The sequence below is a fragment of the Leucopleurus acutus genome (genome assembly GCF_964270905.1).
Source record: "Leucopleurus acutus genome assembly, chromosome: 1".
Lineage (NCBI taxonomy): Eukaryota > Metazoa > Chordata > Mammalia > Artiodactyla > Delphinidae > Leucopleurus > Leucopleurus acutus.
Genome location: NC_139142.1, coordinates 127,292,366 through 127,436,544, shown reverse-complemented (window position 1 = coordinate 127,436,544; position 144,179 = coordinate 127,292,366). Strand labels below are relative to the sequence as shown.

Genomic DNA, 144,179 nt, shown 5'->3' with positions numbered 1-144,179 from the left:
TGGCTATATCAATTTCCATTCCCACCAACAGTGCAAGAGGGTTCCCTTTTCTCCACACCTTCTCCAGCATTTATTGTTTGTAGATGTTTTGTTGATGGCCATTCTGACGGGTGTGAGATGATATCTCATTGTAATTTTGATTTGCATTTCTCGAATGATTAATGATGGTGAGCTTTCGTTCCTGTGTTTGTTGGCAACCTGCATATCTTCTTTGGAGAAATATCTATTTAGATCTTCTGCCCATTTTTGGACTGGGTTTTGTTTCTTTTTTATATTGAGCTGCATAACCTGCTTGTAAATTTAGGAGGTTAATCCTTTGTAAGTTGCTTCATTTGCAAATATTTTCTCCCATTCTGAGGGTTGTCTTTTGGTCTTGTTTATGGTTTCCTTTGCTGTGCAAAAGCTTTTAAGTTTCATTAGGTCCCATTAGCTTATTTTTGTTATTCTTTCACTTTCTCTAGGAGGTGGGTCAAAAAGGATCTTGCTGATTTACGTCATAGAGTGTTCTGCCTATGTTTTCCACTAAGAGTTTTATACTGTCCAGTCTTACATTTAGATCTCTAATGCATTTTGAGTTTATTTTTGTGTATGGTGTTAGGGAGTGTTCTAATTTCATTCTTTTACATGTAGCTGTCCAGTTTTCCCAGCACCACTTATTGAAGAGGCTGTCTTTTCCCCATTGTTGTATTATTGCCCCTTTATCAAAGATAAGGTGACCATAAGTGTGTGGGTTTATCTTTCTTTGGGCTTTCTATCTGGTTCCATTGATCTATATTTCTTTTTTTGTGCCAGTACCATACTGTCTTGACTACTGTAGCTTTGTAGTATAGTCTGAAGTCAGGGAGCCTGATTTCTCCATTTCTGGTTTACTTTCTCAAGATTGCTTTGGCTATTGGGGTGTTTTGTGTTTCCATACGGATTGTGAAATATTTTATTATAGTTATGTGAAAAATGCCAGTGGTAGTTTGATAGGGATTGCATTGAATTGGTAGATTGCTTTGGGTAGTGGAGTCATTTTCACAATGTTGATTTTTCCAATCCAAGAACATGGTATATCTCTCCATCTGTTTGTATCATCTTTGTTTCATCAGTGTCTTATAGTTTTCTGCATGCAGGTCTTTTCTCTCCTTAGGTGGTTTATTCGTAGGTATTTTATTTTTTTTGTTGCAATGGTCAATGGGAGTGTTTCCTTAATTTCACTTTCAGGTTTTTCATCATTAGTGTATACGAATGCAAGAGATTTCTGTGCATTAATTTTGTATCCTGCTACTTTACCAAATTCATTGTTTAGCTCTAGTAGTTTTCTGGTAGCATCTTTAGGATTCTCTAAGTATGGTATCATGTCATCTGCAAACAGTGATAGCTTTACTTCTCTTCCAATTTGTATTCCTTTTATTTCTTTTTCTTCTCTGAATGCTGTGGCTAAAACTTCTGAAAGAATGTTGAATAATAGTGGTGAGAGTGGGCAACCTTGCTTGTTCCTGATCTTAGTGGAAATGTTTTCAGTTTTTCACCATTGAGGACGATGTTGGCTGTGGGTTTGTCATATATGGCCTTTATTATGTTGAGATAAGTTCCTTCTTTGCGTACTTTCTGGAGGGTTTTTAGCATAAATGGGTGTTGAACTGTGTTGAATGCTTTTTCTGCATCTATTGAGATGATCATACGGTTTTTATTCTTCAGTTTGTTAATATGGTGTATCACGTTGATTGCTTTGTGTATATTTAAGAATTCTTGCATTCCTGGCATAAACCCCATTTGATCATGGTGTATGATCCTTTTGATAGGCCGTTGGATTCTGTTTGTCAGTATTTTGTGGAGTAGTTTTGCATCTGTGTTCAAAAGTGATATTGACCTGTAGTATTCTCTCTTTGTTGCATCTTTGTCTGGTTTTGGTATCAGGGTGATGGTGGCCTCCTAGAATGAGTTTGGGAGTGTTCCTCACTCTGCTATATTTTGGAAGAGTTTGAGAAGGATAGGTGTTAGCTATTCTCTAAATGTTTGATAGAATTCACCTGTGAAGCCATCTGGTCCTGGACTTTTGTTTGTTGGAAGATTTTTAACCGCAGTCTCAATTTTAGTGCTTGTGATTGGTCTGTTTATATTTTCTGTTTCTTCCTGTTTCAGTCTCAGAAGGTTGTGCTTTCCTAAGAATTTGTCCATTTCTTCCAGGTTGTCCATTTTATTGGCATATAGTTGCTTATAGTAATCTCTCTTGATCCTTTGTATTTCTGCAGTGTCATTTTTTACATCTCCTTTTTCATTTCTAATTCTATTGATTTGAGTCTTCTCCCTTTTTTTCTTGATGTGTCTGGCTAATGGTTTATCAATTTTGTTTATCTTCTCAAAGAACCAGCTTTTTGTTTTATTGATCTTTGCTATTTTTTCCTTCTTTTCTTTTTCATTTATTTCTGATCTGATCTTTATGATTTCTCTCCTTCTGCTATCTTTGGCATTTTTTTGTTCTCCTTTCTCTGAATGCTTTAGGTGTAAGGTTAGGTTGTTTACTTGAGATGTTTCTTGTTTCTTGAGGTAGGATTCTTTTGCTATAAACTTCCCTCTTAGAACTGCTTTTGCTGCATCCCATATGTTTTGGGTCATCGTGTTTTCATTGTCATTTGTTTCTAGGTATTTTTTGATTTCCTCTTTGATTTCTTCAGTGATCTCTTGGTTATTTAGTAGTGCATTGTTTACCCTCCATTTGTTTGTATTTTTTACAGAGTTTTTCCTGTTATTGATATCTAATTTCATAGCGTTGTGGTCAGAAAAGGTACTTGATACGATTTCAATTTTCTTAAATTTACCAAGGCTTGATTTGTTACCCAAGATACGATCTATCCTGGAGATGTTCCATAAGCACTTTAGAAGTGTAATCTGTTTTTTTCTTTTTTTGGATGGAATGTCCTATAAATATCAATGAAGTCCTTCTTGTTTAATATATCATTTAAAGCTTGTGTTATTTATTTTCAGTTTGCATGATCTGTCTATTGGTGAAAGTGGGATGTTAAATTCCCCTACTATGATTGTGTTACTGTTGATTTCCCCTTTTATGGCTGTTAGTATTTGCCTTATGTATTGAGGTGCTCCTATGTTGGATGCATAGATATTTACAATTGTTGTATCTTCTTCTTGGATTGATCCCTTGATCATTATGAAGTGTCCTTCTTTGTCTCCTGTAATAGTCTTTGTTTTAACATCTATTTTGTCTGATATGAGAGTTGCTACTCCAGCTTTTTTTTGATTTGCATTTGCGTGGAGTATCTTTTTCCATTCCCTCACTTTCAGTCTGTATGTGAACCTAGATCTTAAGTGGGTCTCTTGTAGACAGCATATATACAGGTCTTGTTTTTGTATCCATTCAGCCAGTCTGTGTCTTTTGGTTGGAGCACTTAATCCATTTACATTTAAGGTAATTATCGATATGCATGTTCCTATTACCATTTTCTTATTTGTTTTGGGTTAGTTATTGTACATCTTTTCCTTCTCTTGTGTTTCCTGCCTAGAGAATTTCCTTTAGCATTTGTTGTAAAGCTGGTTTGGTGATGCTGAATTCTCTTAGCTTTTGCTTATCTGTAAAGGTTTTGATTTCTCCATCGAATCTGAATGAGATCCTTGCTGGGTAGAGTAATCTTGGTTGGAGGTTTTTCGCTTTCATCACTTTAAATATGTCCTGCCACTCCTTTCAGTCTTGCAGAGTTTCTGCTGAATGATCGGCTGTTAACCTTATGGGGATTCCCTTGTATGTTATTTGTTGTTTTTCCCTTGCTGCTTTTAATATTTTTTCTTTGTATTTAATATTTGATAGTTTGATTAATATGTGTCTTGGCGTGTTTCTCCTTGGATTTATCCTGTATGAGACTCTCTGTGCTTCCTGAAGTTGTTTAAGTATTTCCTTTACCATATTAGGGAAATTTTCAACTATAATGTCCTCAAATTTTTTCTCAGTCCGTTTTTCTCTTCTTCCTATAATTCTAATGTTGGGGCATTTAATGTTGTCCCAGAGGTCTCTGAGACTGTCCTCAATTCTTTTCATTCTTTTTTCTTTATTCTGCTCTGCGATAGTTATTTCCACTATTTTATCTTCCAGGTCACTTATCCGTTCTTCTGCCTCAGTTATTCTGCTATTGATTCCTTCTAGAGAATTTTTAATTTCCTTTATTATGATTTTCATCATTGTTTGTTTGCTCTTTAGTTCTTCTAGGTCCTTTTTAAACATTTCTTGTATTTTCTCCTTTCTATTTCCATGATTTTGAATCATCTTTACTATCATTCTGAATTCTTCTCCATGTAGACTGCCTATTTCCTCCTCTTTTTTTGGTCTCATGGGTTTTCACCTTGATTCTTCATCTGCTGTGTGTTTCTCTGTGTTCTCCTTTTGCTTAACTTACTGTGTTTGGTGTCTCCTTTTTGCAGGCTGCATGTTCATAGTTCCTGTTGTTTGTTTTTGTCTGCCCCCAGTGGCTAAGGGTGGTTCAGTGGGTTGTGTAGACTTTCTGGTGGAGGGGACCGGTGCCTGTGTTCTGGTGGATGAGGCTGGATCTTGTCTTTCTGGTGGTAGGTCTGCATCTGGTGGTATGTTTTGGGGTGTCTGTGACCTTACTGTGAATTTAGGCAGCCTGTCTGCTAATGGGTGGGGTTGTGCTCCTCTCTTGCTTGTTGTTTGGCGTAAGGTGTTCAGCACTGTAGCTTGCTGGTTGTTGAGTGGAGCTGGGTCTTGGCGTTGAGATGGATATCTCTGGGAGATTTTTGCCATTTGATATTACGTGGAGCTGGGACACCTCTAGTGGACCAATATCCTGAACTAGGCTTTGCCACCTCAGAGGCACAGCCCTGATGTCCGGCCAGAGTACTAAGACCCTGTCATCCACACAGCTCAGAATAAAAAGGAGAAAAAAAGAAAGAAAGAAAGAAAGAGAAAGAGAAAATAAAGTTGTTAAAATAAAAATTAATTATTAAAAATAAAAAAAAATTTTAAGGAATAAAAAAAGAAAGAATAGAGCAACCAAACCAAAAAAACAAATCCACCAGTGATAACAAGCACTAAAAACTATACTAAAACAAAAAACGGACAGACAGAACCTTAGGACAAATGGTAAAAGCAATACAGATGAAATCACACACAGAAGCATACACATACACACTCACAAAAGTGAAAAAGGGGAAAAAATATATATATGTCATTGCTCCCAAAATCCACCACCTCAATTTAGGACGATTCGTTGCCTCTTCAAGTATTCCACAGATGCAGGGTACATCAAGTTGATTGTTGAGATTTAATCCGCTGCTCCTGAGGCTGCTGGGAGAGATTTCCCTTTCTCTTCTTTGTTCGCACAGCTCCTGGGGTTCAGCTTTGGATTTGGCCCCTCCTCTGCATGAGGGTCACCTGAGGGCACCTCTGTTCCCGCTCGGACAGGACAGGGTTAAAGGAGCAGCTGATTCGGGGGCTCTGGCTCACTCTGGCCGGGGAGAGGGAGGGGTACCGATAGCGGGGTGAGTCTGCGGCAGCAGAAGCCTGCGTGATGTTGCAACAGCCTGTGGCACTGTGTGTTCTCCTGGCGAGTTTATCCCTGGATCACGGGACCCTGGCAGTGGCGAGTTGCACAGGCTCTCGGGAGGGGAGGTGTGGAGAGTGACCTGTGCTTCCACACAGGCTTCTTGCTGGCTGCAGCAGCTGCCTTAGTGATTCATGCCTGTCTCTGGGGTCCGCGCTGATAGCCGCGGCTTGTGCCCATCTCTGGAGCTTGTTTAGGCGGTGCTCTTAATCCCCTCTCCTCGCATACCACAAAACAATGGTCTCTTGCCTCTCAGTCAGGTCCAGACCTTTTCCCAGGCACACTCCCAGCTAGCTCTGACCCACTAGCCCCCTTCAGGCTGTGTTCACGCAGCCAACCCTAGTACTCTCCCTGGGATCTGACCTCCTCCGAAGCTGGAGCCTCAGCTCCCAGCCCCTGCCCGCCCCGGCGGGTGAGCAGACAAGCCTCTCGGGCTGGTCGGCACCGATCCTCTGTGCGGGAATCTCTCTGCTTTGCCTTCTGCACCCCTGCTGCTGTGCTTTCCTCTGTGGCTCTGAAGCTTCCCCCTTCCGCCACCTGCAATCTCCGCCCAAGAAGGGGCTTCCTAGTGTATGGAAGCCTTTCCTTCTTCACAGCTCCCTCCTACTGGTGCAGGTCCTGTCCCTATTCTTTTGTCTCTGTTTTTCTTTTGCCCTACCCAGGTATATGGGGAGTTTCTTGCCTTTTGGGATGTCTGAGGTCTTCTGCCAGCGTTCAGTAGGTGTTCTGTAGGGGTTGTTCCACATGTAGATGTATTTCTGATGTATTTGTGGGGAGAAAGGTGATCTCCACATTTTACTCTTCCACCATCTTAAGTTTCCCCCCCCTTGTTTTTTTATATGTTTTTGTCATCCTTTGGTCACATCCGTACTTGCATGCTCCAAGAGTGTGTGAAACTCTCCATGCCCCAAACTGAGTTCAGTCTCTTTGCTGTAAAGTCTTTTCTCCCTCCTGTGTCCCTATGTCTATGAATGGTATTACCATCTACCCAGTCACTTCATCCAGAAACATCCTTCAACTCTCTCTCTCCTGAAAATACTATTTGTAATCCATCATCATATTCACTGAATCCTATCTCTTTTATTCTTCTAGAACTTTTTCTCTTCTCTCCAGCCCCACTGACACAGATTTAATCCAGGCTGTCATACTTTCTTGTCTGGGTTACCCAAGAGTTTTCTAATGGATCCTGCTTTTCCTCTTGTCTTATTCTGCTCCAGCCCATCCTCCACATTGCTGCAAGAGTGGCTTCCGAAAATGCAGACTGGGTCATATAATTCTCCTACTGCCAGCCTTCCACTGGTTGAATCAGGCTGTGTCTCAGTTGAGGGATCAGGCCAAGTAGGCAGGAATGGAATCTCTGGGTGACTTTTCTAGGAAATGTTTTCCAGCCCTTTCCAGGTGGAATGTATCACTTCCTCCATTATATGTCTTCTCACATATACCCTGTGTATTTTTGTACCATAGCACATAACGCTGGCACATACAGTTTGTTCACATGCCTATCTCTTCCTATGCAAAGAAACCCTCTTGAAAGACAGGACTACACAGCAGATGATGTTAATGCCTTGCCGCATGTCCCCTTTGCTGACTTTGAGCTCCCCTGCAGCTGCAGCTGACAGCTCTTGTACATACTGTTACCTTCTTAGCTCACATGTTACGTCGATCTACTTTGCTACCTGAGAGCTTTCTTCTATGCCATTTGCTCTGCGTGGCTGCAAAGCAGCTCAAAAGTGCCAAAGATGTAATGCTTCTGGGGCAAACTTCAACCAATGAGGGACAGAAATCTGTGGATGAATGACCAAGCTTTGTGTCCCTTGATAGAACAATTCTGACACATGTTCTACAGGGTTCCAAAGAGAATCCCCAGAAGGATTGGGCCTCAATTGTCCAGGTTATGACTCACTCATTAATGCACACTTTACTGGCTTTTATCCCTTCCCTGTCATGCTTTCCCCATTCCTCCCCTTTAACTTCCTGGGATCACCCCCCGAATTAACCAGTTGCACCCTAATCCTTGTCTCAGCATCTATGTTAGGAGAGGATTTCAAACTAACAGAATTTCTTATTCATCTTTTGGGCACATTTTAAGTGCTTAACAAGTTTAATATATGAACAAAGGAATAAATTAGTAAGAGCTGTAATGATTCCACTGGCCAGGTGGGAAGTCAGGGCTGATGAGCAGGGATGGGACAGTGGGAAGTGAGCAGAGTTGTCCCAAATGGAAGCAGTGATCATAAAAAGGCTGGGGTCAGAGAGTGTGCAGAAGTCAGGGCAAAATCTGAAAAATGAACCCATAAACTAGTTTGATAGCCCATGACTAAGAGGGACCACAGAGGCTTATTTATTTAGACTTGGAAGTGGTGGGTAGGAGTCAGGCGTGGGGATCAGAGTTGGAGTGATTTCTCTGAGCAAAAAGGCAGAGCTGGGCATGCTATGAGACAATTACACACAGCTTAATCCTCTCCCACAGCTTACAACCTCAGCCTTCATAAACTGGCCCCATTTACTGTTCTAGGCTCAGATTTCATTATTTCCCCTGAGAACCATGCTCTCTATTTCTACACATCTGTAATTTAACATGTGATACCCAACTATACCATATCATCTCCAGCTTCCACACCTTTGCATGTATAATTTCCTTGATGTAGAACAGCTTCTCTGACTCCATCATCCTAGTTAACTTCCATTTGTCCTTCCAAGCTCAGTTCTAATGTTACCTCTTCAGAAGATTGTCCTTGATCTACTTCCCACTACTCCACAAAGCTAGGTGATTCTTCTTGCACACATGATACGTGTGCACAGAGCCATCAGCACCACACATACTGGTTGTGTTGGCTCCTTTGTCTACTTCATTGAACTGTGAGCTCTTTGATAGTAGAAGCTGCAACTTACTCCTCTCGATTCCCACCCCTCTCTTGGGACCCTGGCACAAAATCTAGCACATTTAAAGTAGCTCTGGCAGCATAGCTTTTATCTCCCCAATTCACCCTATAAAAACAGAGTGACTAGATAGCAAAACCAAAAATCCATGATCAGCGGTTATGACAGAAGTAAGTGACACAGTCCCACCATGACTTCCAAAATACAAACAGCTGAGAAGAAACCACTGACAGCTGTAAAACCTGAGTTTTTTAGGCTTCTGCAAAGGGAGAAGCAGAAAGAAGCAAGAAGATGTCTAACAGATCTGAGAACAGGAATACCCTGAAACAGCCAATAAGTATTCAGTCACTGGAAAGCATGGGGCAGGGGGAGGGGTGGGCAATGTGAAAACAGCTGCTAACACTAGGAGAGCTCTGGCTATCTCTAATAGCAAGTGAGTGCAAGGGGGGAGTGGTCCAGCCCAAAGGGACTAGAGGAGTGTAGCCCCTCAAACTCTCCAAACCGACCCACCAGAGCTCTGTTTCTGTTCGAGGTCAGACTCCCAGGAGTGAAATCAAAATGGAGATGAAGGGAAGAGAAGGTACAGCTAAAAATGGGGGAGGGGAACTGAGTCAGTATTTCAGAAAGCAAATCTCCTTATCTTTTAACACCAACTGAAAACAACAGAAGAGGGAGCTCTGTGGAGTTTGAAGAGCTACTTGAACATCTGAATCAAACTTCCTTCTAAAAATTCTGGAAAACTGCATTCTCATATGAGAATTAGTAACAGAAAACTATCAAGGTCGAATTTTACACAAAATTACTATAAGAAAAAGAGATGCCTGTTTATTACAAAGGAGAAGACAGTAGCTCTGCAGTGGAGAAATCTACTTTGAATCAAGTGGTCAAAGTTAACATAACCAGTAATAAGACATATCCACAGCACATATTCCCTGATATGATGCACTAAGAAGGACACAACATCACTTCTCTGATATTCTTACCAAAAATGCGTAACCTTAGTTTAAGCTGAAAGAACATCAGGCTAACCCAAATTGAGGGAAAATACAAAATAGCTATCTCTTCAAAAGTGTCAAGGTCATGAAAAATGTGAAAGAGTGAAAGAGGAGACAAAGGAGAGAAGACAACTAAATGCAATGTGGGGTCATGAACTGGATCTTGGACCAGAAAAAGGCATTAGAGAGGAAGCTAGCAGAATTTGAATGAGGTCTGTATTACTGGTTAATAATATTGCACTAGTGTCAATTTCCTAGTTTCTATAGTAATACTATGGTTTGTAAGATGTTAGCATCAGAGAAAGGTGAGTGAAGTGTATACGGGACTCTCTGTACTACTCTTGTAACTTTTCTGCAAGTCTAATACTGTTTCCCAAAAAAAGTTTTTAAAAATTGTATGTTAGGAGAGGGGGAAGATGGCAGAAGAGTAAGACGTGGAGATCACCTCCCTCCCCACAGATACATCAGAAATGCATCTACATGTGGAACAACTCCTACAGAACACATACTGAACGCTGGCAGAAGACCTCAGATATCCCAAAAGGCAAGAAACCCCCCACGTACCTGGGTAGGGCAAAAGAAAAAAGAAAAAGCAGAGACAAAAGAATAGGGATGGGACCTGCACCAGTGGGAGGGAGCTGTGAAGGAGGAAAGGTTTCCACACACTAGGAAGCCCCTTTGTGGGCGGAGACTGCGGGTGGCGGAGGGGGGAAGCTTCGGAGCGGGAGGAGAGCACACCAACAGGGGTGCGGAGGGCAAAGCGGAGAGATTCCTGCACAGAGGATCGGTGCCTGTGCCTTTCCAATCGGTGCCTTTCCTTTTCACTTACAGGAAAAGATCTGTAAAAAATACAAACACATGGAGGCTAAACAATACACTACTTAATAATGAAATAATCACTGAAGAAATCAAAGAGGAAATCAAAAAATATCTGGAAACAAATGACAATGGAGACACGACGACCCAAAACCTATGGGATGCAGCAAAAGCAGTTCTAAGAGTGAAGTTTATTGCAATACAATCCTACCTTAAGAAACAGGAAACATCTCGAATAAACAACCTAACCTTGCACCTAAAGCAATTAGAGAAAGAAGAACAAAAAAAAACCCCAAAGTTAGCAGAAGGAAAGAAATCATAAAGATTGGATCAGAAATAAATGAAAAAGAAATGAAGGAAATGATAGCAAAGATCAATAAAACTAAAAGCTGGTTCTTTGAGAAGATAAACAAAATTGATAAGCTGTTAGCCACACTCATCAAGAAAAAAAGGGAGAAGACTCAAATCAATAGAATTAGAAATGAAAAAGGAGAAATAACAACTGACACTGCAGAAATACAAAGGATCATGAGAGATTACTACAAGCAACTCTATGCCAATAACATGGACAACCTGGAAGAAACGGACAAATTCTTAGAAATGCACAACGTTCCAAGACTGAATCAGGAAGAAATAGAAAATATGAACAGACCAGTCACAAGCACTGAAATTGAAACTGTGATTAAAAATCTTCCAACAAACAAAAGCCCAGGACCAGATGGCTTCACAGGCAAATTCTATCAAACATTTAGAGAAGAGCTAACAGCTATCCTTCTCAAACTCTTCCAAAATATAGCAGAGTGAGGAACACTCCCAAACTCATTCTAGGAGGCCACCATCACCCTGATACCAAAACCAGACAAGGATGTCACAAAGAAAGAAAACTGAAGGCCAATATCACTGATGAACATAGATGCAAACATCCTCAACAAAAAACTAGCAAACAGAATCCAACAGCACATTAAAAGGATCATACACCATGATCAAGTGAGGTTTATTCCAGGATGCAAGGATTCTTCAGTATACGCAAATCAATCATTGTGATACACCATATTTACAAACTGAAGGAGAAAAACCATATGGTCATCTCAATAGATGCAGAGAAAGCTTTTGACAAAATTCAACACCTATTTATGATAAAAACCCTCCAGAAAGTAGGAGTAGAGGGAACTTTCCTCCACATAATAAAGGCCATATAAGACAAACCCACAGCCAACATCGTCCTCAATGGTGAAAAACTGAAAGCATTTCCACTAAGATCAGGAACAAGACAAGGTTGCTCACTCTCACCACTATTATTCAACATACATCTGGAAGTTTTAGCCACAGCAATCAAAGAAGAAAAAGAAATACAAGGAATCCAAATCGGAAAAGAAGAAGTAAAGCTGTCACTGTTTGCGGATGACATGATACTATACATAGAGAATCCTAAAGATGCTACCAGAAAACTGCTAGAGCTAATCAATGAATTGGGTAAAGTAGCAGGATACAAAATTAATGCACAGAAATCTCTGGCATTCCTGTACACTAATGGTGAAAAATCTGAAAGTGAAATCAAGAAAACACTCCCATTTACCATTGCAACAAAAAGAATAAAATATCTAGGAATAAACCTACCTAAAGAGACAAAAGACCTGTATGCAGAAGATTATTAGACACTGTTGAAAGAAATTAAAGATGATACAAATAGATGGAGAGATATACCATGTTCTTGGATTGGAAGAATCAACATTGTGAAAATGACTCTACTACCCAAAGCAATCTACAGATTCAATGCAATCCCTATCAAACTACCACTGACTTTTTTCACAGAACTAGAACTAAAAATTTCACAATTTGTATTGAAACTCAAAAGACCCTGAATAGCCAAAGCAATCTTGATAATGAAAAATGGAGCTGGAGGAATCAGGCTCCCTGACTTCAGACTATACTACAAAGCTACAGTAATCAAGACAGTATGGTACTGGCACAAAAACAGAAATATAGATCAATGGAACAGGATAGGAAGTCCAGAGATAAACCCATGCACATATGGTCACCTTATCTTTCAAAAAGGAGGCAGGAATGTCCAGTGGAGAATGGACAGCCTCTTTAATAAGTGGTGCTGGGAAAACTGGGCAAGTACATGTAAAAGTATGAGATTAGAACACTCCCTAACACCATACACAAAAATAAGCTCAAAATGGATTAAAGACCTAAATGTAAGGCCAGACACTATCAAACTCTTAGAGGAAAATATAGGCAGAACACTCTATGACTTAAATCACAGCAAGATCCTTTTTTTTAAAAATAAATTTATTTTATTTATTTGTTTTTGGCTGTGTTGGGTCTTCGTTGCTGCGCATGGGCTTTCTCTAGTTACAGAGAGGGCGGGCTACTCTTAGTTGCGGTGTGCGGGCTTCTCAATGTGGTGGCTTCCCTTGTTGTGGAGCATGGAATCTAGGCACAAGGGCTTCAGTAGTTGTGGCACACAGGCTCAGTAGTTGTAGCTCACGGACTTAGTTGCTCCGTGGCATGTGGAATCTTCCCGGTCAGGGCTCGAACCCGTGTCCCCTGCATTGGCAGGCGGATTCTTAACCACTGCACCACCAGGGAAGCCCCACAAGGTCCTTTTTGACCCACCTCCTAGAGAAATGGAAGTAAAAACAAAAATAAACAAATGGGACCTAATGAAACTTCAAAGCTTTTGCACAGCAAAGGAAACCATAAACAAGACCAAAAGACAACCCTCAGAACGGGAGAAAATATTTGCAAATGAAACAACTGACAAAGAATTAATCTCCAAATTTTACAAGCAGCTCATGCAGCTCAATAACAAAAAAACAAACAACCCAATCCAAAAATGGGCAGAAGACCTAAATAGACATTTCTCCAAAGAAGATATACAGATTGCCAACAAACACATGGAAGAATGGTCAACATCACTAATCATTAGAGAAATGCAAGTCAAAACTACAATGAGATATCATCTCTCACCAGTCAGAATGGCCATCATCAAAAAATCTAGAAACAATAAATGCTGGAGAGGGTGTGGAGAAAAGGGAACACTCTTGCACTGCTGGTGGGAATGTGAATTGGTAGAGCCACTATGGAGAACAGTATGGAGGTTCCTTAAAAAACTACAAATAGAACTACCATATGACCCAGCAATTCCACTACTGGGCATATACCCTGAGAAAACCATAATTCAAAAAGAGTCATGTACCAAAATGTTCAAAGCTCGGTGCTTTGTGACCACCTAGAGGGGTGGGATAGGGAGGGTGGGAGGGAGGGAGACGCAAGAGGGAAGAGATATGGGAACATATGTATATGTATAACTGATTCACTTTGTTATAAAGCAGAAACTAACACACCATTGTAAAGCAATTATACTCCAATAAAGATGTAAAAAAAAAATTGTATGTTATTCCAGTGGAGAGAGGGAAAGGGGAAGGGGCAACACAGGGGTAGGGGATTAAAAGGTACAAACTATTATGTGTAAAATAAACTACAAGGATATATTGTACAACAGAGGGAATATAGCCAATATTTTATAATAACTATAAATGGCATATAACCTTTAAAATTGTGAATCACTGTATTGTATACCTGTAACTTATATAATATTGTAGATCAGCTATCCTTCAATTAAAAAATTGCATGTTACTTATAAGGGAAATAAAATGCAATTATCACAGACTTTTGCAACAATGATGCTTAATGCCAGGAAGAAATGGAGTAACATTTAAGATACTGAAGAAAAGCAAATATGAACCAAGGATTTTATATCCTTATTAAAACTCACCTTAAAATATAGGGCTTCCCTGGTGGCGCAGTGGTTGGGGGTCCGCCTGCTGATGCAGGGGACAAGGGTTCGTGCTCCAGTCCGGGAGGATCCCACGTGCCGCGGAGCGGCTGGACCCGTGCGCCATGGCTGCTGGGCCTGAGCGTCCGGAGCCTGTGCTCCGCAATGGGAGAGGCCACAGCAGTGAGAGGCCCGCACACCGTAAAAAAAAAAATATATATATATATATAAAGAACACATGATAATATGCAAGAACTCAGGAAATATTGTTCCCATGAGCCCTTCTTAAGGAATGTACTCAAGAACAAACTTCAGACAACCAGAGTAATTATGGAGACATCAGCATAAGGACTGGTGATAAGCATTAAATATATAGTTCTTATAGAACTAAGATTAAGAGGAAGAGGTGATGGTATATAACAGATATATATTTCAGTGTATGACATATATATATATATAACCATAAACATGGGGAAAGAATGGCGATAGCATATGCCCACCATTCCTTTGGTAACTATTTTCAGTAATCATAATTAGTAGTGGTAGTATCAGACTATAGAGTTGTAAATCAGGATAAAGTAAATGAGTGGTTATAGGATATTGTAACTTTAATTCTATCATCGCCTGTGTCCTTGAAAACCAAAATTCTCAGTGTGAAAGAAAGGGGATACAGATTAAATAGAAAGGGGTTAAGTAAAAATTCTGTAGTCTTGAATCTGAATTGGAAACACCAGTATGAATGTGTGTATGTGCATGTGTATATATATGTATACTCTCTACTCACTGAAAAGGCCTAGAAATAATGACCACTTCTTGGAGAAGTGGCTGATTCCAGATCTGGAACAGGAACTGTACCAGAGAAGCATAGAACATCTTGACACACCAAATAGCAAGGATGCTATCAAAGAGTTCTAGAATTTATCAGAAGGACTTAGGCGTAAACTTGAAAAGGTTCCCATCAGCAAAGATTGGAAAAGTTGAGCCTCAGCGAAGATAAGAGTTGTAATGGATTGAACTCTATCAAATATGTTTAAATCCATGAATGCAAAACAACTTTAAAAAAACTAATTTACCATCTTCCGAATTTGTTCATTATCTTTAAACCTGGTTAGATAAAAGAAAAAAAATTCAAGAATTTATCCTTCTCACCAATATGAACTACACCACAGGGTAGATAATATATGAGGTGAGTGTCTCCCTATAAGTTTAATCCAGTGAATACATGAAAATAAAGTGATAGAATTAGACTATCACCACTCTGCAACCCCCAGTGAATTAATGGATCTAGGCATAGAGGAACAATGGCTGCTAACATGAAAAAAAAAAGAAAGAGTAAAAACTAGACATTATGTGCCTCTTAATGAAAGAACACAATGTCACATGTAACTTTGCCAAAGAGATTCAACTTGGATCTGGTCCAGTTTCTGGATCCAGCAATTTGCAGAAAACACAGAGGACAGAAACAAACTGAACTGCACTGTGAGGATGAGGTTAGCAAAACCCAGACTTTGTGAAACTGCAGGTTGAATGACCCAGGTTCTTTAAAAGATAAATTATAAGGAAAAGAAAGGCATTAAGGGAGAATTTGTAGATTAAAAGAGACCTAAAGTACATAACAGATTTTAAAAATGAGCAAGATTACATGGTACTATCTAGGAACACACACTCAAGTCACAAAATCAAAAGCAAACACAAGGAAGAGATTACTTGTAAAAGTCAAGACAGAGAGAGGGACAGGTTGTCATCAGGATGGGCACCTGGAGGGGCTTCTAGGGTAGCTACAAAGGTTCTCTTTCTTGATCTGGGTAATGGTTTAAGAAGTGTTCTGCACTTTGTGTGGTTTTGTGTTCTGTATCTGTGTGGGTTTTTGTAAATTGTTAAAAAATAAATGTTTAACGTGTTCATTTCAATGAGTAAGTGTAAGAATGCCTGCATGAATGAAGAGATGAGAAGTCTAACAAGCTATGAGGCCCTAAGAATAGCTTTCATTTCTTTAAGCTTTGGTTCCCAGATTTGTGAAATGAACTGCTTAAACAATAAACTTGAGGCCCTTCCAGTTGTCACGCTAATAGCTAATGCTTCTAATAGCAGACATCTGTTGATTACTTACCAAGTGCTAACTGCCTTATATATGTTGTCACTGAATCTTCATAAGAGCCAAGGCTTAGAGAGTATGTAACTTGCCCAAAGACACACTGCTGGTAATTGGCTTGAATTCAGGGCCAGCAGATCCCCAAACTTACCTTGCTATGCTGAGATGCTGTGATAGTGGTAGTTGTTTCTGAAATAAGGTATTCTTCCTAGCTATCAAAGTGAAATGGTTAAGAGATCAGATTCTAGAGATTGATCTTGTGAGTTCAAATCCCATCTTCACCACTTAGCAATTGCATGACTTCGGGCAAATAATTTATACTTGCTATGCCTCAGTTTCTTTGTCTGTAAAATGGAGGTAATTATGGTATCTACCTCAGAGGGATGTTGTGATGATTAAGTAAAGTGCTTAGCATAATGCCTGGCACATTAACTGTTTACTATTTTCATTAAATAATCCATTCTTATTAACTGGGCTCACATGTAATTGCTGTTAAGTATGTCAAATTAGACCAGGGCTAAACTTTTCACTTTTAAAAATATCTAATAATTTTATTCTTTACCCAGGTTCACAGATACAAAGTTTTGAAGTAAGTTTTGTATTAGGGTGACTTTTATAGCAACAAGATACTACTTTTGGTTCCACTAGCTGTTTCTCTATGGAAAAAATATTCAACTGAACAGATAAATGCATAAATTGTCCTTTTGCCTCTCTGTTTAATTTTGAACCTTGTATTTTGTAATGCTACTTGGATAGTAAATATTAGCATGATTTACTTAGGCTTTGATCCATTTTGCCCAGCACCTAGATAAGACTTCTGATTGCTTTAGGAGTTTTTCAAAATTTTTTTAATTTTTAAATTTAAAATTTTTAAACATTTTATTGAAGTATTGTTGATTTACAATGTTGTGTTAATTTCTTCTATACAGCAAAGTGGCTCAGTTGTACACATAAATATATATATATTCTTTTTCATATTCTTTTTCCATTATGGTTTGTCATAGGATATTGAATATAGTCCCCTGTGCTATACAATAGGACCTTGTTGTTTATCCATCCTATATATACTAGTTTGCTTCTGCTAATCCCAAACTCCCAATCCTTCCCTCCCCTGCCCCCCTCCCCCTTTGGCAAGAACAAGTCTGTTCTCTGTATCTGTGAGTCTGTTTTTGTTCTGTAGATATGTTGATTTGTATCATATTTTAGATTCCACATATAAGTGATATCATATGGTATTTGTCTTTCTCTTTCTGACTTACTTAGTATGATAATATCTGGGTCCATCCATGTTGCTGCAAATGGCATTATTTCATTCTTTTTGATGGCTGAGTAATATGCCATTGTATATACATATCACATCGAGATTTTTTTAAAATGGAATCTACTGATTTATTAACTGTGGACCACTAATAAGTAAAAAGCAAATGAAACCAGTTTTCTAATTAGAAGAAGCAAATACAAAGCATTTAATTAGCAACACACAAAAAATTGTTCAACTACTAATCAAGAACCTAATTTTATTAGCTTCTGCTTTATACTGAATATAAAAGACCTGTCTCCTTGCTGCTACCACTGCTGTCAGTGTAGACACTTCATGGGGACTCCGCTTCTCTGAGCTAGAGTAGAACTGTCCCCACCAAGCGATTACAACTCTTTTGACCAATTTTAGACTGTCAAACCTTTGAATGACCAGAGAGTTCACTGCTGTTTTACATGAGGAAAGTCAGAGTTTGGCCCCTGCTTTAATCCAGTACTATATAAACTATGATCAGGAGAAATTCTTCTACAATAACTAATATCTGAACATCACCCTTTACAAGTTTCTAGTGCTGAATCACATTTATTTTTTAATGTTTATATCCCATTGATGATCCAATCAGCATCTTACCAGGAGTTCATTTTTATCTTCATATTACTTTTGCCCAGCATAAAGCCAGGCTCTTAGGCCTATAAATGTTGAATGAATAAATCAATGAGTGAATGAATGAATGAATGATGTTTGTAAGTAAATTTGAGGAGTTAACAGGAAGAGAAGAAATGAAAATTATTGTGGGTACTCACTTTTCATTGTTTCTCATTGCTTCATGCCTGTTTTTGTGGAAATTCCACTCAGTCTTAAAGGTGCAGGGAACTTCTAAGTTTCTCAGAAGGATAAATTACTAGACTAAAAAGGGCACTTTGATGGAAATCCATAAAATACTTATTCAGCAGCAAGAGCTGTAGGTGAGGGTATATTAGGGATCAGCTTGAGAAACATAAGATAGTCTACCTCCTGCTACAAGGAAACATTGGGAGGGGTAGGTGTCAGCACTTTTTCTTAACTTACCCTCCAAACAGAGGCCCTGGCCTGTTTAACTCCTGGCTGCCCTAGGAAAGCTTTCTTCTGCAGTGCATCAGGCACCAGGTCTCTTCCTCTCTTCCCCAGGCTGCTGTATATTTAGAGTAATAAATAGAAACTATGAACATTTAAAATTCTTTATTCTTCCTTTATCTGGGCCTTGAACATTTGCTTGGAGATCCTATACCAATCTCTGCTCAACATATCTCATCTTAATTGTTTGGACCAATATAGCCATCTTTAAAAATAAGTAAATAGAAAGCAATCAAAATAAAATCATCAGGCATATGAAAATATTTTGCTTTTAAAAAAATTAAAAACACTTTGTGTAATAGCACATTTTTCTTATGAAAAAATTTCCTTCTTATTTTTAAAAAGATAATTTTGGATAATTTTTTTTAAGCATCATGCTTAATCACCAGTTCAGTTCTGCTTAAGACAGAATTTTTTTTCTCAGTATTTTAGAGCATATTTTTCACTGTAATGGAACATTTCCCCCACCTTATGCCACCGTAATAATGGGGATTCTATTCTTTTTAGAAATTCAGATAAATTGTCTCACCAAAGCTCAAGCACTTTTCACAGACTCATTTACTTATGCTTGGCTTTCATAGATAATGTTTTCTCCTATGTCTGACCTCTCCTTTCTGATGGTGACTGAAAAGCCCATCTTGTGAGTAGGCAGGTCCTTATTATAGGATTTCAGGGGTATCTAAAAGTCTTTCTATCTCAAATATATAGTTTGCCTGCTCAGTGATGACAAAATTCTTTTAAACAAAAAGGGAAAAACATCTTCCCACGGTTGTAATTAAGATTGTGGGAGAATATAACACTGACAAGTCACAGTCACTACAGATTTGTTGGAGGAGGAGGTTTAAACAAAAGCCTGAGGAGTGGGGGTTAAGAAGAAGGATTATCAGGGGAAAGGAAAGGTACAGACATCCACTCAATACTGCCCTGGTCCTTAGGAGAAGGAGAAGTGAATCACCAGGTGTGGCTGAGAAGGAGAAATGGCTACCTGACTGGACCATCTGTGTTGCCATTTCCTATTTTTCCTTCATTTGCTGCTTTCTACCAAAAAAAAAAAAAAAAAAAAAAAATCAGATTTGGGCCTGGAAACCATGTTGTGGAAATTGACCATATTTTGGGATTTGTGCAAAAAAAAGAAATTCTAGGAAAAAAATGTTCTGAACCTCAGACTTTTGTAATTCAACATGATATATACATTGGGTTGGCCAAAAAGTTCATTCGGTTTTTGTTGGTTTTTCTTTTTTTTCTTTTAATTAACTTTTATTGGAGTATGGTTGCTTTACAATGTTGTGTTAGTCTCCACTGCACAACAAAGTGAATCAGCCATACACATACAGATATCCCCTCCCTTTTGGACTTCCCTCCCATTTAGGTTACCACAGTGCATTAGGTAGAGTTCCCTGTGCTATACAGTATGTTCCCATCAGTTGTGTATTTTATACGTAGTATCAATAATGTATATGTGTCAATCCCCATCTCCCAATTCCTCCCACCCCACCCCTTTCCCCTTGGTATCCATACATTTGTTCTCTACATCTGTGTCTATTTCTGCTTTGCAAATAAAATCATCTATACCATTTTTCTAGTTTCCACATATATGCATTATCATAAGATATTTCCTTTTCTCTTTCTGACTTATTTCACTCCGTATGACACTCTCTAGGTCCGTCCATGTCTCTACAAATGACCCAATTTCATTCCCTTTTATGGCTGAGTAATATTCTAGTGTATATATGTAGCACATCTTCTTTATCCATTCCTCTGCTGACAGACATTTAGGTTGCTTCCATGTCCTGGCTATTGTAAATAGTGAAGCTATGAACATTAGGGTGCCTGTGTTTTTTTTGAATTATGATTTTCTCTGGGTATATGCCCAGTAGTGGGATTTTTGGGTCATATGGTAGTTCTATTTTCAGTTTTTTAAGGAACGTCTGTACTGTTTTCCATAGTGGCTGTATCAATTTACATTCCCACCAACAGTGCAAAAGGGTTCCCTTTTCTCCACACTCTCTCCAGCATTTATTATTTGTAGATTTTTTGATGATGGCCATTCTGACTGGTGTTAGGTGATACTTCATTGTAGTTTTGATTTGCATTTCTCTAATAATTAGTGATGTTGAGCAGCTTTTCATGTGCGTCTTGGCCATCCGTTATGTCTTCTTTGGAGAAATGCCTATTTAGGTCTTCTGCCCATTTTTTTTTATTGCATTGTTTATTTTTTGATACTGAGCCACATGAGCTCTTTGTAAATTTTGGAGACTAATCCCTTGTCGATTGCATCATTTGAAAATATTTTCTCCCATTCTGTGGGTTGTCTTTTTGTTTTCTTTATTGTTTCCTTTGCTGTGCAAAAGCTTTTGAGTTTAATTAGGTCTCATTTGTTTATTTTTGTTTTTATTTCCATTGGGCTAGGAGGTGGGTCACAAAAGATCTTGCTGCAATTTATGTCAAAAAGTGTTCTGCCTACGTTTTCCTCTAAGAGTTTTATAGTGTCTGGCCTTACATTCAGCTCTTTAATCCATTTTGAGTTTATTTTTGTGCATGGTGTTAGGGAGTGTTCTAATTTCATTCTTTTACATGTAGCTGTCTAGTTTTCCCAGCACCATTTATTGAAGAGACTGTCTTTTCTCCATTGTATATTTTTGTCTCCTTTGTCATAGATTAGGTGACCATAGGTACATGGGTTTATCTCTGGACTTTCTATCCTTTAACATTGATCTCTATTTCTGTTTTTGTGCCAGTACCATATTGTCTTGATTACGGTAGCTTTGTAGTATAGTCTGAAGTCAGGGAGCCTGATTCATCCAGCTCCATTTTTCTTTCTCAAGATTGCTTTGATTATTTGGGGTCTTTTGTGTTTCCATACAAATTTTAAGATTTTTTGCTCTAGTTCTGTGAAAAATGTCAATGGTAATTTGATAGGGATTGTATTGAATCTGTAGATCGCTTTGGGCAGTATAGTCATTTTCATAGTATTGATTCTTCCAGTCCAAGAACGTGGTATGTCTCTCCATCTGTTTGTGGCATCTTTGATTTCTTTCATCAGTGTCTTGTACTTTTCTGAGTACAGGTCTTTTAACTCCTTAGATAGGTTTATTCCGAGGTATTTTATTCTTTTTGTTGCAATGGTGAATGGGATTGTTTCCTTAATTTCTCTTTCTGATCTTTCGTTATTAGTGTATAGGAATGCAAGAGATTTTGGTGCATTAATTTTGTATTCTGCAAATTTACCAGATTCATTGATTAGCTCTAGTAGTTTTCTGGTAGCATCTTTAGGATTCTCTATGTGGAGTGTCATGTCATCTGCAAACTGTGACAGTTTTACTTCTTCTTTTCCAATTTGTATTCCTTTTAGTTCTTTTTCTTTTCTGACTGCTGTAGCTACGACTTCCAAAACTATGTTGAATAATAGTGGCGAGAATGGACATCCTTGTCTTGTTCCTGATCTTAGAGGAAATACTTTCAGTTTTTCACCATTGAGAATGATGTCTGCTGTAGGTCTGTCATATATGGCCTTTATTATTTTGAGGTAGGTTCACTCTGTGCCCACTTATGATAATTTTAATCATAAATGGATGTTGAATTTTGTCAAAAGTGTGTTCTGCATCTATTGAGATGATCATTTAGTTTATATTCTTCAGCTTGTTAATATGGTGTATCACATTGATTGATTTGCGTATATTGAAGAATCCTTGCATTCCCAGGATAAATCCCACTTGATCGTGGTGTATGATCTTTTTAATGTGTTGTTGGATTCAGTTTGCTAGTGTTTTGTTGAGGATTTTTGCATCTATAGTTCATATCACTATATTGGTCTGTAATTCTTTTTTTTTTTTTTGCGCAGTACGTGGGCCTCTCACTGTTGTGGCCTCTCCCGTTGCGGAGCACAGGCTCCGGATGCGCGGGCCCAGCGTCCATGGCTCACGGGCCCAGCCGCTCCGCGGCATGTGGGATCTTCCCGGACCGGGGCACGAACCCATGTCCCCTGCATCGGCAGGCAGACTCTCAACCACTGCACCACCAGGGAAGCCCCCGGTCTGTAATTCTTTTTGTGTGTGGTATCCTTGTCCGGTTTTGGTATCAGGGTGATGGTGGCCTCATAGAATGTGTTTGAGAGTGTGCCTTCCTCTGCACTTTTAGAATAGTTTCAGAAGGATAGGTGTTAACTCTTCTCTAAATGTTTGATAGAATTCACCTCTGACGCCTTCTGATCTTGCACTTTTGTTTGTTGGAAGATTTTTAATTACAGTTTCAACTTTATTACTTGTGATTGAATTGTTTATATTGTCTAATACTTCCTGGATCAGTCTTGGAAAGTTGTACCTTTCCAAGAATTTGTCCATTTCTTCCACGTTGTCTATTTTATTGGCATATAGCTGCTTGTAGTAGTCTTTTATGATCTCTTGTATTTCTGTAGTGTCCATTGTAACTTCTCCTTTATCATTTGTAATTTTATTGATTTGAGCCCTCTCCCTCTTTTTCTTGATGAGTCAGGCTAAAGGTTTATCAATTTTGTTTATCTTCTTGAAGAACCAGCTTTTAGTTTTATTGATCTTTGCTATTGTTTTCTTTGTTTCTATTTCATTTACTTCTGTCCTGATCTTTATGATTTCTTTCCTTCTGTTAACTTTAGGGTTTTTTTTGTTGTTGTTGTTGTTCTTCTTCTTTCTCTAGCTCCTTTAGGTGTAAGGTTAGATTGTTTATTGGGGATTGTTCTTGAGGTAGGTTTGTATTGCTATAAACTTCCCTTTTAGAACTGCTTTTGCTGCATCCCATAGATTTTGGGTCGTCCTGTTTTCATTGTCATTTATTTCTATGGGTTTTTTGTTTTTGGTTTGTTTGGGTTTTTTTTGCGGTACGTGGGCCTTTCACTGCTGTGACCTCTCCCGCTGCAGAGCACAGGCTCCATACACACAGGCCCAGTGGCCACGGCTCACAGGCCCAGCTGCTCCGCAGCATGTGGGATCCTCCCGGACTGGGGCACAAACCCGCATCCCCTGCATCGGCAGGCGGACTCTCAACCACTGCGCCACCAGGGAAGCCCTGTTTCTATTTATTTGTTTTTATTTCCTCTTTGATTTCTCTGGGCTACTTAGTAGCATATTGTTTACCCTCCGTGTGTTTGTGTTTTTTATGTTTTTTTTTTTTTTTGCTGTAATTGATTCCTAATCTCATAGTGTCAGAAGAGTTGCTTGATATGATTTCAATTTTCTTGAATTTATTGAGGCTTGATTTGTGACCCAAGATGTGATCTATCCTGGAGAATGTTCCGTATGCACTTGAGAAGCAAGTGTATTCTGCTGCTTTAGGGTGGAATGTCCTATAAATACCAATTAAGTCTGTCTGGTCTAATGTGTCATTTAAGACTTGTGTTTCCTTATTAATTTTCTGTCTGGAAGATCTGTCCATTGGTTTAAGTGGAGTGTTAAAGTCCCCCACTATTATAGTGTTACTGTCGATTTCCTCCTTTATAGCTGTTAGCATTTGCTTTATGTATTGAGGTACTCCTGTGCTGGGTTCATGAATATTTACAATTGTTATATCTTCTTCCTGGATTGATCCTTTGATCATTATGTAGTGTCCTTCCTTGTCTCTTGTAACAGTCTTTATTTTAAAGTCTATTTTATCTGATATGAGTATTGCTACTCCAGCTTTCTTTTGATTTCCATTTGCATGGAATATCTTTTTCCATCCCCTCACTTTCAGTCTGTATGTTTCCCTAGGTCTGAAGTGGGTCTCTTGTAGACAGCATATATACAGGTTTTGTTTTTGTATCCATTCTGCCAGCTTGTATCTTTTGTTTGGAGCATTTAATCCATATTACCATTTCCTTAATTGTTTTGGGTTTGTTATTGTAGGTCTTTTCCTTCTCTTGTGTTTCCTGCCTAGAGAAGTTCCTTTAGCATTTGTCATAAAGCTGGTTTGGGGGTGCTGAATTCTGTTAGCTTGTCTGTAAAGCTTTTGATTTCACTATCGAATCTGAATGAGATCCTTGCTAGGTAGAATAATCTTGGTTGTAGGTTTTTCCCTTCCATCATTTTAAATGTATCCTGTCAGTCCCTTCTGGCATGCAGAATTTCTGTTGAAAAATCAAGTGATAACCTTATGGAGATTCCCTTGTATGTTATTTGTTGCTTTTCTCTTGCTGCTTTTAATATTTTTTCTTTGTATTTAATTTTAGTTAGTGTGATTAATTTGTGTCTCTGTGTGTTTCTACTTGGGTTTTTCCGGTATGGGAGTCTCTGTGCTTCCTGGACTTGATTGACTATTTCCTTTTCCATTTTAGGGAAGTTTTTGACTATAATCTCTTCAAATATTTTCTCAGACTCTTTGCCTTTCTCTTCTTCTGAGACCCCTATAATTCGAATGTTGGTGCATTTGATGTTGTCCCAGAGGTCTCTGAAACTGTGCTCAATTCTTTTCATTCTTTTTTCTTTATTCTGCTCCATGGCAGTTATTTCCACTGTTCTGTCTTCCAGCTCAATTATCCGTTCTTCTGCCTCAGTTATTCTGCTATTGATTTCTTCTAGTATATTTTTAATTTCAGTTATTGTGTTGTTCATCATTGTTTGTTTGTTCTTTAGTTCTTCTAGGTCCTTGTTAAATGTTTCTTGTATAGTCTCCATTCTATTTCCAATATTTTGGATCATCTTTATTATTATTACTCTGAATTCTTTTTCAGGTAGATTGCCTATTTCCTCTTCATTTATTTGGTCTTGTGGGTTTTTACCTTGCTCCTTTATCTGTAACATAGTTCTCTGTCTTCTCATTTTGTTTAACTTACTGTATTTGGGGTCTCCTTTCTGCAGGCTGCCATGTCATAGTTCCTCTTGCTTCTGGTGTCTGCCCCCAATGGGTCAGGTTGGTCCAATGGCTGTGTAACCTTCCTGATGGGGGGGACTAGTGCCTGCATTCTGGTGGATAGAGCTGGATCTTGTTCTTCTGATGGGCAGGCCCACATCAGTTGGTGTGTTTTGGGATGTCTGTGAGCTTAGTATGAGTTTAGGCAGCTTGTCTGCTAATGGGTGGGGCTGGGTTACTCTTGCTAGTTGTTTGGCATGAGGTGTCCAGCACTGGAGCTTGCTGGCTGTTGGGTGGAACTGGGTCTTTGTGTTGAGACGGAGACCTCTGGGAGAGCTCTTGCTGATTAATATTCCCTGGGGCCAGGAGTTCTCTGCTGATCCAGCATCCTGGACTTTGCTCTCCCACCTCAGAGGCTCAGGCCTGACCCCTGGTTAGAGAACCAAGACCCCGCAAACTGCATGGCATGGAATTTTTTTAAAAAAGGAAAACAGACAAACAAAACTCCCAAGACAAATGGTAACAGCAAAATCAAACAGAGAAAAACCCACAAAGAAACACACACACACACACAAAGAGAGAAAACAAAAGAGAAGAGAGCAACCAAACAAATAAATGAATCTAAAAACAGAACAAACAATAAAAACTAAACTAACAAAAACAAAAAACAAATCAAAAGCAGAAAGCAAACTACAAAAAAGGCAAAGAAAACATAAAACACACACACAAAAGTGATACAAAAAAGATAAAAACAAAACAAAAGAAGAAAAAAGGAAAAAACATGAAACAGCAAAAAAGTAATGTAAAAATAGAAAATTTAGTTAAAAAAGCGATAAAAACAAAGCAAAAGAAAAAACAAAAATAAGGAAAAAACACAATATCACAAAACAGTAAAGTAAAAATAGAAAAAGAATAAAATAAAAAATATATTAAAAATAAAAGCATAAAAAACAAATAAAGGGCTTCCCTGGGGGCGCAGTGGTTGAGAGTCCGCCTGCCGATGCAGGGGACGCAGGTTCGTGCCCCGGGTCCACCAGGAAGATCCCACATGCCGCGGAGCGGCTGGGCCCGTGAGCCATGGCCACTGAGCCTGCGCATCCGGAGCCTGTGCTGCCCAACGGGAGAGGCTACAGCAGTGAGAGGCCCGCGTACCACAAAAAAATAATAATAATAATAAAAAATAAAAATAACAAAAGACTAATGTAAAAAGAACAACAATGGAACAAAATGAAACAAAAAAATTATAGTAATAATAATATTTTCCTGGGGTCTCAGGTGTCAGTGTCCTTGCCCCCACAGTGAGCCACAGCCAATCTCCACCTCCCCAGGAAGTCCTCCAATACCTCTAGGTAGGTCTCTGGACTTGATGTTGGCACTGTGGGGCCAGCTCAGACTCTGACCTGGCCCAAGTTCCCTCATGTATTTTCCCCCAATGTCTACAGTTGTTAAGGCTAGACCAGCCTCAATTGTGGGAACACTCATTGACTATTCAGATACTCCACAGATGCAGGGTTTACCAAGCCAACTGCCAGGAGTTAACCCTCTGCTCCTGCAGCTGCACAGAGAGATTTCCGTTCCTCTTCTTTTGTCACAGCGTCCCTGGGGCTCAGCTTTGGTTTTGACCCCACCTCTGCATGTGGGCCACCCTCAGGCATCTGTTCCCCACCCAGGAGAGAGGGGGCAAAGCAGCGACTGATTAGGGCTCACTTGCTCTCTCAGGCCGGGGAGAGGGATGGATGTGGCAGCCACAAATGTGATGTGCAGGGAGTGCCTGAGGTGGCAGAGCTCAGCAGGAAGTTGCAACAGCCTGAGGTGCGCCATGCAATCTCCCGGGGTAGTTGGGCCCAGATCGCGGGACCCTCGGCAGTGGCGGGCTGCGCAGACTCCCAGGAATGTGTGGGCAGTTACCTGCACTTGTTCACAGGACCCTTGGTGGTAGTGGTGGCAGTGGTCTGCGCCCGCCTCTGGATCTCATGTAAGCAGTGCCTGGTTGCCTGTGAACACACGGAGAAAGAAGCTCTTATAGTGGGCCCGCCCCTCTCCTTGTGCACCCCCCAACAATGGTCCCTTGTCTCTCTGGTGAGCCCAGGCTTCTTCCTGGACTCCCTCAGCTGTGACACACTAGCCCCCTCAGGCTGTCTTCAAGCAGCCAAACCCAGTGCTCTCCCTGGGGTCTGACCTTCAAAGCCCAAGCCTCAGCACCCAACCCCCACCTGCCCCGGCGGGCGAGCAGACAAGTGTCTCAGGCTGGGAAGACTCTCTGCTTTGCTGTACACACACTCCAAATCTACCCCCATCCCTGCAAGTGTGGGGGCTTCCTAGTGGAAAACTCGCCCTTTTTTTCTTGATGAGTTCTGGCTAAAGGTTTATCAATTTTGTTTATCCTTTCAAAGAACCAGCTTTTAGTTTCATTGATCTTTTCTACTGTTTTGTTTTCTATTTCACTTATTTCTGCTCTGATCTTTATGTTCTTTCCTTCTACTAACTTTGGGCTTTGTTTGTTCTTCTTTCTGTAGTTGCTTTAGGTGTAAGGTTAGGTTGTTTGAGATTTTCCTTGTTTCCTGAGGTAAGCTTGTATCACTATAAACGTCCCTCTTAGGACTGCTTTTGCTGCATCCCATAGGTTTTGGATTGTTGTGCTTTCATTTTCATTTGTCCCTACGTATTTTTTGATTTCCTCTTTGATTTCTTCAGTGATCCATTGGTTGCTTAGTATCATATTGTTTAGCCTCCATGTGTTTGCATTTTTTACAGTTATTTTCTTGTAGTTGATTTCTAATCTCATAGCATTGTGGTCAGAAAAGATGCTTGATATGATTTCAGTTTTTAAAAATTTACTGAGGCTAGCTTTGTGGCCCAGCTTGTGATCAATCCTGGAGAATGTTCCTTGTGCACTTGAGAAGAATTTATATTCTGCTGCTTTTGGATGGAATGCTCTATAAATATCAATTAAGTCTATCTGGTCTAATCTGTCATTTAAAGCCTGTGTTTCCTTATTGATCTTCCGTCTGGATGATCTTCCCATTGATGAAAGTGGGGTGTAAAAGACCCCAATATTATTGTGTTACTGTCTGTTTCTCCTTTTATGACTGTTAGTATTTGCCTTATATATTGAGGTGCTCCTAGTTTGGGTGCGTATAAATTTACAGTTATTATATCTTCTTTCCTTGATCATTATGTAGTGTCCTTCTTTGTCTCTTGTAACAGTTTTTATTTCAAATTCTATTTTATTTGATATAAGTATTGCTACTCCAGCTTTCTTTTGATTTCCATTTGCATGGAGTACCTTTTTCCATCCCCTCATTTTCAGTCTGTATGTGTCCCTAGATCTGAAGTGGGTCTCTTGTAGACAGCATACATATGGGTCTTGCTTCTGTATCCATTCACCCAATCTATGTCTTTTGGCTGGAGCATTTAATCCATTTACATTTAAGGTAATTATCAATATGTATGTTCCTATTGCCACTTTCTTAATTGTTTTGGATTTGTTTTTGTAGGTCTTTTTTCTTCCCTTCCTCTTTTGTTCTCTTCTCTTGTGATTTGATGACTAACTTTAGTGTTGTGTTTGGATTCCTTTTTCTTTGTGTGTGTGTGTGTATTTACTGTAGATTTTAGGTTTGCAGTTACCATGAGGTTTTGATGTAGCAGTCTATATATACACAAGGTTGTTTTAAGTTGCTGGTGTCTTAATTTCAAATGCATTTACAGTATCCTCCATTTGTGCTCTCCTGTTCTCACAGTTGCTCATTTTGATATCATATTTGTGTGCAGATGATTTTCTACCTTTACTTTATGTTTGCCTTTACCTGTGAGCTTTTCCGTTCATAATTTCCTTGTTTCTAGTAGTGGCCTTTTCTTTTCTGCTTAGAGAAGTTCCTTTAGCATTTGGTGCAAAGCTGGTCTGGTGGTGCTAAATTTCTTTAGCTTATTTTTGTCTGTAAAGCTTTTGATTTTGCTGTTGAATCTGAATGAGAGCCTTGCTGGGTAGAGTATTCTTCACTGTAGGTTCTTCCCTTTCATCACTTTAAATATATCATGCCACTACCTTCTGGCCTATAGAGTTTCTTCTGAGAAATCAGCTGATAACCTTATGAGAATTCCCTTGTATATTATTTTTTGCTTTTTCCTTGTTGCTTTTAATATTTTTTCTTTGTCTTTAATTTTTGTCAGTTTGATTACTATATGTCTTGGCATTTTCCTCCTTGGCTTTATTATATCTGGAACTCTCTGTGCTTCCTGGACTAAGATGACTCTTTCCTTTCCCATGTTAGGGAAGTTTTCAACCATTATCTCTTCAAATATTTTCTCAGGTCTTTTCTCTCTCTTCTTCTTCTGGGACCCCTATAATGTGAATGTTGGTGCATTTAATGTTGTTCTAGAGGTCTCTTAGACTGTCTTCATTTCTATTTGTTCTTTTTTCTTTATTCTGTTCCATGGCAGTGATTTCTACCATTTTGTCTTCCAGCTCACTTATCCATTCTTCTGCCTCAGTTACCCTTCTATTGATTCCTTCTAGTGTATTTTTTCATTTCAGTTGTTTTATTGTTCATCTCTGTTTGTTTGTTCTTTAGTTCTTCCAGGTCTTTGTTAAACATTTCTTGCATCTTCTTGATCTGTGTCTCCATTCTTTTTCCAAGATCTTAGATCATCTTCACTGTCATTAGTATGAATTCTTTTTCTGGTAGATTGCCTATCTCCACTTCACTTAGTTGTTCTTCTGGGATTTTATCTTGTTCCTTCATCTGGGATATATTCCTCTGCCATCTCATTTTGTCTAAATTTCTATGATTGTGGTTTCTGTTCTGCAGGCTGCAGGATTGTAGTTCTTCTAGCTTCTGCTCTCTGCTCTCTGGTGGATGAGTCTGTCTCAGAGGCTTGTGCAGGCTTCCTGGTGGGAGAGTTCCTGCCCAGTGGTGGGTGGAGTGGGTCTTGTCCCTCTGGTGGGCAGGGCCATGCTCAGGAAGACTTTAAGTAGCCTGTCTGCTGATGGGTGGAGCTGTGTTCTTGCCCTGTTGTTTGTTTGGCTTGAGGCGTCCCAGCACTGAAGCCTACAGGCTGTTGGGTGGGGTTAGGTCTTGGTGTGGGGGGGGGGGGGGCGGGGCGGGGAATGGCAACCTCTGGGAGAGCTCACACTACTGAGTATTCACCAGAACTGCTGCTGCCAGTGTCTTTGTCCCTGCAGTGAGCCACAGCCATGCCCCACCTACACAGGAGACCCTCCAGTACTAACAGGTAGATCTGGCCCAGTCTCTTATGAGGTCATTGCTTTCTTCCCTAGGTCCTAGTGTAAATGGGACCTTGTGTGCGCCCTCCAAGGTGGAGTTTCTGTTTCCCCTAGTCCTGTGGAATTCCTGTGATCAAACTCCACTGGCTTTTACAGCCATATTCCCTGGGGGTTCCTCCTCCTGTTGCCAGACCCCAAGGCTGGGAAGCCTGATGTGGGCCTCAGGACTTTCACTACAGTGGGAAAACTAATGTGGTACAAATATTTTCCATTTTGTGGGTTGCCTACCTGGTGTGTATGGGATTTGATTTTATCACAGTTGTGCCCCTCCTGCCATCTTGTTGTGGCTTCTTCTTTGTCTTTGTGTGTAGGGTATCTTTTTGGTAGCTTCCAGCATTTTTTTTTGGTCAATGGTTGTTCAGCAATTAGTTATGATTTTAGTGTTTTTGTAAGAAGGAAGGAGTGAGTTCACATCCTTCTACTCTGCCATCCTGCTGGCCAATCTCCTCCCTTTTCTTTCTGTTCAGGTCCTCTGTTGACTTCCTGGAAAAGGCCAAGTATAGCTATTTTTAAGTTTTAACTTTATTTTCAAGTTTATCAAAAACTTTTGAAGTTAACCCACAGAAAATGTTCTGATCAACATTAGCATTTTTCAGCAGATCCACTTTCTGGGTCCCACAGGGTTCTGTGTTGCAAATATGCACAGCAGCCCCTGGCAGGTTGATGACTGGTTGCACATGGGGACCTCAGAGGTGGCTTTCGTCTCATGTATTTTCGTTTAGAACTCGGCAATCCAACTGAAAGCCCAAGAGGATTTTATAAGCTACCATATTTAAACCACATGTCTATATATGTCTCCTATTACCTGGGACAATATCCTTGGAAATTGTGGGGATTTACATAACTCTAGTGGGGGGACCACAGCTCCTACCCAGTAGACATGTAAATATAATCTAAATAATCACATTAAGGGCTGAATTGTGTCCCTCACATATTAAAGTTTTAAACCTAACCCACCTCCCTCAGAATGTAGCCAATATTTGGAGATAAGGCCTTTAAATGAGGTTATTAAGTTAAAACTGACATCTTGATCTTGAACTTCTAGCATCCAAAAGTGTGAGAAAAGTAAATTTCTGTGTGTAAGCTCCTCAGTCTGTGATATTTTGCTATGGCAGCTCTAGCAAACTAATACAAGACAGCACTTATTTTGATAAGTTATCATTATGATCAAAGAGAGAAAGGGATTTTTCAAGTGCCAGACAATGGGAACCCTTAAATCTTGGTTGGAAAATTAGGGAAAAAAAGCAGCTATACACACATCCCCACATACATATACACATAAATGTGTGTTGTTAAACTGCCATACTGATTTCATAATTATTTATCGATTGCCTTTAGGTTCCTGGAATTGTGGTAATAATAATAACAATAGTGATAAAAATAATGGCTAATGCTTACATAGCATTTAGCATGTTTCAGGTAATGTTTTAAGTACTTTGTCTATATTAACTCATTTAATCCTAACAACAAACTCACAAGATAGACACTGTTATTATCTGTATTTCAAAGGTGAAGGAACTAAGGCCCAGGGAGGAAGAATAATTGATCAGGATCACAGAACTCACAAGAGGCCGATTTACGATCTGAATCCGAATAACTTGCTCCAGAATCTGAGATTTTTAAGCACCATGACTGCCTGCCAGATTCTGACAATGTGATAGAGAATGATGGAGATGCTAGGGAAGATGTTCATACAAGGCTAGTGAAAACTTCTACATATAAAAAGGCTTAGCAGTTAAGATTGGAGCATCCACCCACCCTTGTGAGTATCATCTGTCAGTTTGTCACTGTGTGGATAAAAAAAAGTTATATGGCTATAACCAACAAATGCAGTTTGCCTTCAGTTACTGCTGTTGTAAAGATACGGCCTGAGTCCTCCATACTTTCTGGCCCACAGTGAAAAGAATTCTGAATTTGAGCATCAGAATACCTAGCTTCAAGGTCCCACTTTATCACTGTGAGCTATTTAACCTTCAGCATGTCAAATCAGAAAAGTTTTCCTAACTAAAATAGAGGTAAAATACTACTTTGTGGATTTATGTGAGGATTGAGTAAGACAATGAATATAAAAGATCCTGATAGAAACAAATTGCTCAATAAAGTAATTCTGAAAAAGCTGAGTCAAAAATCTTACCAAGGTGAATAAAAATCCATGACAGTGCATGTAAGATATTATTGCCAACTCCTCCTAGATAGATCTAGAGATGAGCCTAATATTTAGTAGGAAGAATGAAGCAGAGATGAAGTGAAGGAAGAATTTTAATTCACTTTATTTTTAGCTTACATTGCTTTCCTAAATATCTCTTAGACTTTTACATTCTACTATATGTGCTAGACAGTGGGTAACAGGGAGTCTTGCTCTAAGTGGTGAATGATATTATGCATTTAACACTATACAATCAAACCATCTGTATTAATAAACATGTTGTTACTCCTTCAGTATTTACAATCATCTTTGGTGGCAAAATAGTATGAAATAGTATAAGTCATATAAATCTCATGATTATTTCACTTACCTATGTTAAAAAGGCCAGGATCTACCTCCCCAAGAGTTGGGATCATCTTTTCCTCAAACATCTCCTCCCACACCCCCTGTAAGACCCTAAATACTGATGAGCTAGAGGCAAAAGAAACTCTAGGTTATGAGACTGGCACCACGACCTTCATACTTGGAGAGAAGGCAAGGAGACGACTCCAGCTAGGAGTGTACTGTTAGCCAGTGGACATCAATAGGGAAGGATGAGGGCACCATGAAAACTGACTCTAAAAGTCCAGGCCCTGGAGATAAGGGAGCAGAGGAAAAGGTTGTGGTAAGGGAGGGTGGGAAAGAATCAGCTCAAGAATTTTGCTGTTCTTACTGGCTCTCACCTTTTGGGTACATAAAAGTAGAAGAGTTCATAAACCAAACTCAGAGTTTTCCTAAGAAATCACAGATACTCTCCTGCCCTATGGTTCTCACTGGCCTGGACAACTGGCATAGCCTTGTTTTCCCAGCCTCTAAGCCACCCTTCCCCCACCGTCCTATTTCCATATTGACACCAGGGCTATCTTTCTAATTCGAAATTCTTTTGCCACTTCCCTGATGAAATACCTTCACTGGTTCCCTGGTGGTGTTTTTTTTTTTTTTAAACATCTTCACTGGAGTATAACTGCCCCACAATGACATGTTGGCCCCCGCTCCACAACAAAGTGAATCAGCTATACATACACACACATCCCCACATCTCCTCCCTCCTGCGTCTCCCCACCATCCCACCCCCCCCCAGGGGGTCACAAAACACCGAGCCAATCTCCCCGCGCCACGTGGCTGCCTCCCACCAGCTATCCACCCCACGTTTGGTAGTGTGCACACATCCATGCCACTCCCCCACTCCATCCCAGCCCACCCCTCCCCCTCCCCGCATCCCCAAGTCCATTCCCTAATAGGTCTGTGTCCCCACTCCCTTCCAGCCCCTAGGCTCTTCACGACCATCCCTTTTTAGATTCCACACACACGTGCCAGCATACGGTACCTGTCTTTCCCTCTCTGACCCACTTCACTCTGCACGACAGACTCTAGGTCCATCCACCTCGCCACAAACAACTCAACGTTGCCTCTTTCCATGGCTGAGCAACATTCCATTGCATATATGTGCCACATCCTCTTCATCCATCCGTTGATGGACACTTAGGTTGCTTCCATGTCCTGGCTATTGTAAATAGAGCTGCAATGAACATTTTGGTACATGACTCTTTTTGAATTATGGTTTTCTTATTCCCTGGTGTTTTTAAGATAGAATGCAATTCCTTGGCATGACTGTATCCGTTATCTACTGCCGCATAAAAAATTACCCCCAAACCTAGTGGCTTAAAACAACAATAATCACTAATTGTCTCTCATGGTTACTGTGGGTATAAATTCAGGCAGAATATAGCAAGAGTGGTCTGTTCTGCAGTATCCAGGGCCCTGCAAAGAGACTCACTGGCTAAAATCATCTGAAGTCCTGTTCATCCCACGTCTGATGGCTGATGCTGGGGCCAGGAGCCAGAACATCTACACCAGACCTCTCCTTTTGACCTGGCCTTCCTCACAACATGCTGACTTCTAAAGACAAGGGTCCAGAGAGAGAGGGAGAGAGGGAGGGAGGCAGGAGGAGAAGGGGAGGAGGAGGAAGAAGCAGCAGCACACTGGACAGAAGCCATATTGTCTTTTATGACCCAGCCTTGGGAGTCATGCAGCATCACTCCTGCCATGTCCTATTGGTCAGGAGGTTATAGAGGCAGCCCAGGTTCACAGAGAGGGAACAGAGACCCTGCTTCCAGATGGAGGAAAGCAAGATCCTGTGGAATGGGATATATAATTGTGAGGTCACCTTTGAAAAATACAGTCTGCCATATGGCTTAACCTGACCCTTCGTCTCCAGCTTACCTTTCCAGCGTCATTTCCCTCTACTCCTGGCCACTCACCCTACACTTTCCATACTGATCTATTTTGTTGTTTTTTTCTTTGACGATGACAAACTTTTCCATGCCTCTGAACCCTTGTATATGGTACTCCTTATGCTTGGAATGTCCTTCCTTCTCCCTGTTAACTCCCTAGTGAAAACCTTCTCATGATTCAAGTCCAAGTTCAAGCTGTATCCCTGTAAAGCCTTCTTGTTCCACCCAAAGAAGGTTAACTATTCTCTTCCCTAGGCTTCTATATATGGTATGTACCTCTCTGTCTTACAGTATTATCTGGTTGAATTTTTATCCTCAACAGACTATGAGCAACTCAAAGAAAAGGACCAAGACTTATTCTTTTCCTTTTGTTGTTCTTTTTTTTTTTTTCACATTTCCCTTGTTCTCTCCTGAATGCCAGATATTTAACACGGTGCTTAACACAAGGTCCTCGCTCATTAAATGTGACTTGAATGGCAGAACAAAACTTTAAGGCAAACTTTAGAAAATTGCCATTTTAAGGGCAAGGTGGCTCCCTTGAACTTCTATTGCAAATATTTTTTTCCATTTCTACTATTGCCTGAAATCGTTTACTTTTTTTTTTTTTCAATAACAAAAGAGTTTATTCATGGGATCTTAAGAATTCCAATTGGGAAGACACAGATTTGGGAGACCCCAAAGGAGTGTTTGGGGGAAGAGAAAGAATTAGGGGCTTATAAGAGAAAAAGTCACAAAGTTGTTGTTAAAAGTTGCCTAGTGATGAAATAGTTTACTTTTTTAAGCTTTACATTTATGAACGAGAGAGAGAGAGAGAGAGAGAGAGAGAGAGAGAGAGAGAGAGAGAGAGAGAGAGAGAGAGAGGAGGAGGGGGAGAGGGGAGGGGGAGAGAGAAAGCTGAGTAGAAAGTAGAGAATGCTGTTCAAGGCAAAACACTGTCTCAGTCAAAGTGTGAATGAAGACAACAAAGCCATTTCTATGCCTCTAGGGAAGAAAGAGTTTAGAACAAGAACACACTGGCAGGATGAAGGAGTGAGGACACCAACAAGGAGAGCAAGAAAGCAGAAAAGAAAGGCCGTGAACGCCACAGCAAATTCTGCTTCACTCACAATTTTGCCGTCAAGCAAATCTTGCTCTTCTTCAGCTGTTTCTGGAGGACTAGAAGCCTGGGGCAAAAGTACTCCATGTTCTGCCTGGTTCCTCAGCAGGAACATAGCCCAGGACTTTTCACCCTCTCTCGCCCTTCCACTGCCCCCTCCAGCCCTGCTGTTGTGCCCACAGGGCTGATGAGGGTGGGGGGGAGGCCCTCCCTGCATGATCACTTACCCCCAGGAGCCCCCAGGTGGCCCTTAATATCTGGCTCTAGCATGAGATTGCCATGAGGTCTGCAGTCCCATTCACAGCTACCTTCCTTTCTGGTCCCTCCATTCTGGTCCTGGCCCTCATTTTCTGGGCTTCTGCAACCAATGTGTCTCTTTGGACTTAAGTTTCTTCATCAGGCCCCCAAACCACCTGAACACGATAATGCTCTGGGGAAGCCCAAGTTTTTAATCACACAGACTCTGGACCCTTCCTTGGGAGACAATCCAGCAAGCCTGGGAGGAAACTAGGAATCTCTTATATTTACAACTGATGAGAAGAGTTTAGAAAAGCCTAGACTAGATGACCGCCAATTCCCTTGTTGGGCTTCAATAAATGGTCTTCATCTAAATTATCTCTTCTGTAACACATGGTTATACGATTAACCCTCCAAAGTCACAGCTCTGATCAAGGAGTTTGGGCTTCATCCTGTAGGCATTGGGAAGTCACTATGAGAAGAGTACCATGATCAGACTTAAGATGTGGAAAGGCCACTCTATGTAATGTAAAGGGTGTTACAAAAGGAGAAGCAGTAAGGACAAAAGCATTACAATAGTCCAGAAATCCTCTTTTCCAATTAGTGGCTTGGAGCAATCCTGCTTCCCTTATACCACAGGAACTCATCTGGTATCACTTAATTTTAACTGAAATTCTTTGTTATCATGCACAGCTACATAAGCTATTCAAGAGATGGGGAGGACTGGGACCAAAGCAGCAGCACTAGAGGTGGAGAGAAGGGGCAGGACAGGGGAATGATAGTGAGATAGAAGATATAGAACTTGGTGAAGAAAGGATTAACACAGAGACCAGTCTGTGCCTTGTAAGGTATTGTAGCCAGTGGAGTGAGAGTGAGAGCTTACCTCTTTTTTAGTAGCACCTTCAGGCATCTCACTACTCTTTCTTTTTCATCATCTTGTTTCCTCCTGCAATGGCCCTAGGAATTTCTCCCATTCCTGGGAATCCTTTGATTCATGCATAGACCTTTTGGACCTTTCTCTGCTTTTTCCTGGCTATTTACAATGTTGAATAGCAATAACTTGCATATCACGTTTCTCTAGGGCTTGCTACCACCTAACCCGTATAATATCCCACAGTAAAAAGGCGAGATAGAAAGCTGGTTTATTCTAGCTCCCCATTCTACTAAATCAATTTCTTAGCTTATCATCTAGGCTGTGTCCTAAGCCTTCCTTTACAGGCACGTTAGACTTTTCTTTTCCACGATTTACTTCATTCTTCCTGCCACCATGCTAGTCTAGGTGCAGCTCAAATGCCATCCTTCTGATTCCCATGGAGACATAACCACTCTCTCTTCTGATCTCTATAGCTCTGTACACCTGTTAGAGCATAATGCCTCAACTATGCTCCCTGCTGGCCTGAACACAGAGCTCCTTGTTGTGAGACACTGGTTTATGTACTTTTATAGTCCTCAGTTCCTAGGAGTTCTATGCTTGTTTTTGTTGGATTATGAAGTTGTAATGACCACATTTTACTGAAACCACAACTTGTTTAGCTCAACCGTGCCCTAGTTCTTTATTCCACAGTTGTGAGAATAGCTTTGTAACATAGATTAAAAATTGGAATTGTTTTGCTTTTGTAGTTAAAAAAATAACAATGCAGATCTCCTAATTCGAAGTTTGGCACTTTTCATGAGGATACAGTCACATTAGCATGGACATTTTCTATTGGAGGAAGTAGGGGACATTTCAGTGGCTCAACACAGTGAGTAAGGGAATAATCAGGACTAGAATTTGGGTTTCCTGAATCCGGATCCAGTGCCTTTTCCATATTGAAATAAGGTAACCAAACAGAAAATTATTACAGTATAGAGAAAACTCTAACAACCTCGACTCAACCTGTTAACAGTACATGAAAACCACTTTACAATGAACAGCCAATTAATGTATTGAGTTCAAATTAAAACAGTGTTTCTGGAAATAATTTACATGCCTTTTTCAGAGAAAACTTTAAAAATATGCAGGAGGATTATCATAGCACAATGAACAATAAGAGAGCAGTGCAAACCAACCAAGTGTCTCTGCAAAGTCCCATAGAATCAGAACAGAAAGAAACAGTGATCTCATAAGCCCATAGAGAAAGGCAGCTCCCTGTATCTGGACCCACCCCTAACATTTGTGGGGTCCATATAAAGAAGAGAAATGAAGACCCAACCACTGTACATTTAAATATTTTACAATTTTTAACTAGACTTATAAATCCTTAAATATAAGGTTCTCTTTTGCTTTAACCAATAGACCTTCATGATGGCAAAATGTTTAAATATGTAAAGTTATACTTTTTATTTGACTGAAAGTCAGCAAAATATCAAGACTACTGAATTTCATTATTATTGGGTATGTCTTAGTGTTCTGTTGATGTGCCAGCAGTGTTTGGGTAAGTAATACAATAAAGACATACATGACTCATAATTATATATTTATTCCACAAAAATGCACCTTTTACCTTTATTTCATCAAAATCACTATATTGTTATAACCAAGATTTTCACGTAATTTGGTGATGTTGACAGAAATAATTTAAAAATTTCTTTTAAAAAAGAATTTGAAGTCTACACATTTGAATATATTTCATCAAAAATGTTAATTAAATGAAAATAGAAACATTAAAGTATTTCTTATATTTTCAAAAAAGTTATTTTTTCTAAAATATTTAAAATTTTTAATTAAAATGCAAAATAGAAATTAAAATTAATGAGTATCAAACAGTAAAATTATTGTTTTAAAATATATAATTATATCTCATAAAATATTTTTATAGAAATAAAACTATTAGAAATTCTAGAGTATAATGTCCGTCTAGTTGCCAAGTTAAAGCAGCACTATCATACTTAATGCATGTTATGTCTAGACCTACATATTATACAAATTTTAGAGTATTATAAATTATTTAATGTTGCAAAATATTCCTCAGTTCATAGAACTGTTAAGAATACCTACCATGTTCATTTGTGACAACCTTAAAAACCAACAATTGGAACACAAAGAGAAGCAAGAAAACGGACACTTGGCACTCTTGGGAAACAATACTTCCACTTTCAAAAAATCTACTGCATTCATGCTCTCTGAGAGAAAGGATCTGGTAAGTGAATTCATTTGTCTTTCCTCTCATCTCTGTGTTGCACTGATCAAATCTGCCTGCACTCTAATGATGACAGCCACTTAACACACTAATCTTCCAGCATGCGAATGCTGTCTTTTGTAAGAGATGAGGAAGAGCATTTCCTCGGGACCTGAATGGTGTTAGTTGTGATTGTGGGTATTTAGGTTTATGAACACTGAGAGTCAGATCCTGAATGACAGAGCTGCTCGTGTATTCTTTACTGAATTTGTTTTTTGTGTATTTGTAACTGCGGCCCCTCTACAGCATGAGTACCAGGGCAGACATTCCTCTTACTCAGATATTGCTTATATGGTCTCCTCTCAGTCCCCCTGAGCACATGAGGTGAACTTTTTCCCCCTTCTGTCTTTTTTTGTGCTCCTTACATCGCTGAGAATAGTGTAGGGAAGAGTTACTCACATTGGCACTGTTTTTCAGATACTGAAAAGTGTTAACTGCCCTTGAAACACATTAAATCTTGTGGACCTAAGTACATTTGTTGTCAGTTTTGAAGATTTTCCTTACAAGGATCAAGCTGTGAATTTCTTGAGGTGTGACCTTATAGTTTTCTTTTTCATACTCCCAGGGAGTCTTGCCAGTGCTGGGTACATAAAAGGCCATCAATATTAGACATGCGAATATTGCAGTGGCTCATTTTTAGAATATTTGATTAGTGTGCACTTGATACTCTAACAGGGATATCGGGACTTTGCATTTGTATAATTGAAAGTAAGAAATATGGTCTTTTAATAGTCCAAGTGTCAGCTTGAATATAAGGAGTAAAATGGAAGGAAAAAAAAAAGACTTTTAAGGCTCCAGTAGAGTAGCACACACATGTCTTGAAATACTCTTACCTGCAGACATAGGTCCAAAGTCACTTGTTTAATTCTTGCTTTGACATGGAAGATATCACATGCTTTAGAAGTGATTTCTGATTATTTTCCTCACATTCTTGCCACCTCTAATTCAAGTGAATTCTAGCTCTCACCCACCTTTCCTGAAACTCAAGTTTTTTTTTAAAATTACTAAAAATGCCTATTCCTGCATAGCCAGAGAAGTAAAAACCGAATTTTAATAACTGGAAATATTGTGGAAATTCATTTTAGATTTCTGAATTATCTAGAATCCAAATATAACTGACAGGGACTTCCCTGGCGGTCCAGTGGTTAAGACTTTGCCTTCCAATGCAGGGGATGTGAGTTCAGTCCCTGGTCAGGGAGCTAAGATCCCACATGCCTAGCAGCCAAAAAACCAAAACATAAAAAAAAAAAAAAAAAAGAAGCAATATCATAACAAATTCAATAAAGACCAATATCAAAAGCAACAATTACAACAACAAATATAACTGACTATTGGAACATCTAGTTCCCAAAATAATGTCTGGCCATATCTTTAAATATATAAAATCACATGAATTTGGGATGATCCTAAAGTATATTATAGTAAATTAAAGGTTTTGTTTAATTTGCAATATTAATTTTCTCATTGAGTTCATTATCTTAGGCATTTTTAATGAAAAACACAGGTTAGAAAAACAATAATTTGAGATTACAATCTAGACATGTAATTTTCATATTGAAACGTATATTTGGATATGTATTTCTTTTGCAATTCTGATTTCCATATTTCTCTGGAAAGGCAGCTATCTCTGGACAGCATATTGCTTTTGGTAGGTTAGCAGGCCCATAAAACTCCTTAAGAGCATTATACTATGCAGAAATGTTAAAACTGAAAGCTCAAGCTGTTTTAGTTATATAACAGACACTTTTCTTTTTTCGTAGTAGAAAAGTTTGCGTCTTTTCAACTGGCAAGCAGATGTTACCCTGGTGCTGCCTCCATATTCATTAGCCTGTAATGAATCTATTAATTGAATATGTAAGTTTGGCTAATTAGATGTAAGACATTTCTTCAGATTTAAAGGGTAGTAATAAAAAATTTAAACTGCAACACCAGATCAAGCATTTAAGGGTTGATAAATGTGAACTGGAAAGTGCACAGTTCCAATATAAATTAGTTAATTGCCTCTGTTAATTTAGGTGAATTACATTAGCAGAAAGGTCAATCCATTTGAGGCTTGATGTGTTTTTCAAATAGTAAATTAAAAATAGCAAATCAAAGAGCACTACAAAGTGAGAAGCATGGAGTCCACTTTTCCAATCCAGGGGCTGCAGAGTGGACTCAAGTAACCCCACAGAGTTAACATTCTGTGGGTTAACCAGTGGTTCTCTAGCTGGGCTGTGTCTTACAGACACCAGAAAGCTTTGTTAAAGATATCAATGCCTTGGGCCCCACCTCAGACTAATTGAAATCTCTGGAGATTGGACCGGGCATTCGTATTTTTAAAAGCTCCCTAAATTATTATAATTGGAAACTGGGCTGAAAACCATTGGATTATTCCATGAATGTAATAGCGGGAGTAAAGTGGCAGGTCGATGGCAGGTATGTAAGCATTAGTAGTGTCAAACTTAATGCTCTCTTTTGTTCTTAAGTGGGGAAAAAAATAAACTGCCCTTAGTCCCTAGTGTGTTTTCTCTTCTGGCTAGGCCTGTGCCAGTCTCTTACTTGAGAACATATAACTAGGATTTGGGAAGTGGGAGGCAATCCAGGTATTTGCTTTTGGGAGTTCCAGTTCTACAAGTAGTTACTTACTGGATAACATTAGTTATCTTCACACTAAAAAATGTCAAAGGAGTTCTTTGTTGGGCCATGTTTTGGAAAATGTTACCTTTATCACTTGTGTCTTATGTCCCTCATAGCACCTGGAAGAGTATTAGGCCTATGGAAAGCTCCAACAAAATTATTTGTAATAGGTTGTCTCCTTTCTGATATCACTTTCTTTCACTCTCATTCTGCACTGCATATTCTCACTTCTTTCCTGTCTCATATGGCCCTTGAATTATTTCACATATGCAGTTACTGTCATTCCACACACTTCTTTTTTGTTCTTCACAGACTCTATGTCAGTGCTTGGCTCATAATGTATCATCAATGAATATTTGTTCAATTGAAGCTATTTGATTGATAGGGGGAGAAAAAAAGTCCTGGTTTAGCAATGTAGTCAAGGAGTCACAGATGCTCTGAAAGGGGGAGTATGTATATCTGAAGCAAGAGACCCTTCCTTTGTAGTCTGGGGCTCGATGTCCAAATTGGATGTCTATATCCTGGCTCTGAATGCCTCCCATTCTTGCCCTGTGCCTTTCACAGATTGAACTGTGGGGTTGAGAAGAAAGATGCTGGCATTCCCCCTCTATTGTCAAGACATCCTCATTATCTTTTCAATGGCTCATTCCAGCAAGTAAAGGAGAACAATGACTGTTCATTTAGCCTCGTTTTCTAATGAACCTGAACCTGGATCCCTGCCCCAAATATCACCAAAGTTCATATGAGGATTACTTATGCCCAAAGACCCACTGGGTAAATGACTGTGTAAGGACAGAAAGAGTTGGGGAAGAAGTTTATATTTTAGAACGGGAGAGTCTTAAAGTGAGTAGTAGTAATGGTTAAGAATTAGTTATGTGTAGACTTGAAGAATTTTTAAAGTAAAAAGAAAAATGCAAACTAAGGAACACAAAAGAAAAACAGAAGAGCAAACTTAGTTACATGCCAACCACTTATCTGGGTGAGGAAAAAAATAAATTCTGGGGCTTGCCTATTAAGTAACTCTTCCTCACTCATGATGATAAAAATAGTTGTTTCCAATCTGAGACACACCCATGTGACTTGCTCTGTGATATTACCTTCTCTTAACTATAATGTGAACGGGACTGTAGGGTTCTAAGTACTGCACCTTTTATGGTAAATTTGGCTAATGAACCCTATCTTTTCTTAAAAGTCACAAAGTCTTTTAATGAAAGTCCCTCTCCTAAACTAACTGCAGTGTAAAATTTGTCTGGATCTTGAGGGGTTTTTTTTTCCTCTAAAGTAATTCAGACTAAAACTGTAACATCTAACAAAGATTTATCAGTATTAGACATGTACATTGAATCCAAGCTGTTGCTTTTTAAATGACAATATTCACTTGCACATACATACCATCAGCTGCAGAGGGAGCTAATGCCTTTTTCCTCAGGCTCATAAGAAAAGGCTGCAGAGCTGGGATTTTAATTTCTCCCTACGCCTGTTAAGCGTGATTATTGATAATGTACTGAGCTCATCTCTGCACCCAAAATTAAGCCTCTAAAACATATATGAGGTGGAACTGGGCTTTACAACAAAGAGGAATCTAGTTTCCACTTTTAAAATAGTCTCCTGAGGCTCTGAAAAGATGGAGGATATATTTTAAAAGGAAAGAATTGTGTTTTGTAACAAAACATGATTTTTGGAGTCATGACCAATTAGGAATCTACTCCCTGCAACCATAAATACTCTTTTTCATAGAATATAGTGACCAGAGGCCACATTGGGCATGGGTACTTAATATGTAGAGAATTTTTATGGTTAATAAATGCCACAATCTCAGCCTCTTTTCTTCTAGATATTGGAAGGAAAAGAATAATTAAGTGAGCATTTAGATCCCAATAAAAAGTTAACATTCACATTAAATTAAAAATATAAGTGAATTTATTTTATAGAAGTTTTCATAATGGGTCGAAAATACTTCGTTAAGCATTTCTGGATAAAAATATGTAAAGCTCTTATAAGCTTTTGTTAATATATTAAATACCATTTCTCTATAAATATACCTTACATTAAGCTTTCCTGTTAGAGTTTTCAGGAAACATTTCAAATAAAGTAGCCAGGCGTATCCCATTTGAGATGAATGAGATCGTTAGGAAACACTTATATCTGAAATAAGCACTGAGATCATTCTGCATACAACCCAAGGGCCCTAATTTTTAAAATATGTCAAACACCATGCCTCTTTCAAATCATTAGACTTAGAGACATTTAAGGAACTGGTTCAATTAACTCAGAAGAAGGCAATGCTATAATGTGTGATTTATTTTTGCAGATAAATTAAAATGCAAGTGTATCTGTTAGAAAAGGTAGGCTGTCATCATGGTTAGTGATGGGAACAGGATGGCAATTAAGCAGGGCCACCTGAGGCTGAAATAGCCCCTAAACACAAAAGATTGAAGTTCAAGCTGGACATTCAGTTATTGTCAAAACCAAAAGTGTTCCTTCGTTGGAAGGAGTCTTTGTGCTCTACTTAGTTTCCCTCATTGACTTCTAAAACATGTTCCTCAGTTTAACAAATACTTTTCCCCTTTAACTGTAATCTGAAGAGAAGCCTAAATTGCTATGGTTTCATACCTAAAGTCAAGCTTCATCTCATAAAGCTGATGCCTGAAAATTACAACTTTGCAATTCTACTATTTAGGTGAGGAAATATGAAGCAAGAATTTATTTTTCTCCCTACAACCCCAAGATATTGGCTCCACCAGGCCTAATAAAATGTTTTCACAAGGAAATAAATAGAGCATGCTGTAGCTTATGGTCCCTTGTGCAGGGGGTTTTAAACAAATGTATCCTAAAAAATAGATAATTACAAGTGGGGGAGGGTGGGAGAAGGAAACATTATAAGGGTGGGCAAAAAATACGTTTCTTAGCCAAATCACGGAAAAGACTGAAATTCAAAATGTTAGAAACCTGAAGATAAAGACTGCTACTTCAACCATTGTTGAAATCTATGGAGGAAATGAGAGGACAACAAAACAAGATGATAAAAAGAGAGAGAAAAGGAAAGAAGAATGTGAGAAGAGATTTTAAGGCAGCTTTGAAAGTAACAGCAGAATAAATTCTACTAATAGAAACCAAGAAGACTGAAGTAGTTATAATTCACTATTCTTTTCTGCTAAATCTTGTCCTGCATCTTGAATTAGAGTTTGGACAAAAAAATGGCCACAATCATGAGCTGAAGATAGGGGGAAAAGAGAATGATCATGCAAAGAAAAAAAAATCTTAGAAATCTATGAACAGAAAAGCTTATAGTAAAAGATGGGGAAAAGTGAAACAAAACTTAAGATCAGGAAGAGAAAATGTCCCTCAATCAGAGAGCTTAGGAAAGTTACATTCATTTACGGTTGAAGTAGTCAGCGGAAATGGAAATGTTTAGGAGAAGAAATGTTTTGGATATGTTTAGGAGAAGAAGCCAAAAGATCCTCACTTTCTTGCCTGAACAAGAAGGGAATCTCTTATTATTCTTCCTCACTGTGTAAAAAACGCTAATAATTCTATCATCCTATTCCTTCCAGCCATGGTGATGGAACTGGAGTTAGCACACCAGAGTTAGGTCAAGGGTGAACACACCCTGTCATATACTTTGTGGAGAATATAAATCAATGGTTTCTGGTTTGTGATAGTCTTTCTTTTTTTTTTTTTAGTTTTTTTTAAACTTTATTGTATAAATATATTTATTTATGACTGCGTTGGGTCTTCGTTGCTGTGCACAGGCTTTCTCTAGTTGTGGTGAATGGGGGTTACTCTTTGCTGCAGTGCGTGGCCTTCTCATTGCGGTGGCTTCTCTTGCTGTGGAGCAAGGGATCTAGGCACACGGGCTTCAGTAGTTGCGGCACGCAGGCTCAGTAGTTGTGGCGCGGGGGGCTCTATCTAGAGCGCAGGCTCAGTAGCTGTGGCGCATGGGCTTAGTTGCTCCGCGGCATGTGGGATCTTCCCAGACCAGGGCTCGAACTCATGTCCCCTGCATTGGCAGGCGGATTCTTAACCACTGCGCCACCAGGGAAGTCCCTGTGACAGTCTTTCTTGACAATATTCATTTATCAGTTTATCAGTTTCCCTTTTCTCTTCCTCAGAATCTTTTGATGACTTGTCCTTCTCAGTGCCTCAAGAATAAAGGCCCTTACAACCTTGAGTCATCTGCCTTGCCAGCCTCATCTGCTACTCCCCCAGCACCACTGATGTCCTGTAAAAAGCATTCTCACATCTCTGCACCTTTGCTTTTGTGGACTCTTCTTCCTATACTGTCCTTCTCTCCCTTGTTGAAGCCTGACCTTTTAAGGCCTAGCTCAAAGATCAGCGTCCCCAGAGAGCTGGCCTCTTCCTTGCTGGGGCACCCAGATCATGTTGTTGATGCTCTTTTGTAACTTTTCCCCACAGCCTCTCATAGTCAGTGATCTCCCTCTCCATGGGGAAGGGCTTAAGCTCACTAACGTCCAGGGCTGTCCATCTTGTTTGTAAACAAGTCTCTAGCACCTTGCCTTGCATTGGAAGGTGCAAGCATGTTTGTAGAATTGTTCCACAAGCATCACTGATTTCCCTTGCTATAGACTTCTCCCTCTCCTCACCTAACCTTACTTTTTATCTCTCAGTTGTATCTCTAACCCTATAAGGTTTTCATCTATTTCATGAACATATTAAGGCATAATTTTTGGCCATAGAGATCCCCTGTGAATTGAAATCTTGCAACTGCCTAAGCTAAGGTTCCTAGTTTCTCAAGAAAAACCAAAACAAAACAAAACAAAAACCCAATTCACTCTGGTAACCTTGTGTAGATACTCTGGGTTCTGAGAGGCTGGAAGTTATTTCTTTAGACTTAATACTAAAATGAAATATTTAGGTCTATTTCTACTGTTGTTTAGTATCCAAGCAATGAGCATAGGGCAGTTTTAGTTACTGAAAGTATCTAAGGCAGGATCTTTTCTGGCTGACACTTAACATCCAAAGAATCAGTAGGCCTCCGCCAGGCTTACATTGAGAGTTAGAAAGGGAAGCGACCTATAAAGGTCTTTTTATCTGGACCCCAGATTTAGCGCATGGAGCCCAAAGCCCATTCTGACATGGGGTGTCTGTGTTCTTGACGTAGACCTACATACTGACCTCTAGCGTCCCACAAACTAGAAGATCTGTTAGAGCTACAGAAACGCTTAAATTAGGGGGGGTATAGGTATGGGAGCTCAACCCCAAAGGGGCAATTAAGTGAGAAGCCCAGTGTCTGGCGGGATGATAGCTGTTAGCGTGAAGAACAACAGAAAAGCAAAACTGGTGTTTTGTGTTTGGGGGCGAGGAGAGTACGGGCTGGAAAGAGGGATGCGAGAAAGACCAGAGGGGTCAGTGCAACTTGCAATTCCCCAGAGCATACCAGGACCAAGGCTCCATCCTCCCAGCGCAGCCCAAACCGCCCGGGGTGGTCCCGGCCAGCAGAGGGCAGCAGCTGGGCGGGAGAGTCCTGGCGAGGGCCGCGCGGCGTCGACAGGCTCGCGGGGATACTTATTTTGAGTGTGGGGCGAGAGACTCGCGCCCATCACTACTCGTACCCTACCCTGTGGCCACTGCGCGCTTCAGCCCGCGTTTCGGGAAGTGCGTGTGCGCGGGGACTGGGGTCGCTGCGGAGGGCCGGACGCACATGCCCGGGGAAGGAGAGCGGAGGGTGTCCCGCGGGTCCCCGGGAGAGAAGGGGAGACGGGCTTCCGCGGGCGCCGGGCGGTAGGGGATCTCCGCGTCCGCTGCAGCATCGCTCGCCCCATCCTCTGCCGGGCCCCCTCAGCGACCCAGGCTTCTCACGCCGACACCGCGACCCGCTCTCGGGGCCGCGTCCGCACCGGGCCGCTCGGGTCCCCCGCCAGCCCCCGCTCTGCTTCCGGGACCCGCGCCCCATATCCACCAAGGTGTGCTTTCCGCTGACACTGCCCCGGACGGAGCGAGGCCAGTCCACCCAGCTGAGACCCGCGCGGCCGCGGCGCAGGTTTGCGCTCCCGCCGTCGAGGACTGCGGCGGCCGCGTGGGCGTGGGCCGGTCCCTGCGGCCAGGGGGGACAGGGGTACGGCAGGCGCACTTGACCGTGGGCCCCAAGCGTCCGAGCCGCGCTGCTCTGGCGGCGGGCTTTATGTAAATCGGGGCTGAGCCGGGGCGTCCTAGGTAGGATGGACCAGCCCCCCGCGCCTCGGCCCTCACGTCCAATAAGAAGAGCCCCAGCTTGACACCTGCCTATATACAGGCAAGCGCGCCCCTGGCTCGCGGACCGAGCGCACATCCCGCACAAACCACGCCGCGGGCGAGCGAGACCTCGGCCCGCCTTCATGACTTCCAGTAAGATCGAGATGCCCGGCGAGGTGAAGGCCGACCCCGCCGCCCTCATGGCGTCCCTGCACCTCCTGCCGTCGCCCACGCCCAACCTCGAGATCAAGTACACCAAGGTAAGGCGCCGAGAGGGCCTGCCGTCCACGGAGACTTTCTAGAACCTTCCTTCCTCTCCATGGTCTGTTAGGGGGAGAGGGTGGCGTGACGGGGTCTGGGGCCCGGGTCTCCCGGGCCAGTGTGTCGTCCCCGCGCAGCAGAGGGACAACACCCCATCCTCGGCGTTGGGGCTTCTGAAGTCCTGCTGGGATCTTGGGACGCGTCGGGGACTCGCCCCAGCCTGCCGCGCGGCGCTGAGGGTCGCCGTCAACGGCTCCTTCCCAAACCGCATTTGCCGCTGCCTTCTGGTCGGATTCTCAGCGTCCCGACTGCTGCGGGGAAGGCGTCGGCACCGCTTCCACTCCTCAAAGGGGTAAGAAGGGTTCCCCGCCAGGTCGGCTACGCAGCCTGGCCGTCTCTTCTTGGCCGTCCACCTTCAGGGGCCGCAGGGCTGCTGGCCGCGCTCGGGTCCTCGGCAGTCCGCACGGTGCGCCGCGAGTGGCTTTCGCGTAGGATCGTCCGGCACGCAGCACTCTGGCCGCCTTTGCAGATTTCATGGAAACCTGGCTGCTGAGTACAGTAGATCCGATGTCAGCATTTCATTCGAATTCTGTAGGCAGTGGCAGTTTTCCTGGAAAACTTGAGAAGTCTTTAAATTCGTGCAAATTAACGGGTTCGCTTTTGAACTGAAAAAAAAAATTACTTTTTATAATGAACTCTGACATCTCGGGTTGACCAAGCAGGAATTTTTTGTTGCACCACAACATAAAAAGGAAATGAGTTCGCTACCTTAATGTAAATAGAATTTACTTCCCACAAATTCGACATGGAAAAAAATGCATTGATTACACACACGGTGGGGGGGGGGTGCGGTTATGTTATGGCATTGGGGTGGGAGAGAGAGAGAAATAGATGCGATTTAAAATAATGTTTCTTGGAGTTCCTTTTACAGTTGTCCTGTTTGATTTTCTATTCCTTTTAGTTGATTTCTACTACAGACATCGCCCAATCAACTTAAACACATACTGCACACACACGGTTAAAGTTGTTTTCCATCATGCTTATTACGAGATAAACTAAATTTTGTCCAGAAGTAAATAGTTTGGTTTTGGCTTAAGGGTTGAAAGTGAAATTTATAAAAAATCCATCAGAATATTGAAATTTTACCTGCTAAGTTTTAGGATAAAAATCAGGGTGACTTGTGTTTTGAATGCCAACTTAGATGGATTTAATGTACCTGTTAGCTTTTTAGATGGTGTGACAAATTCTTGAAAGCCATTTTAAGGAGAGGTCGTTAATGGTTACAACCATTTAGGCATTGTTTGCATAACAATGGTGCCAATGTGTGGCAATTCTCCGGGTTTAGGAACAAGCAGGGAAAGCATGCAGCAAAAGAGTTTTGTTTTATGAGGGTCCCTAACCTCTTCAGGCTCTCTTTAAAGGTCTTAGGAGGCAAGAGCTATGCTGGAGAGAGGACTTCAGATTTGGGAGGGTTTGATTTTAGTCTTACTTTGGATTGGATTTTCCTCACAGCCCCTGAAAGGAGTTTTAGGTATCTAGGAATTTAATTTTGAAACTCTTCCAGTTCTCTTTTACTCTGACAACCCTCGCTCTCTTTTTTTCTCTTGTTCTCCCCCAGTAGGAAAGACAACTGATTTATAGCTAATTGAAGCCTTTAATGTGGAGTCTTTTAGCTCAGGGGAGACTTTTATCCAGTATCCACTTTCCCACTTATTACAAAGAAAAACAATCAAAAATGAAATAATGGATTGTAACTTGATTCTTTAATTTGTGGGGAGGAGGCACCTTATTTTAGGCTTGGCAAACAACCCTCATAAACACTGAGTACTACTAATCTAAAGGCAAGCTCTTTTCACAAAACCTTGTAAAATCAGGTATCTGCGAACATTCCCAGCAGCTTTTCTTCTCAGCTCTTTAGTGAGACTTCTGAATTTTCTGAGACAAGCGGCATGGGCAAGCAGCATCTTTAACACGAAGAGCAGAAGCTGCTCTTTTGGTAGCTGAGGGTAATGGGTAATGATTTTTTTTTACTTAAAAGGAAAGTAAGATTAATGGAGAGTTTAAAAAAATTCACTTATGATCATGAAATTATATTAGTGAGTTTAAGCAGAAGAATGAAGAAGGTACAGTGCACAGTCCTTTAGAGCAGTGATACCACATTCATTAGGAATTTTAAAAAGGGTAATAGCTAAAACATTATTATGCTAGCGTGATTGTTGAATAACACGTAGGAAAGAAATACAGTATTTGTGTCAGAAAATGGTACAAGACAAATATAGATGGATCCTTAATAATTTTTGTCTTGTTAAATAAAAACTCTTTAGTGAAGGATATATAATGACAGGACTTTAAAATATGACTTGAGGACCAGTATAAAGTCACTACTTTTATGTAAGTGGTGATACTTTGAGTATTTCAAGTAGCATGCATTCAGAAAACTTTGCACTTGTGATGTTGTATTTTTCTGTATTTTTTCACCATTTTCTTTCTTCTTCTAAAAGTATTTTACATTTTTTATAAAAGGGGAATAGGGGAGATCATAAGAAATAAAAGTTACTGCTATTGTCCGTCCATGGAAATGCTCCAAAATTAAAGTTCAATCCCAAAGAACGCTGAAAGGGCTGAACTCGTGGTTTTGTATTGACTCTCGGGCAATTACATTTAGTTTTTCAAATAAACCTTCCTCTCTGAAGTTCCAACACCCATTTAGAACTGATCATCAATAGCAATATCATTTTTTGGAATATATCTATTTTTATTTTCCTAATACAGCAAGCTAGACCCCAAGTTTTAAAAGTGATTCTTTTTTTAAGTAATATGTTTAAACAAAACAAAACAAAAAACTGCAGACTGCCTTAGTCAAGAAAGACTGATAACTCCACCAACATCAAGTAGCGAGGGGACCACTTTGGGGCCGGGAGAATGTGCACTCTCCTCCTTGTATCCTAAGGAGACTGCTTAACAGCTAGCATAGGAGTGTTATTGTTTTTAGCTGTGCTTTTATGAATTAAAGATTTTCTGAGTTGTTCCTATTTTATCAGTCTGGTGTTTAAATTTTTGTATATCTGAATATATTATAGGAGTACACATATTATAAAATCAAGGCTTGCTCTTTGCTGACTGCCCCTAACTACAGGGGAGATCTCTTCCAGATTCCCAGAAGATCTTTGAAAACTTACCGACTTTATCCCACCCCTACCTTCTCTATTGTCTCTATCATCTTTTCTGACTCTACTAGTCCCTCCTCCCCCCACCCACTATACACACATGCATAGTGCTGTCTCTCTGTTGATCACTCTGTTGATCTCTCTGTTAGTTTATGCCCATAACTAACATTAACATAAAGGGTTTTGTTTTCCTCTAGCATTTGATACTGTGAGGAGCTAAGACATAGGGAAGAAGGGGGTTATGGAGAGCTGACCCACCAAACTAGAAGAGAAAAAAATAAAAGGCAATTAACTGAAGATTAGAGCTAATGTGCATTGGGTAACTACTATTTATTCTTTTATTTATTCATTTAACAACCTTTTATTGAACACCTACTGTTTTCTGGGATCAATTTCAGTTCAGTTTGAAGGATTTTAAAGTGGCATCTTCCTAACAACAGCGCTTTTCGTTAAGCTGGTTGGGCTGAGGAAGCATGGGCCTCCTAGGAACTTAAGGTCTTTTTAGAAAGATGGAATGCCAAAATTTGGTTACCAGTATGGCAGTAATTCAGTTGATCAATGTAATAATAACAATAATGATAATACTTACAATGCCACTTACATTGTGTATGGGACCTAATGGCTTACCTAGCACTTTCATATGTATCTTATTTGATCCTTGCAAAACCTTTTGAAGGAGACAGAGTAGGAAGAAGTAAGAATAATTGATAAGGAAGACCTTGGCCTTGACTTATAAAAAATTGATAAGAGCTTTCCTCACCATACACTTTGCTTTTCCTAACAGTCACATACTTTTTTGTGAGAGAGAAAGAGTTTTAAATCTTTATTTTTGTATATTGTTTCTGTTGCAAACATGGAGAGAATATGAACTGGTCTACTTCTTTTAAGAAGGAGCTACGTTTTGTGACTTCTGATTCCCTGGCTTTAAATGACTATATTTGCTATTTCTATGAGTTAGTGGGGGGGGGGGTTTATAGGTCTGAGGCAAGATTCTTGCCTATACCAGGGATTATTTCTTAAAAGATGGTACAGGTTTGTTTACTTTCAAAGCTCTAATCAAGATTGTCTGCTTGATCATTAGTTGTTAATCAAATTTCACGTTTAATGGGGACCTCAGGTTTTCAAAACTCTACTTTTTCATAATTGGACAGCTTTTTGATGTTTGTATCATCTCCATTTAACCCAGGAAAGCTAAACAACTTCATTGTAGGATTTGAATTAGATAACTTTTCGGGGGTCCTGCCTGATGCCTTCTACTATACAGGCAGGAATCATATGGAATCATCATTTGCTGAGGTGCTTTTGTCCTTTATTTCTATAAAATGAGGAATTATAGTTTCTCTATGTAAGGGTAGAAGATTCTCTGAGGTGCGTGTTCTGTGAGGTCTGATTTCCTTGCAGCCTGGCTTAAGAGAAGCCGGGCATGCACAAGTTCTCTGTTGCATTAGACGATGATTAGCGTGATGATCAAACCATGACCAAAACAAAAACATCTCAAATATCAACATAGTTCTGTCTCAAGTCTTTCTCAGTTGGATAATAAAATACAAATACTAATGTCTATTTTTATCTTTTTAGTTATCTTAGTGACAGCTTGTAGGGGTCAGCAAACTACAGACTGTCTCTTTGATTTTGTAAATAAAGCTTTATTGTAACACAGCCACACCAATTCACTTACATATTGTCTGTAGCTGTTACTACAGTGGCAGAGTCAGGTAGTTACAACAGGACTGTATGACCCACATTTCAGAAAAAGTTTATAAGCCCTTGACTTACTTAGAAAAAAGAAAGGCTCTGAATAAAAATAGGCCTTTGTTCAAATCTTGGTCAGATTTGTACTTATTAGCTGTGTGCGCAGATAACATTTATTCACCACACAATGCCAGGTATGGTGCCAGATTCTGGAGATGCAATAGTAAGTAAGGTATGGACAGTGTCTCTTCTCAGGGAGTTTCTTCACTGAGTATCAGTTTCTACATCTGTCAAAATTAAAGGTAATAGTAGTACCTACCTTACATGATGGTTATTGTCAGGACTAGGCGAGCAGGTGTGTGAAAGTAAGTGGCATATAATGATAATCAGCTAAGGGCTAGATCCATTTCATTTTTAGGAAGTGATGAATACATTTGTTGTTTCAAATTAATGGATGCCCATTTTAAGAAAGATCAGAAATGTATGACCAATAAAGTTTTCTGAAACAGGCCATTGTTTACAATTTTAATTAAGTACAAGAGTTTAATATTCTGGGTAGCTGTGGAATCCTTATATGTTTACACTGGATTTTCATCAAATGGGATCCCTTGGAGGTTTCCCTACCAAGGACTTCTCTTTACTAAAAAGTTACTAAAACAGTTTCCCAGCCAGTATTTTAATAATCAAATTAGATGTCTGACACTTGTGCCAAAATTGTGCATCCATTTGCCTCAGTATACCGAATTGGCTGGGCCTAAATGTCAGATGGCAAAGAGTCATTTCTGGTATTTTAAGTAGTTTGAAGAAAGATCTTGCCAAGTCATTGGTGCAAAAATCTGGGAAGTATGGCAGCACAGGAGGACATTTTCAGAAGATACCTTTTGGAAATGGGAAGGTATCTTAGTTTATGAAATTGAAAATTGAAGAGTCTTTCAGTGCCCAATCTGGGGGCACTTCACCCTCCAAAAAGTAAAAGCACGCACGTAGTGACTATTTTGAAAGTTCTCCTAGCGTTTCTTTAATTTCTTTGTTTGCTGTGACAGGTAATTTCAAAGCCAGTCATTTCCCCTCAAACACCAAACCATTGCAGAGAAATGATTGCCATAGTGTCACCTTGGTTAATTTTTAATTGCCTTTTCAGACATGTCTTTGAGCTTTATTCCATTTTAACTTTCAGATATATGAGATAACCCAAATTGGGAATTTCTTATCTCTGGCATTTCTCTATTGCTAGTCTGTCTACTTGTAAGATGATGGAGTTATGTGTAAGCTGTTTCCCTTCAAAATCTTAATGAGTTTATTTACAGTAAGTCTCTGTTTTGTCACATGATTTGAAAATACTTCCAGCCTTTGAAAATTCCAGTTGGAATAATAATTGAGTGCTTTCACCATCTAGACTTTTTTGGGGCTCTCAACAAAACTTCCCTGGGGCTAAACATGGGGGTTTATTGACTTTTGTAGAATGTGGTTAAAAATTAGAATGTCTGTGAGTGAACATTCTAATTTTTATTATAGAAGGAATCTTTCCTTTTACTGCAGTTCAGCTCTGTTACCTCCAGAAGTAGATACCTGCTCTATTTCCTTTCCTTACTGCAATCTGACCTTTGGAGAGCCAAAGTAGCAGTTTCTTTATCCCTAGATCTCTGGAAAGATAAAACCTATTGTCCAGTTGAAACTGGAAACACCTTATTTAGACAGAATTTAGGATATCATGGGTACCAAAACACTTTCCAATATTGATTATCGGGGGGAAATTCAAAATAATTAAAGATTATATTTTTATATATTTTCTTATACATAATTTTAATTTGTCTAGCCTGTCTTCGGATTTCAAGTCCAATGACTCTTAGGATATTTTGCCCTGGGTCATTTCTAGGGATTTCTAAGAGATTAAGCTGAGTCAGAAAATGGTATAAGATGTATGGTTCTTCCCTCAGTAAGGATGGAGCCTACCTCCAGGTAAGTGGATCTACCAAAGCAGTGTGAATTTAGTAAACCCACTAACAGGCAGAAATCACCTGTTTCCCTCCTCCTCCAACCCCCACCATTGACACACACCAAATATATGGATTGAGGTGTGTGTAATGATGGAGGGTGTAGGGTGAAGGAAGAGGGGAAATAAGAAGACCTTCCCTGGGAAGACAAAATGATGAAATGTCTCTACAGATCTGCAGAGGGTAACTTAAAGTCTTATTTCCCCAGGTGTGAAAATTGGACTCTCTCACTGAATCCTTTTTGGGAGGAAATTAGGAAATAGTATGAGACTGATTGGTTGAACACGAAACCAGTGAATTCTGCCTTATCTATATTTTAGAGTCTGATAACCAGCATACCAATATAACTTGATTTTCACAGGGAAGGTTATCTAATTGTATTATCTCAGGGTTATTTTTATCTTTAACTTCAGTCAGAGCTACCCTTTTGCTCCCCTGAATTTATTTGCTTGTTTCTTCATCTGATGTTTATTAGAGCCTCTTGTGTACAAAGCATTGTTAATCACTGTCTGGCACAAAAAGATACATAGATGTGTACCCTGTCCTGAAGAGGCTGGAGAGGATTCCTATTTGGGTGTGGGATGAGAACATACATACAGATAACTATGGTGCGTGATAGAAGATGCTAAATTCTTGACATGAATGCACTTAAAGCACCATGATGATTCAGAAGGTAAAGAGATGTGTCAGCCTCAGCACAGCAACAGCACATTGTATTGTTAGAGATACTTGAGACGAAATCAAATATTTCAATCATACAGCAGAGTATAGACAATATAACAAGCATGCATACATATACCCAGATTTGTTTGTTCTTAACTGTTTGCCCTATTTGCTTCTAATCTTTTTAAAGAAATACACTGTCACTTCCCCTATGAACTTCTCCCGTTCCCCTCTCTCCTCTCCTTCCTTTCTCAGAGGTATTTGGCATTTATCTTTCCCATTGGTGTACGTATTCATACATGTATATGCATTCATAAATGATATATGTTATTTATTTATTTTTACTTAGTAAATATTTCTTGAATTAATTCATGCTTTCTTATATTGTCCATGGAGGTTATTCTGCTGGATCCCATTAATAAATAAAATAACCATTTAAACAATTTGTACTTAATAATCACATATTTCCTGGCAAAATAATGAGTCCAGCAGCCAGGCAGCCTGGACTTCAACATTGACTCTGTCACTTGCCTAACTGTGTAACCGTGGGCAAGCAAAAGTGTGCCTCACTTTTACTATCTGTGAGTTAAGGAAGGTGTTGTGAAGATTAAATGATTTAATACATGGAAAGCACTTAGAAAAGTACCAGACGGTAATGCCTCAATAAGTTATTATTATTACTACTAGTGCAACTATCAATATTATTATTCCAGAAATAAAACACTCTTTTAAAACAATACTAAATATGCTGTATTACTCAGTTTTTTGTTTTTGTTTTTTTTCGAGTTTCTGTGTTTCTTTTTTAACATCTTTATTGGAGTATAATTGCTTTACAATAGTGTGTTAGTTTCTGCTTTATAACAAGGTGAATCAGCTATACATATGTTTCCATATCTCTTCCCTCTTGCGTCTCCCTCCCTCCCACCCTCCCTATCCCACCCCTCTAGGTGGTCACAAACCACCGAGCTGATCTCCCTGTGCTATGCTGCTGCTTCCCACTAGCTACCTACCTTACATTTGGTAGTGTATATATGTCCATGCCACTCTCTCGCTTTGTCACAGCTTACCCTTCCCCCTCCCTATATCCTCAAGTCCATTCTCTAGTAGGTCTGTGTCTTTATTCCCATCTTACCCCTAGGTTCTTCATGACCTTTTTTTTTTTCCTTAGATTCCATATATATGTGTTAGCAATGGTATATGTTATTGTCTCGCATGCTAAACCTTTTAATATAAATGGTACCATTTGTATCTTGGCTGACTAATTCAGTACTATACTTCATCCTGTTAGTTTAGAGAATTTAAATTATTCCTTAGCACCAGGCTTGAAAATAGCATTACTTTGTTTTTTGTTAATATTTGAACTTACTGTGTTTTAAACTCAAAGCTGGTGTTATACATTCACCTTCGTATTTGGATTTCGTAAGTTATTTGATATGTGCATGTGTGCCTCTAATTCTAAAGAACCTACCGAAGAATGAAATTCTCCAACCTTAAAACTGAATCTAGCCCTTCTGTGGATGTTACTTATGTAATACCTAACAGATGAACGTATTCTCTGAAAGCTCTTGTTACTTGTTTGCACTACTACTAAAATGTGCAATTTTTGCCTTGTGTTATATTTTTCTGCGTAATCTTCTACTCCTAAACTGTACTAGATTATAAACTTTCATTCATGTTGGTATTTTGGAAGCATCTAGTTCAGTGTCTTACAGTGTAAATGCTTAGGGCATATTTGTTGAATGAATACTTGTTATATTTTATCATTAATAGCTACTAATAGCAATGAATTATCTTTTTATTAATACTTTATTAATTAATATATTATCCTTTCATTATTAATGCTATGGTTTCCAAAGTACTTTTCACATATGATTGCTTTTAATAATTGTGGCAGTCCTATTATGTGAATATTATATTAATATCCCCATTTTATAAGTGATACAATCAAGCATATTAAAGTTAATTAATTTTTCCAGGATCAGTAGCTATAGGTGACAATTCCAAGACTCAAATAATCCTTTTCCTTCTCTCCTCATAACAATAAGAACAAGCACAAAAAACACAACAAAGACAAAACATTTTGGATTATTAGCCTAAAGCTCTGCTAAATGTTTTGCAGGATAATCCCAAACCCAGTTCTCTGACTACAAATCCCAACCTTAAGTCCAGTTGGTATTGTAGCTATCATTAGCAACAATTTCAGCCTGACATAAAGATGAGAGTGTGTGTTCAAACAAACAAAAAAAGTTGATATAATCAACACTTTAGGTATGAATCACCTGGGTAGGTGTGATTCTTTAGGCTATGGGAAAGAACTGTATTTTTGGATTCTCACTGGTTGGGTAGTCACACATGGCCCTTAATAACACCTGCTTGTTTGTTTTTTCAGTCAAAAAGTGCTTTTCTTTGGTATGGTTATTCAGATTCACTTGGGAGTGAGGATTAATGAGACTGTTGAAAGCGAATATATTTCATAGTCTTTCAAATCTTCCTCTCTCCCCATAGGCCATCATTTTGTGTTATTTGACTATACATTGTGTGGGAGAGGCACTTGCCACAAAGAGTTGGGTGGATATGTTCTATCTTGCCTTTATGAGCAACCGTTTCTCACTAAGGCTTAACTGCTGTTAGATCCATCTATGACATGTAACCTCAGCGGGGATGCAGAATAGAGAAACAGTGGTCCGCAGGAATTCATGCACTAACCAAACTTTAACAGAGTTAAAGTGACAGAGCGTGGTGGTGATTGGGATGCACAATTAATGTTTCATTGTAAATGGCTCAAAAATCCTGTCTAAAGAAACTACTGTCAAGTTATTGCCTTTAAGCCAGATTTTATAATCTCCAGATTTCTGTCTTCACTTTCAGAGAGAACACATTGCTCTTTCTCCTCTACTTCCCAGTCAAACATCCCTTCTTCTCACCTTTCCCATCTCCTTTTAAATTTTTACGCACTTGTGCTTCTCTTCTCCTTCCCTAAGTATTTCTCTGAGACAGGCCCTTGATGACCCTCATTCCTTGGTTAGACTCATTTACCTGTTTTCATAAAGTGGTTAGCTGTGCCTGGGAACCTTTGTAGTCAGCTCTTCCAGCTGTTGGCCGGAATGGTCCCTAGGGAGGCCAGAAGCAATGAACCTGGAATAACCACATTTGACTTCTGTGAGCCCTCTTGAGAATTTAGTAATTACTTAATGGATTGAATTGGCGACATACACTATTCCAGATAACAGCCTAGGTTGCATTAAATTAACCTTCACAAATGGGTATTTATTGGGTACTCTTAAAAGACTACATGTGTTGGCTGTAATTGCTCTTCCATGTTTCTCCATGCTGGTAGGTATTTGTACCGAGTGAAAAATTTCTCAGATTAAAGCCTGGGTGGTAGTTGTAGCCATTTAGTGATGTGTGTCATTGTGTTCAGCACATTGAGCATAAATCCTGTCTTGTAAACAGCAGGGAGACTAATGAGGTTTGCCCACATTCTGGTATCATTACCAGGAATTCCAACAGAGAAAAAGAAGAAAGAAAGAAAGGAAGTTTTTTTCAGAGTGATTTTTGGAACTCCTGATGATCCAAATTAAGGAGAGAGATGATTGCTCAACATTAAGTATAGTGACGTATGTATAAATATGAGTACGTAAACTACATTTAGCTAAAACAGAAACCAAACATTCTGCTTTTATGAACACTGGCAAAGTCAGTGACTTAGTTCTATAGAGAGCTAATGAAGGGCTTATTTATGAGTGTCTTTAATTGTGAGGGTGTAGTGGGACGGCTATTGAAATAAAGCAGCTGTTAACATGGTAGCACACTTTTTGCTTTCTCAGAACTCCTTATCATTATAGCCAACTAAAATTTCACATTATTTTTTGTCTTACAATTTTTGGAGTGATTCTGCTGTTATTTTTATAGTCACAAATGACTTCTGAACAAACCAACTGTCTTGTGAGAAATCTTTCAAATGTGTTTTTTTAGGTTTATCTAAGGTCTTTATTATTACTGCTAAATAACTTGTGTGTTTTGATAATGTCACATCAAGGGATTCAATTATTGCTTAATGCCTGGGCTACTTATCTTCCTGGATTCAAATTTTCATGAAAGCTGGTATCATCGCACCTTTGGCACAAAGTGTGGTCCGCACATTTTTGTGTTTGAATAAATGAGTAAATGGATGAATACTAGAAAATAATATTGTCTGATCCATTTGCAGAGTTACTAATAGACAGAATGCTGGGACTAGAAAGTGAATTCCAGGGTAAAGTGTTTTGAAATAAATAGCTTTCTCTCTTTAAAGAAAGCGCATGCATATTCTCTCTCTGTCTCTCTCAAGGAGAACTCCCTTCCTCCACTCCCACTTACCCCTTCCTTTGAAATAGAAGCCCTCAGGGTACATTGTAGAGTAGTGAGCAAGGCAGTGGCCTGTGCATTAGAAGACCTGTGTTCTGGTCCCAGCTCTGCCAGCGATGTATGCTCATTTAGCAGTTCCTTGTACATGTAGGCACACGATAAATAGTCACTGAATTAATGAATGAACAAATTACTCGATTGCTTATTTAGTACTTCCTCGTACGCTAGGCTCTCAGGATGTGAAAATGCTTTGTGATATTGGGTAACTTACTTAAATTCCTTAGACGTCACTTTTATTACTTATAAAGTGATAGGACAGAGCGAGTTGCTTATTTACTAACCCACCTAGTACTTATAAAAATGACTGGATTAGAAGAGTTGTAAGATTTCTTTATCCCACCCTGACTCGGCAGAACTCTTTAATTTCCTGGGTCCCGACCTGGGATCATGAGATCAGAAGGACAATACCAAACTTGTTTGTATATCTAGTTACAGTCTTTCTGGGACCCAAAATTTTCACTCAGAACAGTGTTTTTTAAAAATATTTTCCCAAGGATGTCCTTATAATTACCAAAAAGTAGTCCACAGAAATCTCTGTTAATGATTCTCCTTATGTAAATGAGTGATTAGCAGTGTCATAAAGACCCACTGGAAATAAAAATTTTTGTGTTCACTGAACACTTAGAGTACTAGAAATTACAGCAGTGACTCCCAAGAGACTTCCTCCTTTAAGTCTTAGGGAACATTGATTTTAATACTTGGTGATAGTGGTAGAAAGAAAAGGTTTGTTGGCACTTTTCCTCCAAACCATTTTGGCAGCTTCTTTGTCAACCTAAGCTCATGAAAACCACGGTGGGTCGGGTAAACTCTGTGGAGAGGGAACTTGTCAGAAGCTACGGCTTTTCACTTGAGTCTAATAGAGACTTAGCACTTTGCAGGTCAGTGCCACTGCTATTTGTCTCTGACCCAAGAGATCTGGAGTTCTTCACATCAAAACCACATCTTGCTGAGCAGAGATCAAACGTAGGAAGGTAAGGATTCTGCCAGTGATTTATCATGCCAAGGAGAGTGATCAGGCCATATGGGGCTGCTGCAAATGAAGTTGACATTCCGGCAGTTTCTCTTATAAGTCTCACATGTAGTTATGGCTAGTTTTTCTTGTAGAGGAATTCCGGGTCAAGTGGCAGCTTTCAGTGGCATTTCTTAGCAAGGCTTACCCCCAACATGAGGTTTACTTCAAAATCACGTCCTAGCAAGATATTTTCTTATGGTTTATGTAAATAGCAAAAAAGGATTTCTTAACCAAATATCTGAAGGTTAATTTGAGCTTTTCATTTGATGTCTCCTTTTTTTCCCTTTTTTGGGAAGGTAACTATTAAAAAACAAAAGAAAAAGAAGAAAGAAAGAAAGAAAGGAAAAGAAAAATTAAGGTGATTTGAGGTCTACAAAAAAACACTTTCTTCCTAAATATTAGATGTGACTTTAAGGTAATGAAATTGACTCTATAAGCTATGCTTAATTAGGCTCATTAGTTCATCACATTTTATTAACTCAGGGCTTTAGGAATGAATGACTACGAATATTACAATCCAATTCCTGGGGTAAGGAAGGTATCACGTAGACCTTTCTGTATATTTGTAATGGCCAAGAGCAAAGAGGAAGGATTTAATTATTTAAGTACAAAATAGGTATAATTATGTTTGAAAGTATTTGCTAACATTTAAGTCAAGGACAAAAATTTTAATTTTAATTGATAGAAAAAATTCAATAATCCCCCTGTTCTTTTAACTATTTATATCAACAGATACATGAAAATAGTTGTGCAACATAAAATTCAGCTTGTTGTTTGTTTACTGTCACAAGGAAATGTTTAGTCTCCTGTGGAGAAATCACTCATTTATTGGTTCAAAGGCCTCTTCAACCTTAGGATATGCACTGGGGTGTTTCAGCCCCTCTTTGCACAGGATATTTGCTTTGTAACATCAATGAAAGATGATATTGGCCTTTAAATGTAGTAGTTCATGACATTAACTTCTAATTCAACTGAAGATATCAGTTGTCCCTTTTGTGTTTTACTTTTTCTTAATGAAAAAAATTACTATAAATGGAATGGGCTTCGGTAGTTAGAACTGGGTCTCATCCAGTAGTCAAAATTCACTTGATTTCCTGAGGTGTCAGTGTATCTGTTTATTAACTGGGAATTATTATTCTGACTGATGAAGTACTTCAAATCTGCAGGAGGCAAGTTTAAATATAGTAATAAAATGGACTTTCTCCCAGTTTTCAGTCTTGGCATCCTTGGAGTGTGTACAACATCCACAAAAACCTGGTAGGGTTGCCAGGTAAAATATAGGGTGCCTGGTTAAACTTGAATTTTAGGTGAATAATGAATACTTTTTAAATATAAGTATGCCCCATGATTTGCCAGTGATTTAGGACATACTTATTCTGAAATTTAATTAGCTGTTTTTCTGAAATTCATATTTAACTGGGCATCCTGTATTCTTACTTGCTAAAACTGGCAACCCTAAACTGTTACACACATGGTTTGTGATTTTTATCTGTGACCAGCAAATAAACATCATTTTAATGGAAAATTAATTGGCAATAAAATCAAAGACCAAAGGAATCCTTTAAAATTATTGCACTTGAATAATGAAAAGGCATGTCGTAGAAAGATTTTTTTTTTTTAACCCTATCAGTACTAGTAAATAAATAGGGCAACTAGGCCCATTGTAAGACAGCTTAATCTCCTAAATGAATTGCCCCAACCTTTTAATTCAAAATCATACAAACAAAAACATTGAGATAAGCTGGGTGCTTTTTCAAATGGGGACCCCTGTGGCTTTGAAAATAAACACTTCAGTCTCCTCCCCACCACCAACGCCCACACCCACACTCACTAGCCTTTCTGATGTCTTCCATTTGCAAATGCACAGGCTGAATTCTGAGCAAGAAGACTAATTAAACCTGGGAAAGATAGGCAAAGGAACATTTGTTTCCAAGCAGAAGTCAAAAAGAAATCAAGTCACATTCTGCTTTCTCAAGACTGACAGGAGGGCCTTAAAGTCCTTCCTGAAGTTCCTTCTTCTCCAAGCGTATTTCCCACACCACTGCTCAGACCCTCTCAGGGCCAGGCTACAGTAGTGTGTTTGAACCGACCCGCATTAGTCTGTCTTCATGGCCGAATCAGGCAAGGGTCACAATCAGAAATTCTGAGAGACTTAGTCAGAGTGTGGGATGACCTTCACCATCTTTACCTTCTTCTCCCATCCTTTTGCCCTATGTGTCTCTCGTGGTTTGGCAAAGGGGTCTTACTGCCAATAGAGAGAAGAATAAATGGAACAAATAAACACCGAACAAGGAGTGTCTAGCTTTTTAAGAGCACTAATAAATTGCCTTGAATTGATGGTTTACATTCAGAATCAGAATCAATTAAGAGTTTGAGTGCACACTGTACCAGACTTTTCAGTAATCCAATACTTTAATCCTTACAACCACTGGATGAGGTGATTTTCTTATTTTAGAGTTGAGAAAATTGAGCCACAGAAAGATTAAATGACACACCTAAGTCACACCATTTAGTAATCTTTATACATGTAGAAATTTGATCCGTAAAGAAATAGTTTGAGAGCAATGGGGAGGCAGAATTTGATCTTAGGACACCTAAGAAGACCAAAAAGACCTCCATGGTATTCAACATAGGTGCTAGTCAAACCTGGTGATATGGCTGAGGCTGGGAAAGTCACACAGTTTAGGTCTGTGGTAGAGATACCTGCCATAACCCTTGGGATCCTGAATCACTAGGTCTGCTCTAATCTGTGTCACAGGTTCTTGGAATTACCCCCAGAGCCCTTTAATCTCAGTAATCCTAGCTGCCTCATTCTGGGAAAGAAGGCAGCCCCCTACCCCCCATACTTCGCCTCCTAGTTCATTTGGATGGAGCCTCGTCCCCTGAAGTCTGGCCAAACTGAACTGTCCTCTGGGGGACGTGACTAATGATCTTTTGTCTCTGTACTCTCATCAGTGTCCTTTCACTTTCAGAAACAGACCTTGAGGTTAGATGGATATGTGAGAAGCTGGGTGGATCTTGGCTACCTAACTGCTAATATCCTAACTTATTTCTGTTTACAGCGTTAACACAATTTGTGTAATCATGGCATGTCAGTGTAATACGTTGGGCATACAGCATTTATTGTAAAATACTCTGGCACAATCAATTTAGATTAATATTTTAAAGCTATTTTAAAATGTTGCCTCTAGTTTCTCATTTCTTTGACTTTGTGCTATTTACATACTTTCAAAGTCTAGTTTGCCGTCTTTTCTGTTGAAGGCTTTTCCTTTCTCCTGCCTTTCAGCCTAAGACTCAGGATGAGTGGGATTCAAGGCATACAATATTGAGTCTATTATTTAAAACTGTTAATTGATTAAAATTAAGATTGATAAACTAGTCCTTGTCAAAGCAGGCTTTGTAAAACCATGCTTTTTGCCAGGAAACAATTACACCTATTGAACAAAGGCCACGTCTCGATAATATCAAAACATTGACTTTAAAGCGAAAAATGCAATCAATCATCTAGGTGTTTTCCTATACAATGCCATTTGGGTGTTTTTTCACTTTTTAGCCAGATGTTTTGGCGTGAAGCAAAGCGAAGAATGGAAGGCAGCAGAACCACTGTTGCTCTCACTACCTTAGATATTTCAATAGGAAGCTTCTCCTCTCACCCCATAAGTGATCTGGACATTTGCTTCTTTGTTTTGTTTTATATAGGTGGCCTCTTAATTAGAAGTAAAATAAGGTGGGGATTTTTGTTCATTAAAGTTAAAAATACCTTTATTGCCTTTGATTATAATATTTAAAGGCTACCAGCTTTGCAAGGTAGCATACTGAGGTGATCATCAATATAATTTTTTATAACAGTAGAAATTTAATTTTATATAGGTAAATGATAGTGCTGTCTGTACTTTGTTGTCTGTAAATCTCTTTAAAGTACATCAGCAGAAACAATGGAACAGTCATGTAAAAGGATATAACTAACGTATGACAAGTCCTCAAACTACTTCTTTCCTTTCTTAATTAAAAGTAATTGAACTTTTTCCTATAAATAGATCAGTCTGGTTATTGATTTGCTGTCTGGTACTCTCCTTTGATGAACCAAAAGCAGTTTAGCGGCAAGCTGAGTAAAATTCAACTCTCCAAGGCATAATCTACTGCAGGATTTAATACAAATCATTTGAAGCATTTACTATTAAAAAAACAAAACATTTTATTACTGAAATAAAACATGGCAGCTTTATGTCAAAGATTCATTGAGGATAGGAAGTTATTTACACCTAACTCCTATTAATGCCTGCTGCTTTGAGAACTCCTCAGGGGTTTAGATTCTCCAATTAGAAAATTCATGGCAGCCTCTCTGTATTGTCACAGCCACTTTGCTGTGGGCTGGAAGCGTGGTGAGCCTGATTTGTCCTTGACTGTTTTCCTGCTGCAGAAGTGGCCAAGTGATGTGGCTTGGCTTGCATGGCTAAGCTTCACTGTTTTGAATCTTTATCCAAGTAACTGCTGAGATTTATAAAACAAATTAAAGCAATTTTTAGAAGAATCAAATTCCTGTTGACAGCCAGTCTGAATTCCTTATCCCACCTTCGCTTCTTTCCCCAGTAACGTGATTTATTAAATCTTTTGAAAACTGTCTGCATGTTAAGTGCTGTGTTAGAATGTGGGGGGAATCCAAATGATGCCGGGAGACCTTTCTTCAAGGAACTTAGAAAAGGCAGAAACTTCCGTTTTAGCCAACTAAGCCTTACGCACATTCACATTTTATCTCACCTAATTGTACAATAGCCCCGCAAGGAACAGGCCTTATTTCTGCTTTTATAGAAAAGGAAACAAAGCTCAAAGAGTTTCAAAGTCTATTTTAGATGGCTCAGGATTTACACAAGTGGTAAAAGGAAGTCTGATTTTCAATGGAGATTCAACTCTAGTACTTCCATTCTAGTTTGTTCTATAAGGAAGATAAAGAAGTACATGCAAGATTAATCACCTCAGTGCTCAATGAATTTCCTACTTTGTTTTACATACATAGACATGACCCTCATATGACATCCTACCATTACTGTTGAATGATTAAGCAACTTCAGTCTCTCTAGTTGCCTTGGGGAGAACAGACTTGCATGTTACTTTGTTATCCTGGTGGTATGTTTTGAAAAAAATTGTATAAACCAACCTAGTCATCTTGAATTGGCTTTCAAAAAGCCTGCCTTTATCATCTTTACTGTTTAAAGCCAGGGACACAACCATATATTTCATTCATACTTCAGGCCACCTCTCTTGGATGCTATGAGATGTCTTTTCCTTTCAGGTTCGGGAAGGGACACTTCTGTTTGGCAGAAGGCATGTGGAGTATTGTCCTTGTTAGAGTTCTTAAAAGCATTCCACCAGGAAGGGAATAAAATTTGTGAGATGGGGAAATAGATGACATTTCCTGACCAGGTTCTCAGAATTCTAGGATGCTATGAAGTAATTACAGAAGGAAATTGTACTTACAGATTTTTTCCAAATGCCTGTGTGGCATGTCCCTAATTAACTGCCATTATGAATTTTAATTTTAATTCCCTTAGCTGGGTGAGGTAACTGAGAGCCAGGTAGCTGTGATCGTTTCATAAAGACTGGCATTTGATGCCTGTTTTGGTAACTAGATTCTTCAGAGAAAGGAACATATGAAAAAGGAAGCACTTTGATGCTGTGAATTTGTAACCAGCTCCTAAATCAGGCAAGGTTGGCCATTCCCTTTTTCTTCTGCGCATCCAAAACCAACCCTTCTGTGGAAGGTCGTTAGGATAGGGATTGGTTTTGAAGTCCCCTTCCTGGACCCTCAAATATAGCCCTGTGGTTGTAAGAGCACAAAACTTTTCTTTAATAAGCCTAGGAAAATAATTTTCTCTCTGAGGATCACAATATTGTGGCTGCTGTCCTCTGGCAGAAGTTCTTGCTTCTGCATGTGAGGAGAATGCAGAAAATGTCCCAGGACCTCACCTCTGAGTGGAATCCACTAGGAATGTAAATCACTACTGTTTCCACAACACATTTTGCCTTCTAGAAAGAAAATGAAAAAGTATTTTGCTGTCACCCGTGTTGATTGTGCTGAAGGAAAAAAGGACTCAAACAGAATTCCTTGTGCTGAATAATTTTAAAGAGACATTGTGAAAGAGGTGCTCATATTTCCTGGTCGACCATCAAATCTTCTTTCTAAAGAAACATCAACAAAATTTAAATTTAGAAAAAGCCCTGGGATGGGAATCAGGATATTGGGTTCCAGTCCCTATTCAGCCACTAATGGGCTGTATGACCATGGGCAAGTCATTGGACTTCTTTTGACAAGTTTATTTATATAACACTTTCCTTCTGCATAGATTGTATCTAAAGCCCTTTCCAGCTCTTTGAATCTAGCTCTTCTTGATTAAAGCAGCCTTTACTATATTTAGACCAAGAAAAAAGTTATTCATTCATTAGTGCATTTAAAAATAGTACTTTAATAAGGCTTAGCTGTTAAAGTATGAGCTTGGCATCCTGCATAGTTTCAGAATAAGAAACTAAAACCAATTTGGGGGGAGGTGAGCTGTTTCCAGTTGTTCTTGGTGATCACTTTGCATAAGTTTAAACATGTTTGTTCTAGGACTTTTTTCCACCAAAATTTCACTTTTTTCAAATGGTGTATTTCTAGCACATTAGTTGCATGTTCAAGTATAAGACATAATTGGAAAAGGAGGCAGTAACTTTTGAACCTGGAGGATGGAGTAGGCTATGGGCATGGTGATATATGATTCAAGTAGTTATGAAACATCAACCTGCACTTAGAAAAGGAACAAAACAAATCTACAGTGTCACAGAACCTCTGATAAACTCTCTTATTGAGCGCCCACTGGTGGTCACATGTGTTCTATACCCAGTACCTCAGACAGGCAGAGTATTAGAACTAGGCAGTCCTTAGAGATGCCATCTTCCATTCAATTGGTAGTAGCTTTCTAACGTGCCATGTTGAGAAGTATTCAAGAGTTTAACTGGAAAGTGTCATGATCAATTATCAATGTCTGTCAAGGGACTGGAAGGAAGATTTGTATCACAGGTGCCATCGATGAGCCTGTCTTCAGCTGCCAAGTCTGGTATTGTTATAGATGAAAGAGGGACGGTGGGAGACTTGCCGAACATTTAGTGTGAAACCAAGACCGGAACACAAGCACTTCACCTCCTCCTCCTCCTTTCGCTGTGGAAGAAAATAGAATTGTTAAAGTGGTATCCTCTTATAAATAAACCCCAGGCATAATCAGCCTAAATAATGAACTATAAAATGGCCAAACTACATAATTGGTAGTGGTCAAAGAAGGACCACTGCCATGCTCCAGTTCCTTTACATAGCTGAGCTTCCACTTCCTCGCCTGTGACGTGGAAATGATGACAGTGCCTACCTCATGCGGTAATTTTGAGGATTAAACGAGTTAATACGTGTAAAGTGTCTGGAACAGTGCCTGGAACATAGTAAGCACTCACATGTTAACTTTCATCATTATTCTCTTGACCCATTTGGTTTTCAATTCTGACTTTACAGTAAATTTCCTAATTATGTTCTTTCTACTGCCTTTGGCCTAACTGAACACAGATCTTTAACTTACTGTTATAGTTCAGCAGAGAAGAGGTGGGGGGGGAACCAGTAATGTTAAGAGGAATGGAAAAGCTCTATACTTAACTTTGGGAGACCTAGGCTCAAACTTTTGCTCTGTAAGTTATTTGCAGTGTAAATTTGGACTTGTAACATAAATCTTAGTTTACTCATCTGGAAGGAAAATACCTACATCACAGATTTGTTATATAGATTAAGTGAAATAGTGAAAATGCTCAGTAAATGGTGGGTACCTAATAATGTTAATAATCAGAATTATTTTTTGAATGTGTATTATCCATATACTTGGGGTTAAAACGAATTTGGTCTTCATGGTATAGTTGGGCCTGTGTAGGTGTGCTCTGTTAGCACAGCTCTTGGAGAAGGACTTACTTATCAAACAATTCTGTTTTTTCATCTGTGGGTTCAGAGATCTGGTGCTTTCTTTGATGAACCCCAGGTCCTCTCCTCAGAAGGGTATTCTCTTGGCTTCTATCAGGCAGGTGTGGTTCTTTGGTTGGATTTCTCCGAGGCACACAAATTACTTGTCTAGTGTTTGATAAAATTAGAATTTAAAATCTATTATCCTTAAAGCATATTCATAGTAGGTATTCAGTAGTACTTTTGAATGTTGTTACCCCATCATACCATTGGAGCTGTTCCTATGTTGGTCTTTCCCCACTACAGTGCTGAACACTTAGTTCAAGGGCAGGGGCTGACCCTATTTATTTCTGTATCCCTAGTGCCTTGCATAGTGCCTACCATATAGTGATTGTGAATAACAGAAAAATTAATAGCTTTACGGGAGACAGGACAAAGACACTCCCTTTCACACAGGACTGTCCTTTTTCTTCTTTTCCCTCTCTTTTCAGCTCCTCCCTTCCTCCCAGTAACTAGTGTCATGAGTCATTTACTAGCCTTAATTCACCTTTTTAGAAGATAATATTTCCTTCATTTCCCCTTTTCACAAAAGTGAAAGGTGACGTGTCTTCATATAAGGAAATGGCCTCGGCCAATTCTGGAAAAACTCTGTGGTTAATCAGTTACTTTTAATTTAAATATATATGTTTAATGCTGTATTACATTGTAAACTCCCAGGCTGATTTATGGTCTCAGTCTGCCTTAATTAACATCGATTCTAGGGGAATAGTAAATGGGAATGGCCTTCACAATTGAGGCTGAACAATGAACTCTCTGGGTGTTGTCCAATTTGTAACATGATTTACATGGAAGCCAGCCCTTCCTTTCCTGGGGTTATCCCTTTTTCATCTAGTGTTTAGGACGGGTTATATATAATCCATAGATAGGAACATTTGCTGTCAAATACTTTTGCTGATTTAGAGCTAGGCCACAAAATGGTCACTATTAATAAAGAAGGAGAAAAAAACCTAATCTGAGGCTTTGCAGGGATTCCAGGTTCTTGCTATGTGTCATCGCTTGTCCAGTCTGTGGCATTTTTATGAAGTGACCATAATGAAAGTCAGATTAAACGCACAGGATATATACATTTAATCAACAGCCATTGGAGTCTGTGGTGCTGGAACAGTTATAAGAGCCCCATGAATGCAAATTTATTGCAAAAGAATCCAAGGGGTGGGGAATGAATGTCTGCTGAATGGTACTACCTGACACGGGACACCAAAAAACTTTCCAGAGTGAGTGATTTAAGTGTAAGGTTTGGCTTGTAAAGCTGCCAGCTGCTTGGTTTCAAAACTTGAAACATTTCCAAAACATTGGATGAGGCACTTTATATGTGCACTAGAGTAAATACTCTGGTTTTACTGCCAATTTAAATGTGCTCAGTTTACAGTAATAAGCTTGTATAGGCATTACCTTGTTTATAGAAAGTGGAACAGGAAGAAATGAACATTAACCATTACCAGTAGCAATTCCCGTTGCCTTCTGCCATATCACTGATGGCAAGCAAAGTTTCTTCCAATTTGAGAATATGTCACAACTGACATTGGTGTGTACTTGGCTTTAATGCCGTGTTGCTTCAACATGTAACAGAGTAACAAATGCTGTAATCCACTGTGGCTCTGATAAGGCTGCTCAGACCAGTTGACTGTTGCCTTACTATTTTTCCTAGAACAGATGTGAAAAGCATTCCCAGATATGGGAATCATGGGACAGTAGAGTAGGTAGGTACCCTGGCTATACACAATTGAGTTTATTTTAGCCAGGTCTGTTTTCTACAAGCAAAGCAGTAATGTGAGTCATTTATTTTCTCCTAAACAAATTATTTGGATGTGTTTTGGTGCTCTACATGGAAGCATTGGCCTTTGTCTTTTGGGATGACTGGCACAGGAACCCCTTTAGCCCTCTCGTACTCTTGAGATCATATACTGGAGACAGACAGATATATTTAGCCTGAAAGACATAATTTGCTCAGCCTGGAAAAGGAAGAAAGTATAGAAATCTAAGGAGATGTTAGTAAGCACAGTGCCTAGAAGGGAGCAGGCACTCAATAAACATTGTTGAAGGAGATAAGAAAAGAAGGGAAGAAGGGAAGGGAGGGTGTTCAATAGGAAGAGACCATGGAAACCCATATTTTAAGAGACATATCCTCATGAGTTCAGCTGTGTTTAGAATCGACTTTTTAAAACAAAAAAGTCCCTACTGATCGCCAGGGACTCCTTGTCTTTATTTCTGCGTTTCTTTGCGTGGCTTCTGAGAACCTTTTGGCCCAAGTACGCATACTTATGAATATCTGGATTATGCTACCCAAGGAATACCACACTTCCCCTACAGTATAATTCCTTTTCCATTGCGTGGGATACTAGCGAAATGCAGAAATTGACCAGAACCACGAGCACGGTATATGTCTGCAAATAGTAGGATTCTGATGATGCAAGTATACGGCTATGAAATTGATCTTATGACACAGACTATGCATGTTTTCTAGCTGGTCTTGCCTTAAATGCTTTTTCTAACAGTATTTTCATGGTGCAAAAAGAAAAGAAAGCTAGTCATTCAGCACTGAATAGTTCAAAATATTGAATACCTGAACTTTCATGACAGGTGAGCTCTACCTCTGTCTATTTTCCCTGTCGTACCCTCTCCCTTTTCCTCCATCCCCACCTCCCTTCATCCTTGGTTCCCTTCTCAGTTCATTGTTTCTCAGTATGAAATCAATAAGGCTTATTTTTCTTAGTCTCTTCTGTTCAAACAGAACTGTATTTTTAAAAACAAATATGTTTTCTAACACTATTTTTCAATATTCATTTCCTTATCTTTTAAAAGTCTCTTCTTGTCTCCTCTACAGTATTTTTCACTCCTTTAATTGCTGCTATTAAATGTGATTGGTTTATATTTTAAAAATTCTTCTCTCTTTCCTCGTGTCTTCCTTCTTTATATGACTCTGTTTGACTAGGTTTATGTTTTTCTGACCTATTTACTCTGACTATGAGTTTTCATGGCTTTTTTGGCCCTGCTTGCCTGAAGGTACCCTGCTCACTCTGAAGACAGTGCTGTGGTAGAGGCCAGTACTGAGAGTGCTGGGGTCCTCAGCCACTGGAGCTACTTGTAGCGTCCGGGGACTTTAGGTGGGAAGGAGAGAAGCTACACTTGTATTTCTTCCTTCTCTGTCACACATCTTCAACCCGGGTATCAGATAATCTTTGAGAGGAGCTGAAGTCAAGGAGGAGGGACTGATGAGGCCAGCTGAATAATTTTATTAGGGATAGAGTTTCTTTCTTCTACCTTATCCGTTCCCTACCCCAGGTCATACTCCCTCATTATTTCTTGTTTCCCTGAAGTGTTCTTCTAACATGTCAGCCCACACCAATATCTCCCTTCTCTGAAGCAAACTCCTGCAGTGCTTATCTCTACCATTCATCTTGGCACTAAATCATAGAGTGTCTTAACATTATTTAACTTTCCTGAAAGTAATCTTGTCTTTGAAGCATGATTATAAGCTCAAGGACAGCAGAGTACACATCTTCTGTAGATTTTCAGTGGTACCTATAAACAGCTCCCTGTTTAGAATGGGCCTTTAATGAACATTTTGCAGTTGTTTTCTGTGAAATCAAATTTCTGCTCAGCTATTCCTTTCCTACTTAATTTGAACTCAGGCTGTTTTTGTTCTATCAAACCTGTTTCACAGAGGAGGATTGATAGGGTTTAGCAGCTCCCTCAATTTTATGAAGTGGTTGCATTGCAACTTAGAGCCATTAACTCTTTTTTAGACTCTTCTTCAGAGTATTATTTTTTAATTTACATCATTTAAAAGATTAATAGTTGCTGCCCAGGATTTCCACTTTGGGCATTAAACTATCATACTCTAAAGGATCCTTCAATCTCAATGCAACTAGCTCTTGTATGAATTAATGTGTGTGAGTAAATACATGTACTTGAATTTCAGTTTCCAGTGATTTGTTGATAGTATATTGATCTTGTATCCTGGGACTTTGCTAAATTATACTTCTAGTACTTTTTTGGTAGATTTCTTTGGAATTTCTACACAATCATGTCGTCTGAAAATAAAGAAAATAAAAACTTATTTTATTTTCAATCTTTTGGCCTCATAATATCAAATATTATTATAATATTAAATAGAAATAGTGGGAGCAGCTATCCTTGTATATATTATTTTTAATGTATTGCTTACTTAAAAGAACAATGATTTGAAAACAAATCAAGGGGCTGAAGGAAAACGCAAAGGCTGAGTTTTCTCTAGAAGCAAAATGCCAATACAAGTTCTAGGAATAGTAAACTAAACCTCCATCCAGCAACAGCAGAATACGCATTCTTCTCAAGTTCACATGAAGCATTCAACCAAGTTAGATCACATTCTGGGCCATAAAGCACACTTTGGCAAAATTGAAAGCATAGAAATCATATAAAAAATATACTCTCAGATTACAGTGAAATTAAGCCATAAATTAATAACAGAAAGATAACCTGGAAAAATCCCAAAATATTTGGAGATTAAACAACACATTTCTAAATAACACATGGATCAAGGAATAAGTCTCAAGATAAATTAAAAATATTTTGAAATAAATGAAAATACAACTTATCAAAATTGGTGAGATGCAATGAAGGAAGTATTTAGAGGGGAAGTTATAGCACTGAGTACATATATTAGAAAATAAATATTCTAAGCTTCTACCTTAACAAACGAGAAAAAGAAGAGCAACATAAACCTAAGTCAAGCAGAAGAAAAATAATAATAAATTATACCAGGAATCAGTGAAATTGAAAACAGGAAAACAATAGAGAAAATAAATGAAACCATAGGCTGGTTCTTTGAAAAGATCAATAAAATTGATAAACATCTCGCCTGGCTAATGAAGAGAAAAAGAGAGAAGACACAAATTACTAATATCAGAAATGAGAGAGAAGTCATCATGGACGTTAAAAGGATAACAGAGGAATATTATGAGCAACTCCATGCTCACAAATTTGATAACTAATGGGCAAATTTTTAAAAAGACATTCTACTAAAACTCACACAAGAAGAAATAGATAATTTGAATAGCTCCATATTTATTAAAGAAATAGAGTTTGTTGCTAAAAAACTTTCTCACAAAGAAAACTGCAGGCCCAGATGCCTTTGCTGGTGAATTCTACCAAATGTTTAAGGAAAAAATGATGCCACTACTACATAAACTCTTCCAGATAATTAAAGAGGAGAGAATACTTCCCAGCTTATTCTTTGAGACCAGCATTACCCTGACACCAAAACCAAAGACATTACCAATATATATTTAAAATCCCAACATCTACCAAATTGGCACCCAGTCCTGAAATAGTCATCACTTCTTGCCTGCCCCTCCATGGTTCTTTTGATTGTAAATTATCCTGACCCAGGACTTAGAGTTTAAATGGCCTCAAACCATACTGCATGACTTTCTGCTTCCTGGATCCAGGTGTTTGGACCCAAGGGCAGTCATTTAATTTACATCTGAAGACTGGCTTGAAAAGATGTACTGGAACCCAATCAACTGCTGTTCTCCTGAGATTGACCTAAGAGACACAAAAGGAAGGAATAGTTGATGGTGAGAGCTGAGGATGGAGACTCATGCTGGCTAAGCCTGGATAGACCTATACCTGTTTAAGAAATTGAATCATCCCCCATTAAACATCCATCAGTCCACATGGTTTCAGTGGTGACTTCTACCAAGCATACCAATCCCTATAATCTCTTCCAGAAAATAGAAGCAGAAGGAACACTTCCTAATTCATTTTATAAGGCCGGCATTACTCTAATACTAAAACCAGAAAGACATTACAGGAAAGGAAAACAACAAACTGATGTCTCTCGTTAACATAAATACAAAATCCTCAAAAATATTAGCAAATAAAATCTAACAATGTTTAAAAAGTATTATATACCACAGCCAACTGGAATTCATTCCATGTGTACAAGACTGGTTCAGTAGTCAAAAATCACTTACTGTAATCTGTCACATCAACAGGCTAATGAAGAAAAATCATGTGGTAATATCTATACATACAAAAATAGCATTTGACAAAATCCAACAACCATTCATGTTAAAAACTCTCAGTAAACCAGGAATAGAAAGGAACTCCTTAACTTGATGAAGAACATCTATATGAAACCTATAGCTAATATCATACTTAATGGTGAGGAACTAGATGCTTTCCCTCTATGACTGGGAACAAGGCAAAATATTCTCTCTTCAATGTTGAGTTCCTATTCAACATTGTACCGGAAGTCCTAGCTAATACAGTTAAGATAAGAAAAAGAAATAAAAGGTATACAGATTGGGAAGGAAGAAATAAAACTGTCTTTGCTTATGACATGGTTTCTATGTAGAAAATCCCTAGAATTGACCAAAAAAAAAAAAAAAAAAAACCCCAGAAAAACAAAAATAGCCTCTGGAATTAATAAGTGATTATAACAAGGTTGCATGACACAAAGTTAATATACAAAAGTCATTTGCTTTCCTATACACCAACAGTGAAAACTTGGAATTTGAAATAAGAAAAACAGTGCCATTTGTATTGCCACAAAAACGAGAAATACTTAGGTACAAACCTAACAAAATATGTACAAGATTTTTATGAGGAAAAATGTAGAACTCTGATGGAATTAATTAAAGGAAATCTAGATAAATGGGGAGATATCCCATGGATAGGACAACTCAGTATTGTCAAGATGTCAGTTCTTTCCAACTTGATCTGTAGATTAAATGCAATCCCAATCCCAATCCTGATAAGTTATTTTGTAGATATCAATAAACAGATTCTAAGGTTTATATGGAAAGGCAGAAGAGCCAATAATATTGAAGGAGAAGAAAAAAGTTGTGGAATCGACAGTACCCAACTTCAAGACTTACTGTGAAGCTACAGTAATCAAGACAATGTACTATTGGTAAAAGAACAGACAAATAGGTCAATGGAATAGAATAGAGAGCCCAGAAGTAAATCCACACAAATATAGTCAATGATCTTTAACAAAGGAGTAAAGGCAGTAATTGAGAAACGATAGTCTTTTTGACATGGTGCTAGAACTAGACATCCACATGCAAAAATGAATCGAGACACTGACCTTGCACCTTTCACAAAAATTAGCTCAAAATGGATCATAGACCTAATGTAAAATGCAAAACTATAAAAATCTTAGAAGATAGTATAGGAGAAAATATAGATGACCTTGTGTTTGGCAGTGAGTTTTTAGATACAACACTAAAAGCATGATCCATGGAAGGAAAAAATGATATGTTGGACTTCCTTAAAATGAAAAACTGATCTGCAAAACGTACTGCAAAAGAGAAAAGACAAGCCACAAGCTGACAGAAAATATTTGCAAATCACATGTTAGATGAAGGACTTGTGTCCGAATTATATCAAGAACTCTAAAATTCAGCACTAAGAAAACAACTCAATTAAATAATGGGCAAAAGATCTAAGATTCCTCACCCAGGAAGATACACAGACAGCAAATAAGCATATGAAAAAATTCTTAACACCATATGTCATTGGGGAATTTCAAACTAAAATGAGGTGCCATTGAACATCTATTAAAATGGCTAAGATCCAAACAAAGCGAAACAAAACAAACCTGACAACACCAAATGCTGACAAGGATGTGAAGCAACAAGAGCTCTCATTCATTGCTGGTAGGAATGCAAAATGGTACAGTCACTTTGGAAGACAGTTTGGCACTTTCTAACAAAGCTAAGAATAGTCTTGCTATGTGATCCAGCACTCTCCTAGGCATTTACCCAAATGGGTTGATAATTTATGTTCACACAAAAACCTGCATATGGCTGTTAATAGCAAATTTATTCTTAATTCCTCCAAACTGGAAGCCACCAAGATGTCCTTTAAAAAGTGAATGGATAAACAGACTGTGGCACATCCATAAATGGAATATTATTCAGCATTAAGAAATAATGAGCTAGTAAGCCGTGAAAAAACATGAAGGATGCAATATTTTTTATGCATTGCATCCTTAATGCAAATTGCTAAGTGAAAGAAACCAGTCTGAAAAGGCTACCTCCTATATGATTCTACCTATATGATGTTCTGGAAAAGGCAAAATGAAGGAGACAGTAAAAAGATCAGTGTTTGTCAGGAGTTTAGGGGGGACAGGGAGGAATAAATTGGTGGAGCACAGGATATTTAGGGCAGTGAAGAAACTATTCTGTGCTAAGTGATGGTGGATACGTGACATTATGCATTTTTCAAAACCCATAGAACTGTATAACACAAAGAGTGAAGCCTGATATAATCTATGGACTTTATCAATACTGGTCCATCAGTTGTAACAAATGTACAACACTAAAGCAAGATATTAAAAACAGAAGAAACTGAGGAGGGGAATAGCAGGTATATGGAACCTGTCTCTACTGTCTGCTCAGTTTTCTGTAAACCTAAAACTGTTTTAAAAATTAAAGTATTAAGTTTTAATACAAAAACAAAAAGACCACGCAGATTTGAAAAAGAACAAAGCAGAACTTTTAGAAATAAAAATATAAACATTGAAATTAGCAGATTAGACCCTAGTAAAGAGAGCTGAATGATAGATCTGAATAAATTATTCAACTGCAGCACAGAGGAAAAAGGAGAACAGAAACAACTTAAATGTCTTTCAGTAGAGGGCTGATTGAATACATTAAGCTACACCCATGCACACACATGCATGCGTGCGCACACGCACCTATATACATACACACAGAAATACACATTGGAGTCCAAAGAAACCATTAAAAACGTCTATAGCATATTGTTAACTTTTAAAAAAGCAAATTCTAAAGCTCATGTACAATTGATCTTGTTTCGTAAAATTGTGTGTGTGTGTGTATATCTGCCTAAAGACATGTCTAGAAGGATGGTCATGAATATGTGAACTTTAGTTATTTCTGGATGATGAAATTTGAGGTGATTTTTTACCTTCTCTTTGCTTTCCTGTATAGTTTGAATTGTTTAGAAGAGTATTTTTTCACACATTTACAAACACAACAAAGCTATGTTTACAGAAAATATTTTTAAAAAGAGATGGAAAATATGAATGGTTAAAGACATTGAGGATGGACTAAAAAGGTATAACACTTGGAGTTCCAGAGCAGAGAATAGAAAGAGTGATATTCAAGGAAATGATGATAGTGATTAAGAATATCCAGAAATTATAAGAGACAAAAACTCAGAGATGCTGCAAGCACAATGCTTAACTATCAAAATAAAAAAGAAATTGATACATAGACATATTGTGATGAATCATAAAACACTGAGACAAAGACAAGATCTGAAAAGCAACCAGACAGAAGAGGCAAATCATCAACAAAGAAATGATAACCAGAGACTTACAGCAGAGATTTCTTGTAAACACCATTGCAAGATAGAAAATATTGGAATAATATACTTATTATAATAACACTTATTATATCACAATGATAAGTATTGTGAGAAAATGATTGTCTTCCTAGAATTGAGTAACCTTCTGGGAGTATCTTTTGAGTATGAGGGTGCAATAAATATATGTTCAGAATTGAGACTTTACCCCCAACAAATATTTACTAAATGAAGTTCTAAGAAATCATGAGGATAAAAAATTTTAAATCTTATTAAATATAAGAAATCCTTCTCTGTATAAAATAATAATTTTATAACATGCTCCTGGAGAAGAGTGATTAGATTTTGTGTTCTAAGGCCCTTGTAATTGTTTGGGAGGAATGTTAAGATATATATTAACTTTATACTTAATTTTCTTAGATATGCATGATAAAATATCATGGATAATCAGTGAAAGAACATGAAAGATGTTCATGTTCTTGAAAGATGTACGTGTTCATGTACATGAAAGATCATGTACAATTTCCAAACCAATAAAAGAGGGAAATTATAAAACAAACAACAAACATTAATCAAGTTGAAAAAAGAGGCAAGATGGGAGAAGACAGGAAGTAAAGTAAAGCAAGACAAATAAAAAGCATTAAGTCCAAATATCACACGGTACATTATTTAACACAAAATATGATCACAATAAATACAAATGTATTAAACTTGCCAGTTAAAAGACAGAGGTTTTCATATTGAATAAAATAAAACATAGCCATACATCATTTAAAGGGACACATGAGAATAATAAAGATGTAATTGAGAGAGAGTAATATGATGGGAAAAGATCTATCAGGAAAATACTAAAGAAAAGCTTACGTGGCTTTACTAATGTTAAACAAAATAGTCTTTAAGACACAAAGCTTCATTAGTAATAAAGAGGGTCACTTCATATTGATAAATGGTTTTATCAGAGAATCTTAATAGTTCCACTTAAATTCACTAATAAAATAACCTAAAATTTATAAGTATAAAAATGATAGAGCTAAGGGATCTATTGACAAATCTACCACCAAAGTGGGAGATTTCAACACAGCTTTCTAATTGTCAGTAGGACAAGCAGATGAAATGTTAAGAAAGATCAATTTCTCCCATTACTGGTGATGTTAACTTTGATCACTTGATGAAGGTGCTGCCTGCCAAGTTTCTCCAATGGTAAGTTACTATTTTCTACTTTGTCATTAATAAGCATCTTGAGGGGAGATACTTTGAGACTACAAAAACATCCAATTTTTCATTATATTTTTACCCACCAATTTTACCATCCATTGATGATATTTGCCTGAAGCAATTACAATTGTGGGGTTTGACACATTGGTGGTAATCTAATTCAATCATTCTTTGACAGCTATTAGTTTGAATTCTACTGTTAAGAACAGCTTTTCCTTATCCCCCATTTATTTATTCATAAAAAATTTATATCATTTTGGACTCTTGGATGCCTTTTTTATTCTTTGGGTAATAATCCATTACTATCACTATTTGTTTTGTTGCTTAAATTGTCCCAGTATTGGCCATTGGGAGCCCCTTCATGTTGGCTCCTGTGTCCTTTTGATATGTCCCCACCAGTTTCCGAGCATGTACTTGATTTCTGGCACCATAGTATTCCAGGATCATCTTGTCCTTTCCCTCTAGAGCCCTGAGATATATTGTTTTTTAAGGAGCCCTGGTCGGAGAAGAACACTTTAGACAGCATTCAAAACTTTTGAAATTGCTCAGAGAAGATGAAAACCTCAAGTATTTTGGAGGAATTTGCTTTCCTTTGTTTTTTAAGTGTCATAAGGCTAGGTCTATAAGAAATAATAGTAGAGTAAAACTATCAAATATTTTAATGTTTGGCATACCAGGAAAAATAGTCATCACATTTACCATCTGGGTCCAATGGAGGCTATAAAGTTTTAAAATTAAGTTATTTTATGAAAAATTTAGAAAAGTGAAAGTAAAGAGAAGTGATAACAACAAAACAAGAATTTAAACATAACAAAACCAATTTTTCTTCCATATTTTCCTGGTATTGGAGGTATATGTACATGAAGTGAGCAATGGCCTTTGAATACAACTAACTACTCATCAGCCATCATGTTTGAAACTGGAAATATTTATGCCATAAATTCTGATTGCAGATTTTAAACACATCTCTTATAGGTTATATCTTACTGTTACTTCTGGTTCTTCTTGCATTTGCATTATCATAATGTAATACTGTTGAAAAGTTTGAAGGCTCATAATTTTGTAGAAGAGAGCATGGCCATTTTTGTTCCATAATTACAAAAGCATTTTCATTTTTAGTTTTATAAATGTAAATTAGATTGATCAATCCAATGAACTTTTTTATTTCTACGTAATACCTGTATTCCAGTCACCTTGGTGTATACACCTACCTTCAGCATTTGTCCATTTTTGAATCACATCAAGTAAATTTTTACCCACAAATATCATGAAAGATAAAAGAATTCTTACATGTTCTCTTATCAAAACAGGATGGTTTTAAATTATTAAGTCCTTCCTATTAATGACTAGTTGGGTTAGACTGTCATATTTCCTTTTTGTGTTGATAAGTATCTTGTTTGCTCTCTGATTATTAATTTGGAGAAAATGCATTTATTTATCCTAAAGACTCATAGCCCAAGATTTTGCTTATACAGTCAATTTCACCCTCATCAGCAGTCTCTAGTGTTTCTGTCTCTTTGCCTTCAGCTTCTGACTCATCTAACGGTTATGAAATGTCTTTTTCTATTAGTTTTCTTCTCTTTCTCATTATGGACAGAAATGAAAAATTCTGAATTCTTAACTGTGTTCAGTGAAAGTTAAAAAGAATATGACAAAGATGGTGTCTCCACACTTCTTTATTTATACCCTTTTGAGACCTAATGCATTACTTTGGATAGTACAATAATAAAACCAAAGGATGATGAAATAGTGAGGACGTGTTTATTCATTTCTAGACAGTTCCATAATGTTTTTGTTTCCTTATTATTTTAGGGTTTTTTTAAGCATAGTTGGAAATAATTGATGAGTGATGAAATAATTCCGAGAATGATGAAATTAGCAATATGTTTCAAGATACAGGAAAAGCTCACTAAGATCCCATAAGGTATTTTAGATTGATAAAATGATCAGTGTACTTAAATGATAACAGTAAGAGAATGAATTTTATTCTATTAAAAAATAAGTAATTTTTCTCTTTGATCTTTGGAAGACCTCTAAGAAACAATAAAAGTCATGAAATATCAATCCTTACATACATTTAGAACTGTTCAACAAAGAAGCTTAAAACTATAATTGGATCTGATGATGTTCCAAGGGTTAAGAAGTTTCAGTCAAATAGTGAATAAAAGGAATAAGGAATATTGGCAAGACCCATTCTCCTTTAAACCTGATAATCTCTAGAAGTGAATCTTTAATGAAACTAACCTCTTAATTTTTTTCTTTTGCTACCTTTGAGATCATATTGTATTTCAAAGGAGTGTGCAGATTTGATGAGCTGTGAAATGATAGGAAATTTGTTAAATGGAGTGAAAAGAGAACTAGATCAGGAGTCCAAGAACTATAGATCTAATTTAGGCTTGGACATAACTAGTGTTTCTTTGGGCTGAGCAGTCCTGCAAACCACGGTGTAGTGGAAAGAGTAGCAGACTTTGAATCAGAGCCACGATAAGAAACTGCTTCTTCGGACTTTTAACCTCTCAATTTTTTCATCTTCAGTTGAGATAATAAAATCCTGCCATTAGGGTTGTTGTGAGTATTTAATGAACTACTAGAGACTGTTGACCCTGGAAGGCTGGAACTCTTAATCATCTTTGCCTCTCCTGTGTCTAGAAATATCTATGCATTTATTGAATACATTATACAAATGAATACAGTATGTTAAACATGTTTAGACATTCATAGTAAAAACTTTAAAAAATTGTTACTCAATTACAAGGTCACTGTGTTTGTGCTCAATACATTTGTATTAAGTGCTTTTACAGGTTTAAGGTCTTCCCCCCCACCCCCGCCTTTATCTTAAAAAGCCTTCAGGAAAAGAAGACTCCTTCAGCACAGACTCATTGTTTTATCAAATCAAGGAATAAGCAAAGCTTTGGCATAATCTAGAACTTAATTTTTAAAATTGTAGATCTACACTCAGCCTCGTCTGTGATTATTAAAATGCCAGGCAGTAGCAAATCAGTTTATCATTGTGTTTGTTCTAAACTGACTGACTACTGAATGGTTCATAGGTTCAGAAATTTTCACTGTTGTGCCATAATTTTTTTATTTTATTATTATTATTTTTTTTGCGGTACGCGGGCCTCTCACTGTTGTGGCTTCTGTTGCGGAGCACAGGCTCCGGACGCGCAGGCTCAGCGGCCATGGCTCACGGGCCCAGCCGCTCCGCAGCATGTGGGATCTTCCCGGACCGGGGCACGAACCCGTGTCCCCTGCATTGGCAGGCGGACTCTCAACCACTGCGCCACCAGGGAAGCCCCATAAATTTTATAGAGTAAAATATCTTTGTGTATTCTTTGGGCTTTCATAGTCCAAAAATATTAGTTTGGATTTCTCTCTTAATATCAATAAAAATTTTTTAATATTTTTGCCTATATTTTCCCTCCTTTGTTAATGCATATCTTACAAATCTTCTGAGAAATTGACTTGAATAATTTCTTAAACCATTTCTTTGCCATTTTAATATAATCTTTATTTTCTATATAAAGAAACCAAGGCTCTTAAGAAATCCTAGAGAGACCCATTTGAAAGTTATAGGCCTTTTCCCTTTGCTGAGCCACATAGCCTACCCAGCAAAAGGAAAGAAATCTAACTTGGATTTACACATGTAAGTTGTTTATCTCACCAGTTGGTTTGGTCAGAGTCATTGCTTAGTTCAGGATCTGACTATAAATTAGGCAAATGCTTATTCCAGCACCCTTCAGATTTCCCTGTGAAGTCACTTATTTCTCTGACAGAGAAACTAGTAGCTAAGGCCGGATGACTGTCAGTTTGATCCACGATCTACCCTTTTGGGATACTGGCCAGAGCTTGGATTATAATAAATACTTTCTCAATCTCAGTGTGTGGTTTGTAGGTATGTGAGACGGTCTATCCTTCCTTCCTTGTTTGACTCTCTGAGTAGTTGACAGGTTCACTAAAGGTAAGAATTATATTTAATCTTTGGCTGATGTTGAGTTAAAAATATCACAAAGGAAATTTCTGAATTGGGGGTGAGGCTGGACTGCATAATGGTCTAGGGTTTCTTGTAACACTTCAAATTCTATACTTTAATTATATAGCAGCAAGCATACAGAGCCAGTATTACTACTATGGTACTTCCATATAATACGGCACCATTGACTGACTTCCTGTCACCTGTCTCATGGATCCCATTCTGTTGTCTACTCCCTTAGATTTTTATTAACAACGAGTGGCAGAACTCGGAGAGTGGGCGAGTGTTCCCTGTCTATAATCCAGCCACAGGAGAACAGGTGTGTGAAGTTCAAGAAGCAGACAAGGTATGTTTGTCTTAGAAAAAAATTTCCTATGAAATAACTACCTTCAGACAACAAAGCAATAAACTTATGCTCTCCAGACATCACCACTGATGTTCATTCATCACCTTTTTTGTGAAAGCAGATGGTTCTTCCTTTATTTGTAGCGATCCCTCTCTTCACTTGTGCCTCTTCCTGTCTAACAGGCAGATATAGACAAAGCAGTGCAGGCAGCCCGCCTGGCTTTCTCTCTTGGCTCAGTGTGGAGAAGGATGGATGCTTCAGAAAGAGGACGTCTGTTGGATAAGCTTGCAGACTTGGTGGAACGAGACAGGGCAGTCCTTGCAGTAAGTGACCTAAGAAAGCATCACGTCTTTACCCCAAATTTACCATTCCATTGAAATTTAGATTCCTCAGTCTTTCTGAAAGTATGATGTGAAGCAGACCTGGGGAACAAGCTAAGGAGTACGTAATACACATGAAAAATGGGAGAGGTTTGGCTTTCGGGATCAGATGGGGAAGTGGAGGACCAGCTGAGTGTCTCTTCTTATTGAATTTTGAAGAACAAAACCATAGCTTCCCATGACTGGTAAGGACCTTCCTGCTTTCCTCGTCCCCCTTCCTCCCACCCTCAACAAAAAGAACAAAAACAGTCAAGCAACAGGAGAGTCACCATGCTCCTTGCAGGAAACCAATACCAAATTACGGTTGGCAGTCAAAAGAGTTTTACCTCTCCAGAGTTAGCCCCTCTTGGCTAAAGAGAATCCTCCAGAAGCAGAGAGCAGGATATGGACCTCTCATATCCTTCTGCTCCCTTTGTTCTTTTAGAACTAGTAGGAGAGACAGAAGGAGACAGCAACTTTCTTTCACTAAAACAATCATTTTCTCACATAAGGAATGTCCCCTCTCCTAGTGGTTTATTGTTGTTATTGTTGTTGCTATTTTAAAAATAAAAGTCAGTTTCTTAGAGAATACCAACTTTTTTGGACATTGGAACCATTTAGGAATGCCCGTGCAGTATACCTGTCTTGCAGGGATCTCCACCTGCATGACCCATAGTTGATCATTTAATATTTAGGGCATCCTCATTGAGTCAGGGCATTAAAGCCATGAATACTATATTCTACCCTCTGCTTGGGAAATCAGATCACTATTGGGTTCGCTTTGGGAGAGGAAAGCATTAGTACTCTTCCTCGGTGTCGTTTCTACCATGGCTCTCCCTCCTACCATCCCTTTCATGCGTCTGTTCATAGTGTGGAAACAAAAATGAATCCTTTATGGAGATGGTTTAGAACTCTTGCTATATATAACATTTATTTATCTATAAAAATATTTTCTAGTTTGGTACTTCAAGGAATACTGTTTCCAATGAGGTGTTTATATATATTGGGAAAAGGTGTTCCATGGAAATTCATAAGACACTTAGCATATTAAAGATTCTGACAAGCCCTACTCAGTGTTTCTCAAACCTGTCAGAGCCTCAACACTATTTTTCTGGCTAACCGGTCAATATCGTACAAAACAGAATTCTTTGAAGTACCTTGGGGGAATGCTGGTCTATATGCTGCCTCTTTGCTGGATTATGATTTCTTTGAGAGTGAAAATTATATTTTACTCCATTTTTTGTAATCCTAGCATAGTTTGTGACACATAAACGGTGAATGGGGGCACATTGGTGGTCTGTAAGTATCTGTTTAATTGAGTTAAATCCATACAATATTTATAACATTAGATTAGCAGTACTTACTAGATGATGATGTAGTTAATTTCTGCTGTTATATTTTCATGTCATAAAATTCATATGCCATCCTGTTTCTGACATATGTCTCACTGTGGTCAAGTCCTTTTTCCCATCACACTTAAATGTGATTTCTACTTTTAAACACTCCCAAGCCATGAGGGGAGTGACTTTTGTTAAGAGGTAGCCTCTCGAATATAGGGGGAGCTCCTGACCAGAATACTGAAGTTAATACTGCACCCAGGTAAACACAATTGAAAATAAACTTAGGGCTGGCAACTCTCAGGTAAGTGTAGCTGGTATCAGCAGCTCATAGGGATGGACCATTTAGGTGGCCCAATTCTGGTTATTGACTCTACTTCAGTCTATGCTGTCAGGACCTTGGCTCTCTGCCTGCTGTGTGGAGAATGTAATGCTCATCTCACAGACGTATAAATATTCTAACAAGAACTGGGAAATAACTTGATTTCCTTTAATAAAGGTGAGCCAATATACACTGAATAGGTCACATGATATTTTAAAATGAGTTCCATCTTATACACATGGTAAGTGGAAAAATTGCACTGTAAATAATATTTTCATGTCATTGAATGGAAAATATTTCAATTTTAGTTTTGTCAGCACTCAAATAATTTTCGTACCAGTATGTGTTATAAAATGTCCTTGAAGAGAAGGACATGAGATTACAAACATGTTTTTTTTATTTTATTTGTTAAATATGTAACACCTTTACTATTTCTCAGGTTGAAATACTCTTTTCATTTCATTGTGTTCATTTGTAATTCTTTATGTTACAGATTTACCCTATTTAGGAATGTGTCATTAAAATAATAACATTTATCATCTAAAACTGCTTAATAACTCTATCTCTATTTTTATTAAATGGACCAGATACTTCTCTCTTAATAGATAATGGTTATTAACATAAATATTTATGAAAAAACAGCCCTCAAGTTGTTACAGTATGAGCTTCCCTAGAGGAGATCTTGTTTACTTGGTGGTAATAAATAAACTCGCTGTGCACCGTGGCTATTCCATTTCTCACCAGGGGTCTTGGCAGTGTGGAGAACGTTTTATAGTCTCATCAACTGCATAAAAGCCCATGTCCCTGCCCCTCATTTTGGATTCAGAATACTGGTGTAGACTCCGAAAAATCCCCACGCAGCTCTGATCATTAATACAACAGAAGCTGGTTTGACAAGCAGAACACTTCTTTATCACCAGTTGTGTTTATATATTGGGATAGTGGTTACTGGAAACACACAGGCACAAGAACACACACATATAAGTTCATTGTGGTTTTTACTGGAAACTAAACTAAACAGATGGTACTAAAAATCTTTTCATTTGGGAAATCAGAGTTGACCAGTATGCATCATTGTTCAGATTCATTTGTATTCTCTCTATTCCTGTTTTCTTCTGCTGTAGAAGTTACTTAGTGTATCATTGGAAAGTTCTCTCCATTTCTTTTCCTACAGACCATGGAATCCCTAAATGGTGGCAAACCGTTCATGCAAGCTTTTTACGTCGATTTGCAAGGAGTCATCAAAACCCTTCGGTATTACGCAGGCTGGGCTGATAAAATTCACGGGATGACCATTCCTGTAGGTATGTGTAATCTGAGTATGTTGAAAAGGGAAACATGAGGCTTCACCAGAAACACACTTTCACCACCAAACACAAACAGCAGTCACATGGAGTACAGATCTGAGCACACTTTTACAGCAGCTTGAACCGAACAAAGAACTAAACAGATTATGTCACTAATTCTGACAGTGTCCTTATTTCAGTATGCAGACAGTCCACACACAGGTGTGGGGGCAAGCCACATCAGTACGTCTCTCAGCTAAGGAACAGGCCTGTGTTTTTCAGCTGCAAAGTGCTTAGCACTGTGGTAGGTTAGGTGCTGGGGGTGTGGAGAGGCGCTAGGTGTGGGGAAGCCAGGGAGGATTCTGAGAAGATTAAGACTTGGCCCTCGCTCTCCTGAAACTAAGATCTTGTTTGGAAGGAAATCCTCTAAAATGTTAACAGTTGTTTTTTCCTAGTGGTGAGATTATGGATTATTTATTATTTCTTTTTCATATTTTTCTATATTTTCTGTATTTCCTGTAAGTTACTTTCACAGCCTGTAAAAACAGCCACCATCCTAGGGCTTCCCTGGTGGCGCAGTGGTTGAGAGCCTACCTGCCAATGCAGGGGACGCGGGTTCGAGCCCTGGTCTAGGGAGGATCCCACATGCCGTGGAGCGACTAGGCCAGTGAGCCACAATGACTGAGCCTGTGCATCTGAAGCCTGTGCTCTGCAACAAGAGAGGCCGCGACAGTGAGAGGCCCGCGCACCGTGATGAAGAGTGGCCCCCACGAGCCGCAACTAGAGAAAGCCCTCGCACAGAAACGAAGACCCAACACACCCAAAATTAAATAAATAAATAAATTAAAAAACAAATAACAGCCACCATCCTGACACTTTAAGATCCAGGTTTGGAGACAAAACCAGTAACACAAAACAAAGCTCTCTACAGGAGAGTTACAGTTAGGTGCTAAGTCGTGTGGCTTGGCCTGTCAGTGCCGTAGCCCTTTAAAGGAGAGGGAAAGTATCCAAACTACGTTGGGGGAAAGGTCTCGGTCTGAGCATGAATACGAGCTGTAGCTAAGATCAAATGAAATGCTTTCACAGCAGCCCCAAGGGGAAGGCACTGTTATTATTAACATCTTCATTGACAGAGGAGAAAACTGAGGCCTAGAAAGGTTAGTTTTCCTGATTCACCCAGCAAATAAATTGTAGAGCTGAAACTTTGACATTAGAGCCTGGTGAATCACTTCACTAGAAGATCCATTTTAGATACTGGGTAGAAGAGATATCACAACAGGAAAGGGACCAACTGGAAGAGAGAGGATGATATTGGCAGTGGTGTATACATATAAGGAAAGAAAATACATGTCTTTGAGTGGCTTCTGGATGCTGCTAAGTCACGTGCCAGGTACTCTACCCGTGTTCTCTGGAAAACAGCCTGCTTTCCATGTACACACTAGGAAGAGTGGAAAGTGATGCTGGGGGCTCTGGAGTGCCCAGTTCGGGCCTTCCTAGGCTCAGGAGGACTGGTTTACCAGACAAGGGGATGATTGGCTGATACTGTAGCTGGCTTAGAGCAGTGCTTCTCAAACTTGAATGTGCATATGTGTCACCTGGAATCTTCTTCAAGTGCAGGTCTAGGACAGGGCCTGAGATTCTGTATTCCTAACAAGCTGCCAGGTGATGCCTATGCTGCCGGGTTCTCTGCCTTGCGTAGTGAGGAGACAATACAGAGACCAGCACCAACCATGTGGCCTTCGCGATGCCTCATTTAGCAAGAAGAGAAGAAGTCACAGTGAGACGGGAGAAGGGACAGAGATGAGGCTTCAAAGGACTATTTTTAAATTATCTCCATGAATGATGGTGACACGTGGAATGTTAGTCTTTAGAAAATGTGTTTCTGGCTATAGGGACTCTTCCCTGCCATCCAGAAGTTTCCCACGTTCAGCAGGCTCAGAAGGATGGAGAAGACTGTTCTTAAGGAACGTCAGAATCTTACTTCACTCCTGCCTCTGGGATATTGCAGACCACTGTTCTCTGGCCTCATTTGTAGGAATGAGGAATGGCCTAAGTGAGGCAGAGTCATTGCCTGGCATAAGCATACCTGTGGGAGGGCCTGGGAACGAAAACCGTTGTCAAGAGCAGGACAGGCGCCAGCCTTTTCAGGTTGACCTCTTCTGTTTCAGTGCAGAAAGGAAATTATCAGGATCAAAGGCCCTGGTTGTTTTGCACCCCACCCCACCTGCCATTTCACTAAGACAACAAATATGTTTCAGGTATTTAAACATCTTTTCAAATGATTTAGAGATATCTTAGAAATAAGGCGAAACAGAAGGCTGTACACATTTGACCTGGTATTTCACCTAACGGTATCTTGGTTTTCTTTTGCCTCCTTAGGAGAGAAGACCTTGATTGATTAGATAAAGATTTATTGGAGTTCCTGATAATGTTTGATAACTTTACTGTAACTTTATCTGGCAGAGGTGGTTGGTCTATAAGTCTCACTGTTTTCATCTGATGCTCTTTGGGGATTCTGAGTTAGAAATACAGGGCTTAGAAAAGTCTTTCACAGTAGTCTCTCCCACCTTTACTCATAAACTGGTGTCCAGCCTGTGAAGGAAAAAAAGTGAGGAATTCCCTTAAATGGCAAGTAATTTTTGTTTCCCCAGTTTTTCCTAAAGTGCGTTTAGAGGGATACCAGGATGAGGGACTCTCCAGGGATTCAGGTCATTAAGCAGAGCTCCTAGAAAGCTGAGGGTCTGGGATGTAAGACCTTTTTGCTGTGGTGTCTCAAGCAGTTGAAAGGAAGGATGACAGCAAACGTGAACTTGGCCGCTTTCCCTTCTGTTGCAGTTTTAGATACATTTGGACATGCCTATAGGCTCCTGAGAATTCATCTCACAACCCCTTTAGCTAGTTCAGTGCTTAGGGAATCTAGTTGGCTAAGCCAGAGGGGTGATAGTGGAGGATCAGGGAAAGGGAGCGTCATTATTATTTACTTATTTATTCTCAAATTTGTTCAGTCAATCCATTTGTGCTTTATTTGTCATTTGTAACTTTATAATTTAACATCAGCTTGATTTTTGTCTCTGTGTTCTTGGCTTTTTTCAGTGAAATCTGGAATGTAGGAAAGCCGTTAGCCTTTAACCATGAGGTCTTTATTGTGTTACATACATTTCCCTGTGAAACACCCTAATTTTGTTTGAAATTATAATATAAAGGAATAATGTACTTTATGTTTGCAAAGCACTTGAGCATGTAAAAGTTTCCTTCACGTACAGGATCTATGTGATTCTGTGTATGATCCTGTGAAACGGGTCAGATTTTAAAAGGTATTGTACCCATTTTGCGGGTGAGAAAATGAGACGGCGAGGGTTTAGTGTCTTGAACAAGGTCACATGTGAGTAAGTGGCAGGCCTGAGATTTAAACCCAAGTCTCTTTCTGCCTAAGCCATTGTAGACCCTCGTGTGGAGACCTGTACAGCAGGGCGAGAAAAGGAAGAGGCCAGTCACCCTCTTCCGATTTTTAGATTAACACCCAGTTGATTCTCATTATTCATGGTAGTTATGTTCTATAAAGTTGGTGTGGACACTGGGTTAGTAAATACTGAAACATTGCTCCTAGGAGAAATACAAGGACGGAAAGCACAGTTCTGCCTGGTCACCCATAAAAATAAACCTGAAAGGTTTTTTTTAATATAAGGCTGCTTTGTTACATTGAATCGTACTCCATAGTTCATCCAGCTTAGTATCCCTGACACTAAAGGATAAGAACCAGAAAGAGTGGGAAGAATTATGCTATTGTCTCTTGGACCCCTTCCCATTTAGGAAGCCTGGGCGTTCTGCCTTGTAATGGGAAGAGCTCTTCCTTCACCTGCTCTACCAGGCTTCAACCTCGGTCTCTCAGGCATCCCCTCATTCCTTCATACATTCATTCATTCAACAGATTTTTTTTTTTTGAGCACCTGTGTTAAGCACTGGAGTTGCAAAGGTGGACAAGTAAGATGTCCATAGTATAGTAAAGAAAACAAACAGGTAGACAGCCAAGTGCAATACAGAGTGGCTTATTCACATATGGAAGTACAAAGTACAATGGTACTCCATAGAAAAGGCATCTCACCCAGTATGAAGGCTACCTGGAGAAGGAAGTGGGATGTACAAGGTGCTGCCTGTACAAGGGCAGGTAAGTGAAGATGGAGATAGGGCCATCACCAACAGTGATAATAACCTGTGCGAAGTATGGAGAGAGGAGAGTACAGTGTGCTAGTGGATCTGAAAGTATAGCCAGATTTACAAGACAGAGGGGCTCTGGGCCTGGGGAAACCGTGCTGCAAGTTTTCTTCCACAGTAATGGTGAGTCACTGAATTATTTTAAGTAAATGAATGCATTGATCAGAATTGTGTTTTAGAAAGAGATTTTGATTACATAATGGATAATCAGTTGGAGAGAGCAAGTATGTACTTTTTCCCCTCCCCCTGAAGGGTAGCCTCCCTCTAGCATATTTGGGAGGAGGAGAAAAGGGTTATGGCCTGACCACGTTTGAGCCATCCACTGGACAGCTGTTTCTCCCTCTGAATTGAAAGATCCTCCCATCCCTTTCTGTCACATCCCCCTCAAGGCCCACAGTTGGATGTTATCACAGAATCATGCAGTATTAGTTTGATTCACAAGGGTCTTGACGTTCTTCCCTTTACAACATTGTCTATTATTCCCTGCCATGGTACTCGATGGAGCCATTCTTTCTGACCATAAATCCTGTGCTTTGACCCTTCTGTAATAACATCTGCTAATTATGATGATAAATAATTATTATTATGATTTATTGTACACCTTCTTTGTGCCCATTACAATATCTCTAATCTCATAGAAGCCCTCCAGGGGAAGTAGTTTTATCCCCATTTTGATTATTTTTAACCTCTCATGGCCACAAACTCCTTGTGATGGGGGAAGGAACAAAGATTGTTTTTAGTTCACTGAAGGAAAAATAGAGGATAATGGATTTACATTACTTAGATTTTTCTCTTTAACAGTATTGATTTTATTTATTTTGTGATACGTAAGCAGAGAAAATGTGGTCCAGCTTTAAGCTGAATTCTGACATAAAAATGACCTTATGATACATTAGCATATAGAAAAGTTTAAAAAGCTACTCAGGCCATGTGTAATTATTTATCTACTTCACCTCCTTTCAGTTTTACCTGTTGAACTAAATAGGCTAAAAATGTGCGGAAATTGACTCATATCCTAAGGTTTTGCCTTTAACAGCTCGATCTAATTTAGCGTTGTCAGCAGATAACCCATATGGTGAGATCTTACTGTTCACTCAGAATGAGAATGAGGAGCTATTTGCTGTGCCCACCTGAGAACCCAGGGTAGGTAGTTACCTGAATTGGTGGTGACAGGAGATCGCAAAGTCTGCTTCACATGTAACCTCTTTGAGAGGTTAAGGCTGAAGAAGAACTCAGGGATCACGAAGGCCAGTCTCCTCATTTTTCAGACAGAGAAACTGAGGTCCGGAGAAGTAAAGTAACTTTCCAAGATGATGTAATGGAGTAGTAGTAGAGCTAAGATATCTTCATAACTGACTCAGGAGCATGTAGTTTAACTTCTGAGATGCTACCAGCAGCCTCTTGGGAGAAATAGTGTTAGCAGCACTGTATGCTAATGTTGTCTCCAGTGTCTGTATAAGCATTTATAGAGTTTATCCTTATAGCTGTAAAATGTTCAGTGAGGTCTGTTCAGTCTCAGAATACATAGGAATCTGCTAGAGGACAAAATGAGCTAGTTCAATGTAGTTGGTCTAATTGTTTAATACTGGGGTCACCAAAAGGGTTGCTAGCTCCTTGAAAGGTAATTCTGTATACAAATTAGAGATTAGAAGGTGGCCATCCGTTCATTGAATTCTGTAACAGATTTTGATGCTGTTAAGTAAACTCATTTTTAGTGTTACCCGATATATAAGATTTGTAGCAATTCTTGAAATACTCTTCGTATTGTAGTTGGGAGCCATTTCTTTGTGTTTTTTTTTAACATCTTTATTGGAGTATAATTGCTTTACAATAGTGTGTTACTTTCTGCTGTATAACAAAGTGAATCAGCTGTACATATACATATATCCCCATGTCCCCTCCCTCTTGCGTCTCCCTCCTACCCTCCCTATCCCACCCCTCTAGGTGGACACAAAGCACCGGGCTGATCTCCCTGTGCCATGCGGGTGCTTCCCACTAGCTATCTATTTTACATTTGGTAGTGTATATATGTCCATACCACACCCTCACTTCGTCCCAGCTTACTTTTCCCCCTCCCTGTGTCCTCAAGTCCATTCTCTACATCTGCGTCTTTATTCCTGTCCTGCCCCCAGGTTCTTCAGAACCTTTTTTTTTTTTTTTTAGATTCCATATATATGTGTTAGCATACGGTTACTTCACTCTGTATGACAGACTCTAGGTCCATCCACCTCACTACAAATAACTCAATTTCGTTTCTTTTTATAGCTGAGTAATATTCCATTGTATATATGTGCCACATCTTCTTTATCCATTCATCTGTCGATGGACACTTAGGTTGCTTCCATGTCCTGGCTATTGTAAATAGAGCTGCAATGAACATTGTGGTACGTGACTCTTTTTGAATTATGGTTTTCTCAGGGTATATGCCCAGTAGTGGGATGGCTGGGTCATATGGTAGTTCTATTTTTAGTTTTTTTAAGGAACCTCCATACTGTTCTCCACAGTGACTGTATCAATTTACATTCCCACCAACAGTGCAAGAGTGTTCCCTTTTCTCCACACCTTCTCCAGCATTTATTGTTTGTAGACTTTGTTTGTTTGTTTGTTTGTTTTTTGCGGTATGTGGGCCTCTCACTGTTGTGGCCTCTCCTGTTGTGGAGCACAGGCTCCGGACACACAGGCTCAGCGGCCATGGCTCACGGGCCCAGCCGCTCCACAGCATGTGGGATCCTCCTGGACCGGGACACGAACACGTGTCCCCTGCATCTGCAGGCGGACTCTCAACTACCGCGCCATCAGGGAAGCCCCTATTGGTTTTTTATGGGGTTTTTTTGTTTTGTTTTGTGTAGACTTTTTGATGATGGCCATTCTGACTAGTGTGAAGTGATACCTCATTGTAGTTTTGATTTGCGTTTCTCTAATGATTAGTGATGTTGAGCATCCTTTCATGTGTTTGTTGGCAATCTGTATATCTTCTTTGGAGGAATGTCTGTTTAGGTCTTCCACCCATTTTTGGATTGGGTTGTTTGTTTTTTTGATACTGAGCAGCATGAGCCACTTGTATATTTTGGAGGTTAATCCTTTGTCAGTTGCTTCGTTTGCAAATATTTTCTGCCATTCTGAGGCCTGTCTTTTCGTCTTGATTATGGTTTCCTTTCCTGTGCAAACGCTTTTAAGTTTCATTAGGTCCCATTTGTTTATTTTTGTTTTTATTTCCATTTCTCTAGGAGGTCGGTCAAAAAGGATCTTGCTGATTAATGTCATAGAGTGTTCTGCCTATATTTTCCTCTAAGAGTTTTATAGTGTCTGGCCTCACATTTAGATCTTTAATCCATTTTGAGTTTATTTTTGTGTATGGTGTTAAGAAGTGTTCTAACTTCATTCTTTTACATGTAGCTGTCCAGTTTTCCCAGCACCACTTATTGAAAAGGCTATCTTTTCTCCATTGTATATTCTTGCCTCCTTAATCAAAGATAAGGTGACTATAAGTGCGTGGACTTATCTCTGCACTTTCTATCCTGTTCGATTGATCTAGATTTCTTTTTTTGTGCCAGTACCATACTCTCTTGATTACTGTAGATTTGTAGTATAGTCTGAAGTCTGGGAGCCTGATTCCTCCAACTCCGTTTTTCTTTCTCAAGATTGCTTTGGCTATTTGGGGTCTTCTGTGTTTCCATACAAATTGTGAAATTTTTAGTTCTAGTTCTGTGAAAAATGCCATTGGTAGTTTGACAGGGATTGCATTGAATCTGTAGATTGCTTTGGGTAGTATAGTCATTTTCACAATGTTGATTCTTCCAGTCCAAGAACATGGTATATCTCTCCATCTGTTTGTATCATCTTAATTTCCTTCATCAGTGTTTTATAGTTTTCTGCATACAGGTCTTTTGTCTCCTTAGGTAGGTTTATTCCTAGGTATATTATTCTTTTTTGTTGCAATGGTAAATAGGAGTGTTTCCTTAATTTCTCTTTCAGATTTTCCATCATTAGGCCCACAAATGGCCCTAAGTGTGTTCACTTTAGCTGGCCAGAGTTTTACTATATAGATCATAATACATTATCCTTAATGGAAGAACTATTTGGTAGCATTTAATAGTTAATGTTTACCTTTATCTTGGAGCCATTCATTTAAAAAATGAAAGATTTCACATTTAGATGGCCCAAACAAAGTCCTGAGAGCTTGCATCAGAAATCAAATGGCAATTCAGTGTAAGTGAACCCTAAACTTTGATGAGTTCTATGAAAATACTTCTGCATTGCTGAGTAAATGATATGAGGAAGTAAAATGGGAAGAGGACTAAGTAAATAGCTCCAAAAAGGGAAAACTTTTTAAAATAGAAAAAAAAAAAAGTCCCTGTCTTTAATTTTTTTCCCCATTACAACCACCCCCTTTCCTTGGCCTAGCTGGAATGCACAGTAACATTGTGTATAGGAATGCCAGAGATTTCTGTGCATTAATTTTGTATCCTGCTACTTTACCCAATTCATTGATTAGCTCTAGTAGTTTTCTGGTGGCGTCTTTAGGATTCTCTATGTATAGTATCATGTCATCCGCAAACAGTGACAGCTTTACTTCTTCTTTTCCGATTTGGATTCCTTTTATTTCCTTTTCTTCTCTGATTGCTGTGGCTAAAAGTTGCAAAACTATGTTGAATAAGAGTGGTGAGAGTGGGCAACCTTGTCCTGTTCCTGATCTTAGTGGAAATGGTTTCAGTGTTTCACCACTGCGACTGATGCTGGCTGTGGGTTTGTCATATATGGCCGTTACTATGTTGAGGTAAGTTCCCTCTATGCCTGCTTTCTGGAGGGCTTTTATCATAAATGGGTGTTGAGGTTTGTTGAAAGCTTTTTCTGCATCTATTGAGATGATCATATGGTATCCTTCAATTTGTTAATATGGTGTATCACATTGATTTGCATATATTGAAGAATCCATGCATTCCTGGGAGCCATTTCTTGGGGTCCATATTTGATAAATTTCTTCTCAATTTCTGGCACATTTCAGATTCTTCCGATTTCATTGACCATAGGTATTACCTTATCATACTCTGTCTAATTTATATGTAGATTATGTCAATGCCAGATATCCTTATGAGAATAATAATTCTGTCAAATTTTTTTTTCAAACAACTGTAAAATCTGCTTTAAGAAGTAACGTTTACCCTGAAGGAATAATCCAAATATTTAAATTGTTCTAAATAACTAAGTAATTGCTATATTGCTTGTGTAACTTAATGAGCCCCCATCAAAGAACATAGAATAGTGCCTCGACATTCACAAATGTGGAAGAGATTTTTCTATTACTCATCTCTAGAGACAAAGACTCTTCTTAGTTTAATTCTAGAAATGGCTCAATCTATACATACTCAGTAAAATTTGATCCATAGTTCAACCAAATTCATGGTAAAATAGAGTTTTTAATTGTAAGATTTTTATATTCTTCCTAAAGAGTACAACATTCAGGTATGAAAACACATAAGAGAAGTTGTCTCTGGGTGTGTCTTAAAATAAACTCCTTTTAAGAACAGTATATTTTACTTGAGTGAAATGGAAAAGAGGCTGAGAGAGAAAACATTCTAAATGTGAATTAGTATCTCTTTTGGTGTGTCACCACTTCTTTAGTTTTCTCTACCATAGTTATATATGCTAACTTCTTGTCTCAGAATGTGATATTCAGAACATTTATTTAGTATTTTCATCACATGCAGTCCTTTCTTGCTGAGTCTGAGCTCTCTGTGTAATGCCTCATATTTCGTAAGAAGACCTAAGATCATCATAACCTCAAATGGAGTATCAGAGTTTGGATGGAGATTTTTTTCTATGTCAGGCTGATTTATAGCACAAAGGTAGAGAAATGAAGGGAACAATCTGTTTAATCATCTTGCCATATTTAGAGAGCATTATTAATGTAAAAGATGGGAAAAAATGGGCTGCAATTTTTCTTCTAGGCAGAGAGCAGTACTCATTATACATCATCTTAGGTGTAGAAGAGAGGGAGAAGTAACACTCCGCACCCTCTTGGAGTCGACTCACCCCAGATGCAGAGAGGTGCTCAGCCTTCGGCTCCCCCACCTGAGGAGAGGGCTGTTGCTCTGTAGCGTTCCCTTTATAACTTTAGATACAAGAGTCTATGTGAGTTCTCTGTCCACACACCACATCCTCAAAGAATCATCTTCACCCTTCGTAAGAGGGTTGTCTTTTTCCCCCCATTTGCACTCCTTGATGTTACACTCTGATTCTATGGTTTGTGATAGCCACCTAAATCCAATATCTTTTTCACAAAAGAGCCTTTAATATGTTTCTAAGGGAAGTGAATTTGAAGTCTGATGATGCAGATGCAAGTGCAGGAGCCACAACTTAACCAGTGATATCACTTTAGACTTAACCTCTCTGTGCCATATTTTCTCTAATTGTAAATTTCTAATAATAGTACTTGCCCTAGTTTTCCATAGTGTTGTTTTGACCATGAAATGAGGCAAGAATGTAAAAATATTTTGTAAGGTTCTGTAGAAGTATATATGTTTTGTTCTTATCTTCCTATTTTAAAAGTGTTAAAAACATTGTTTAGATTCTCCTACACTTCAAATTCCTTTCGGGCAAATTAGTTATCAGAGAGGCAAAAAGTAAAGAGAAATGAAGTCAGCAGCTGTAGGTCATCACAATACACATGGACTACCCTTTACCTGCTTGGTTCCTCTGAACCTCACTACTTGGAGCGTGGTCTGTGGATCAGAAGCATTGGCATAATCTGGGAGCTTATAGAAATGCCAACTCTTAGGTCCCACCCTAGATTTACAGATTCATAATCTGCATTTTAACAAGAACTCTAGGTGCTTTGTGTACACATTTAAATTCGAGAAGCACAGTAGGGCATAACATGTGGCACCAGTAGCCTGCAAGATGATTCTATAGAAATGCAAATCGGAACCACAATGAGGTATCACCTCACCCCGGTCAGAATGGCCATCATCAAAAAGTCTACAAACAATAAATGCTGGAGAGGGTGTGAAGAAAAGGGAATCCTCCTACACTGTTGGTGGGAATGTAAATTGGTGCAGCCACTATGGAGAACAGTATGGAGGTTCCTCAAAAAACTAAAAATAGAGCTATCATATGATCCAGCAATCCTACTCCTGGGCATAGGTCCGGAGGAAACTCTCCTAACTCAGAAAGAATCATGCACCCAGTGTTCATAGCGGCACTATTCACAATAGCCAAGACATGGAAGCAATCTAAATGTCCATCGACAGATGAATGGATAAAGAAGATGTGAGATATATATATATATATATATATATATACACACACACACACACACACACACACACACACATATACACACGTGTGTGTGTATATACACAATGGAATATTACTCAGCCATATAAAGAAAGAAAGAATGCCATTTGCACCAATGTGGATGGGCCTAGAGATTATCATACTAAGTGAAGTAAATCAGACAGAGAAAGGCAAATATCATATGATATCACTTATATGTAGAATCTTAAAAAAATGATACAAATGAACTTATTTACAAAACAGAAGTAGACTCACAGACATACCAAAGGGGAAAGGTGGGGGAGGGATAAATTTGGAATTTGGGATTAACAGATACAGACTACTATATATAAAATAGACAAACAACAAGGATCTACTGTATAGCACAGGGAACTATATTCAATATCTTGTAATAACCTATAATGGGAAAGAATCTCAAAAAGAATATATATATATTTATAACTGAATCACTTTGCTGTGTACCTGAAACATAAATCAACTATACTTCAATAAAAAATAAAAATTAAAGATGATTCTTTACAGTAATGCAGTAAGCGTGTTTTATTTTAATGATTAGGTTTGAAGAATATTAGAAGAAAATATTGCTAGCTCATGAAATCTGTTATTTCATAGATTTTCCCTAAGGTGAGGCTAACAAATAGCTTTTAAAAGACGAGTTAATTTAAGAAATTATAAGTAATAGGGTAAGTGATACTTGAACATGGCAAAAATTAAGAAGGTGGCTCTTGAGTGATTGGCCTTTGGGTAACCTTAGCCTAGAAGCTTGGTGAGATCCAGAGCAGGGTCATAGTAGCTGTGTGGGACCTCTGAGGTGCCTCCAGCCCTGGCCAAGGGTGCACGTAGGAGGTATAGTTCTCGTGTGTTCTGGGCACCCTGTTCAGACTAGGGGTGTTCAGAATCCTCTTCCACTAACCAGATGAGAATACGGACTGAGTACAAGGTCTGGGACCCTGTCTTTATCTCTTTCACTCAGCGGTGTTTTGGGAAGAGCTCAAGCGCCAAAATACCCTTTATTTATCTACTGCTTAGAGGAACTTAGATGGAAGATTCTTCGATTTCTTTCACTGTGCCAGCCATTGTCAAATCTGTGAACAGTTTATCCAAGAAAGTTTTCATTCCCCATAACTCAAGTTTCTCTTGGGATCAATTATGGAGTCGAGTTCAATTCCTTATGAGGTCAGCTTTTTAAGATTTTCCTATATTTTTTCTTCTCTTTCATTCCTTCAGTAACTTTCAAAATTATAAAAGTAATACAACTAAATTCTTCAGCATTTAGAATGTAGAGGGGGAAAACGCTTCATGAATTACAATGCTGTGCTTGTGCAAGTGCCCTGTGAATTCTCTCTGAACCATTCTAGTGCTGCTAAAATAAACACCTGTGTGGTTCTTCAGTTCATATTCCCATTTTTTTCTCAGGTCATTTGTACTCCATCTTGACATTACACTCTCTTTCTATGGTCTTTGATTAATACCCGAATCCATCACCTTAGCCAGATTACGGAGTTTACTTGAGAAGGATTTCCTTGCAAATGAAACTCTCTAGCCTGTTGATCGGTGTTTTTGCTCCCCGTGAAAAACCTTCCCAGGAAGAGGAGCCTAATATTGCATTTATATCTTCTGGGGAAAAAATGTGAAACATTAAAACGTATTAATAGGAAAAAACTTTTTCAGAGATTTATAAATTGAAGAAGGGTGGTAACTTGCACTATTGTAAACAAAGATATCTATGACAGTCCTTGAATTGTCTGCATACAAAGCTGGGATAGTTAAACTTGATTTTTAAGATATTACTCAGACTTCTTATTGTCATCCTGTGGACAGTTTCCACATTTTGGCTATTTTTTTTGTTGTAGTGGAGATACATTCTAAAATAATTTCCTTCCTACAGTTGCTGAGCTTACCTACTTCCTAAATTCTTGCATTTAAAGTAATATACGTGAAACAAAATTAGGAGACAAGTGGCAGACTAGGGTAAAACTTCGCATATACACATGACAAAGGCCTAATTTTCTTAATATACACAGAGTTCTGTAAATGATTAAAAAAGAATAACCTAGTAGAAAAATGAGAAAGGATATAAACCTGAAGAAAAAATTTTAAATGACCATTAAACAGGAAAAAATATTCAATCCATATATCATCAAAACAGGTTGTCATTTTCTTACCTATCAGGTTGACCAAAATTAAAATGTTTGAAAAACCCCAGTGTTAAAGGGTAGGGAAAAAAACATGTTGTTTTGGAATTATGAATTGTGTAATTTTTCTGAAGAGTGATTTGGCAATATTGATCAAAATGTGAAATGCATGTACACTCTGACCATGAAATTTCACAGATACACAGAGAGATATAAAATGATAGTGTTACAGCATTATTTATAATAGCTTGAACTGAAAGCAACCTCTGTCGTCCTTCAGGACAGTTTACAGTGGTACCATTATTTATTGAGCCAGTGGAATAACATTCAGCAGCTTAAAAAAATGTGTTAGATTTATATGAAAAAAGTGGGAAAAACCAAAGTGTAGAAGACTGTGAATAATATGACCCCATTTGTATTTTTTTTTTTAAAAAAGAGAGGGGATAAAAGGATGCTAATGTATGTGGGAAGAAAAAGTTCTTTGAAAAGATGTACCAGCAACAGATAGCTGTTAATTCTAGGAAGAATTAGCATCTCCTCCTGTCCCCACTTTCATTCCCATCCCTAATAGTAATGCTCTTCCTGAGTATTAACTGAGGGTCTTCACTTTCCCTAGTGAATGGCTTTTGAGAGAGAAAACAAGTATCAGTGAAGCAGCCAAAGGGTTGGCAACTGAGGGAAAAACAAAGACCCAATATCAGAAATGAAAAGCTTTATGCTAAGAAAAACAAGCCATTCTTTGGCTTGTTTAAGTGGCTCAATTAGCCACTTAAAATAATTCACATAAACATAATGGTATTTTCCTAAAGAAGAATTTGGTTCGGATTTCCTGGGTATTTATTCCAATTTCCCATTGCTCCTATAGGGAAAACAAGGTTATTAAATTGTCCTCATTTCCATGGCTGGTTTGAGGGTGGAGGCTTTGGGTTATTGATGTAATCTTCTTTGAAGTGAACTTTTGCCTTCTTGAAATAGACCTAGACGTGCCTGGGTTCCCCCAGTGCCTGGAAGTGCATTTGGACACCAGGATTGAGTTATGAAATAGATCCTACTTTTACACCTCACCTTTTCCAGTTACCTAGCATTTTAAATTTATCCAATAGCATTTTACTTAGTTTCTTTTTTTTAGTACTTTCAGAAAACTATTTAAAATTTTGAGGTACCTCAGTTTTTAACTCAACTGTTCTATATATAAATATCATTTTAATATTTAATGTAATATTTAATATTTTCCAGTTCCCTGGCCCACCTGCCCCCGTCCCTGCCCCACCCTTCACCCCCAGGACTGCATCTAGTGTCATAAACTTGTCTTTTATTTTGCCTTTGAGGGCCTCTTACCAGTACTCTGTTTGGGTGTCTGGGGACCATATCTGGAGAAACCCTTTGCCAAGTGACAGCTCTTCTACCAGCTTTCATACACAGTTGAGTAGGAACCATGGAAAAAAAAGTTTTCTCAACTTTATTTCTGCTTTTTGCTGCCACCCAAGTTCTCCCTCTGCAGTTTTTCTTCTAGTCTGAACTCTGTGGTAGTGACAGTGCTCGTTTCTTTCAGATGGAGACTATTTTACCTTTACAAGACACGAACCTGTTGGAGTGTGTGGACAGATCATCCCAGTGAGTGTATCTCCTCACGCCTCGTATTTATTTTCACTTGAACCAGTTCTCTTAAAGATACATAAAACATGGACCTCAGCAATGTGTGTTTTCCATTACTGGGGGAAAAAAAACTGAGTTCATGTTGTTGACATATCTTTAGCAGCCTCCCTGCAAATGCTTATTTGAACAGGTTAATAGGGTTTCAGCTTTGTTACCAGGAGTTGAGTTCTCAAGTCATGGAATTCTCATGATTAAAATAAGCAAAGCAAAGTCTAGTGTATTAATAACCTGCCCTTGGTTATGGATGTCCATTCTGCTTATGGAAAATTAATACTTTGTTATATTTGCTTGTTTATTTTTTAGAACTGTGACTCACCATTTTTCCAGGCATATTGTTTTATATGATCTTTTAATCCCATTCTTTCCCACTGTTTCTTTTCATAAGAATCTAGATAGAAGACTCTACAGAAGACACAGCAGTACAATTAACGTCACAGTCATAATTGAAACCATGCCGGGCTGTTGTGTATCTTGTACAGGGAAATATATGTAGTGCTTAGTGTTTGGATTGGAACATTAAACATTTTTTTTTCTCTCTGTCTCATACACAGCCTTGGCACTATACAAAACATCATCGAATCTGCCAACAGAAGATTCTAGCTAATCGTTCTGGCAAGGGTTTCAGGGAAGGCTCAATTTAAATTCTTACAGTATAGACAAGAAGTTTTCTCTTCTCACAATATAGGAGAACAATTCAAGATAATCTTTGGCTTTGGAAACCAAAGATTTTTGAGAAGTATTAATATATTATTTTAGTGGTCCATAAGCTCTAGGTTACTGTGAGATTTATTAGAGAATGAAAAGGGAAGATGAGAGATTTGGTTTAACTTCTTCTGCTCCTAAACCACCCAGGGAAATCCTACTCAGCTCAGAGCAGGGTTGAGGTCTGTCACCTTAATTGCAGGAACTCAAACCTGCTTTTCCTGCCCTTCCCCAGACTCTTGGAGCTGCAGCTTTCACTGACAGGACAAGAGCCGCTTGTCAGCCAGCTCGGCTCAATTACTGCACTCCAAGATTTATATACTGTAGATGGAATTAAAACATCACTGTGTACTCCCAAGTTTATAAACAACTAAGGGGAAAAGAAATTGGGTGTTTGGTGAAGGCAAGACACTTGTATATTTTTGCAAGCTTGCCAGGGCCAGTGAGAATCTTTCAAGGATGGCAGCTGAGATGCTTCAGGCAGAAACACATTGTGGTCAGGGGCTGAAGGCAGGGGACCAGGATTTTTGTTTTCTTTCTTAATGAAATTATCAACGACACCTGATAGTACTGAGGCTCATGCCTGCACTTATAACAATACAAGCTTAATATCCTTTTAAAATCAGTTTAAACCATTTTAGGCTGCAGACTCAGATACTCACATATATTTTTTAGTCTCCATGAGCTTTTTTTTGCAGTGTCAAAGAGACAAACTAAAACTTTTGCATACTCATCAGTAGATGCACTTTATTTTTTGTAATCATTTGTTTTGTGACAATACATGTAGGTAAAGAAAAAGGTGCTGCCTGGAAATGTACACTGACTTCTAGTTCTTCCACACTGAAGAGCTTTCATACCAGCCTGAAATCCTGGTGTAAAAATCACAAATGCAAGAAAAAGTTTTCATACACAAGAACTTACTGGAACCAAAGGCTAATTTTAAAAACATATAAAGTAACACCAATGAAAAACCAAAACAAAACAAAGAAAAAACAAAGACTCCCTTTTTACCATGCGATTTCTTTTTGTGGGTAGCTGGAAATAGTAATTTGCTGACCAGAGAGAACAGGAGAGATTTTCACGGTTAATCCTATTCTGTTCTTAATGAAGTAATTAAAAAATCCAAACATCTATACTCTGGTGGGACAAGATTTATGTTGAGGACTAGTCTGAGACATCTGAGAAGTCACAGCTTGAAAACAAAGTAATGGAGGAATATTGTGCATCTATCAACCTGGAGTTTTTGCCTTTCAGTGGAACTTCCCCCTGCTGATGTTTGCCTGGAAAATTGCTCCAGCTCTGTGCTGTGGCAATACAGTAGTTATTAAACCAGCAGAACAAACACCACTCAGCGCGCTCTACATGGGAGCCCTCATCAAGGAGGTAAGAGAAACTGACTTCAGGAGCGGCTCCCACTCTCCTTACAGTTGGGGCCCACTGGAGCATATCCGATTTAACGTGCTTCATCAGCTTTCACAAGCCACGTTTCCTCCAATTCTGTTTTGTTAGGCTGGCTTTCCACCGGGAGTCATCAATATTTTGCCAGGATACGGGCCAACGGCCGGGGCAGCAATAGCTTCTCACGTTGGCATAGACAAGATTGCGTTCACAGGGTCTACTGAGGTAGGTGCCTGAGAAACCATAGCTTGAAGAACAGTTCTGCAAATGAGTAGAGGGTTTAAGAGATAATTGAAAATGTCACCCATAGGCTGAACACCTAAAGAGCAGTGAATGACCAAGGTCTCAAGGAGCAACATTGGTATCATAGCTAGAAGACTGATGAATGTCAAAGTAAAGGTGTACATTGACTATTTGATGCCACAGATCTCTGAGGTTTTTTGGTATGCCATGTGTGGGACTGAGACCAGTCCCAGAAAAACAAACAAAACCCTATTATATTTTGAAATAAAAGGAACACATATCAGAGGCAAAAACAAACTAACAAAACTGTCCCACAAAAGTGTCCCAGAAGCTGGGATTCTGAACACTTTCTTAAATCAAGATCATAAAATAAGAACTGGAGATCTAGGGACTTCCCTGGCGGTCCAGTGGTTAAGACTTCACCTTCCAATGCAGGGGGGTGCGGGTTTGATCCCTGGTTGGGGAGCTGAGATCCCACATGCCTCGCGGACATAAAATAGAAGCAGAATTGTAACAATTTCAATAAAGACTTTAAAAATGGTCCACATCAAAAAAAATCTTAAAAAAATATATAAAGAACTGGAGATCTAAATTAATCTCTGGTCTTATTATATCACCAAATCCTGTAGATGCAGTTTGCAGCTTACTATGGCCATGAGCCATAAGGGGTGGTATAGAGTAGAGGTCAGCAAACTTTTTCTGTAAAAGGCCAGATGGCAAATATTGTAGACTTTGCCGGCAGTATGGTCTCTGCTGCAACTATTTAACTCTGCCCCTGGAGCACGAAGTAGCCATAGGTAATGTATAAGATGAACAAGGCTACAGGCCAGCACTTCATGTCCTGTGCTGGCTTTGCTCTGGGGGCAGTCAGCTCTGCTTGCCTGCCTCTTGGCTCAAGCACTACCGAGCCACACAGCTTTCACGAGTTATCAGCCCTTCTGGTCACATGGGGCCGGAAGACACTCTACAGTGGGTGGTGCCGTGATTCAGCTCCTTGTCCGGGCAGGGCAAACTGGGCTCTAGGTCTAGCAAAAGTCCTTATTTGAGTAGCTGAATCAGGCAGAGCTGCCACCCTCTGTGTTCCCTGATCAGAGTGTGCCCCCAGTTTGGTTCTGCAGATGAGCAAAGCCACTGGTTGGGATTACTGCTTGGTCACCGCAGGTAGGAATTCAGCCTGCCAAGATCTGTGTGCTGCAAGCCCCTACCCGCTTCACTGTCACAGTCACGTTCCCAGTGCTTGAGCGCCGCAGAGTCCCCTGCGATCCCTGTGGTACGAGATCAGAGTAGTGGCTCCCACAAATTAACTCACAATTCTGGCTTCTCTTTTCCCACTGGAGGAACCAGAGGGTCCAGAGAGATCTCTTCACATGGTGCTGCAATGGCCTGGGGGAGGGGCAATGCGGTCACAGTGTAGGCCGCTTTTCATAACCCTCCTAATGGAGTCTGTCTGGGTCTCTATGGTGCAGGGGAGTGCTTCAGGCTTAACCTTGTGTTCTAGGATTCTCTCAGTGATGTCTTGTTTTTTTTAATGGTTGTTAGTTGTGCTTCTCGTGAAGGGAAGCAAAGTCTGGAACAACCTATGTTGCCCTCTCTGTAACATCAGTCCTCAGTATTTTCACTAGTACCAGGTTGCTTTAATTATTAGGTTTTAAAAGATGTGTTGTAATATGGTAGGCAAGATGCCCTCTTATTTGATTTTTCAGAACCTTTTGGCTATTCTTTCCCATTCTTTCAGATAAACTATCAAATTAGTTTTCCAAGTATCTTACCTTCCTGTACAAAACTCTCATTGGAATTTTGATTGGTGTCATATTACCTGTCTATATTAAATTGAGGGATAAGTGCTCTCTCTAGAAGATTGACTTCTCATCTAGGAACATAATATAAATCTCTTCATTTATTTGTCCTATAATGTTCATCACTGATATCATCATTTACGTGTTAGGCTTTTCTTGATAAATTAATTTCTGGGGATTTAACTTTTTGTTCCAAGGATATTTCAGTTTAAAAACTGAGCACTTTTTTTTTTTTAAGTCACAGTACCATGTATTGGAAAGTTATATTGAAATGATGACTTAATCTTTCAGGCCAGACAAGAAGTGACATAGTGAATCAATAAGAACATAAGTGCTTGTTGCCAAGTTGCCTGGGTTTAAATCTCTGTTTTGCCATTTAAAAAGTTTTTTAAACTTTTAAAAAGACTTTATTGAAGTATAATTTACACACAGTAGAATGCATCCATTTATATACCAAAGGTACACAGTCATGTAACCATCACTTAAATTAAGATATAGAATATTTCCATACCCTAAAAAGATTTGTCATACCTTTGGCCCCAGGCAACCACTGACCCTTTTTATTAATTTTTCTTATTCTATTAGTTCACATAAATGGACTGATACAATATGTACTCTCCTGTGCCTGATTTTTTTTTTTTTTTTTGGTGAGGGGGTTTTTGTTCAGTATTTAACGAATTTTTGATATGATTGGGTTTGAATCTCCCATTTTGATTTTTTTTTCTACTTGTCCCATTTGCTTTTTGTTCTTTTTCTCCTCTTTTTCTGCCTTATTTTGGATGAATTTAGTGCTCCATTTTATCTTTTATTTTGGATTATTAGCTAAGCCTCTTTTTTATATAAATTTATTTATTTTATTTAGTTTTATTTTTGGCTGTGTTGTGTCTTTGCTGCTGTGTGCAGGCTTTTCTCTAGTTGCGGTGAGCGGGTGCCACTCTTTGCTGCAGTGCGCAGGCTTCTCATTGCAGTAGCTTCTCTTGTTGTGGAGCACGGGCTCTAGGTGTGTGGGCCTCAGTAGTTGTGGCATGCGGGCTCAGTAGTTGTGGCTCACGGGCTCCAGAGCACAGGCTCAGTAGTTGTGGTGCATAGGCTCAGTAGTTGTGGCTTGTGGGCTCTAGAGTGCAGGCTCAGTAGTTGTGGCTCACAGGCTTAGTTGCTTTGCGGCATGTGGGATCTCCCCGGACCAGGGCTCGAACCTGTGTCCCCTGCATTGGCAGACGGATTCCCAACCACTGAGCCACCAGGGGTGCCCCAGCTAAGCCTCTTTTTAAAGTGCTTGCTTTAGTAATTACAACATGCATCTTAATCACAGTCTATTATTTAAAAGTATTATGTTACTTCATATACAATGTAATAACAGTACAACAGAATTCTTATATTTCTCATTCCATCCTTCATGCTACTGTTGTTCTATAATTCACTACTGATGTATGTTATATAGCCCATAGTACATTGCTACACTTTTTGTTTTAAAAATTCAACTATCTTTTCAAAAAATTTTTTAAATGGGAAAACAAAATTATTTTACATTTACTCACATACTTGCCTTTTCTGACCCTCTTCTTTTTTTTTTGGGTTTTTTTTGGTCCATGTTTCTTTCTGATATCATTTTCCTTCTATATAAAGATCTTTCTTTAGCATTTCTTATAGTGCCGGTCCATTAGTGAAAAATTCTCTCAGCTTCTGTTTGTCTGAAAATGTCTTTATTTTGTTTTCATTTTTTATGACTTTTTCCTGAATATAAAATTCTGATTCAACAGTTTTTATTTTATTTTATTTTACTTTCAACACTTGAAAGATGTCATTCTGTTTTTTTATGACTTGCTCTGTTTCTGATAAGAAGTTAGCAGTCATTCTTATCTTTGTTTTACTGTATATAACATTTTTTCTCTGGGGGCTTTAAAAATGTTTTCTTTTTACTGATTTTCAACAATTTGATTATGATGTGCTTCTGTGTAGTTTTCTTTGTTTTTCTTCCCATTTGAGGTTCATTGGAAATTCTTGGACCTATGAGTTTATATTTTCATCAAATTTGGAAAACTTTGGCAGTTATTTTTCAAATATATATGCTTTTTTCATGCCTGTTAATTTTTGAAAGAATGCTGAACATTGTGACCATTACCTTATTGAACGTGTGGATTTTGTTTTCTTTCTTTAAAGAGTGCTGGACTTTCTTCTGTAAAGTGGTTAAGTCGCTTGCAGTACAGCTTGACCCTTTTGACACTTAATTTTAAGCTTTGTTAGGTACTAGCTTATCTTTTACTAAGATACTAAACTTTATTAAGATTACTAAGTTGGGATCCTTCTGGAGTTTCTGCTGAATGTTCTCAGTGTTCAGCTAGGTCTTTCCACTCTGGCTAGTCAGAACTCAAATGTCCCCAACTCTGTATGAGCTCTGGGGATTATTCAGCATACAAATTACCTGGTCTTTGTTCTTTATCCAGTCTTGTGGCGTTTCACCATATGTATACCCAGTTTAGCCTTCAGCCAAAGACTTGGTGGGACCCCCATAAGGTTTCTTGACTGCATTGTCTCCCTCTGGTACTAAGCCCCTCACATTTTAACCACCTTATTCTCTCTAAACTCTGATCTATTTCATCAATTCAGTGAGACCACCGTGTTCTACTTTGGTCTCCCCATCCCATGCTGCAATCTAGAAAGTCTTTTGGCAGAAAGGTCTTCCCTTGTTTGTTTCTTTTATCTCTAGAATCACAGTCCCATACTGCCTGATATCTCATTTAAAGAAAGCAATTTCTTGTACCTTTCTAGTTTACCATGAGAGGGCAAGTGCAGTGACAGTTTTTGACAAATAGACTGCCAGTTATTCCTACAGCCAAAATGGGTTTATTCAGAATCAGCAAAGAATTGCAGCTTGGGGTCTGCAACCATGGCAAACCACATGCAAGTCCTTCCACAGCAAGGAGAGGACTCTTAAAGAAGGGAAAGGGAAATTCGAGGGCTATAGTAAACAGAGTCCATTGGAGAAATTGACAGTTTGAAGTATAGTGGCTTTTCATTGGCTGAGGTTGTGACAGTCTCCTCTAATTGGATGAGCTCTTGCCAGGCAAGAAGAGGAAGTCTTTCTTTTTCCTGTTAGGCTCTACTCTTGTCATAGGTGTTAGAGCTCCCCTTTCTGGTCTCCCAACTCTATCTTAATTGAGGTTTCTGTTTATTAATTTTTACACTTCCCCCTTTTGATCAAGAGCTTTCTCTGAAAGCATTGCTGATCAAGAGTCCAGTTTTCTGGTTTCAGCAGCTTTTTGTCTCTCAATGCCCGGAAGGACCTTGGGTGTAGTTTCCCATGTCAGAGGGAAAGTACACAGATTGAAAACCTATTGAGGTCGCATTCTAGTAACAAGGAGGGATAGGAGGGAGAACTCTCAGGCACTTTTTGTGTAAAATCCATTTGTTATCAAGATCGTAGACATAGGAGATCTTCTGAAGTGTTATGTCATCATTAAAGGTCTGACAGGCAAGCTTCCAACAGGACTGGTCCAGATTATCTTGAGAAAACTATCTCATCAGGTGTTGTCTGCTTCAATTCTAGAACATTTTTACTTTCAGGACCCCAGATGATGTGCAGGTCCAGTCAGGGTTTGGTGCTTTCTTTTAGTGTATCACGTGAATCCAAAAGTCTATTCCCTGGAGTTCAGTGGCACAGGGGTTGGTTAGCAGTACCAGATAGGGGATCTTTCCAGCAAGGTTGGAGAAAGTCTTTCTGGAGGTCTTTTCCAATTAGATAAACTCTCCAGGGTGTAAGGTGTGATGCTGAACGTCTTTGTCTCCCAAGAGCACACTGTAAAAAAGATTGCTCTAACAAAACATGGTTATTTTTAAGAGAAGCAATTAGGCCTTTGCAGTATTGCAGTATCTCTCTTATCAGTGAGTCAAAAGGGGCAGGAGCCAAGTTCATTGGGTATTCTATGACTGTTTCAAAGTATGAGAGTTTATGAGTTCCAAAAGGGATGGACCTAAGATTTAGAAGGACCTATGGCAATGCTTTTGGCCAAGGTGTTTTTAGGGACTCTACAAATTTGCCGTTTGAGTCTTAATAATATCATTAGTGCATTTGACTAAACTAGAGGGTTAACAGTGGTACACATGGTGAAAGCGTTGTAAAACTGGCCAAACAGTGCACAGTTGTCAAAGTACTGACTAGTAAGATGAGTTCCTTGATCACTATGAAGTTCAAGAGGAGTTACCCAGGTAGGGATAATCTTTTTCAAAGGGACTTCAGCCACAGAAGAGGCAGTAGCCTGTCTGCAAGAGATGCCTTCAGCCCAGTGTGAAAACAGACAGACCAGGACTAAAACATATTTATATTCATGAGACAGAGGAAGTTGTATGAAATGCTTTTTCCAGACCTCAAATGGTTATTAGGCAGTTTGAAATGTCCGGGAGCAGTGCAAACAGGCTTCTCTGGGTTATATTTCAGACGCGTGGGATAAGTGAGGTAGGAACTTCTTGCAGCCTTCTTAATGTTTCTTCACCAATATTGATTCATGAATGCTATCATTATGTCAGTAGACCAATGGTTTAATGTATGTACAGTGGTTAGGATTGGGAATTCTAGAATCACTGCTAGGACTGAGTAGTTATTTGGTCCAAACCAGAGCTTTCTCTTTTTGTCAAACCAAGAATTGTTGAACTTCCAGTCTTGTTTTTCCTTCTCTGAGGCCAATTGTGTTCGGCTTCTCTAACCAGTTTTTCTAAGTTATAATTTGGGGAAATATCTCTTTGGACCATGCCAGAGGTTTGGCTGTTGTTGGTTCCTTTAAGGACAGCATTCCTTGTGGAAATGTCAACAAGGTGATTTCTTTTAGCTTCCAGAAGGTCAACTTTAGAATCTTAATAATAGCCAAAGCAGCAGATGAAAGTATTGCATCTAGCAATTCCTGAATATAAGGGCCATTTTAAATTTTATTTCCACTACAAGTAAGGAAGCCATACTGCTTCCACAACATTCCAAAAGTATGAGCTACTCTGAAAGCACATCTACTATCAGTGGCACTTTTGTCCTTGGCTGAAGTACAAGCCTGTGTAAGAGCACATAATTCAGCCTGTTACGCCAAAGTAGCCATAAGTAAAGATGCTGCTTCAACAACATTAAAAGGAGTTGTAATAGCATGTCCAGCACAATATTTGTCATTGTCACTTTTTAAATAGAAACCATCAGTGAACCATGAGAAATCAGTGTTACCCAAAGCATTTTCCTGCAGATCATCTCAAGGAGTCGCGAGGTGATCTATCAGCGTTAAGCAGTCATGAGGGACTTCATCAGTGACAGAGGGGAGAAGAGTAGCAGGGTTACCGTCACTCTGTAAAAGAGTGATGTGAGGAGCAGTTAACAAAAAGACTTCAGAGGAGGTGAGGCAGCTGACTGAGAATTGTTGAATATGATGAGAATTCAGGAGAGCTTTTACTGCATGAGGTACAAAAATGGTTAAAGGGGATCCCATAATAGTTTTCTTGGTGGCTTTCACCAGACGGGCAGTGGCAGTAATGAATTTTTCTCCTGTTTTGGGAGAAAGAAATTCTGGCATGATACTTCCCTAAGAAGTCTTAGCTAAAAATGGATAGGGGTGGAGGAACTAAGGAGAAAAGAGTATGTATTTCTCAAAGGGTCTAAACAAAAGGGTATAGGTTCAAAGACAGGAACCTCTTGTGGTTCAGTAGAGATCCCTGATATTTGAACTGTTCAGTACTCCAAGGCAGGGGCTGCTTTATAGTAGCAGAGTTGAGCACCGGGTGTGTTGGCTTTGGTGTCAGTTAGGACTGGAGGAGATTCAGCCCCAATCTGGAGAAACATTTCCCTAAGATGGTTAAGAGGGAGGATTGGGAAGATCCCCTGTAGTTCCTCAGAGCCACTTCCTTGAGGACTGGGAGAGCAATGGAAAAACTGGTTAGAGGCCTCAAGGTGCCGGAAGTGCTCGAATTTATAACAGTCTGTTTTCCAGTGTCCCGGCTGTTTTGCAAAGATAGCAGAAACTTAGGAGGGTTTTGGTTTCATTTAGGGACCTTCATTTGCTGGAGTTGAAGATTAAGAATTTTGTTGGTCTTCCTTTTAGGTGACTGCTCTAGAGTGCGAGAGAGCTGGTTCACCAGATTACCTAATCTGGAGTGGACATAGTTTCCCATTCCATCCTGGTCCTTTTTACCAGAAGGGAAAGGTCCCGGTTCAGCCTATTGATAAACATAAAATTAGAGGCTCCCCAGGTGGGATCAACATTTGAAGGAAGACCAGAATTTCCCTTAACAGTCTGGAGTTAATTATAATAGTCATGAACAGATTCATCAGATTTGCGTGCAAGCTTGAATTTTGTCCCAGTTGACAGGCTTTGGAAAAGTCCTAGGAATTGCTTGATGAAGTTGTCTAGCAGTTGCCTGAGCCTGATCACATAACTTAGCGGGCTGGTCTCTAGCTTTAATTCTAGAGACCTTTCAGGATTTTCCCAATTAGCAGCTTTCATTCCAATGCTGGGCCTAGCCTTCACCAGCAAGCATATGAACTAGCAGAGATGAATCAGAGAAACCAGGTTGATAAGTTTTGTTTTGTGTATCCCTTAACTACTTATTGTGGATATAGATGATTTTACTACTTTTGTCTTTTAATTTTCCTACTAGCTTTATAAGTGGTTGATCTGCTGTCTTTATCGTATATTTGCCTTCACCAATGAGGTTTTTCCCTCTCATACTTTTCATATTTCCAATTGTGACCTTTTCTTTTCTGCTTAGAGAAGTCCCTTTAACATTTCTTATAAAGCCTGTTTTGTGCCACTGAACACTTTTAGCTTTTACTTGTCGGTAAGACTCTTGATCTCCCCTTCAACTAGGAATGATAGTCTTGCTGGGTATTCTTGGTTTTTTCCTTTCATCATTTTAAACGTATCATGCCACTCCCTTCTGGCCTGCAGAGTTTGTGCTGAAAAGTCAGCTCACAGCCTTACGGGAATTCCCTTGTATATAACTAGTTGTTTTTCCTTTGTTGTTTTTAATATTCTCTCTTTATCTTCAATTTTTGTCATTTTAATTACAATGTGCCTTGGTATGTTCCTCTTTGCATTAATCCTGTATGGGACTCTCTGTGCTTCCTTTCCCAGGTTAGGGGAGTTTTCAGCTATTATGTCTTCAAATATGTTCTCTGCCCCTTTCTCTCTTTATTTTTCTGGGACCACCGGCACATTTGATGTTGTCCCAGAGGCCTCTTAAACTGTCCTTATTTTTAAAAAGTCTTTTTTCTTTTTTTGCTTGGGTGATATCCCCTCCTCTGTCTTCTAGTTCACTGATCTGTTCCTCTGTATCATACAATCTACTGTTGATGCCTTCCAGTGTATTTTTTATTTCAGTTATTGTATTCTTCAGCTCTGTTTGGTTCTTCTTTATATTTTCTAACTCTTTGTCAAAATTCTCATTGTGTTCATCTGTTCTTCTTCTAAGTTCTTTGAGCATCTTTATGATTATTACCTTGAACTCTTTATTGGGTAGATTGCTTACCTCCAGTTCACTTAGTGCTTCTGGTGTTTTATCTTGTTCTTTCATTTGGAACATATTCCTTTGTCACCTCATTTTGCCTAATTTTCTATTTTTATTTCTATGTATTTGGTATGTTGGTTATATTTCCTGATCTTGGCAAAGTGGCCTTATGTAGGAGACATCCTATGGGACCCAGCAGCACATTCCCCTTTGTTCAGCAAGCTACCTGCTCTAGGGGGCCCTCTGTGTGGGTTTTGTGGGCCCTTCTGTTGTGGCGAGCTGACTACTGCTAGCCTACTTGTAGGCATGGCTGGCCCCTGGCCTGGTTGGTTGATAGGCTCTGCCTAATGTGGAGGCTGCTGGCTGCTTGTGGGCAGGGTGAGGTCCTGGCATAACTGGCTACACAGGGCCTGGGATTTGTGGTCCTGGTGCTGGCCCATTGGTGGGCAGGACTGGGTCACAGGGCACCTTGCTGCAGAGCTTCAGAGGTTCTGGGGCTAGTGCTGGACCACTGGTGGGCAGAGCTGGGTCCCAGGGGAGGGGGTGGCAGGTTGCAGGGGCAGGAGTCTCGGAGCTAGTGTCAGCCTGCTGGTGAGTGGTCTGGGTCTTGCCCAGTGCTGGGTGTGGCTGGGCCCAAGGGATCCCAGAGCTGGTACCCTCCCACTGGTGCGTGAGGCTGGGTCCTGGGGCTAGTGCCAGCCCACTGATGGATTGGGCCAGTCCCGACAGCTGGCTGCAAGGTCCTGGGGGCCTGGGGCTAGTGCTGGCCCACTGGTGGGTATCGCAGGGCCCTGGGCCCTCTGGTGGCTGGGGCCAGTTCCAGGGCATCTTGGGGCTCAGGATGTCCTATGGCAACAGCCCTGCTAGTAGGTGGGACTGTGTCCCTGCACCACTATGTGCTAGGACTGGGGTGTCCCAGGACTGGTGGTTACTGGTTGGTGGGCAGGGCCAGGTCTTGGTGCTAATAAGCTAGAGGGTGAATTCCAAAATGGCAGTTGCCAATAGCAGTGCCCTCGTGGTAGAATGAGCTCCCCAAAATGATTGTTGCCAGCGTTGGTGTCCCCAGGGTGAGCCCCAGTTGCCCCCTTCCTCTCTGGTAGGCTCTCTAAGATCAGCAGGTGGGTATGACCCAGGCTCCTTTCAAATTACTGCTGCTGCCTTTGGTCTCAGAACATGTGTTGTGTGTGCCCTTTAAGAGTGGAGTCTCTATTTCCCACAGCTCTTTGGGTCTCCTGAAAGTAAGCTCTGTTAATGTTTGGAAGCATCAAATTACCAATTGAAATAGGTGTTCCATTCAGTTTGGGAAATTTTAGAGCTGTGTAAGTTTGAGGATTTCAAAAGTTTCCTATAATCACCATTGATATTCTAAATTGCCTTTGGTTAGGTAGGTGTCAGGTAGGTCGCCGATTCTCATAGTTTATCATCGTCTCAAATTGAATATATTATACTCAATGAGGTTACAAATTTATATACTTCTGTTGATACAACTAAAGTCTTAAGAATACAACCCTAACGATGTTTGGATTTAAAAGTCATTGGTTTCTTCAGTGTAGAATATTTTTAAAGGATTTTAATCCCATAAATGACTAATTTCTAATCTTTTAAAAAATTAATTTTATTTATTATACAGATGATAACATTTCTATGCAAGATTTGCCTATAAAACACTAATTTCTAATCTTTTGGGGTGAGATAATTTGCTTATCAGTTTAGTGGTGATTTTTTAGCATTAATTTTTGAAGATTACAGTTTCTGGTCAAACATACCGATTTTGGGGTAGTGGTGGTTTGCATTCTCTTTGGAGTCTATCCTTTAGTCATTCTTCTCACTACCCCGCGTAGCATCTGATGTGTAGTCAGCATGAATTATAAGTATTTGTTAGGTACACGCAGGAGGAAAGACTGAATTTGAGAAATAAAAGCTTAATCTCAGAGCTAGAAGGTGATATATCAGTGGAACACTTTCTTCAAAATGTCACTAGTAGCTTAGGGTTTAATGTTTTTTACCTTGTAGCTATATAATTATGGACCACTTAATTCTGTACAAAATTTGCTTAATAGTAAGCACACATTTCTCAGGATTGTGAGAATTAAATGCACAATGAGTTTTATAAGTTGTAAGCAACAAGCAAATGTTAGTTTGTAATATGTCATTAGCATTCTAAAAAATGAGAGAGCTCTGTGAGTTGGATGATTTGTCAAGGCTTCAAGAGAAAGAGGGATTTGATACAGGTTTTGTAAGATATGGGTAAGTAGAGTGAACGGAGAAGAAGTAGAATTAGTCAACAACTAGAGGCTGGAGTTTGCAGAAAGTCTTAGTGGAGTAGAATAGGGATAGGGAAGGGGTTGGAGAGAAAGGTTGGGAGGCAGATAAACTAGAAAGTAATATTCTGCAAATCAAGCCATTGAAAATATTTCTCAGTTTAAAAATTGAGGCCAGATGGTAGAAGACCTTTCAGACAAAGACATCCCGTGGAAACTATATACCAGTATCCTTTATGAATATAGATGCAAGAATCCTCAACAAAATACTAGCAAACAGAAATCAGCAACTTAAAGGATTATATACCATGACCAAGTGGGATTTATCCCAGGAATGGAAGGTTAGTTTAATATCCAAAAAATCAGTCAATGTACTATTCCATATGGATAGAATAAAGGACAAAACCACACCATCATCTCCATAGCCATGGAAAAAAGCATTTGACAAAATCAAACACCACACAGAAACATACAGAAATATTATTCCTAATTCCCAAAAAGTGGAAACAATCAAGATAGCCATCAAATGATGAGTTGATAAGCAAAATGTGGGTGTATCCATATCCATACAGTGGAATATTATTCAGTCACAGAAAAGAAGGAAGTACCAATAGAGGCCGACATGGGTGAACCTTAAAAACATGCTGAATGAAAGAAGCCAGTCACAAAAGGCCACATGTCGTGCGATCCTATTTCTATGAAGTCTCAAGGATAGGCAGATCTATAGACAGAAAGTAGATTAGTAGTTTCCAGGGGCAGGAAAAAGGGGAGAATGGGGAATGACTACAAATAGATATGAAATGTTCTGGAATTAGATACTAGTAATCATTGAGATGATTGCACAATTGTCTGAATATACTAAAATTGAATTTTAAAGTTCAAAAGGTAGATTTTATGGTATATGAATTATATCTCAATAAAGCTGTTAAAAAATGGATGTTTTTAAAGAAGTATATAAGGCTTAAAATTGTGGATATTAATAGCCAACATCGATTGAGCACTTACTGTATGCCAGGTACCTGCTAAGTGCTTTGCATATATCATCTCACTACATCTTTACAGTAGCTCTAGGAGATACACAGTTGATACACAGTGTGGCTAGGAGAGGTTAAATTACCTGCCCGTAGTCACGTGCTAGTAAGTTGTGGGTCTGAGAATCATACCCAGAGCTTATACTTCAAATGACCGTGCTATGCTGCTAAGGGGCTGTACTCGGTACCATAGAAGGAGGGAGCCATTAAAATCAGGAATGACATATCAAAGGGGATACTTAGGAAGGATAATATCAGTGGAACATATTCTGTTCAAAGCATGGTCAAACGTATGTAATTCTGAAAGGTCATAGACACTATGCTAGCTCAACTTTTTTTCCTTTTTTCTAAAATTTACTTTAAAATCGCATCTTTAGCCTCTTGAAATCTTATTTGATACATTATAGGGCTTCCAGTGGATGATCTCTGGCATAGAACTTACAGTTTTAAACCTAAGCTGTCTTGTCCACTCCGCAAATATTTATTGAGCACTTACTAAATATCAGCTACAATGTTAGACCTTAGAGAAATTGTGCAATTCAGTCTAACCCAGTGATAGTCTGCGAATATGTAACTAGTATAGTGTGGTGTGTATGGGAGCATGGAGAAAGAGAAGAATAATTCTTCACCATTTCTCTTAATACTTCCTTATTGAAGATGCCTTCTAAGACCAAGGCTAGAACTAAAATTCTTTTGCTCAACATGGTTTTCAAATGTATCTATATCTGTGCATTAAGGAGAAATATAATTTATTCAAGATGCTTAAATTCAAACGAAAAGCTATTTCATTCAAAGGTAACACCATTTAAGAAAAAGATAATTCTACATCTTAATTCCACAGTTGTTAATACTCACAACTGTGGAAAATATAGGTCTATCTTCCTTTTCTCTTTGGAGAAAATGAAATTATGGTGGTATGGTATGGGAGCCAAAGTACGAAAAGGACTTGTGGGAAAGGAACCCCAGCTGTGGGGACCCTTGTGAGCAATGTATTTCTTGATATTGGCGAAGAATCATCAAACACTGGTATCATTCAATTCTCAGAATCATTTCCCATGCCTGATAGTCCAGCACTTTCAAAAGGCTTGATACATATTTTGCTGGAATGTAAAATGGGATGTTAGGTTTCACTGTTGCCTCTCAATAGCAAATGCAGTTTTTGTTTTTTGCATTTTAGTCAGCTCTGCTTTTAACAGGCATTTTAACTCCAGAGCTGTAGATTTTATACTAATTCAGTATATCCTTAAAATCTCTTCTAAATTGAAAAGCCTAATAGAGATGGGGGAAAAAATAGCCCTATGAATCTAAATCACAACAGATGGGACTTGTTGAGGAGTTAGTGGGTGTCTGATTTCCTCGTGCCCCGAACACTTGGTAGAGTGATCTAGTGCTGGACACCAGATGCTCAGTCAGTGACTGCTAAACTCATAATTCCAGTGTTCTGGTGGAAGTATTTTTGTATCTAAGGGACACACAAGTGTGCAAAAGCTAGGAAAAACATTAGGTTTTCCCGTATACCCATTTTCCGTAAATCATCTTTCTAATGCTCAGATTATATTACTCTCACCTACATTCAGGCCAAGTGAATTTCCATCTACAAAACTATCCAGTGGTTTATGATAAGCAAAGGTAATAACTGAGCTGAAGGGTTAACAGTCAGTCTGATCCATCTCACGATCAACAAAGACCTCCTCACAGAATTTTATATTAGGGAGTTTAGAGCTTTAATGTAGTTCGCCTTGAGTTTATTTCTTTCAATCCTTTATTTAGAGTCTCTGAAAGAAAAATAAAGTACTCCTCATGGCTCTGCTAAAATGAAAGCTTGAAAGAATGCTGCCTCACACTACCTCTAAAAAAACTAGAGGAAGGTATTTTTTCAGTAAGAAATGCCAAACGTAGTCTTCAAATCATACTAAAAGCAATCAAGATTAAATATCAGATCTAGATGAGAAAACTAGACACAATTTAAACCTCTCTCATGGTAGTGTGCATTTGTTCACAGTACACGTTAATATGTAATCTTTCCCACCCTCAGATTTCCATCTGTAGATGAGGGATGACTGTACCTGACTCATGGAGTGTGAGGAGGAAGTAAGCTAGTGTATCTAAAGTATTCAGCACAGGGCCTGGCCCTTAGCAAAGTGTCAATAAATAGTAGCTGTTACTGTTTTCTATTTATTGTTAAATGAGATTTGTATAACAATGTAGTCTTGGGAAAATGTGGTGTAATATAGAAGGGGGCTGGGTTCAACCAAGCTTGGATCAGATCCCAGCTCTCTTTGGCATATTATTTAGACTTTCTGATCTCTCATTTCTTCATCTGTTAAGAGGGGTTATGAAGAACTGCTTACATGTTTACTTGTGGATTAATGGAGATAGTGTATTTGAAAGTTCCAGTCCTATTGCTGTCACATTGTAAGAATTCAGTGAATATTACTTGAATCTGATTGATTCTAGTTGAATCTATTTGCAAAGGATATGTCTGCCGAAAACTAATTCCTGCTTTCCTCTAGAAATTTTACTTTCCTTTTGTTTTATGACTTTTGTAAATATTTTACAAATATTTTTGTCCTCTAATAAATGTTTATTTTTGTTTTGTTTTGCTTTTCTATTTCACTTTTTTGGAAGATTGCCTGGGTGCTTGCTTGAATAAACTGATTTTTAATTTTTTTTTTTGGCTGCATTGGGTCTTCATTGTTGTGCATGGGCTTTCTCTGGTTGTGGTGAGTGGGGCTACTCTTCCTTGCGGTGCATGGGCTTCTCATTGTGGTGGCCTCTCGTTGCGGAGCATGGGCTCTAGACGCATGGGCTTCAGTAGTTGCGGCACGTGGGCTCAGTAGTTGCGGCACGTGGGCCCTAGGGCACGTGGGCTTCAGTAGTTGCAGCACACGGGCTCAGTAGTTGTGGCTTGAGGGCTCTAGGGCACAGGCTCAGTAGTGTGGCTCACGGGCTGAGTTGCTCCGTGGCATGTGGGATCTTCCCGGACCAGGGATTGAACCCGTGTCCCCTGCATTGGCAGGTGGATTCTTAACCACTGCAATGCCAGGGAAGTCCCCACAGTTCTGTGACTTTGCACATGTCATTTCTTCTGACGAAAATGACCACCCTTCCCTTGTCTACCCAATGAGATCTTAGCTCAACGATTTTGTTCTATCTGTGCAGATAACTGAGAACTGGTCAATTTCTATGATGAGTATGATGCTTTATTCTTATTTAGATTGATGGTCTCAAATTTTACCACCCTTTTACTTCCAATAATTTCTTTTATTGGCTTCTAATCTGTTCTTTGTTTTCACCGCCTTTTGCTTTCCCTTAAGTTTAGTTTTTTTTCCTCTTCACTTGTTCTCTTTCCCTTCCAGGCTTTAATTATTTTAAAATTTAATTAACCTATTCTAATGCATTTAACTTTAATTAAAACCATTAAATCATATTTTAAATAGTCATGTGGATTCAATATCATTTCCCCACCAATAATTCACAAAGGTCAACAAAAAGAAGTGTGGCATAATTACTCTAATAAAGTAACATTTTTATTACTTAATATATCTTTATTAACAGCTTTATTGAGGTATAATTGATATACAATAAATTTCACATAAAGTGTACAGTTTGGTAAGTTTTGACATATGTATCCACCTGTGAAACCATCACCACAGTTCACATAGTACATACATCCATCAGCCTCAAACGTTTCCTACTGCCCCTTTGTAATCTCGCTTGCGTCTTTCGCTCTGCTCCTCCCCCCATTCCCATTCCCAGGCACTGATCTGCTTTATGCCACTGTAGGTCATTTGCATTTTCTAGAATTTTATGTAAATAGAAACATACAGTATGTACTCTTCTGTCTGACTGTTTTTACTCAGCACAATTATTTTCAGATCCATGCACATTTTTGCATATATATCAAAAATTAATTCCTCTTTATTGCTGAGTAGTGTTCGATTTTATGGATACATCGCAATCTGTTCATCTGCCTGTTGATGGACATTTAGGTTGTTTCCAATTTGGAACTACTATACATAAAAGCTCCTGTGAACATTTTATGTGCCAGTCCGTGTGTGTGTGTGTGCGCACGCGCGCGCGCGCACATGTAGGTGGATAGTTAGATAGATTGATTGATTCTTTTTTTCTCTTGGGTAAATGCCTAGCAGTGGAATGGCTGGATCTTATTAGGTTCAGAAACTACTAAATTGTTTTCCAAGGTGGGTGTATCATCTTACCAGCAATGTATTAGACTTCTAGCTCCTTCACATCCTCAGCAGCATTTGGTATGGTCAGTCTTTATAATTTTAGCCATTCTAACAGGGGTATAGTGCTATCTCACTGTTGCTTTATATAACACAGGAAATTCTTTTTCTTCACAGGAAGAATATTAACAACTAAATATGTTATCTTCGACAATGCAGATATCCAATGGGGGAGCTGAGAGAGAAGGGAGAGTTGGGGAAAGAGAATAAGACGGAAGGTGGCCCCATGAAGTATTTTGCTGTTAGGAACATTCACACAGTGAGATAGCTTATAGCAGTGTGCATAGAGCAAGTTTCACCTAAAGTTTTCTGGTGGAGTCTATTGATATTTCTCTCTCTAGAGGGGTTTACATTCACTAGGAGGGAAACAAATCCTGTGGCATCTTGAGTATCTCCAAGTTTCTTCTCTAGGATGATATCATTGACAGATAACAGAGGACCAGAGGGAGAAGTATTTGACTAGACTACAAAAGCCACCTTATAATTATATTAATGGTGGCAGGTGGAGAACTTTCACAGGCAAATCTAATGATCATGTAATCACCAAACCCCTTTACAGCTTGTAGTTCTTAACTTCTTTATTTATCTACCCTCTCTTAATTTTGTAGGTTACTTGGGAAACCGTATAGGTTCTTCCAGAGGGTACATGTCACTTAAATATGGATTTGAATGTGGCTCCAGTAATGATTATCCTAGTAGAGGGGACCTGTTTATACATCACAAAATGTCTGGAACAGTCAGCAACAAGAAGCTTATTTGAGGTGGCTGTTTTCCATTTTACTTTAGCAAAAGGCCTTTAAAAAGAAAACAAAGTTACTCAAAGATAGGATTAATTTCTCCTTATGCAGCTAAATACATAAGCAATGAATGTAAATATTTGATAAGTGAATATAAAAGGGCTCTTATAAGCACAGAGTAAATAAACGACCTCAATAAAGTACAGGAAAACAGTTTGCATTTTGCTTGGTATGATGTTTTCTTTATTCAGTTAAATTAACAAACCATGATTTCATCATTAGTCAACAAGATAGTAGAGGGACCATCAAAGCAAACTACAGGAGAGTCCGGATTGATCTGTGCCAAACAAATGTTTGTAGCTAACAGCTGTATTATCACTGATTCTAATTTACGCAGCCAGGGTTCTCCTTTCATTTCCTAAGTGAGATGAATGTCATCTTACATGATACAGACACCCTCTCTGCTGCTTGAGTAATGAATCAGGTCAGCTCTCCCCTCTGGGTAGCCTCACCCCTCTTTGTAGGTGGGGAGAAGTGGCCTGCTAGAGTTTTTCTGTTATTTTTTTTTAAAACAACTTATAAGCCTCTTTCTAAGGTTGTATGAGTCCATTAGTAAACTATCCAGCATTTGAATGAAAAATACCAGTTTGTTGTGTCAAAACCTTTGGATGTACAGGTTTTAAATTATGTGCTTTCTTCCTTTTCTTGTTTAATACTTAAATAAAACCTTGAGTGCTGAAGAATAGGAAACAGTATGCTGTAGTCTTTGCCTGCTAGCTGAGATTCTTTGATTCATTCTGCAGTAGATTTATCTCCTCAGAGCTCAGGCTGAGAATGAACCGATCCTAAGAAGCCCATCCGTTTAGTCCACCTGGTTAGTGGGACATGTAGTACCTTTGACTTGAGGATTCCAGGCTTCTTCCCATCAAAGCAGAGCCCCTCCCCCAAAATCAAAATCTTGATTTTTTAAAATTTATTTGAGATTAAAAGGGAGAGTCTTATGTAACAGAAGGAGGGCTAAGGGTACAGGGCAGTCGCTCTGGAATATGTGTTAGCTGTGGATGGTGTGTTTAGCCATCAGAATTCTGCTCATAGCAGAGGGTATATAACCCCAGGAGAACATCTGGAGAAGAGAAGCAGTCCTGGCTCTGCCACTCAGTGGGTGCCTGTCAGCAAGTCATTTCTTGACCTGAGTCATGCTTTCTTTCAACTCTAAAATGGGGTAATAATTCTTACCTCACAGGAGCACCATGAGGATTAAATAATGTTTGTGAGAACAAGCAGCACAAAATAGGTGCTCAATAAATGATAATGTTCAACAATTGGAAAACAGAACCAACGATGAAAGGTTAGAGACAGTATGAGAGAAACGCCCTTAAGGATTCTTTAATTCCACGGTTCTTAACCCTAGCAGCACATTAAACTACCCATGCCCACGGGCTCCACTGCAGACGAAGATGATCGGAATCTCTGGGGGCAGAGCCCAGACAAAGAAAACGATTTTAAGTGCTCCGGGAGCTCCAACGTGCAGTCATGTCAGAACCATGAAGCCATCCCCTTCATTAAAGATGTGGAAATTTCAGCCAAAGATAAGTAAGAAGAGGAAAGCTCAAAATCATTCTGCCAGTGGTGTCAAGGCAAAAGCCTTGGACATAGGCATTCTGTGTTCTAATCACTCACCTCTGTTTCCTTGAAGACTTCATAGTCTCTGATTTCCAGAGACTTCAAGAGCAGCTGTCCTGTTCTGGCCCATTGGCTCATCACATGTTGCTGACAATCTGTGTGTGTGTGTGCGCGTGCATGTGCGTGCACAGGAGTCCCTCTGCTGATGGTCAATCTGGTAGGGAAGACAGCTAATTAAGCAAGAGCAGTATGAGAGTTATGTGGGATCAGAAAAGTGGGAAAACCAAACCCTATAGCCAGGGTGGATCTAGAAAGCTAGCTTCTCAGAGGACGTGGCAAAGGTAGGGCTGAAAAATGAGTAAGCAAGGAGAGGAAAGACATTTCAGGCAGAGGAAACAGCTAATACAGAGACACAGTCATATTCCAGGAAGGGCAAGTGGTTTCATGTGCTGTAGTGATGAGTGTGTGGTGGTGAGGATGGTGGTGGAGGAGAGGGGCTGGAAGCATAGTCAGAGGCTGCATTGTTTTTCACAGTCTGAATTTCACAAAGTTTTGAAATTGCTATTATCCCTTAAATTAAAGGAACTGCTTAGATGCCTTGGTCCTGTGACTTTCTGGTGCAGATCTGCGAAGACTGATTTGGTCTGTTATTTCTGGATATTTCAGAAAGACAAGAAATGTCCAATTATACATATTTTGGGCATTTCTATTTCTATCATAGAACCAGTAGCACAATGAAAATCAAGAAAGGAGAGGAGGAAAGAAGCACAGAGTCAATCTGTTTGGGGTGTAAGAAAGGAAAATATATTGGAAAAAGCATTCATCTTCAACCTGTTTACTGAGATCTCTTCTAGAGAGTTTTCCATCTTTTAAAAAAGGTGGCATATCTCTGAGAAGGAATCCACCCCAATATGTATACTTAACTGATCAAGAAAAAGAAATATCTCTGAGAAGAAGCCCATCCTAGAAATATGGGTAATTAACTAATGAATAAAAAGAAAAATTTTACCAGACTTTAGAAACTCTGTTCAGGGAGCAACAGCCTTGAATAAAGAGGGCACGGAAAGCCTTCCATGGTCTTTTTTGTCCTGTATAACTAATTATTTTCCATGCAAAGCTCCAAATTGCATTTCCTACCCTGCTGCATTGCTGTGAGCATGATTCTGGTACATTGTGGCTCTTCCAGGGATACTCCTGATATCAATCGTGAAGACTATTCAGAATGAGGATGGGAGTCAGAGTTGATTTGTGCCAACATTCCTGCTGAGAATTAGCCCAGTTCCATTATGTGTGGGCGAGCCCCTGGTTCCTCGCCCTTGCCTGTTTGAGGTACACAGATACAGCTGAGAGACTCTGCAGGGAGTGCCAAGTTAAGACACCCCATGATAGGAACATTATCACTTACTCTTTCATAATGAGCTCTTTGTGGGAAACTGAAAAAGATCAGGTTTATCTACCATTCAGTGCAGCTGTGGTGCCTCTATGAAAAGCGAGGTCTGCTTAGTAAGACAAGAAGAATCCAGGAGAATTGGATTCTTCTGGACAGACTCTCAGAATGAGCAGGGGCCCTGAGTCTTTTTTAACTCTTCCAACTAACTGGGGTGCTAAGGGCCAGCGTAACTGCTTGGTTTGTGTCTTCGTTCATCAGTTGGAGAAACCGAGGCCCAAGGAGGTGAAGTGGCTTCCCCAAATCAAAGGTTAGTTAGAGGCCAAGCCAGAACCTATAGTAACTAGGTCTTCTCCCTCCTGTGGGCCGAACTGTCATCCATAAACCTGGTTATGATTATAATTAGCTAGGTTGTCAGAGATAGGACAGGATGTATATAATAAGAGTATATTGTGAAATCTTTTCTGATTTGAAAAAAAAAGATAATGATGAACTTGGTCAAAATTTGTTCTCTGTGCTTTATTCTATTTAATCTGTGTTCACATACAAGATTTAATTTCTCAAACTGTGTATTTCTCTGTTTTATCTCACAGGTTGCCTATTTATCAGAATAGGGCTTGGTGTTACGAAGTCCACCCCTGTTGACTTGAACCACTCAGAAGACCTGTGCATCCTGGCAGCCTCATTTATCTCACCTCATGCTCCCACCTTGTAGTCGTGTATAAATATGACTGGCGTAGCACGTACATATCCCTGCGGAACTTACTACTTTTCTATCTAAGATGGGTCACTTAATCCCAGGCCTTTCTTTCATGTCTGTACTTCATTCTTTCCTGGACTTTCCTACCCCATAGATTTTAACTTTGGAAACCTTTGCATGGGATTTGTACAAGTAATATTTTAGGTTGGTTTGCACAGGACCTATCATATTTTGTAAGAGTTGGCTCTCACATGAGCTCTTTATTTTTAAACATTACTCTTTCCTGTTAAGAATTCCCTGCTTTGGAGTTGCATCTATTCTTCCTATTGTCTCTTTCCCCCTCATGGTAATAACAGTGAGGAGTGCCTCCCTTCAGGGTCACTTAACCTCGTTCCACGCGCAGGGAGAATTCATGAGTAGTAATATGTTCTCCAAAGAGAGTCTGACCTGCAAACTGAGAGTATTATGGGAAGGCAGATGATGATACCCAATCACATAATTAATGAAGATTTTTACACCTAGCCCACTTCTGTGGGTGAGGCCCAGAGGAGCCTGACTCTGGGTTATAACAAAATGCTGCACAACCATAATTTCACTGTTCAGATCTAATATTAAATCAGGCCCAGATTTTTCTGTACTTATTGAACACCTGTTAGGTTTACATGGGAATCCTCTTAGCTGTGAGCTCCTTGTGGATGAGGAACTGTGCCTAGCATTGCACTTGGCACATAGTAGGAGAACCAGGAATAAGTGTTGAATGAAGGGGATTGGTGAACAACTGGGGTTTTTCAGAGTATCCTGTCCTGAGGCCACTGCAGATGGAAGTGGTTCTCCTGTAGCATAACACATCCAGTTCTTTCTTGAGGTTGGGCTGCAACTTGACCTTCTTCCAAAGATGAAAAGGAAAATCATTATTCATCTGAGATTTGCCTTTCGGTGTTTAGCACGAATTTGGTTTCTAAGGAAAAAATGGCAAAGCATTCATGCAGGAAAAATTATTCTTTAGGTATTCTTCTCTGATGACCATAGACTGAGCAAGATTTTTGTATAGTTACTGTAGCCATGAAAATACTAATCATTGGACAACATTCCTAATGCAACAAATATCAACCCATAGAGCACTTTGATGAATGTCAGGGAGCAGAGCTAACAGAAATGTAATGCTAGTGAGTCGGCACTCTCTTTACCAACTCCACACGTTTATTCAGCATCTTCCTATGTGTAAAATCCGTGATTTCTCCTTGCTTTTGTTTGTTTTTCAAATGTCAGTCTGAAGGCAGAATATACCTTTTGTAACTGATGAACTGTGATCATTATTTGTGTCTATAAAAAGTGATATTCCTCCTCACTTTTAAATTAATTTGGAGTTTCAGGGATAAGGTTTTGGTGGTATGTGGCATGCATTAGGTGCTCAGTAAGTATAGAAGGGAAGGCAGAGTGCTGGGAGGAGGTTACGGGAAGGAGAGGAAGTGATCCACACTTGGGCCCTGGAGTCAACCTGCACAGAGTCCAGCAGACTCTGCGTGTAACTGCCAGGTAACCTGGTAACATCCATTGACTTCTAACCTGAGTTTAATATTCTTTAAAATGAGATAATACCTACTTCGTAGGGTTTTTGAGAGGCTTAAATGCATGAATACGTGTAAATGTCTGATATAAACCAACTCAATAAATGCTAGTTTTTTAAATATAATTAATAATAATGTTCATGATGTCCAGTGATTATCTTCTTTGAGAAAGCACTTGTCTCTTTATCTTCCTGGACTTTGAAATGAGTCCCCTTCAGTTGATATGGATTCCTCAGGGCAGAGAGAGACAAGCACAGTAGAATTGCTCAGAACAGGCAGCTGCAGGCGACAGCCTCCTCGGGGACGCCCCATGGTGTTACTGCCCTGCTGCCCTCGTGTGGGTTCCCCTCTGCTAGGGTCTCAGGCTTCAGTCCTAATCTTACCTGACTGCTGTTCTCTTGCCAGGATGGAGGGCCAGATTCTCGTTTCCTTTGTGTATCCATACTTTCCTCTTGCAGGAGAGCATGTTTGCCTGAGAACGGGGCCTTTATTAGCCCATCTTCCTAGGGGGTTTACCTTGAGGTCGAAGAGAGACAAGCCGGCCCGGTGGGGAAGGGCCGTCTGGCTGTGGGCTGATGTCTGCCCATTAATCCTTAGGGCCAGATGTTGGTGTTTGTTAAACCTTTGATGAGTAACAGTGTTCTGCATCTAAGAGACTCTAATTTTACCTCTTTCAGAGACATCACTACTTTTTCACCAAAGTTAGATTTCCTCAGAACGAGAGTATATTTTCTAAAAATGTTTTGGCACGAGGTAGAGTAACAATAAAAACATGTAAAGCATTTAGCCCAGCTAATGAGCAATACTAGAGACTGGTGGCAAGTCAGAGGGCTTCCTCGGGGTTTTCCTGAGGTAATTGACACGCACAGAGAGTGGAGGGGCCCTGGGAGGAGACCTGCTTTGGAAGGTTCTGCCCCCTACAGCCACCTCCATTTCTCTGCGCCCAGCGTGGAAGAAGGGGCCCTGGCCTCTCATACCTGCGCGCGGCTAACTGGTGCAGGCGCTTACTGCGAGCCAGTCTGGGTTCTGAGGGCCGTCGACCCTAAATCACTTCATCCTCAGGACACCTAAGTTCTGAGGTGGGTACTGTTTCTAGCTCCATTTACAGAGGAGGGGACAGAGGCTCAGAGAAGATAAAAAATTTCCCAAGGTCAAACAGTCGTTAAGTGATATAATCAATAAAAAAAAAAAAACACCCAGGCTCCAGAGCCTTTTCTCTTAACCACTGCTCTGCTACACTGCTTGAGGAGTTACCCGTCCTTCCTGAGGATCGCAGGCAGGGACCAGAGGGGTCCAGCATATATTTAGCATTTTTCTTCCCCAGCTTTTTAAAATACTTTATTTTCAGTAGGATTCCAGGCATAAGTAGCAGTCTTCATCTCAACAAGGGCAAACTGCCTATAAGAGCTATAGGGTGGCCCAGCACTTTCCGTAGAGTGACCTCTGCCCTCCAATAGGGCAGCACCCTGTCACAGGCCAGGTGCCCTGGAAGGGGTTTCTGAGATGGAGTTTGCCATGCAGGTTATTTATTAGGGGTCCCAGCCAAAGGGCAGTTGACACGACGGGAAGTTGAGCTGCAGTGCAGGCCTGATGGCCTCAGCCAAGCACCTGGCTGTGGTGGAGCAGACGTGGTCTCTCAGAGCTGCCTGGTGGTACCACCGCCACCATCCGGCGGTGGATGTGGGACACCTGAAGGAGGGCGTCCCCTTGGGCAAGGAAGCTCTTTTCAGCTGAGGTGACTCTGAAGGAGCTGACAGCATTCCTTGGCACTGAGGCAGCGCGTTCTTCCTTGAAAGGGGGCTCTAGGCGCTGCATCCGTGTTTCCATCTTGACGCTTTCAATTTTATTAGCATTGTGAGTCTACACAATGGGAAATGCTTTCTTCAAACTCAGCCTCTATTTGCTTGGATTCTAGATAAATAGGCACTGCACAAATAAAGACAGATCCTCAGCTTTCTGGAATCCTTTTACTATAGCCCTAGGCAGAAGCAAAGGTATCACATCAATATATATATTTGGACCATGTGATTAAAGTCATACCTGGCATTTTTGGAGGCACTTAAAGAGTTTGTTTTACGCTCATCATGTCTTTCAAGTGGAGCCAGTTGGCTTTTTTCTGGAGGCCAGAGTCCAAAGCTAAAAGCCACAATGCAGTGATGGAAAATCTCTAGTTACATTTTGCTTGCTAGTTGTCTTTTAGAGAAATCTTTCAGTGATTAAGATTCCAGGTTTAACTCCCTTTTCCTTGCTCCTTCCATCATGATACTAAAGCAGTCTTCCAGCTCACTTCAGAACAGACATTAACCTGCATCCCAACTGACTTATTTCTTGTCCACGCAAGTTGACCACAGATTCGTTCCTGTGTATCCGGTGGGTGCTTTGCCCTGCAGGATCCATTACTGCTGTGTCCCACTGTTGCCCACAGCTGGCTCTGGCCACTGACGGTCTCAACTGCAAGGTGCGCAAAACCTTTCTCCATTTCCCTTCTTTCAGGTTGGAAAGCTTATCCAAGAAGCAGCTGGAAGAAGTAATTTGAAACGAGTCACTCTGGAACTTGGAGGGAAAAGTCCCAATATTATTTTTGCAGATGCTGATTGTAAGTCAACCACAGATCTCTTACATGCCCTGGCATACTGGCCTGCGGTGCTCACTTTTATTATCTCCACTTTCAACGGGACACTAAGAAAAAGGTCTTTGAAGCTAAGTGGCATTCAAGGAGAAAAATCTAGACCCTTCCTTTTAAGGACAAAATAATATTGGTAAAGACCACTTATCAGTTGACAATCAGAGTTTGTTTTCTAGACATAATAAGCCATTTTGACTCTGTGTTGTTGTAAAATAGGGTAGAAGAGGTGAAGGCCTGGTTGGTATTGTATAGTGGAAAGAGCAGTGGTCTAAGCCTCTGAACACTGGAAATGTAACCTCTGCCTAGATTCGAGAAACCTGAAACGTCTCATGTATGCCTGGTGACTTTGTAGATCATTAAGAATTTTTAGTTCACTAGCTCTACCAACGTTGTCCCAAACCCACACCCCCTTCTCTGTTTAGCCATCCCCACGCCTTTCTGTTGCCCCCATGGCTTTTAGTCAGGATGACAACACACTATGGTCAGTTCTGTATGAATAGACCTAAATTGGAGGTGATTACACCTTGGCAGTAGGACTCTACAGAGGCCTAGAGCTATAACCTAGAAACCCCATGTCTCCAGGCAGGACGCTCTCTAGTCCACTCTGCACGGGTGTGCTCCTCATGTTTGGACACACTTGCCAGGGAATGAAATTACAAAACCTCTTTCAGTCATCCTTTTTCTTCTTCACATCCTGCCAGGCAGCACTGCTTCCTCAATTTCACTACTAGAGAGATCAGAGAACAGAAGGCAGATTGCCTGAATTTCAGCCCCAGCTTGGAATTTGCAAGTTCAGCTTCAGCTGTATACTAGTTGTCAAGAGGATCAGGATTCTGTACCTAAATTCCTATTAAGGTGTAGGCGCTCCACTGACAGTACATTGATTCATTCAGTCAGTGAGTCATTTAGCAACTAGCAGACACCAGATTTATTAATACTATATTGAGTATTATTTAGTATCTCTTATTTTCACATGAGATGAAAACGAGTTACCATATGCTACTATACAATTCCATGTAAATATAGAGGAAATTGAGCGTCTTCAAAGACGATCATTGCTGTCACAGTTTAATTTGCCAAAATACTAATTAAGAGTATAGCTGCAAGGTCCTATAGATTAGGGATTGCAAGTTGGCAGTCTATAGGCCAAATGCAAGGTATGGCTATGTTTACTTCTCAGTATTACACAAAATATTGATTTCCGTTTTTTCTTAAAACTGGAAATCTGGCAGCCCTGGGCTATGTTTATGCATAGCAACAGCCAAAGGTAGTACTTTCCTTCTGAGTCTCTGTCACATTGCTTTACTGTTATCTACACAGCCCCTGTGGTTATTGGGGTTTGAGACTCCTGTTATAGATAACGTGGTCTAATCCCTCTTTTTACAGAAGAAAGGTTTTCCAAGAAGTGAAGACGTCCAAGTTAACACAGCCAATAACGTCAGGGTCTGGTTAGAACTAGAACCAAGTTGTATTCTCAATCCAGTGCTTTTCACTGGGCTGCTCACAGTTCTGCTCTGTGGTGAGCATGACATTACACCTGGGGCTTTGGGGAGGGAAGAGGGTCGGTCCCTTAGGCCCCTCCACGGGCAAAGCAGTGTTGAGAGCATGGCTGTTTCCTCTTGTAGTGGACTATGCCGTGGAGCAGGCTCACCAGGGTGTGTTCTTCAACCAAGGCCAGTGCTGCACTGCAGGATCTCGCATCTTTGTGGAGGAGTCCATCTATGAAGAGTTTGTGAGAAGAAGCGTGGAGCGGGCTAAGAGGCGCATAGTGGGCAGCCCCTTTGACCCCACCACCGAGCAGGGACCCCAGGTAGAGAAATCACAGACATGCCCGTTCTTTTTTTTTTTTTAAACATCTTTATTGGAGTATCATTGCTTTACAGTGGTGTGTTAGTTTCTGCTGTATAACAAAGTGAATCAGTTATACATATACATATGTTCCCATATCTCTTTCCTCTAGCGTCTCCCTCCGTCCCATCCTCCCTATCCCACCCCTCTAGGTGGTCACAAACCACCGAGCTGATCTCCCTGTGCTATGCGGCTGCTTCCCACTAGCTATCTATTTTACATTTGGTAGTGTATATATGTCCATGCCACTCTCTCACTTCGTCCCAGCTTACCCTTCCCCCTCCCCGTGTCCTCAAGTCCATTCTCTATGTCTGTGTCTTTATTCCTGTCCTGCCCCTAGGTTCTTCAGAACCTGTTTTCTTCCTTTAGATTCCATACATATGTGTTAGCATACGGTATTTGTTTTTCTCTTTCTGACTTACTTCACTCTGTATGATGGACTCTAGGTCCATCCACCTCACTACAAATAACTCAATTTCGTTTCTTTTTATGTCTGAGTAATATTCCATTGCATGTATGTGCCACATCTTCTTTATCCATTCATCTGTCAATGGACACTTAGGTTGCTTCCATGTCCTGGACATGCCCTTTCTTTACTTAATCTCTTATGAACACAGAAACCAGACACTCTAGTGGAACCCGACAAAGCATCATCTTCCTCCTTCTGCTGACTCCTTACTCTTCTTCCTCATCTGTCTTCATGGCTGGAAATGTAGCCAGTGAGGCATTGCTCGCTTACGTCCTGTGCTTCTCTTTCTGTTTCTAAATTTTATCCTTGAAAAACCAAGAGATTAGGATTGCCTTAAGGATATCTTGAACTTTGGGGGTAGGTTGGAGTCTCTCAGCTCCAAAAAAGGACCCAGGCATGGCAAGATGGATCTTGACTAGAACCCAGTCCCAGTCCTTAACTGCTGGAGTCAAGACATCCCCACAGGTGCCACAGTCAAGGAGGGCAGGTATCTCTCATTCCCAGAAACCCATTTATACTTTTACCAGCTGCCAAGGATTCTCTCCATCAACCTGACCTACTCTGGGGTGGCCACGTGCAGTTTGTAATTGTGAAGGGAATGGAGAGCTGCCTGCTCTCTCTTCTGCCATAGGGTGCTCTCTTACTCTGAATGCTTCATGCACTGTGGTGGATGAGGAGGGCCACAAAGGTCCCTGCTGGCTGCACTCTTGAGCTCTGCAGGTTCTCCATGGTCATCAAGGTATATTTCCAGTTAGAACTCTGGTTTCGAACTGAGAATTTTTAAAGGAATATGTAGACCAGATCTCATCTGGATCACTAGAGCATGGGTTTTCCTGATAAGAAGCAATATCTCCTTAGTTTTGGGACCATTTGAGAGAAGATTGAAGTTGTAACAGCAATTCAAACTCAGGTGAATGTAGGTTTCTTTTTTATTTACCATAATAATTGAGTGATAAGTCTATAACTTGGGAGCTTGCGGGGGGCGAGAATGACCTTATTTTATGGACTAGGACGCTAGCTCTCACTCTTTAAACTTAATCCTTTCCTCTGATGGTATAACAGTAGTTCCATAAAAATATACCCCGATATTCATTTGTTTATAAGGTTAATTTTTACTTGTGTAAACAGTGAATAATCAATTAGCCGGTATCTCCATCATTTAGAAATATTGCTTAACTCCTGAACTGTTACTTACGACTTGTCAGTATCATCAGAGCAGGGCATTCACTGGAATTCTTGATGTATTAGGTTGAACCATACAAAATTACCCTTTTTCACAGGTCAAAAATGGTTAATTAACAGCAGTTCCATATGATTTGACTAGGTATAATGAAGCTTTGGCCAAAAATCACAAATGAGAGAGATTCTTGAGCACATGCTTATTTCCATTTTCATAGAAGATTTTACTTGGAGTCATCAGGCACTTTCTTCTGTAGATTGATAAGAAACAGTACAACAGGATCCTGGAACTCATCCAGAGTGGTGTGGCCGAAGGCGCCAAGCTGGAGTGTGGAGGCAAAGGGCTGGGCCGAAAGGGGTTTTTCATCGAGCCCACGGTGTTTTCCAACGTCACTGACGACATGCGGATCGCCAAGGAGGAGGTATCACATAGATTTTAACAGCAGCCACATCTTCCTTGGGATGGCTTCCAGGGCATTTCTAGTGGACAATATTAGAGGTTTAGTTCTTTGTATTTTATATACATTGTACAATAGCAATAAACATGGCTATGAAAATCCCCAGTTTCAAGAAAGAAGTTAGACAAAGAGGCAAGCAAGCTAGACGGAGGCCAGGTGATGTGCCTTAATTGTTATTAGCCAACAGAACCATCATAAAAGCCAATCACTGGTCTCAGTGATACATTGTCAACAGTTCAGTTCCCCCAAATATGGGTCATTAGGCTGTTAAGCAGGAAATAGAAAGCACCCAAGCATCCTCGCGCTTCTGCAGGAGAGGACCAGTTGCAGATCAGCCACCTCTCCAGAGCGGTAGTTCTCAGTTCTGGAGCAGTGCCTGGGGGATCATGGAGAACACAGCTTTAGAACACACTGTGGAATCAAGTGTTGCCAGGCAGGGTGGGGGAGCGGAGGAGTTAAACTCTAAGGGTAGACTTATGTAATCTTATTCTGGGAAAGTTTGGGATATTTTTACAGTTATGTTTTGCTAAACTCAAACATCATTTAAATGATGAAGGCAGAATAAACTTGCCTTGAAACATAGAAAACAGGTGAAAGGATGGCGAAGCAACCATGTTGGGTCAACCTATTTTATTGCAGATCTTTGGCCCCGTTCAGGAAATTTTGAGGTTTAAGACTATGGATGAAGTTATTGAAAGAGCCAATAACTCAGACTTTGGACTTGTAGCAGCTGTCTTTACTAATGACATCAACAAGGCCCTCACGGTGTCTTCTGCAATGCAAGCTGGGACTGTTTGGTAAGACCAGAGTCAGTCTCGTTCTGGCCATAACACATTCCATGAGGGTGGGAGGGGGCTTGTAATTCTCCAGAGCCTGCGTGAAATAAAAGCATATGCTCTGGAAAGATGGGGGAGACCGAAGACTTCACCCTGAGAAGGGATACTTCCTATTGGCTAGATCAGGAAGTCAAAGTAAATCTTAAATTATAAAATTTTCATGTGGGGAAAAAGGAATTAAAAAATAGAACTTATAAAAGAAATATCATGCCAGTGCTATTGTTTCTGTGTAAGCAGAATACACACTAACAGTACCATGTTTTCTTCTTTCAGGATCAATTGTTACAATGCCTTAAATGCCCAGAGTCCCTTTGGGGGATTCAAGATGTCTGGAAATGGGAGAGAAATGTAAGTGTCCAAAGTTGCTGGTGCCTGAAGAGAAACAGGGTTGCGAATAGCAGCATAGAGGGGCACTCAACAGCATCAGTGAATTCTCTTACTCTCATCCATTCACTAAACAAACACTTGGTTGAAAACATAAATGTATAAGCAAAGCACACATTACAAAGATGAATAAAACACAATAATACCCTTACCTTAAGTGGGAATGGAGAAAAATTCATGTACCAATAATTCCATGTAATAGGTGCTATTATGCAAGTATGTCAAATATCTTGTTAAGTACAGAGGAAAAATCAATCAATTTTGCCTGATGAGGTCACAGAAGACTTCACAGAGGAAATAACATTTCAGTTTCTTAGGAGCAGGCATTCCAGGTAGAGGGAATAGCAAGAACAAAGGCATGAAGGCATAGCAACTACAGAATAGTCCAGACACAAAACAGAGTTTGGCATGTTTAAAACAGACGTCACCAACTGCCCACCCAGGGACAAATCTGGCTTAGAGAAATGTTTTGGTTTTTTTTTTTCCTTACAACATTTAAAAACCTTTACCTGACATTCAAAATGAGGAGACTTTCCATAAAAATCTAGATTTCTTGCTTATTTTCATTCTCCCAAAGCAAAATTGCTGCAGCTGTGAGCTCTGCAGTTTTCCCTATTCCCCATCATGCCTGCTTCTGGGAACTGAATATTGGCTGTGTTAGTTTTACACATACCCAATTCACTCACTGTCACCTGCTCAGTGCCTGTAGGATCTTTGAGTCTGGGGCTGCAGAGCCTAGGGCACAGGATGCATGGAGGAGACTTGCTGAAGATACAAGTGGAGAGGTTGCTTTAAACCCAACCTCAAAGGGTTTTTAAAGGGCATACTGTGGGAGCTGAGGGGATACCAACGTTCTTATGGCCAACATTCTTGGTGTATAGAGGATGTTTTGGCAGAGATCACAGGAAGATGACCCATTACAAGGATTTTGCAATAATAGGTATTAATTAAATGCCTGCTCTGCATATGGCTTTATTCTGCCTTCTTACCTAACATTGTCTCATTTGCTTTTCACAGTGATTCTATGGGATAGATACATTTATCTTTATCTTACAGATGGTTCAGATGAGGAACTAAGGGTTGGAGTGGTTAAGTAGCTTGCCCAAGTCTCACAGCCAGTAAGTGGCAGATCTGAGCTTTGAACCTAAATTTTAGTGGCTTAGTTTCTGTGATGTCTGGCCAAGGAAGCATGGGAACCAGGTATAAGGAGTCAGGTATAAGGGTCAGAATCAGAGCTGGGCTGCCCTCTTGTGATGCTGAGGATCTGAAAAATGGGACTGTGGCAGAGGAAAACTAGAGTGATTGCATTTGCAACTTCACATACGAATGGATTTTTAGAATTGCTTTCGGAGAATGAATGGTAGCTAGGGTCTTCCTGAGCTGACATCTCCCCTCGTCCCAAAAAACTTTCATTTTCCCTCATTTCGAAAGGAGCTAGATCCATGTTTTCTAAATCCTGTGACTCATAAGAGGAAACATCTTCCATGCCTGTTCCCTCGGGCATTACTGAATGCATACTTTTTTGAACAAATGCTTAGTTCGCAATCAGTCTGCTAAAAAGTATTGAGCACATACATACTTTGTGCAAAGCATGATGCTTGGTCTGTAGGGGAAGGTGCAGCTCATTAAATTACTTGAAATTTTGTTGGATAAATGAAATATACAACATTGAAAGAATCAAAAGAATTCCAGAAAAGCCTGTGGAGTGGTAGAGGAATGCAGGGGTGACAGAGATCGTTGTGAGCTGGAGAAGTCCAGGAAACCATTAGATGTGATCTTTTATAGGGATTTGAATTGGCCTTTAAAGGAGAGGAACATTTGAGTAGATGAGGAGAGAGGAATAGTTTTTCATGGTTGGTGGGCAAAACAGGATAGCAGTGGGGGAAGAGTTAGCAGAGGTATTGTGGGAGAAATAAGTATGGTATTTGGGGGGAAGTGCAGTGAACCCATGACTAGCACAGGGGATTTACATCTTCAGATACTGTAGCTGGTAATCTCTAGTCCCGAGCCATTAAACCATGAAGTAGATATAGCTTTGAGGCTAAGAGCAGAGTTTCTAGAATCACACTGCACAGATATGTACCCTGGCCCTACTGCTTAATACCTGTGCAGCCTTGGACAAACTATTTAATCTCACCGAGCCTCAGTTTCCTCATCTATAAAATGGGAATAATTATAGATAGTACTTACCCTACAGAGTTGCTGTTAGGATTAAATGTTAGAATCATGTATGCCAAACATCCAGCAAGGGTATCTGGCAAACCTTCGGAAAATGTGAGCTACTATCATCATTATTGATCAAGTAGATGACTGTTATGTAGGCAGTCCTTCTTTTTCTTAATAAATGTATTAAGAAAGGGAGAAACTGCTCTTGCTTGAACCTTTGCTTCTGGCCTTCAGTACCTCCCACTTGCTTTATAGCCAGAACCCATACCCAGTCTGGATCCTATTTGCTAAGTTATTAGTATTCCTTCAGCTTTTATAAAGTCTTCATGTGCTCTAAGTATCTCTTCTTAACTTGCACATGGCCTTAACTTTCTGCTTCCACTTTTGAAGATGCATTCAACTTCTTTCATTTCCTGCCCCTGTGTTGGTGCTCTCCCAGTCTCTGAAATGTTGGGGCCATCGCCGGCTCTGGGAATGCTGCTCACATTGACTGTTACAGATCATTAACAGGGTGCATCATGGGCATAAAATACACTTGAAATAACTAATTGCTGGTTGATGGTTTCTCATCTCAGGCTAGCCCTGGACTCTCATCACAGGCAAGCCTCCTACCAGGATTCGGGCTTGGGACATTGTTCAGGCGCAGTCTCTTCCTGTCAGAAACATCGCCCTCGCCTAGAAAGAAGGTCCAAGAGACAGTTTGGCTGTGTCAGAACCACACAGAACAGTGGCCTTTCTCGACTCGTCTCATGGGCACAGTAGTGATTTGGCCTTCCCAGTGCAGTTAAAAAATAATTAGGAAGCAGTGCTCTTTGATGAGACTCACTTCATCTTATCTAAATTATATGAGTCTTTGTTCCTGTTTGCCCCCAAAACATGTTTTCTCTTCCTTAAATGACCTGGAGTGGTAGGAAATGCTTCAGATAAAAGAACCTGCCCTGTCCTGGTTCCCCACTCTTCTTCTCATTTAATACAGTCCTGGAAACTCTGCTTAGCCTTCCACTTGGACAGAATTGTTTATCTCATGGCCTGCAGGCTCCATGCAGCTTTGGTCCCTGACATCTCCTTGCCCACCTCTAAGAGGAACAGAGAAGGGAAGTAGCATTTTCTGGAAATGAGCTCCAAGGAAGGCTGTTGGAGCCCCTGAGTGCTACCCCACAGAGAGCTGTGGAGAGGGCTGCCCTCTACAGGTTATCTGATGGGCTGGCCTCTAATTCCCAGGGTCAGAGACTTGGGCTGAGTTTCTCTCCGTTCTGCTTGTCCAGCTAATTCCATCTATTTCAGCCTTCCCATCCTTTTCCGTCTCATTTAAGCTCTCCTGAGACAAGGGGTCATAGAGTCCAAGCTATAAAATATGTATCACAAACCTAGGGGATGGAAAGAACGCTGTGAACCTCAGCATTTTAAAAACTAAGGACACACGCTTTGAAGACGAGAAGTGTTGTTCGGATGCTCTGAGTCAGTGTGTGTGTGCACAGCATTGCGTATGCACAGAAAGTCACCTGTAGGCTGGGAGAGGGGCTTTCTAACCCTGCCTATCTGGCGATCCACTCTCAGAGATTCTGATTTAGTAGATCTGGGCTAGGGCCCAGGACCTAGATTCTTAACAAGCTTCTGGAATGATTCTCGTGCAGGTGGTCTGGGGATGCTGCTCTGAGAAATGCTGCTGTAAGTCAAAGAAAAGGGCAGGGAAATATACACCCTAAGCAGAAATCCCTATTTGTTTTATGCGTGAGTCTGAGTGACTTCCTAAAATGGCTGGCTGAGAGACACCCAAATCTAACGTCTTACCTTACCTTTACGTATGCCGAGTTTGGTTTCATCTTTGGGAATATAACCTAGTCTTGCCAAGAAGCAGGAATACAGGCTTCTAAATGTGCTGTGCCCTGACACATGGCCCCGCTGGAAAGGTGACTAGACCAAGAGATTGGGGCATGTCAATAACAATACGTCTGCCTTTTGTGCAGTAGTGGACTTCTTCCTTAACTATGGAACTATGTGCCACAGAATTTAACTGGATTGAGAAAAATTTTAGTAGATTTGAGAGAAAGACCCTAGAATGAGATGGCAAAATAGCTGAAGAATCCACATGTTAGGGATTGGATTCAGAGACCTTACAGCAGTGTTGCTCAAAGAGTGGGTCCAGTAGCCACCCATCTCATGGTCTCTTGGGCTCCTCCCTAGACCTACTGGAACAGAATCTTTGGTGGGAGATGGTCAGGAACCTACAGTTTAAGCAAGCTTCATGGGTGATATGTGTGTAATAAGGTTCAGGAACTGATGTCAGAGAGACGACCGGGTGCCAAGAGGAGGGAGAGAGTCAGCTGGAGTCACACAGCCAGTTTAATGCAGAGCTGAGTTGGCACTCCTGTCTGCCGACCCCCACCCTCAGTGTTCTGCTCCACGCGCTGCCCTGAGACTTCTCATTGGCTTTCCTTGAGGCCTGGGCCCATGGGCAGTCTTTCCTTTCATGGCAGATGTGAGTCCACTCCGACATCTCGGAGCAGGCTGTGTGCCGGCCATGCAGCAGATGGCCGCCTGGGACCCGAGAGAGGAGCACCTCCAGTCCAGCAGAATTTTCCATTGCTTTGAGCACCCAGAGATTTGGGATCCGGCAGTCACACTCGAAAGCAAGGTTTCCAGCTCTGTAGACATTCTTACATCTCTCACAACCTAGTTAGAGATCTGAGTGGGAGGAAAGTGGTTCAGGGTCTGCCCCACGTGTGTGCACAAGCGAGGGAACAAGAAGGGAGTAGCCACACTTCAGACAGGAGGCAGAGGCAGATGATGTCCGTGATGAAGAGACACATGCACAGTTGCCCAAGGGCAGGGGAAAGGCCAGCGAGAGCCAGAGCTGAGCTGGTAATAAAGAGACAGCCTGGACAGAGCTGGCCTGGACAGAGCCGGTGAGGGAGCCACATACTGAGTGGGGCAATCCCAAGCTTATTCTTCCCATTCCTGCAAGCAGAACGGCCAGTGCAGACGAGAGAGCACCATGCTGCCTGAGTCGCTGATGTTCTGGGGGCTGTGGGGGAGGAAGGGGACGCGACCACTCCGGTGCCCTGGTGCTCAGAGGAGCTGCTGGCACAGCAAGGGCAGCTCTGTGTCGGGCCAGGGAAGCAGAATGAATCCTTTACAGCGGGCCTTCGCTGTAAAGCCCAGTTGCAGTAACTTTATACCTTTTATATAAGACTGTTTTTAAAAACGGCCTGTCTTAATCCTTTCTTATTCAAATATATGTCTAAGCGTTCTTTCATGTTTTTTTTCTGGCAGAGATGGTCAGTCAGCAGGGTTGAACTGGGGAAGAGGGGGTAGGAAGAAGCCTGCCCCCTCTTCCTCGCTCCCACAGTTATCAAGTGCTTTCTTTCAGCCTGATGCTGTGGGCCGCACGCTAGGTTTGGGGGAGGACAGAAAGCAAGATCAGGAAGATGCAGATCGGTGGGGGAGACAGAGACGCTCGAGCACCCCCGCCCTCCCTCCTGGTATTACAGGGCTGTGGTAGAGGTGGGTACAAGGTGCTCTGAACACAGAGCAGGAGGGGCACTCCTTCTGCTGAGAACTTGAGGAGAAGCTTCACAGAGGAGTGACTTTGAAAAGAAAAGAAGAAGAAAATGTCAAGTATTTTGCAGAAAATAATTAAGAGAACATGCTTGATGTGACAATGAAATCGAGAAAAGAAAGAAAGACAATTAAAGAGAGGTAGGAATAAGAAGGAACGAGAGAAGAGAAGTGAAGGAAAGGAGCACCGTAGCAGTGAGGCTTTTCCACGAGCCAGCGCCCTTCAGGCAGTGGTCGGAGGGGCTGTTTCTCCTGGGGCCGCCGAGGCAGGTGACCTGGCTCCCCCTCCCCCCTCTCAGGCCCGGCCACCTACAGGCCCTTCAGAGGCCGGGGCCGATTATCTGGTTTCTCCTGCACCCGGCCCAGCACGGTGCTGCCCCATAGTAACAGTGCAATAAACGTTCGTTTGCCTGATGACAGAAATCCCTGATCAAGGCCCCAGAGGGTGCCACGAGCCAGGAGGGGAAGTGGCCGAGGGCAAGTCTCGGGAGACAGCTGACTCACACTTCCCAATTCCTTTCCCGTCCGTGGTTTTGATTTCCTCTTTCCCCTGACTCTGTGGAGGCCGCAGACGGTATTTGTTCAGGGTTCTGTCTTTAAGGCATTGCGTGTGATCTGTACTCTTCTGTGGTGGGCCTTTGGGTATTGTTGCCGCTTATTAAACCGAAGGACCAGTGAGAAGGAATGTAGAACATCAAGCCGAGAGGACCCTCGTGGTTTTCTTTCAGGTAAAGTGGACTGGGTCTCGAGGAGAGCCATTAGAGCACAGGCACATCCTGGGCGTCCAGTGGTTGGAACAGGGTTTTTGAAGAGGAAGGCCCATGTTGAGCTGCCTGGGCCTCTGGTACCTGATACAGCCCGTTTCTGTTTTTCAGGGGAGAATTTGGTTTGCGAGAGTACTCCGAAGTTAAGACTGTGACAGTAAAGATCCCCCAGAAGAACTCTTAAGATGGCCAAGAAGGAAGGTGAAGGCCAGCCTGCACGACTCTCCCCCTCTGCTTTCCCTGTGGGGCCCAGCTCTCAGGAACCCAAACTTGATACTCAGTCCTTACTTAAGATTTAAATGACAGCAGGTAGGCCAGGCCATTCGCTGCGTAAAGAAAGCAAACCAGTTGGGCGTGGTTTCTTGGCACCCTGTGAGGGATCACCTTAACAGCACCAAACATTGGGGAACGTGGGATAAAGGCACGAGGAGTAGCTGTGGGGCATACCCAGTATTTCTTTCTGGGGTGAGGGAGCTGTATTATTTGATGCCTTCTGTCACAAAGGACTTTGCTTGTGAGCAAAGGTAGCCTTTCCATTGTCTTCATTTCCCCCTTCCAGGCTCTCCCTGCTCACGCACCCCTCCCACTCCTCCAAGGAGATCTCAGCTGAGCTCATCTGGGGCAGATGTTTGGGCCGGGAACAATTTTCCAAGGTTTTGCAGCCAAATTACCGTTTCATGTCATCCATTTCTTCAAAGCAAAACATAAAATGGTTTTAGTTAGAGCCAGACCAGACTGAAAATGCCAGGAGCTGGTACACTGCAGATGTCCTAAGGAGAAAGAACTTGGGATATTCCTGACCCAGTCTGGCTTTCTTACATCCACATATAACAGGAGTGAAAGATCAGGAGATGGAGCTCCAGCGATCATTATGTGTAGTTCACAGCCTCGGAGCTCATCACCGCATGGTTTGAGGGGGTAAGAGAGAGGGGTGTGTGTGTGTGTGCGCGTTCACGCGCGCATCTGTGCATTTAATTCCTTCTTGAGTATTCTGGAATAAGTCAGGGGGTGGGTTGTTTTTCATGGATTGATCTTTTCCAAAGCTTGTCTTTAAAATCAACCAAAAACTGATCTGAGCAGGCTTGAGAATTTGGAAAAAGGTAATGCTGGGTGCCTTGTTGAAATAATTCCATTTCCAATACTGCTGACAATTCATACTAAATGAATTATCTCTGCAGTTGGAATCTATAGCTTCTTCCGCCTCCCACCCCCACCCCGTCCCTGCCCCTGGTGCACGCCACCTCCCAGTCCCAGTGCTGTGGGTGTGACTTCAGCTTCCCATGCCCTAGGTCAACTGGCAGTAACCTTGGAAAATCCGGCCAGGTTCAGAGGTTTCCTTCTCCATTTGTAGAGTTCCGGTGTGCCACGGCTGCCACGCTGCACCAGATCTCCACTTGTCACACCCGTGGCTCGTCCACACACCACTCTTGCTCTTGGCCTCCCAAGGGGGAAGCATGAAGCAGGCTGGCTCCCTTTCCTCCAGCCACACGTTCCTCTTCTGCTTTCCACTGAAGGCTCCATCTCTGACATGGGCAGTGTCAGCTTCCTTTCCTTTTTCCCTCTTTCCAGCTGCCAAATCCAATTCGTTCTCTAACCTAGATGAAGATCATTTATTTAAAAGTACCAAACATAACCTAGAATATATGAAATATGGGCAACACATATATAGCCTTCTGTATTTAACGGTTTTCTGCTTTCTAACCATACCGGTTTTCTATTTATAACCCTTGACTATTCATGATGTTTTAA

General features: G+C 39.8%; 1 protein-coding gene across 2 annotated transcripts; it reads left to right on the top strand.

Annotated features, from left to right (window-relative positions):
- Positions 1 to 48,436: 48,436 nt before the first annotated feature.
- On the top strand, positions 48,437 to 142,614 carry ALDH1A2 (aldehyde dehydrogenase 1 family member A2; the record flags this gene model as incomplete). 2 transcript variants are annotated; one of them, XM_082839675.1, is made up of 13 exons in its annotated part: positions 48,437 to 48,553; positions 84,269 to 84,373; positions 84,556 to 84,696; positions 87,566 to 87,695; positions 102,873 to 102,934; positions 104,933 to 105,061; positions 105,188 to 105,301; positions 130,636 to 130,738; positions 132,394 to 132,578; positions 134,522 to 134,686; positions 135,362 to 135,519; positions 135,832 to 135,906; positions 142,542 to 142,614. In XM_082839675.1, the coding sequence occupies 13 exons, from the start codon at positions 48,437 to 48,439 to the stop codon at positions 142,612 to 142,614; spliced, it is 1,557 nt and encodes a 518-aa protein (XP_082695801.1). The 2 variants fall into 2 exon arrangements, with proteins under 2 accessions (XP_082695801.1, XP_082695802.1); XM_082839676.1 differs by lacking the exon at positions 105,188 to 105,301.
- Positions 142,615 to 144,179: the final 1,565 nt, after the last annotated feature.